General features: G+C 36.1%; 3 protein-coding genes and 1 long non-coding RNA gene across 7 annotated transcripts; 2 read left to right on the forward strand and 2 right to left on the reverse strand.

Annotated features, from left to right (window-relative positions):
- The first annotated feature begins 11,206 nt into the window (after positions 1-11,206).
- On the forward strand, positions 11,207-16,112 carry serp2 (stress-associated endoplasmic reticulum protein family member 2). The gene is given in 3 exon segments (NM_001302477.1): positions 11,207-11,471; positions 15,569-15,641; positions 15,725-16,112. Coding segments are annotated over 3 exon segments (198 nt in total). The 5' UTR covers positions 11,207-11,387; the 3' UTR covers positions 15,766-16,112.
- Positions 16,113-27,387: 11,275 nt separating this feature from the next.
- Positions 27,388-116,699, reverse strand: tsc22d1 (TSC22 domain family, member 1). 3 transcript variants are annotated; one of them, NM_001328125.1, is given in 3 exon segments: positions 27,388-28,833; positions 29,402-29,453; positions 113,549-116,699. In NM_001328125.1, coding segments are annotated over 3 exon segments (2,916 nt in total). In that variant the 5' UTR covers positions 116,149-116,699; the 3' UTR covers positions 27,388-28,569.
- On the reverse strand, positions 79,207-87,888 carry LOC147842318 (uncharacterized). The gene is made up of 3 exons (XR_015499316.1): positions 84,067-87,888; positions 80,307-83,488; positions 79,207-80,259 (listed from the first exon to the last, which is right to left on the reverse strand). It is a non-coding gene; the product is annotated as an uncharacterized LOC147842318 (long non-coding RNA).
- Positions 92,440-101,256, forward strand: LOC110437875 (uncharacterized). 2 transcript variants are annotated; one of them, XM_087248003.2, is made up of 8 exons: positions 92,440-92,530; positions 93,288-93,346; positions 93,547-93,604; positions 96,199-96,243; positions 96,332-97,443; positions 97,545-97,700; positions 98,868-98,960; positions 99,103-101,256. In XM_087248003.2, the coding sequence occupies exons 5-8, from the start codon at positions 96,343-96,345 to the stop codon at positions 99,418-99,420; spliced, it is 1,668 nt and encodes a 555-aa protein (XP_087104129.2). In that variant the 5' UTR covers positions 92,440-92,530; positions 93,288-93,346; positions 93,547-93,604; positions 96,199-96,243; positions 96,332-96,342; the 3' UTR covers positions 99,421-101,256. The 2 variants fall into 2 exon arrangements, with proteins under 2 accessions (XP_087104129.2, XP_087104128.2); XM_087248002.2 differs by lacking the exon at positions 93,547-93,604.
- Positions 116,700-128,445: the final 11,746 nt, after the last annotated feature.

The following is a 128,445-nucleotide window of genomic DNA, read 5'->3' on the forward strand; positions in this document are numbered from 1 at the left end:
TGGAGACTTGGAGCAGGTGTGTGTGTGTGTTGCATGACTGAATGTGTAGTCCATTTTGAGGCAAGATTGTAGTTTGTGTGAATGTGAATGTTTTCCAGCGATCTATGGTGGTTAGATTGCTAGTGATTGTGACAATCATTTACACAAGCTACATTTACAAATCGCGGATCATCAAGTGACGCCAACGCCATTTGTAGATATGTGAAGCCGATGTCTGGCCAATAAAAGCAAATCTTTATTATAGCGAGAATGGCAAATTCTTCTTTGTGTTTTATTGTGGTCGAAAAACAGACATTTTGGTGAGTTCCTCTTGCTTCGGTCGGTGACGTTCCAATAAATTATTGGGCTGACACGAGAAACTTGCTCAATCGAAAGATGACTGTAGAGGAATTATTTCTCAAGCAGGGCCATACTTTGAAGTACATGCCTTAAAGTTATTTCTGATGCTGTGCTCTTGTTAGAGTTGAATTGGTTTTAAATGTATCCACTGTTCTGCAAATGTGCACAACTGCACTTACATGAAAAAAAAATAGTAGCATAATTTAAATACAGTATTTAAAATATTTCAAATACTTTAGTGTTTTAAACAATACTATAGAGAAGAAATTGAATTAATTTGTTGTGATACTTTTACAGTTACAATACTACAACTATAGTATTTAGATATGAAGAGTACAGATGCAAAAGCCGCTAAACGCCACTTCTGCCAAAAATGAGTTAATGCCATTAAGTGAATGCTTTCGGCACGTAGTACACCAAAAATAAATAGATTTGCTTCTAATCATCCAAATCCTAGCGTCAGTCTCAGTGTCAGTTCTACATTTTTACTTCTACACTAAACTTCTACAATAAGTTTTCTTTTTTTTACTGTAGTAAAAGCTAAAGTATACTATGTTAATTACTATTAGTTCACGGTAGTTACTAATGCTATATAATACTAATGCTAATAATACTATGCTATGTTGTGGAATCCATTAATATAAGTAAAAACTTATAAATAAAAAAAAAATGTATATATATATATATATATATATATATATATATATATATATATATATATATATATATATATATATATATATATATATATATATACTATAATACACTTTCATATATTTTCCATTTACTATACATTACTATTTTAAATGTGCAACACGGGATATATTGACTTTTTTGTTTTTGCTGTTTTGTTTCTTTTTAGTACTGCATAATAATTGCTTTAAATAACTGAACTTAACAATTATGCAGCATATGTTTCATTAGCAGTTTTATAGAAGACAGAACTGACTTGAACTGAAGTTGCTTTGATTTAATGCTTCGACTACATTTCCCAGAGAGTAGCTTTTAGTGTAGTTAAGCTACATTTTAAGTGGAGTAACTACTAGCTTAGCTCACTACATTTTCTAAGTAGCTTGCTAAACACTGGAAAACTCATACTACTTATGTAGGTACTACATTTGAATTTACTTCACAACTGTTAAAGGGGTGGTCTACTATCATATCATATTTTAAACTTTAGTTGATGTGTAAGGTAGCTGTGTGAACATAAACAACATCTCTGAATGTAAAAAGTTCTAAGTTCAATGCAAAGGGAGACCTTGGTTTTTACAGAGTTAGCTTAGCAAAGCCTACAATGAACGAATTTTGGGGACTACAAAAAATACTTCCGCCCCCTGTGAGATCACAAAAGTTCATTACTGCGCATCCAAACTGCGCATGCAGGTAAGGGCCGTGGCCAGAGGCGCTGTAAAGTTATAGCAGAGATGAAGCTAAAAATGCGTCTAAACACGGCTGTTTCCACAGAGCTTCGTCTGTTTCTGTATTTGGGCTTCCAAAGGACACGACACAAAGACAGAAGTGCTTACAGTTCAATATTAATTATGTTTCAGAGAATTATAAATACACAGCAAGCATGATTTGACAAAACAGCTCCAGAAGCTCTCCCAGTTCAGTGCTGGATTCGTCTAAAATCTCCTCAGCAGAAGCTATAAGCTACAACCAGTAAGTGTTTTTATTAGTTAAAATTGATTGTGAAATGTACAGTGTCGAGAGTTAATAATATGCTGTAGCAATGATGTAAACAATGCGAAATGCTGCTTTGCGGGCAAATGATTGAGCTACAAACTCATATTTATCAGTCAAACTGCTGTAAACACACACACACACTCCATCAGCACGTTCGTGTCTCTTATGTGTGTGCGCGCACGAGACTGCACTGATTGTCTTCAGGCAGCTTTTCCACGCGTTTCACCTGTCAGATAATGAAGTTGCAAAAGATATGTGGATGATTCATATTACTTACACCTGCATATTCCGGATACACGTGAAAGCCATCGTGTAACGCGTAGAGTTAAAAAAAAAAATACAGGTTAGCTTACCTGACTCATGGTCGCAGCAGAATAATAAATCAAGGCTCAACAGGTAGCATCCCACATCTTGTGCTTTATTCTTCTGTCACGATATATTACAGAAAATAACTTAATCCGAGCATCAGAGAAAAAGAAAAAGAAAGTCCAGCGCACATGCGCTTGCTACCGAAAGTTAACACACATAGACGCTGACAAACATTCACACCGCACATACAATGGCAAACTCTTAAAGGAGCCGCACCCCATTTTCACTCGTTATAGACACTTGTCAGATTTTATTTTAGAGAGCGGGCGGGAGGTTGACTGCATGTTTACACAGCAGAAAAGCGCGTGCTTTTACGGGCGTGACGTGGAGTCGATCCGCGAATAGCAGCACATTTTGACGATGACCAATCAGAGTCACTTAAGGGCAGGCCTTTCAGAGGAACTAGGAAAAATGACGTTTTCATGTTAGCTGAGTAGCTGTGTATAATCAAAGTGAGATATATGAAAAAATAACACGATTTTCTTTAAGTGAAACATGAGCACACATTCCTTTGCATCTTATAAACACAACCAAGCCTTAAAATTACATTGTGGACCACCCCTTTAAAAAAGTTTGTTCTATTGACCTTATTCTTTACATACGAGCAGGCGCAGCCTTTAGAATATTTTTAGCTCGAGACATCCAGTCTTATTCACTTCCATTGATTTTTAGACATTAAAAACAGCTCGTAAAGATGTCGCCTTGATGTTGTAAACATATTTTCATATTAAATTATTTCACTTTTGTACAATCATAAACACACTTGTTTGCAGAGCAAACGAAAAGTTCATTCATTTTCTAGTCGGCTTAGTCCCTTTATTAATCCGGGGTTGCCACAGCAGAATGAACCACCAACTTATCCACCACGTTTTTACGCAATGAATGCCTTTCCAGCCGCAACCCATCTCTGGGAAACATCCACACATACACACTCATACAGTACAGACAATTTAGCCTTCCCAATTAACCTTTACTGCCTGTCTTTGGACTGTGGGGGAAACCGGAGCACCCGGAGGAAACCCACGCAAACGCAGGGAGAACATGCAAACTCCACACAGAAATGCCAACTGAGCCAAGGCTCGAACCAGCGACCTTCTTGCTGTGAGGCGACAGCACTACCTACTGTGCCACTGCTTCACCCCAAATGAAAAGTTTCTGTCGTTTATTATTCCCAGTCATTTCTCCCATAGGCAACTGAATTGGAGGTTCTAAAACAATCGCAAAAACGAGCGCACTTCCACATCGCAGTATAAGGTCAATAGTACTAATGTAAATAGTATGAAGGGATTTTGGACATACTACATCTGTCATCATTTTTGTATTCTTGTGTCATCCAATACTTCTTGCATACTGTTTTTCGAATACTATGAATTTGGACATAGTACTTAGCTCATACTGTTTTTCTCATACTTTAGAGCTCGAAAATCTACGTCATAGAGAGTTGCTGTCATCAATGATTGTGTACAAACGGAAGAGTGCACAATGCAAACCAATGGAAATCAAAACAGAATAAAGTTTTAAGTTTTATAGTCATATCTTTTGAAAAACATCTCACAAACACTCAGAATAAAGCAAACTATGGTGTATGTACCTTTATTAACAGTCTTTGTTTGTCTGAGAAGCTGATAAAATGTATTCTATAACATTCTGTCTCTAGCGTTGAATTGGAGATCAAGAATCAAATAAATAAATGAGTTTATTCGGAACTGACAGGCCATCAATGAGCTACCGCAAGAAAACAGTTACATTTGATCCATATCCACTGTCACCACTGGCGAGGAACAAACTTCACTAATTGACAAAAGTGAAGGGAAAAAATCTTGAGAGAAACCAGGCTCAGGGCACAACCATTTCTCCTCTGCCCAAAATTCTTGTGAAGAGCAGCAGTCTAGCCACTAAAGGCTGGAGAACGCTGTACTTCATCGTGGAGAACTGCAGGTGTGAGTAGGTCAGTCTCGGGTGTTCAGGCTGGCCATTCAGGATCAATGGTCTGTCACTGTGGTCTTTCAGGAATCAGTCTCATGCTCTCCACACCTCCATGACCACCAAAGCATCAGATACAGCCTGGTCCAGGATTAAAGCTGTCATTTAGTGCATCACTTTGCAGTACGATACATGAATGTGCCCCACACTGGTTTTTGCACCTCGTTTATTTACACTATTAACAGAAGCTGCGCTAATTATTCTCTTTACTCTCTATTTTCACCTGGGGATATTCATCTCAAGGCCCTCAGACTATGCAGCATCACGGCTTTGATATAAGACCAGCGATAAAATGACTCAAAGGTTTCCATAATCCTGGACCAGGCCGTATCCTGAGCTGCTGCTGTGGTGGTCATGGAGGAGTGGAGCGCATGAGACTGATTCCTGTGAAGCTCCAGGGACAGTTGAGTCTTCGCTGAGGTCCAGCATTCTCCAGCCTCCGGTGCCTGGATTGCAGCTCTGCACAAGACGTTTGGTCATAGGAAAAATGGTCGTGCCCAACTGAAAAAACTCTCTCTAGGTTTTTAAATTCTTCACTTTCGCCAATTGGTGAAGTTATTTCCTCTCCGCTGTCGCCATTGGCTTGCATGGTTCGGGATCTGTAGAGCTGCGCATTGATGGATTTGCTCTTCAGTGTTTGGACTCTCAGTAGTGATTATTAAACCACACTGAACTGAGCTAAACTGAACTGAACTTAAACACTGAAAACTAAACTACACTAATTCAATTTACTATGATCTTATATGTAAAGCTGCTTTGACACAATTTACATTGTAAAAGCGCTATACAAATAAAGGTGTATTGAACTGTATTCTATTAGTAGTGCAACAGCTTACAGTTTATTGCTAATGAGTGTATATATGATACAATAAATCAATAGAGATCTAAGGGAATCAGGCTCCTTTGTCCTAAATAGAGAGGGGTCTGGCTGCAGTCCTGGTGCAGTGCAATCTGGGCTGCATCCAATGCTTTTTAATGCGCTCACCTAACCCCACCCCTAACCCTACCCGTCACAGTGACGACACTAGCTCCATTTGAGTACATCGCTGAGTGATGCAGTCTCAGCTTGCATTATAAAGGCTGCATCCAGATACTATTGCCTAAATACCCAAATGGCATTGCGCAGTTATGCCACTTTCCCATTCTCTGTCCCTGGGGTGTCCAAACTCAGTCCTGGAGGGCCGGTGTATTGTTGAGTTTAGCTCCAACTTGATTCAACATGTCTTCCTGGAGGTTTCCATTTTATCTAGTGAGAGCTTGATTAGCTGCTTGCTGTTTGATTAGCCTTGCAGCTAAACTGGTGAGGACACCGGCCCTCCAGGAGTGACTTTGGACACCCCTGCTCTATATAAAGCCTGATTTATACTTCTGCGTCAAGTGACTGGCGTAACCCACGGCGCATGCAACGTGCGTGGCTGTGCATTTATACTTCTGCGCGCTGTCTCTGTTGGTCTGCATTAACACTTCCGAAACGCTAGTTGGCAGTGAGGTGTAAATCTTCCTCTGTGTCGAGTTTCTTCGCTGCTTTTTTGCGTTTCCTGAACACTTCCGGGATGTACAAGTGGCTCAAACTCGCTCATTTTGAGGCAGGAACCGGCGGACGTGCAACAACTTTAACTATGAGGTAAACACAAAACAAAACTTTCCATCCGGAGCTCCTTAACGGGACTCCACACTTGTAAACAATCACTCGCGCCATTCGCGCGGCTCTCGGTCCCGCCCAGAGTTGTCAGCGCTACCATGCCGACCAATCACAGAGCTTGCGCTACGCGTTGTTGCGACGTGTAGTTAGATTTTTTGAGAGGTGCACGTCAGTGACGCCGATGGCCACGGCGAAGGGCTATGCATCAGCGCTGTAGCATACGCCTGCGTTTGACGCAGAAGTATAAATCAGCCTTAATAGGGCAGGGGTTCCCAAACTTTTCAGCCCACGACCCCTAAAATTACAATGCCAGTGGCTCGCGATCCCCAATATCCTCTGAGGTGGTTATAAATACAGAAACTTTGCATGCAATGGCGCACACACACCAATAGACCAAAGTCTATTCTTCGTAGATGTTTTTTTTATGTATGTTAGGGCTGTAAATGAGCCAGAAAACTTAGCCTGGTGATCAATCTGCTGCATCTGAAGCTATTGCTGTGTCTTTAATATAATGTAATTACCCCAGCGATCGCAATCCAATAGAACTAGTAACTATAAGCTACTATAGTAACTATATACAGTGGTATATAGTGACTATAAATGACTATTTTTTTCTTTTCAGTAGGTTATGGATAAAATATGGTAATTCTTATGGTTGATAAAAATAAATAGATTTTTGGAAATCACCAGGCGACACCCCTTCATTGTCCCACGACCCCTCGGGGGGTCCCGACCCCCACTTTGAGAACCACTGGAAAGATGCCATTTCAGACGCAGCTAATGTTTACAACTCTTAAAAATGTGGCACAGCTTGACGCTTCACATCCAGGGTGCAACCACCCAAAGTAAATGTGCTCTGGGATCTGACGAAGCTGAAGAGCAGACAGTGGTGAACAAATTTATTTTGGCATACAAAAGTGTTTTTTGGGGTTATGTATGAGTACAGTTGCACCACTAGGGTCAAATGGTAGCCTATATTTTGATTTAATGATTTTGATTCCTTTGCTGTACTTTGAACATCTCAGGAACATTGCAGTCTATGGAGGATGAGGAAGCTCTCAAATTTCATCTAAAATATCTTCATCTGTGGTCTGAAGATGAGGTCTCAGGGGTTTGGAACATTAGTAACTTATAACAGAATTTTCGTTTTTGGGTGAACTAATCTTTTAAAAGAAATGAAAAGTCCTGCATTGTGTGATCAGATGTCGGCTGTTATGGTGTTCTAATGTTTTAACATTATTAGTATGCATCTCAGATCTCCTGTGTTGTGGTATGTGCTACGATCATATCAAAATGTAAAGCCTGAGCAGAATACAAAAAGTCGTTGCAGTGGCGCAGACAGTGAGACACGAATGTTACCAAGCATGCCCTTGAGTAGATGACACCTTTTGGGATATGTTACATATAAGGACTTCATCTATTAAAACAGCAGTTGTCCTAATGGCTAATGCACAGTGATAATTCTTGTAGTGTTGATGCTTGAAGAGACTTGGGGTTATCCACCAGAACAGCATCAGCTTCAATACTCCACAGCCATATGTATATGCCTCTAAGACTCTTGAACACAGCAGAAACGGAATGTAGACAAAACATGCGTTGTAATGTGCAGTGTGAGCCGCCTCAGCTCTGCTATGGCACTGAAGGTGTACGCCACTTTGCACAACCCCCTTGATGCAGTTGCTAAGCAACCTCTTTATCGTCTTGTAGGGCTTGTGCCGACTGCTGAGGCAAACTCCTATCTGATTTACTGGCACCAACTCAAAAACACTGCAAAATAGGGCATTTTTCACCTTGACAGTTGTGGGGGAAACTCAGCGGGAAAGCACTGTACTCCCTAAAGAATTCAAAACTAATAGAAAAGTCCCATACAACTTAACGTTATGCTACGATACTAAATCTGACCAATAGATAGAACACCACACAGTATGAGGTACAGCATATAAGGCATTAGAGGAATTCCCTGCTGGGAAATCCATCTTAAAGTTTTTTTGAATTCAAAATGGACTATGTTATATTTGCTAGCGCACATTCTTATTCTTCAGGTGAATAATTAATCTACTGAAAAAAGTTATTTCTGGTAATCTTCAATCAAAGTCCAATCCTTTGCTTCTGCGTTTGGAGTGGTCCTACTGTTGACGTCAGTTTGACAGCCACAATATTCTTAACCACAGCCCTGTACTGTAAGTCTGCTATGAGGGAGTGATGCACAAAAAGAAAGCTCCGCCCCCTACTCAGTATTCAGCTTTTATCCATGTAATATAGATCGGCTATGAAGCGTGCGATTGTATCATCAATAATTAAGAGTGCTGGTGAAACGGATATTAAAAAGACGGAATGGAGAGGTAATTTGATTAAAAAAAAAACAATGTCAATGCGTTATAGCGTAAATAAACTTCATAACGCAAAAGCAACATTGCTTGCGCATATTAATAATTGACTGTTGAAATTCAACATTTTTACCCAACTGGTTGAGTTCTTAAATAAATAACCCAATAAAGCTTAAAAATAATCCAACATAGCACCAAGTATTTAACCCAACTAGTTAAGTTTGTAATAAACTTTACATTTAAACTTTAATAAATAAACCAATAAAGGTTAAAAATAATATTTTAATATATCAAATATTTTTAACTCAACCATTTGGTTAAATAAATAACTCAACATTTTTTTTGGTGTTGGAAATACATCAACATACTAAAATAAAAGTCTCTGCGACTTCTGGTTCACTTGGACTTGGTTGACAAAGTTTGGAGCTTGATAGCTATTGGATGTTTAAGGTCAGCAACAACTAGCTATTCGTCCCCAAATCAAATTACTTTTGCAACATGGTAATGTCAGAACACTAATAGTCATGCTTATATTGATTTTTTCATTCATTTTCTTTCGTCTTATTCTCTTGTTATCAGTGGTCACCCGAGTGGAATGAACCGCCAACTATTTATATATTTTAAACAGCGGGAGCCTTTTTTTAGCCATTACCCAGTAAATTCATGCATAAAGAAGTCTTTAATTCAACACTTCGTTTTGACCATCTTGAAACAGCCAGAGTCATCTTGAACCTGCTAATAACCATATTGGACAAACGGCTTGGACAAGCTAGTGATCATCTTGTATCAACTAATGGTCCTTCTGTGACAGATCTTATCTTGAACTGTTATTAACCTGCTCGGAAAAGTTAGTGACCATCTTGCACCAGCTAATGACAATTCTGAAACAGCTTACGTTGTCAGGTTGGAACCAGCTATGACCATTCTGGAACTGCTCAGACCAATGGAGCCAGCTTGCATCTTGTAATATTAAGTAAAGTTTATTTATAAACTAATTTTATGAGGATCATGTGCTTAAGATTGATCACGGCTGGACCTGCATTAGCTAACAAATAATTCCCTAACTATCAATTTACCTAAGTCTCTAAAAATAACCATAGTCTTCATACCGTCTTCATCTTGAAGAGTCCCCTCGTCCTCCCAAATTCCTCCCACTATTTTCCTAGATTGGGTGGCTGGGTGGCCCAGTGATTAGCACTGTTGCCTCACAGCAAAAACGTCACTGGTTTCTGTCCTTCCCGGGCCAATTGGCGTTTCTGTGCAGAGTTTGCATGTGTTCGCGTGGGTTTCCCCTGGGTCCCTTGGTTTCCTCCCACAAAGACATGAATCGTAAGTAAACTAACTAAACAAAATTGGCACCATAGTCAAGTTCCTAGCTGCAGTATTTTTTCTCATGAAGCAATTTGTTATTAGCCACAAATAAGTGAGGAAGTTCTTGAGATCTACCAGAGCTCAATCTCCTCTCTCGCCATGCAAACAGGAGGAAGCCCAAGGGTTAAGGATCTTTTGAGCTCAGGGCTCTCTCCTGGAACAGCATGCCAAACAAGCTCATAATCAATCATCAGCTAAGTGTGAACTTTTGAAATGAAAATTCTGAAATGTTTATGTCTAGTTTAGGTCAGCCAGTAATACTGAACCAGCTAATAAGCCTTGGATGGAATAATAGCCACCCTGCTGAAAAAAAGCATGCTGGTTAGGTAAGTTTTGATGCTGATTTAATGGTTTAAGCTTTTTGGTTCTTGCTTCTTTGCTGGTCATGTGTTGGTTCTTGTCTCGCATAAAAACACAACTATTTTAAATTTTGTCCTTATGAATATGAATATGATTTCATTCATGTACATTTTTTTAAAGGAGGTGTACCTCCAAACACCACCACTAACCCTTAATTGGAACAAGCAAATCATACTAAAATGTACAATTGAGATTAAATAAATTAATGTGAATTAGTTACTCAATTTACTAAATCAAAAAGTTATGAATTACTGTGAGATTGTTTTGTTCTTGCTGGATCTTTGCTGGTCAAATAATAATAACACTTGACCAGCAACCCAGCAGACACTCAGCGTCATCAGACATGAACATCAGGTTAGATTTAGTTCGCCAGCATCTTGACGTCCTATAATGCCGTTGATATTTGGTTGATTTTATGTTGTGTTGAAAAGTGATCAAAATCCAACGTTAAATCAACATCTTAAACCAATGACGTATTGACATCAAATACGGACATTTATTCATCAGGTATGGCAACCAAATTGCAATGTATGATAGACGTCATATTGGTAATGTTTACGCAACGGCTAGCCGTAACATTATTATATTGGTTGCTTTTAGGTTGCATTGGAAAGTGATCAAAATGCAACAACTGTCTGAAGTTAGACATTGATGTCTGCCTTATGTTGGGTTCTGACACTAACCCGATTTTTATTTCCAAACAAAATGCAACGTCCCACAACGTTTCAGTACAACTTTAATCATGATGACATCCTGTGCCTCCTGGGAAAAACCAGGTTAAACAGCATCAAAACATACCTTCCCAGCATATATGTCTGGTTTTTCCATCAGGGCAGCAAGTGCCCATTGCCAATTTTAAGTTAATGACAAGACTGGATGAGCTAATAAACAACTAGATGGAATTATAATGTTCCAAAACAACTACTTCTGTGAGCTGGATTTCCCAACAGGGAATAACATGTTTACTTTGGTAATACTAATTAATTATTTCATTAATATTTGAAGTGATTTTCTATATTTAATTTTAGCCATCAGAAAGCCACAAATCTAATCTAAAATCCCTTTGTGACTAAAAACATAAAGTAAAAATAAAAACACAGGCAGTTTAATGGAGCATGGTGATGAAGCTGAGCTAAATAGGGAGCGCGTCCCTCCAGACGTTGTCAGGCTACATGGAGGCGCACTTCCGTCCCGCATAATTCGGTTTAGGGGAGCAGGTGCAGGGAAAGGGACTCAAGCATCACCTCAGTTAAAGCAAGATTTGATTCACAGTAGCGATTAATTCATACACACACACGCGGAGTCGGAAGATGGTAGCAAAACAAAGAATCCGAATGGCAAACGAGAAGCACAGCAAAAACATCACTCAGAGGGGGAACGTGGCGAAGACCCTGGTAAGACTGCTGTCTGTCGTCTTAATGATGATCTTAGGTTTGCGTTTCTGAATAGATTTCGGCTTTAGGTGCATAATTAGGGGTTTCAGCTCATTTTAAGGTCATCGCCGGTTTGTTGTTTTATTTATAACATCATATGAGGCGAGTGTAAGTGTAATTATTCAGCCAATTGTTTTACTATCGGGACGATCTTAAATGAGGCTTAATTCGCACGGACTGTAAACACGCTATTGTTTTGCATGATCACAATCTGCCCGATAAGCTGTTCGAGTGATGTAAACCAGATTTAGGTAACGTTGACGCCTATGTTGTTGCCATGGTCACGGTTGTAGGAACTGATGACAGACGCTCATAACTAATCTGACCACTGCTGACCCTCCCTTGTAAAGGTGCGGTTTAACTGGGTCACAACATCTGTCATAGGCGTCTATCAACTCATTCTGACCAGATATGACAGGCTGTAATTGTGTTTGTTTGGCACTATAAGCATGTTATGTGGCAATTGGGGTAAATGCATGATTAGGATCCTGTGATGAAGAATGTTAATTTGTACATGTTTTTAATAGAATGTGTAATATGTGAGTAAAAGTCTATATGGGCAATTTTATGATAGAGTCACGGGGCATTTGACTAGAAATAAACTGCTTGTGCTGCAATTTAAAATATCATGTTTAAGCATATTTGAGTACAGCCCATTTTGACAATAAATACTTTTTTCCATTTCTCAGTGAATATAGGCAATGTATTTTCGTGCATTTAAACAAAACAGATATATTTATTAAAATAATATTTAGTCACCAAACATAATTAGAAAACTTAAGATAAAACAATTAAATGCAAACATTGCAATATGGCGAGGCAGTGGCGCAGTTGGCGTTTCTGTGTGGAGTTTGCATGTTCTCCCTGCCTTCACGTGGGTTTCCTCCGGGTGCTCCGGTTTCCCCCACAGTCCAAAGACATGTGTTACAGGTGAATTGGGTAGGCTAAATTGTCTGTAGTGTATGAGTGTGTGTGTGGATGTTTCCCAGAGATGGGTTGCGGCTGGAAGGGCATCCACTGCGTAAAAATTTGCTGGATAAGTTGGCGGTTCATTCTGCTGTGGTGACCCCGGATTAATAAAGGGACTAAGCCGACAAGAAAATGAATGAATGAATGACATTGCTATATATATATATATATATATATATATATATATATATATATATATATATATATATATATATTGCAATGTCATTCATTCATTCGTTTTACAATCTACAAAAATTAAAAAAAAAATTCCATTAATTTTTTTTTTTTTTTTTTTTGGCTTCTCTTGATTTTTCTTCTTTAAATTTATATTTATTATTCTATATAACATAAATTTGGGTGTACTGGTTTTTGGACCGTTATCATAAGTTATTTTGTTGGATAAGCTCCAGATATGACTTCAGTATTGACTAATCTAATGTATATGCACAAATATAATATTGTATAGCTTCCTATATGAATTTAAAAGAGAGATTTGTGAGGAGTGTACTTATATATGCTGACCAGTGTGTGTGTGTGTGTGTGTGTGTGTGTGTGTGTGTGTGTATGTATATATATATATATATATATATATATATATATATATATATATATATATATATATATATATATATATATATATATATATATACATACACACACCCTCACATATATATATATATATATATATATACACTCACACAGTTTTTTGTTACAGCTTTATTCCAAAATGGATTAAATTCATTTATTTCCTTAAAAATCTACACACAATAGCTCATAATGTCAATGTGGAAAAGATTTTTTGAAATTGTTGCAAATTTATAAAAAAAAAAAAAAAAAAACACTGAAAAATCACATGTACAGAAGTATTCACAGCCTTTGCTCAATACTTTGTTGATGCAATTACAATTACAGCCTCAAGTCTTTTTGAATATGATGCCATAAGCTTGGCACACCTGTCTTTGGGAATTTTTGCCCATTCCTCTTTGAAGTACCTCTCAAGCTCTATCAGGTTGGATGTGAGGCGACGGTGTACAACACATTTTTTTCAGATCTCTCCAGAGATGTTCAATAGGATTTAGGTCTGGACTCTGGCTTGGCCACTCAAGGGCATTTACTGAGTTGTTGTGGAGCCACTTCATTGATATTTTGGTGGTTTGCTTTGGGTCATTGTCCTGCTGGAAGATGAAATGTAACGCCTGGCATTCACTCCAAAGAGTTAAATTTTACTCTCATCAGACTAGAAAATTTAGGTTCTCCTCTCTTTACAGAAGAACGCTGGATCTCAGACAGAGTAACCATCGGGTTATTGATCACCTCCCTGACTCAGCCCCTTCTTCCCCGATCACTCAGCTTAGATGGCCGACCAGCTCTAGGAAGATTCCTGGTGGTTCCAAACATCTTCCACTTACGGGTGATGGAGGCCACAGTGCTCATTGGAACTTCCAGAGCAGCAGAAATTTTTTTGTAACCTTCCCCAACCTTGTGTCTCGAGACAATCCTGCCTCAGAGGTCTACAGACAACTCCTTTGTCTTCATTTTTGGTTTGTGCTTTGACATGCATTGTCAACCCGGGGACCTTATATAGACAGGTGTCTGCCTTTTCAAATCATGTTTAATCAAATGAATTTACCACAGGTGATCTCTAATTAACCTGCTGAAACATCTCAAGAATGATCAGTGGAAACAGAATGTACCTGAGCTCAACTTAGAGAGCACGCCAATGGCTGTGAATACTTATATACATGTGATTTTTCAGGTTTTTTATTTTTAATTAATTTGCAACAATTTCAAAAAATCATTTTCCAAATTGTCATTATGGGGTATTGTGTGTAGAATTTTGAGGAAAAAAATTTGTTTAATCCATTTTGGAATAAGGCTGTAAGAAATGTGGAAAAATTGAAGCGCTATGGATACTTTCCAGATGCACTGTATTATATTCAAACAGACAAATATACCAATGTATATACAAACAAACAAACAAACACATATTTACATAAAATTATTTGTACACAATAAGTTAGGACAACAGATATTTATTCATTCATTCATTTTCTTTTCGGCTCAGTCCTTTTGTAAATCCATTGTCGCCACAGCGGAATGAACCGCCAACTTATCCAGCACGTTTTTACACAGCGGATGCCCTTCCGGCCACAACCCATCTCTGGGAAACATCCATACACACTCATACACTACGGACAATTTAGCCTACCCAATTCACCTATACCACATGTCTTTGGACTGTGGGGGAAACCGGAGCACCCGGAGGAAACCCACAAGAATGCAGGGAGAACATGCAAACTCTGCACAGAAACGCCCTCTGACCCAGCCGAGGCTAGAACCTGTGACCTTCTTGCTGTGAGGTGACAGCATTACCTACTGTGCCACAGCGTTGCCGGACAACAAATATTTTTATGTTCATTTTTATTTAAAAACCACATGTGTATAATGCATTATGGGATCTTGATTTCTGCTCTATTTTGTTGTAGTTTGAAATTATACATTTATTTATTTGGTCACATAAAGTAAGCTTTAAAAAATGTTTTTGTGTGTATTTTTAGATATACAGTATATTTATCATGAAATATTTCGTATACTACTAATTACTAAATACATCAGTAAAGTCACTGTTTTAAAGTTATTTATTTGCATACTGAACAATTGAACAATGAAAGTGGTCAAGACACAGATCAAGCAATTTATACTATTTAGAACAAAAATAAGCACTAATGTGATATTGATACTGCTTATCATATGATATGAATATGAGACAAACAGGGGCATTCATGTCTTGATACATTGACTTTTATTGCATGTTACTCAACCGTGTTCAGCATAAATATGAAATGTAATATAGGTATGTAGGGTCATTCACATAACACATCGACTCCACAGCCCTCATACATATACAAAGTGCACAACAATGATTTAGTGTACAGACAAACACAACAGTCTCAAAAAGTCTTCAGGTGTTTGTTTCCCTTTTGTTACTGTGACAATAATGTGTCCTGTGGAAACATTTACTCTAGATATTGTGCTGTTTATGAAATATATATTCTGTTGACGAGACACTTTCACCCTCACCATTTCAGCGACCGCAGGAGGAGAAGTATCCGGTAGGGCCGTGGCTTTTGGCACTCTTTGTATTTGTCGTTTGCGGCTCAGGTTTGTCATTTTTTTACATTTCTATTTCAACCAATAAGCTTTTTTAGCCTGAGTAATAATAACCCTCTGAATATGCATTTCAGCCATCTTTCAGATAATTCAGAGTATCCGCATGGGAATGTGAGTCGCGGAGTGTCCTCCACCCACCCTGCCCTGCATCTGAATGAGATTTTTCGGGAGTGGCTGAACACCATCCGCTGGAGGTCTGGAAGACGGACGTCCGTTTCGTGGGTCAGAGGCTTGTATGCTGAGCTGGATCTAGTGTACAAAAACTACATGACATTGTCACACATGTTTACAGTGTCCCTGGATGAAGGGAACGTGCGCTTTTTTCTACACAACCATTGTTGTTGACACGTCTGTATCATTTTTACCCTCATATTTATTTGTGATCGATGATCGCCGTGATCTATTTCTCTATTGAACCGTGTTTACGTGAGGCTTTTTCAAATAAACGTCAAACACATTTGGATAATGCCTGGTTTGTTTTGGTTTTTTGACACTTATTTTGGTTAATGTTAAGTTATGGTTCAACCCAAAAATGAAGATTCTGTCGCTATTTACTCACTTGTTCCAAACCTGTACGAGTTTCTTCTGTTGAGCAAGATATTTTGAAGAGCCAACATAACATAAAGTTTGTCGAAGTATGAAGTGCGTTGTTAGAGCAGCCGACTGTAGTATTGGTAACCTAGCAACAAGGCATCTGCCAGTATAAATTTTTCTTGTTATGATTAAAAGCTTTGATCACAGTGTCTTTGATGGTGCAAAAGGTTTCATCGACATGGTGTGGTGAATACTTACAAACATACAGTATAACACTGCTGCTAGCGAATAAAGATTTATTTCAATTTGGCAAGCTGTAGTCAATATGGCCCAGTCGAAATTGATTAACAATGGTCTACAGCCAGTCAGAATGCAGAACACAATGCGCTGTAGAAATAAAGCATGTCACATTGCACGAAAAATTGTGAAAATGCAAGGCCGCGAAAAGTGAACCACTTAATAGTGAGAGACCACTGTATATGGTATTATTACGATGTTGATATAAGCTGCATAAAAAAATACTTTAGCAAGTTAAATAGCTAAAAATGGTGTATTGCTTTATTGTATATACGTTTAGAGTAAATAAATGCTTTAAACTAAAATATAAAAGGATGATAAAGAACTATATGTTACACTTTACAAAAAGGTATCATTAGTGAATGTTGGTTAATGCATTCAAATATACATATGTATATAAAGTAAAATATGAATAATGGATATTAGTTATTAACTGTTTAATTCTGTTACGATTATGACTTTCTTAATGTGTTTTAGCCAATAGCTAAGAACTTAACGTACGCTAAGATTGATAAATGCTTTTCTGAGTTTTTATTATATTTACTTTAGTCACTGATAAGTAGTCACTGAATTTTCAATGATGTAGAGTACACCAGATTATGGCAAAAATGTTTGGCAAAAATAATTTGGCTATTCAGTTTTTAAGCATTTTCCACACAATTGTAACAGCAATTCATAACTTTTTGAAATGGTGGCTAATTTCGTATCAATTCGTACAATCTCATTCATATAATTTAGCATGATTTGCTTATCCCCTAGTGAAGGTTAGATATAGGGATGGGGTTGGGTGCCAAGCCTCCTTTTTCAAATCATACGTTTCGTATGACTAAACTCGTACAAATTCATACGAATTAAGACTGGTTTGTACTTCTGCATTGAGCGATTGCCGAGACCCACAGTGCATTTATACTTCCACATGCAGTTTTCTGTTGCTCTGCAATAACACTTCCGAAATGCTAGTTGGCAATAGGTTATGTTATGTTCCTCTATATCAAGTTTCTTGATGTTTTCTGAATGCTACCTTAATGTACAAGCAGCTAAAACTTGCTCATTTAGACACGGAAACTAGCAGACATGCAACAACTTTAATCATAAGGTGAACACGAAACAAAAATTTCCATCTGGAGGTCCTTTACGGTGCTTGACGCTTGTAAACAATTGCTCCATTGGGCTTACGGCTCTCAGCACCGCTCACACTTATCACAGCTACCAACCCAACCAGTCACAGAGCTTGTATTACGCATCGTTCCGACGTGTACATTTTTTGAGAGATGCGCGTCAGCCACGGCAAGGGCTATGCGACTGCGCAAAGGCTACACGCGCGCTTGATGCACAAGTATGAATCAGCCTTTAGACACTAAACTAATTACTAAAAGACATAATAGTTACGTTACCTCTTGAGATTAGACTGTGATGAACAAGCACTAATACAACAATCTGAATATTCCTAAAAAGGCACTTTAAACATTTAAAAAAATTAATAATCATTCACGCTATTAAAAAGCGTCAACAATACCAATATTGTGCATGTTCGTTAACATGTTATACTGAATTATTGACCATCGACATATCTACTAATGATCAAAAGTAAACATCTTCTACACTAAAAAAATCTGTTAATTAACAGTTTCCGTATTTTGTGTTTTCTGCCTATTTTCTCATAATATGACTCAAAAGCATAAATAATAAAAACATGAATCACAAAATATGGAAAACTTAATTTATGGATATTTTTAGTGTAGGGTCTACTAGTAATCAACAGTAAAAAAGGTCTGTAAGTATAATGGAGACAGCGGATTAGTCACGCGGGTATAATGCTAGCTACATGAGTTCGTTTTTTCAACAGTTGTGCACGGTTTATGAGCGGACTAGAGAGTACATGTTCATAGTTTTCAAGTCAAGCTTCTGTTTGTGTCAAACTATAGTCAGCTATTTTACCATAGCGTTGATCAACTGCTAACGGTTTCCATCACTCTTCAAAAAATCGTCTTTTGTGCTCAACAGAAAAGAGAAGCTCAAACAGGTTTGGAAGCACTTGAATGAAAGTCAGTTTTCATTTTAGAACTATCGCTTTAATATTTTATTGTCTTTTTCCAAAGTGAACATTCATGAATGTTGCAATAGATTATGTAACAGAATGTCATTTAAAATTAACAGACAACACAGTGTACAGACAATCCCACTGGAGCTGGAGGATGATGATGACAATCTCTGAGTTTTGATCCTTTTTCCTTTAACATCTGAGGTCTTCTATCTAGCTTTGTGGACCTTAAAATCCACATGAAATCATAATTGACAGTATTTATTCTAGTTGTGCACGCTGGGTTGTCTGGCACAGATAATTGTTTTATCCCTAACAGAGGAAAAAAAAGTTTTAGTAATCCTTTGGCAAATCTGACCATTTGCTTCCGCTCTGGAATGGCAGTCCTCCTCTGATGATATCATTTTGACAAATTGGGTAAGATATTCTTAGCCATGCCCCTCCAAGTTGGACCTGCTGCACCCTGTGGTGGACATCCAGCCCTGCACACATCCAAGTGCCACATCAGACATTATAAAGCGCATGCTTAACAGTGAGGGTTGGGTTTAGGGGTGGAGTAGGTGTAGACGTTAACAACTGATGGTTGGGTTTAGGATTGGGGTAGTTGTAGATGTTAATAACTGTGAGGGCTGGGTTTAGCAGTGAAGTAGGTGTAGATGTTAATAACTGATGGTAGGGTTTAGGGTAGGTGTAGGTGTAGACATTAATAACTGTGATGGTTGGGTTTAGGATTGGGGTAGTTGTAGATGTTAATAACTGTGAGGGCTGGGTTTAGCAGTGAAGTAGGTGTAGATGTTAATAACTGATGGTAGGGTTTAGGGTAGGTGTAGGTGTAGACATTAATAACTGTGATGGTTGGGTTTAGGATTGGGGTAGGTGTAGACGTTAATAACTGAGGGTTGGGTTTAGCGGTAGAGTTGGTGTAGACGTTAATTGTGAAGGTTGGGTTAAACGGTGGAGTGAGTGTAGAGGTTAATAACTGATGGTTGGGTTTAGGGTAGGTGTAGGTGTAGACGTTAACTGTGAGGGTTGGGTTTAGGAATGGGGTAGGTGTAGACGTTAATAACTGAGGGTGGGTTTTAGCGGTGGAGTAGGTGTAGATGTTAATAACTGATGGTTGGGTTTAAGATTGGGTTAGGTGTAGACGTTAATTGTGAGGGCTGGGTTTGGCGGTGGAGTAGGTTTAGATGTTAATAACTGTGACAGATGGATTTGAGGTTGGGGAAAGTGTAGACATTAATAACTGATGGTTGGGTTAAAAGTTGGGGAAGGTGTAGCCATTAATAACTGTGATAGTTGGGTTTAGGGTTGGGGAAGGTGTAGACATTAATAACTGTGATGGTTGGGTTTAGGATTGGGGTGTGTGTAGACGTTAATAACTGTGAAGTTTGGGTTTAGCGGTGGAGTAGGTGTAGATGTTAATAACTGTAAGGGTTGGGTTTGAGGTTGGGGAAGGATTAAATACACCTGATCAAACTAATAGAGTCCTTCAGGTTTGTTTGAAACATGCAGGTAAGCATGTGCTAGTTTGACCCCCGGTGTAGAAATTAAAATTTAGAATTGGGGTAGGTGTAGACATCAATAACTGTAATGGTTGGGTTCAAGGTTGGGGTAGGTGTAGGTGTAGACAGTATAACTGTGTGGGATAGGTGTAGGGTTGGGGTAGGTGTAGATGTTAATAATGGACGTTAACTGACTAGGTGTAGACAATAACTGAAGTTAACTGACTAGGTGTAGACAATAACTGAAGTTAACTGACTAGGTGTAGGCAATAGCCCCTTTCACACATACAAACCTTTCCGGAAAATTACCGCCAATTTTCCGGAAAGGTTGTATGTGTGAACATGCCTTTTTGAAAATACCTTTAAATTCGTTCTGGCTATTTTCCGGAAAGAGAAGTTCTAACATTACCGGTAATTTGCCAGAATGCTGCTGTGTGAACGCAGAAGGAAGATTGCCGGAAGAAGCGCGTGCATGTCTAGAACGTGCTGATGTGAGACGTCTGCTTTAGCCAATCAGAACAGTCAGACGCATTCACATCCGCTCAGTTTAGAGAATAAAAGCCTTTAAATATTTTTCCAGACATTTAGCTGCTAGAAATTAGTCAGATAACTTTTATATGTTCATCTCAATGCCAACCGTGCAAATAATTATCGATAAGATGATAAACCATTGTTTGTTTACCTTCAAGCGTTGCAAGTGCATATGAAACAGCCCATGAGCGCCAGCATACACACATGTACATCTCGACATGCGAAAGTGTTTCTCTATATTTTTTCATTGAAGTTGTTCACAATACTGATCCATCCACAGAGTTTGTGATGTAGTCAAATGTTTACAAATACAAGCGCAGCAGTTTAGATGTCATTTCTGGTTAATGATGTCGGAATTTACAGGTATTTTTGAATAGATGTGTCAATGCTATTTTCCGGAAAAATTCCGTAGCGTCCTCACCTGTGTGAACAGAGCTTTTTTTAATTTACCGGTAAAGTCGTTCTGGAAATTTTCAATATATATACCGGTATCGCTGTGTGAAAGGGGCTAAAAACTGACTTTAAATGACTAAGTGTAGACAATAATAACTGATGGGGTAGTTGTAGGGTTGGGGTAGGTGGATGGGCATATAACTGATGTTACCTGATTAAGTGTAGATGATAATAACTGAGGGGTTGGTGTGGGTTGAGGTAGGTGTAGACGTTAATGACTAAGGGGTAGGTGCTAGGTTGGAGTAGGTGTAGACGTTATTAACGGAGTAGGTGTAGGGTTTCAGTAGGTGTAGACGTTAATAACTGAGGGGTAGGTGTAGGGTTGGGATAGGTGTAGACGTTAATAACTGAGGGGTAGGTGCAGGGTTGAAGTAGGTGTAGATGATAATAACGGAGGGGTAGGTGTACGGTTTGGGTAGGTGTAGACGTTAATTGACAAGGTGTAGACGTTAATAACTGAGGGGTAGGTGTAGCGTTGGGGTAGGTGGTGATCAGGCATATGCACACATAGGGCACAACCTGTGCAGTGCGCGACAATACCGCTGATCAGAACGCGCGCGACAACAACACCACCCAACCCCCTAACGTCTGTTACACATCGCAAGCGTCAGCAGCACGTGAGCAGAGCGTGAGCAGCGCATGTTTTTTTGGCGTTAATGTTAACAGTTAACAGTCTAGAGCTTTCATATCACATGGAGCAGCAGCGTGTCAGCGCGAGGCGTGAGCGTCGCTGAAGCAGCAGTGCAGCGATAGTTTCGACTCTGGGTCTATTTTTGACACGCTGCTCACACTCAATTAAAGTGACAGTGCATTGATAATGACCAAAAAACAATAAATAACAGTAAAAAGTAGCAATTGTACCCAATAAATGCGTTAATAATGTCAACTGATTTATATATAGTCAATCAAATGAACTTAAACGATTAAAAACGGCAACAAACATTTATTTAGGCCCGAACTACAAAACCAAATGTAAAACTATTTTATTATCAGTTTTGCTTAAGTTGCATGCTAGTGTTTCAGGAGAGGGGAAATAGAATATTTTGAGAAGTTGTAGTCCATAGCAAAGTGTATTGTGGGTAGGGTAGTTCGACACGCATGCTGGATTTTGTGAACTCGCTGTGTGCTGTGCAGCTCAAGCAGAGGAAGAATGTTTTATTCTGCTTTGTTTTATGTTCACTCAAGTTATTCCTACTGGGAGCTGTTTGCACTGTGGACCTGACAACACTAAAATAAGAAAAAGAAGGGCATACATTAATTACTTTCGTCCGTCTCATCCTCTGCACAAGCATGAATTAACGAGCTGTTATTCTGCCGCTGGACATCACTGAAGCGGAGAAAGTAATACTAGTTTGATCATGTATAAATATCATTATAACTATATTGTATAAATATTATTATAACTAGGCCCACAGCAACCTGACAATCAAAAACCAAATGACATGTTATCACAGGCGATTGTCTTCTGAGTGTAGACACTCCTCATAGAGCTTAAGAAGCATATAGTACTATTTGATTTTTAAAATTTGAAAAATAAACATTTGCAGGTTAAAGAAACAGCATAGGAGGAAGTTGCCGCGGGCTTTGGTGCAGATGAAAAGTTTAAAAAGTGTATTTGTATATTAGAGAGACATAGGTAACTACATAGAATAGACAGAGATCGATTGATCTCTGCAGCAGCTGCCGAAGAGCTGTGGCTGCAGACGCAGCTAGTGTGAAAGGCAAACGCCTGTGTGCTGCTTCTGCTCGACATACGCGATGCGCACGCTCTGCTCACGCACTGCTTTCGCTTGCGGTGTAAAACAGGCGTAAGCCCGAAACTGAAAGAGAGACGTGACTTTTAAGGGACTGTTTCATATGGACTTATTCATCAATTTTACTGTTCAATGAACACAAACTGCCGTAGTTTAAGAAATACACAAACCCCTCACTGCACAGCAGCTGTGCACCTTCAGCAAATCTCCTCATTCCTGCAGCACGAAAGCTTTATGTTTGTTTATGAGCGTCAAAATTGGCGGATCAGTTTGGCTAAATATCTGTGTCACCGCATCCCTAAGGACTGATGGCGAAATATTTGACTGCATGTCACTGCATATCAAACGACTGAACCGATATAACTAGAGAAGTCTCCACTGTGCTGAGCAAGAGTGCTTACTGAACAGCACAGCATCAATGACTTAAGCGTGCCCAGGCCTGATTGTAATGCGAGTGCGGGCTATCGGTGGAGACGGGAGGGGGGACAAGCGTGCTTTGGCCTGGTTCGAGACAACTGTACATAGTGTGAGTATGGCCTAAGTGCAAATAGCGCACCTCGTTGGAATAAGCTAGTCGAGTGCGTCTCGCCATCGCCGTTTGATCAACAGTAAAAAGGATAGAGCACTACTGACAGCAGAGTTGTCTGAACTCTGTTTGAATCCAGCGTCTGACGAACAAGTTTTTCTTTTTCCCCACTACATACATCAGATTGGACATACATACTTATTTGTATAAACCTTAACGATTTGGAACAACTTGACGGTGAGGAAATGAGGAGAAAATGTTTGTTTTTTGTTGAACTATCCTTTTAAATTTTTAAGTTAGTGTTTTTACTTTATCGGTAACAGCTCTATATAGTTTCTTACTTTTGTGATTTTGAAGTTGAATTAATAGAAGACATTTCTCAGACAGTAAACGTGGATCCTTTAGATCAGTGGTTCTCAAAACTGTGTTTTTTAAAAAATTTTTAAAAAATAAATTAAAAAACCTTTTAACCCTTTGACTCGATTACACTGATGTGATCAGCTCGGCTGTTCCCTGAAGCGTACGTTCACATCGGTGTGTTTAGAATGTTTACTTTAGTTCATGACGTTATCAGATATCAGAAAAAGAGGTGCGAGGCCACAGTGCTTGCGGAGCAGATACGTGCTAGAGACGTGCTTTTGCAGAACAGTGCTGTTGTGTTGGCATTTCGGTTTCTGCAAACTCAAGAATCTCCCCATGCTGCATCATTGGTAAAATAATGACCACAAATGTGTTTTTAAAAAATTTCTGTTCGTAGTTGTGTAAAATATTGTGTTTTTAATTTGTAAAGTTATTTGTGTTGTAAAGCAGCGTGGCTTTCAATTGATTTGTTACCTCAGATTTAGACTAATTTATCTGGATGTGATTCACGGAACACAGAACATAGACTTAAGCAACTTTGCCATGATTGAAGCTTGGAGCTAGAATATGGCCTAATTAAAGTTAGTCCGTGTGCGGTTGAGACAAACTCCAAGACCCACTTAAGATCTCAAATCATGGAAAATTTATGTAAATGGATTAATCACGTATGAATTGGTCAAGCAGTGTATTTGCGCATTTATTCGCTCACTTTTCTGACACACGTACTGTAAAAGACGTGCAGTATAAGCAGATCTAATTTCTAATTTAAATATGTAAATCCAAATCATTTAAAATACAAGTTAAAGTTTCGATTTTAAACATATACAAATCATATCTGTCAACCCTCATGTTTTTCCCGGGATTCTCCCATATTTTACAGTTCAATCCTGCTATCATCCCATAAAAGTATTTTCCCGTATTTCTCCCGTATTTCCAGTCTTTCTCTGAAGGGTGGAAAATAAACATTAAAAAGCCGAGCCTCCCTATACGCAACCCATACCGCTGAACCACCAGGGGCCGCCCCTTGATCTTAAATGCGAGTCTGTTCTGTGCTTTTGCTTTATTGCATGAAAACACTTTACAATAAATACAAAAACGTTGGGGAGGTTGGATGGGGGGGTCCCTTTATTATGGTGGGCATCCCTTACTTTCACATCCCAATGTTGACAGGTATGATACAAATATGTCATGCGTATATGCAACATATATTGGGCAATTTATAAAAAATGATTTATATATGAATATGATGACATATAGCCTATGTTTATGAGGTCCAAGCAACATTTCCAGGCTTTGATAAATAGGCTACTATTTGTAAATACTTTACATTTACAAGTATAGCAAGTGTACCAGTTTTCTTTTTACTTTAGGAACAGTAGCCTTTCATTTTTGTTGAACTTTTAAAAGTACATTTTAAACATTGACTTTTTATTTATTTATTTTTTACTTATAAACGGTACAGTGTTAATGTTCAAACTATTTATAATGTTTAAAATGGCTGACAATAATGAATATTCTTATTAATAGGAATTAATCTGCCTTGTCATTATGGTGGTTCTTGGAGAGACACATTTTTTTTCTGAGGTGGTACTTGATGAAAACAGTTTAAGAACCACTGCTTTAGATGAAATGGTCTCAGATACTATTGGTTTATTTTGTCTCAACTGCAACACTGATGATTAGGGCTGGGTGATATGGCAAAAATTATATTAATAATTAATAATTATTTTCCATATTGAACAATAACGATATATATTTTGATAAGTTGTTAATTCTTGCAGAGTAAAAAAGTAACCCAACAATGACTAAAGTCCATTAAATAGCATAACACATTTTCAAATTTTCAGTGGTTAAAAATTTGGTTTATCTCTAATATCAACACACTTTTAGATTCCCATTGTTGTACATTTCTGTTGTGTGATTGGCTCTTAGATCAATATAGAGGGGGGAAAAAAAATCAAGAGCTTATCATGGTTACTGACAAATTTTATCGCGATTTGATATATCGATTATCCGCCCAGCCCTACTGACCAAAGCAAAAAAGATCCAAAAAAAAAAGACTTTTAAAAACGTCCTAAAAACTGGTCTTGATCAGTAGATTCATGAGAACTTTGATGAAAGGTTTTAATTCATTAGTCGATAATCAGCTTTATTAATATCTTAAGCAATTAAATTGATTTAGATATCATCTGAAACACGGCTGCACACTATAAAAAATTATTTCAATACCAGCATATGAACCATTACTAGCATCTCAGCGATATATGATGAATGAAATTTATTTTGAGCCAAGCAATCCGAATATTTCCAGTCAGATGGAGGCTTATATTGGCTAGACTGGTTCAAAGGTAAACCTACAGCTTAAAAGGAGAGAGTTGTATAATAATAATAATAATAGTAATAATGCTGGGATTAGAGATAAGAGGAAAAATAGCTGTTTCCATACAAAAAAAAAAAGAAAATGTGAATAAAACTGAAATATTGCTTTAAATGTTGGCAAATAAAAGAAAATCATCACTTCCTGATAAAAACACGCAAAATATCAAAAGGAAATATGGAATTTCCTGCAGTAGAAGCCACTGTGAGCCTTTTTTTCTTATGTAATAAATTACTTCCGCCTCAGATGACGAAACACAATGAACGCACAGTGGCTTTAGGAGGCGAGAGATGCTCAGCAATTCTGGAGTTGCAATGCGGTCAGTAAGCTGGTTTGTCCGTTTATGCCATCCGATTGCACCCATTTTGTATCTCTTTAAACAAAATCACATGAATTTTTTTGTGCGTATTGCAATTCTTAAAATTTAAGCACGTATTGTCGTATCCATTAAGCATTTTTAGGCAATATTTGAAAATACACACAAAAATAGGTGGATGAAAACATGGCTAACTGCTTGATAAGTGTGACATCACGGCAACTGGCGATTCCGGGTCCAATTGCTCTATTAAACTCTATGGTGTGTCTAAACAAATGGTACTAACAAACGTTTAGAAAGTGATGTAATATTTTCGGAAATTACCATCACAATATATATAACCATGCCACATATAGATAGCCAGAAAGTCTTGCATGTTTTATGAATTGTTAAAATATTGGTGTCTGTGATGCAGCAAGTCAAGAGACTGATGTGCACACCAATCAAACTCACTTTAATGTGTGATAGGACTAAAAAGGGGTCCTAAGCAAATATTTTCTCAATTCAAATGAGCAGCGGCTTGCACCTGGAAACAGAATTTCACACATCACGACTTAACAAGTGGAATGACAACAGATAATAATAATCATAATATCAGCAAAGATACATTCACAGTGTTTAAAAGGCTAAATGTTTGCTCCTTGACATTTTTTAAATCCTGAGATGGATTTAATCAGACCAGAAAATTAATATGACCTGTTTATTTTAGTACAGGGGTCACCAATCCTGGTCCTGGAGGGCCGGTGTCCCTGCAGGGTTTAGCTCCAACTTGCCTCAACACACCTGCCTGGATGTTTCAAGTATACCTAATAAGACCTTGATTAGCTTGTTCAGGTGTGTTTAATTAGGGTTGGAGCTAAAATCTGCAGGACACCGGCCCCCCAGGAACAAGTTTGGTGACCACTGTTTTAGTATGATCATTTTTTTTTAAACTAGCGTTTTTCTAGTCAAATGTTAAATCAAAATGAATATTAAAATAGCAAAACGTACACAACGTTGCATAATTTCGAATTATTGTGCAGCCAAGCTGAATAAACAACCACAAATCAAGATAAAAAAACATCATATTTTTAGGAAAAGTGTACAAACACAAACCCTAACTAGCACTTCTACGATTCATTCAACCAGAACAAACGAAATACCCATCGTGGTCACGCAAGCGAAAGTATCTGAAGGATCGTTCTCAGCAGCTTTCACAAACATGACTTTATTGAGAGTTGTGAATTTCAACTGGCAAGTGCAATTACAGTATATTACAACTTATCTCCTGGTTCGAGAACATGCACAGAACATAAGCATACAAGTTGTACACAATGCAAATCCATGTCAGCTATATGATAGTCAAGAGAGTAACTGTAAGTGAGAAGATTGAGCCAGAATACTTCACTGTCCAAACTGAAAACAGAAATCACATGGGCGTAATACTTTCAAAAAAATCATCTCAAGTGACCAAAAAGTAGTGTACAGTAGGTGTTAGAGGAGTAGTTCTTCCATTTATCAGATAAATATTGTAAGACTGATCCTGCTTAACAGCGTTTAAAAAAAAAAGATTGATGTCTCCTGGATAAGCAAACTACCTCGCCATCCCTTAAATCTGTACAACCTATATAGTGTCTCTGTAATCGCTTCGCATGATATCGCTATTTTACAAAATACTTACACTAATCATACAATAATATACAGCCTGTCCACCTCGCAATACGTCATTCTCACCGCACAGAGAACGAGTGAGGATTATACGCGTCACGCCTCCTCGTTTTCTTCATTTGAAAAAAGTATCATGATTACACCAACGGAAGTCCTCAAAGCGTCTGCCTTCCCCATGCCAGCTGGGGCACAGATTGACAGATCTTTCAATTTCATCACATTCGTCACCATAAAAGTGCTTGCTTTAATAGAAGCTCGCCGTCTAAAAAAGACCGCAGTCAGCATTGTACACTACAAAGGGAAGGGAGACATGGAAAAACAGCCTTGAGTGAAAACCAACACGACTTTAGACACAGGCACAGTGATTCTTAATATCGCTTCCTCCGATTGTTCGCTTCCACAAATCACATTCCGTGGATTTTGGCAATGTCCCACCTCGGGCCAACAGGGATTGTCATTGGTGCGTAAATCACCTCGGTTTGTCAAGTTTTGAAAGGTGTGCAAAATTCGTCAGTCTAACAATGTGAGTGAGGCGTGTTTGTTCATACGCTTCAGAGCAGCTCGTGGTTCCTCGTGGGGTGCTACGCCGATGGGCCAGAGTTTTGTGCTGCGAGCTGGGCCGACGGGGTGGGCGGCTGCTGCGCTCCCTGAGCGGACGACGGAGGCGACGAACCGCTCTGCACCTGCGCCTGAAACTGTGCCAGCTGCTCCGGGCTGGCCAGGTTCTTCAGCAGGTTGTTTTCCTGCTCCAGCTGAGAATTCCTCTCGAGCAGTTCTTTAATCTGTTCCTTCAGCACCTCCACCTCCTCCCGAACAGCGTACATCAGGTGACTCTTCACCAGATCCTGAAAGCGCATCACAAACGGTTATTTTTCACAGCTTTGTTTATTTTATTAATCTCTGTATTGGATTATTTTATGACATAGTCACACATCTACACTGAGAATATAGCAGAAAAGCTGGACCCTACTCTTTACCCACAAGCCCTCCCTCCCTTGGTTTATGCCACTGCTTGGCGTCACCAAACTGACAAAATGGCCGTCCCACATCGCGTCAGTCCAATGAGAGGCCGAGATATTTATAACTACGTGTAAAAGCTTTGAGGTTTGCCTAGCAACAGTAACAAGGTGCACAGATCGCGTGAGTGGAGGCGAAACCCCAGGCAAGTCAGCAAACAAACACTAAAGATTTCTTATCTGCTAAATAACTGAAACTAAGCGATGACTGCAGGGAATTATCTTCAAACTGTGCACCGTTTAATGTAATGTAGGCCGTCACGATGACAGAGCGTTTGATAATGATTACATAATTCATTTCAGTGACACTGATGCAACTCGACAGCCTGCTTACGGCATGTAAACAACATATATGCTCAAATATGCAGTATTTGAGGAGAAAAGTAGGATGACTTACCATGGCTTGTTCAATTTTGTTGTCTATGGCCACAACACTGGCACCCGAAGAGCTGTAGAGGAAAAAGGGATAATCGTTACTCGACTGCTCTAACACAACAGCAGTGATACATTAACAGATACTATGGCAACGGTAACACAAAATTACCATAAACACATACAATGTCGATGATCGTCGTTTCAAGATTATATAATATTACACTTAATGTTTTCCTTAAGAAATCTTTCTATTCTACCTATTTTGCGTATTTAGAGAGATCTATACATTCAGATGAGCTTTCAGCATCATCTTTCACTGACTGAGAGCAGGCTTACAGCTTAATGTTGTTACCACAGCACACACGCACATACAGTACACAAACACACACACACAAAATGACAATAATGAAACTCAGCTAAAACGAAAGCAACCAGAATTCGCCAAAAACACCAAGTAGGTCGGAATTTTTCCCTTCATTTTCGCCGTTCGTGTTTTGCACTGGCTCACGCAGCACACAATAAGCTTTAGCCTTTGTCACGAAAATATCAAATCTGCTATATTTTGTTTTACCTATTGTCGAGCTTGACGGACGAGGTCTCGGTCCCCAACAACGACGAGAGGAAAGATATTGAGAAATTTCTAAGCTGACAAACACCAAGATCCATCGCCACGGAATAGCATGGAGAATTCATGCTATTGCGTCCATGTAAAATCGAGCAGGGAAGCGAACGCGTGTCCTTCCTTACAGCCTTTTGAGCATTACATCCTTTGTGTGCGTTTGCAGGAATAGTGTGCCGCGACCCTCCAGCAGAAAAGCTCGCTTTATCAAGAGACCGTACATCCAGTGCCGCAGCACAAAGAAACTCCAAGGTCAGCTCATCTCTGCGCTGGTGAATATCTGCAGCCTGCGCTATTTGCATAATTTATTTCACACCAGCGCTGCTCGGCGTGCTATTGGCGGAGAGCGAGCGCTATTTGGCTAATTTATGCAGCGACTCCCCCATTTGGGGCTCTTCCGACTGGCTCCGGATAATTTATTCAGACGAGCCTTGCCTTATAAAGACGATCCGGTTGGAGCGGGTTGATGTTATTCCATAAAAAAAGTCTCAAGGCACCAGCAGCTCTTAACAGCACAACTCTATTACTCAGCATCTATAATTCACCGCAGAATCCAGGCAGAAATATTAATTGCTTTTTCGTGATGCCATGTTACTGCACCAGCCTCATGGAGAAAGGTTTTAACCATTATTTGGCCAAAAATGTTTAGTTTTATTGAATATACGGTTAAAAACACCTGATGAGGAAAGCCTCAGTTCTGAGCAGTGTTTACATGTCGCCACATGTTGGCGAAAGGTGGAACTGCAGGATCAGTTCAGACCTACACAGATGCCAAGACCTCCAAATATAAAACCTTTCCTCATAAAAACCCCATAGCTTTCATTAACCCCATTATATATCAATGAATGTTAAAAGTCCCCATGAAATTAAATGCAAGGGTTTGTTATCTGTTAGTATCAATATGTTGATATTGAGTAATGTATAATCTAATGTGATCCAAAAGAGCGACAAAATTTGTATTAAGGTACAAACTTTAACATCTTTGGGTTAGTCACTTCCGGCAACGAATTTACGATTTTTCTGACATCACCTCATGCTTTATTACTACATGATTACATTTTATTATTACTACCCTATAAAACCCCATTCTTTGAGTCCCTGGAAAGAAATTCACATAAAAATTCAGAGAAAATGCCTGATTTTTGAATTTAGGTGAAATATAAGTTTAACCCTTTACGTGTTTAGTAAAATCATTTGAAGTATTCAAATTATTTTGCACAAACAAGACACTTTTACTTTTTATATACAGAAAATCTGGCATGTTATAATTCACACCAAGCATGTTTACCAGGTTTTCATATTAAATCCAAATACAGAGTCTATGGTTTGACAATAATGGTAACACTGTAAATACATTTCAATAAGGTAGTGTAAGTTAATATATTCACTAACATTAGTACAGTGAAGTTCAACATATAATAGTTTATAATTAAAATCCCAAGTTTTGGTTGTCAACATTGACAAGCAAAACTATCAAAGAAAGAATGTTTTCATTAACTAAACTAAACAACACATTTACTACAGTATATATTCATCTTTGTTAATGCTAGTAAATACATTATCTGACTAATGGAAGCTTGTTGTAATTAGAGTTGTTGTGAAAATATGGTTAATAATTAATATTGTGATTGTTTCCTTGTGATTTGAAGGAAAGTGGTAATGTTCAATGATTTCAATTAACATTTAATTACTGTTTTGGGGCTACATCGAGATTCTATAATCACCAAATGATTTTTTTTTTTTGGTATTAAAACTAGTTACACTCCCAGTCATAATTTTGCTCACAAAAAAAAAAAAAAAAAAAAAGAAATTTTTCTTTAAAAAATGGTTGTTTACACATCTACTAGTTGAGCTCCAGGGTTATGACGGAAAGCTCATAGCACCTCCAGCAATGTTTAGATGAAGCTCAGTCCCCTATGCTTTAGGTGCAGCTAACTAATCTCGTGTGAGCGTTAATTAAAGTGTTTAACTCCACATCAGCGTGCTTCATATTATCTGAACATGCGCATATGCTTGGCTTGCAGAGCTCAGAATCAAACCCCTGGATTCACGACGAGTAACACAGCAAAGAAACGGATATATATCTTCAACTTGAAGCTTTTATCTGTATAAGTCGTAACAAGCATGATGTGAAGTTCATTCCAAGGATGTAACGTGTATATGCGCCCCTTTCATACAAATCGACTGCAAGCTCACACTCAGATCTGCCTCCTTAAATCCACAATATATACACACACACACACACACACACACACACACACACACACACACACACACACACACACACACACACACACAATTTTTTGAAAGCATAATTTAAACAAAAACTTTTTATGTTTATTTATTTTATTATTATCATCATTTTGGCATTATGATGCATGTTAAGCGGATGCATATAACATTTTAGTGCATGTTAAAGATGACTTTGTGGTTCAGCAATGCATGTTAAATTTCATTTGTGTCAGTGTTGACCACATCATTTTATTAAATATCATAACTTCAAATGAAAAAAAAAAAAAAAAAACGTTCAATTTCCGGTATAAATGAAAGATTTCCTCTGGTGATGTGTGCTGGATTTGTTCAATCATTTAGGCAGCTTTAGTGCGCCCCTTTCATACAAATTAACTGCAAGCTCACACTCAGATCTGCCACCTCAAATCCACAACTGATGGATGGAACTAAATCTCTATCTCACTTTTTTTCCTTTCCATAATCCGTTTCACATGGACTCACGGCACAACATGGAAATGATCCATCACTACTTCCATCACAAAGCAGTATTTACAAACATAAACTACAACATGAATTGAGGGAAAATGAAAATCTACAACCACCTTCACCACTACAGAATTTAATACCACAATATGAGGATATAAATTTAAATTTCAAACCACTTTTAAAATCATAAACCCTGATGACACCTTTCTGTAATAAACTCTATGATAGTATGTTGCACTATAATAAGCAGGATAATATACAAAGTAAAAAAACAGACAAACATGATCTCAGCATTATGCATGTAACAGTAAAAAAAAAATGTATATGTTAACAGTATACTAATAATATACCTGTTTATATTTTTTAAAACAACTAACCAGCAAGGTTTAGAAAAATATGAATCTCTAAATGTGTTTTATATTATAAATCAGAGAAATAAACATGTCATGATGTGACCAAAATAGACTGCGAGTTTACAGTAAACATCATTTGTAGAAATTCTGTGAATTAAAGTGCACAACACAAAATAAAGTATACTAAACAAAAGGATAAGTGTTGCTCACTATAGAATAAAAATCATCTATTTTATTTAACATTTATGCATTTCAGGCTGATTTATACTTCTGTGTCAAGTGCATGATCCGGCCTAGCTGACACGCACCTCTCAAAAAAAGATGCATAGTGCAAGCTCTGTGATTGGTTGGCTTGGTAGCGGCGACAAGCGTTGGAGGTGCTGAGAGCTTTGAGCCCGATGGAGTGAGTGTTTACAAGTGTTGAGTCCCGTGAAGGAGCTCCAGATGGAAACTTTTTTTCGTGTTTACCTTATGATTAAAGTTGTTGCACATTCAAGAATTCCCGCCTCTGAATGAGCGAGCTTTAGCCACTTGTACATTAAGGTAGGGTTTAAAAAAAGCAAAACACAGAGGAACATAAAAACATACTGCCAACACGCGTTTCGGAAGTGTTGTTGCAGAGCAACACAAACAGCATGCAGAAGTATAAATGCATGAGTACGCGCAAATCTTGCACCATGGGTCTCGGCGATCACGATGCAGAAGTATAAATTAGCCTTTATGAGATAAAAAGCTTAGTTATGGATGTGACAGATGTAAAATTGACACTTGTGTGTCTTTGGTAAATTAAATGAAAAAGTTGACAAACACAGTTTTTTGTGTTTTTACACTATTGTGAAATTCAAGCCAACACAACTGACTTGGAAAGGGTTTCACTATTTTCATGCTATGTTTTAAATTTTCTCAAAATATTAATTTGGCCTAAAAATGACAAAAACAAATTGTTTAGTTGAATAATAAAAAAAAAAATCTTAAAATTAATTATTTTAGTAACAATGATGCAAAAATATGATTATGTATTAGAGCTGCACAATATTGGAAAAATCTGACATTGAGATACGTTTCTCTGGGATATATATCGCCATATGAATACAATAGCGTATATGCACAGCTAGTGTATTTGAGCTAGTGATAAACTTCCAGTAAAAGCTTAATGTGACTTCTTTCAATGTCATAAGGTTCCCTTTACAGCATCGATGTAGTAATTTAATTACAATTACTTCTGTTAAATAGACTTAAGCATTCATTTAGTTGTTCGAGTGTAAATTGAGATGAAAGACAGCGTCTGGATCAGTAGGTAGTAGAAAATACTGAGGTAAAATAAACTGTCATATTTTAAAGACATGGCGGGGGAAAATGGAGTTTAATGCAGTGCTTCTTGTCTGGTCTGAGACCCACTTTGTATTAATCAACCAGGCAGTGAAGATCACTGAGTTTTGAAGAAATCCGACCTTAAATGTGGCTTCACCGGAAGCGATGAGACTGGCTGGCTGTAATTAAGTCCATTTGCCTATACCCCATTTTACCAGTAAAAAAATCATTGATTTAGATTAATCAGGGTGATTTTGTAAGGGTGTGGATCATGTATAAAAAATAATAAACAAATAGCAAGCAAATATTATCATAATAGAGCAATGCAAAAAGTAAAATTCACAGTGCTCTATGTTTTTTTATCGAGTCAAACAGTATTCAGGCACTGAAATTGAATAATGAAATATAAAATAACACTATATAGCCTTCATTGTAATAGTTCAATAAAATGATTCTTCAAAAAAAGTTACAAATGTTCTTTTTATGCCTAAACGCTTTGAACTCGCTTGAAATATCTTTAAGACACATGCATATGAGAATCTTTCACTCTGTTATGGTTATTCTTTGCAATGACTGCACAAATCACATGTTTTCTTAACTGTTGAGCTGATCAACTACAGTCCAAACTCAATATTGCATATCCTGCGATGTCACTATTGCCGACACACACATTGTGATGCTGAAATTATATACCGTGCATCGTGTGTGCAATATCAACTTGTATATAAAGATGTGGATATTACACTGTACAGAGTTTCAACACCTTTGTCTTGAGTCACGAATGTGGTTGCTTGGCTTCCACATAATTTCAGTCCTGTTGTAAAGGTGTGTATCCACGTTGATGGAAAGCTGTAATAATAAATGTGGTGAAACACCCTGTTGGTAAGCTTGGAGGAATGCTTCATAAGACTCACAGCATCACCTCCAGACAAATGACTACTAGACAATCCTTGGTTCTTCAGAAAGCTTTCTCAAGAGCCCCCCAAGCAAGACACAACCTTTCAAATACACCAGTGTTGAAATCAAGTGCACACTTGCGTCCCTGTAAAAAATAGATCACTTATCCTAATTAAGTGCTGCGGCAGCACACCAAATCGAGCCCAAACGTAAGCAGCTCAGGATGCTGTTAGCTGTTCCCAGCTCTTTGACTGGAAGTGGATTTAAGCAATTACGGAGTCAAATATACCCCTGCTGTCCATGACCTGCCCTCACACTACCACCATTGAGAGCCGTTAACTAAACACAACCTACTTATTCATTGACGTATTCTTGCACCAATCTCACTCCTGAAGCCATCACAAACTCAGGAGTGGTTGCATAATAAACATCAAGAAACCAATCTCAGCTTCGGTCTAGAAAGCTTGGTGTAAAGATGAACAGGAAAATGAGTATATCTAACATCTTATTTACAGACAACATCTTATAAGCGTTTAGCTTAAAACTAGAGAAATGCACTGCAGATGGTTTTATTATTTTCCCCTATTTTCTTTTTCTTTCCCCATTCAAATTGTTCTGGATTCATTGTGCATTCTGGACCTGGCTTTGAATTGTTAAAATTATTGTTAGTAATTCATTTTAAAAGTAAAAATCCAATTAAAGGGATGAAATTTTACTCACTATTTATATACCCTTGTGCGTTTGTAAACCTTTATGCTTTTCGTTTTTTTTTTATGTTGAACACAAAAGATGATATTTTGAAGAAAACTACAAACCTTTAACCACTGACTTCCACAATTGGAACAAAAAATACTATGGAGGTTATAATGGTTACAGGTTTTCAGCTTGTCAAAATATCATCCATTGTGATTGACAAACATAGGAAAGTCTGTGAATAGTTAGTGAATAAATGATGACAAAATTTTCGTTTTTGGGTGAACTATCACCAAGTTCTTCACTAAAGATATTATTACAAATATGCTGTCACAAAAATAAATGGTTATAATCGACTTCAGCAAGAGCTGAATGACTGGACATTGTGACCATTGTTCAGAATATTCAGAGAATGGCTTTCTTTAAAACTACGCATGTGTATTTAAAACTCCTGGGAAAATCTATAGTGTATATGACCTTATGTAATGACCACTTTATGACCTAACATTTGTATCTGCCAATATGATTTGCAGAGGCAACTATAAAGGAATAACTAAAACTCAAAACTGAGTGAACTATGAATTAGGTTTTATTATGTTTAGTTTAAGTTGAACGTTTTGAATTACAATTATTACATAATGATGTAGTACATCTGCCACCATTTATCCCATTTTAACCAAACATTTTTTTTATGAAGTCTCTTGAATTATTCCTAACAGAGTATAAAATGGGGTGAAGTGAAGCAGAGTAGTATGGGAAACAGGATTTCATCACTGCCTTATAGAGAGATAAGTAGACGTCATTCATTTACATACGTGGAACAGTCATTTTGTGGTTTAAGATTTAATGTACGACACTACTTTTGATTTATTAATCAAAACACATGACATTACAACTAATTTAGTTTCGATGGCCAGAATCACAGGGCCCAAGCCAACTTAAGATTAATTCCCACGGAATCCACCCACTAATAATAAACATACACTAAGCAATTGGATGCTGCTTTGGACATCCAAATGACATCCAACATAGGTCAAATGACATCTGAAAGTAAAAATAATAAAATACTGGAGACATCTGACATTTAACACAATCTAGAAGTCAACCACCAAATATTATTAGGATCTAAAACACTCTCTAAAATCAAAACATACTTCGATTCCATCAAATTTCTGGCATAACGAATAGGCCGTACATGAGTTCCTCATTAAATTGAGCAGATTACTCTGGCACACATATGATGCTCAGAGGAACAAAGACCCCCTGAGACTCACCAACAAACAGAGCCATGCAATTCATACATAAGGTCCAATGCACGTTTCAATCATCCCACATTTAGCGCCTCTACCCAATTAAGTTTATCGGAACCACAGCCTTAAAAATGGAAGATCAGGCAGTGTATCAAACACTTTACCTTTTCAAATGCTGCTCTAACTCCCAGAACAATAGCTTCATGGCCATTTCGTCTCGGCCGTGAACTCGGAGGACTGTTTCTCTCATTGAGGAGGCAATCAGAGGGTCATCCAAAAAAAAGAAAAAACAGAACTGGCTTCCTCGCACGTCTCAAACACACACACGTGCACATGCACAAAGAGGCATGGCCACAGATTCTCTCCTTTTATCCTCTCCAGCAGATGCTAAAGCAGCACAAGGCCTTGTAAATGCTCCCGTTGGTCTCCACTCTGCAGCCTTTGTGCATCTTACGAGGAGATTCGTGAACGATAGAGTGAAAACAAGAGTAGGGCAAGCTGTGATGTCACGTCATTGACAGGGTCACGTGACTGTTACATAAACCAGAGATTAAAATATTCCCAATGATCGCCTCTCGCATGCATCCGTGCGCTCGGGCAGCCTGCCGCTCTTACAACTCTTCAACGGCTATCCAAACCCGATGTTTTTTCTTTTCCTCCCTTTCCCGACACAGAAGCGTGTATTTCTCCCCTGTGGAGAGAAGAGACGGGCCCCTGCACTTGAGCCAGGACTTATCTTGTCACTTCTCATCAGTATCGTAGCCTAAACGCAGGCTTACAGTGTGCGCGGCTGGTGAAACACGCACACGCCTCTCTCGCTTAGGCTGCTTGCGGTAAATACAACAATATGGATCTCCACAATGGTGAGGGATTTTACCTGTTCAAACAACACTCGGCGAGAGCTCTGAATGGCACTGGGAGGCTCCTGTGCTTACGTGTCCTTTTGTGGGCTGATCACAACACAGCCGCTGAACTTTGACTTCAACTTGACTGACAAAAGCTTTGAGATGATGATTTTGAACTATTTTGTGTCTAGCGTGATGGTTTAGTGCCGCCACATTACACCATAAATAAAACAGCAGCTAAGCAGGCCTGTGGCTATTATTACATAATACGCAGATCACATAGTGGACAATCCTGATCATTGTGCTCATTAAATTATTCATCTAAAATATTTCAATTTAACTGACATTTAAGAACCCTTTCATATTAGAAGAAAATTAATAGGTTGAAAATAAAAATGCTATGACATACAGGCATGTTTGTTTTTCTGGTGCACTCCACATGAACTCAAAGCAGGCGTTTTAAATACAGTTCACTTGAAGTCCACAACGCAGCTCGCATTAAGACAATTCATTACACACATGAATGAACAGGTTTCACAAGATTTGGAGCCATTTTTAAACATTGTTAATTGACTTAACGGTGTTCATCTAAAAGTAGTTATTGTTAAACATTTAAATTTGTTGTTAAAAATTATAATTATGCAAAACAAATGGTTAATAACAATATGAATTTAATACATCTTCACCATCAATTAATTGTTATACATGACCCTGGAACACAAAACCATAAGTATAGTCATAAGTAGTGTTGTAGGAAATGCATTAGAAGTAACGTGAGTTAACAAGTAAAGTAGCGCATTACTTTTCAAAATTAAGTAATAATATTCAAGCTACTTTTTGGTTTAGTTAATTAACGTAATCATGTTGAATCTCACTCAATGAGAGATTTTTGTCATTATTTTGAACGCATGAAAGAAAAAGAAAAGATTCAGTGTTTCCTTTAGGATTTTTTCCAGCTGTGGTGGCAGGACTTTTACCCAGATCTACCAACTACCCATGGCGTTATTTCAATGACAAATGTCGTGGGCGCAGTATTAAAATTCGAGACTGCATTTATGTAATACAAACATGTGAAACTCTTTGCTTGTGCGCTGATTTCCTGTTCGTGCACAAAACTTCTTGCACACCCTCAAATATATGCTGCCCAAGTGCAGATTTTCTTGTGCGCTCTCAAATAAACACTGCTAAAGTGTGGTTTAGTGCATTTGTGTACTGAGTATGTCTACAACATTTATTTGATTGGCTAGGAATATTTATAAATGTCTCCAATAGACCTACAGAGTGGCAATAATGCATCCTGAAGTAAAGTAAAATGACTATAAACTCTAGCAAGATAAAGTCGTTGTATACAGAGCCATAGACCTTTATCTATAAAATATAATTAAGGAAACCTTGTTCATCTTAACTGTAAGCTACGTCATGTTTGCTCATGTTAGCCTCACGCGTCACACACTTGTCAGTCAGTCAGTCTGTAAGCATGTCACCTTAAAGGGTTAAACAAATACACCTACACAGCACAACTACGATTACAGAAAAGTTGTTATAATTCACTCATGTTTTGGTGCGATTATAACCCGCTATATTAAAAAAATTACTGAATGATTTGAATGAGAAGCTGTAATGTAGCTGTGGTGGGATGAATTTTGTTGTGGCGCCCCGCCATGGAAGAATGAATGAAGTGGAAACCATGGGATTATAGTCTCAATGGACAGTGATTTTACTTCAGACAGATACTACAAAAGTAGCAAAGGCACTGCTTTACACTTTCAATAATCTGTACTGTATGTACAGATGTAGAGCTCTGGAGTCAGGAAGTTGTCAGATAGCATTGTCTTTAAATATAATATATGTGTTTTTTTAAATATAAATGAAGGTTAAACAGTGTGTTGTTAATTGCAGAGCTCCTCTATTAAAAAAAAAAAAAAAAGTTCTGAAAAAGATCAAGCCTCAGCCAGGTTATAATAAGTAATGCAACATAACTAAAAAGTGCTGTAACACAACTACTTACTTTTTTAGGTAGTAACTCGATATTGTAATGTATTAGGTATGTAACAATTTACATCGAGTCGGTTGAAAATGAAATCAAATGTGACGATTCAAATCGATACAAATGTGGAATGAATCTGAATAAATAAGCTTTCCATTGCGGTTCACTTAACTGTACATCAGCCACTTTATTATCATTTATAATAATTTGTATATCTGGGAAAAAAAAAGAAAAAAAAATACTGAGAAAAATTGGCTATAAAGTTTAAATTAAGTTCTTAGCAATGCATATTATTACTAACAAATGATAAGCTTTGACATATTTACAGTAAGAAATGTACCAAATCTTTTTATAAAACACATTCTTAACCTAATATTCCAAAGAATTTTGACATCAAAGAACATTTATTTATATGAACTAGGGCGGCACGGTATTGAAAAAATCTAATATTGGAATGTTTTTCTTTTTTCTTTCTGCAATATATATTGTGAAACGATCACAAATTCACCAAATGGCTTGCAAAGCTCTATTTGGTTAAAAAAAAAAAATGGTACAGAAATTCAATGATCAAATGTAAAATAGCACTACATAGCATCTTCATTGTATAAATAAAGGTACAAATGGTACAATTCATTGTGCCTGAATGCTTTGAACTCTCTTGATATGCTCATACAGTGACAGGCCTTAAAAACATGTGAATGATAAACATTTGCTCCAAAATGGTAAAAATCTCCAATGACTCCATGTTCTGACCTGTGGCTAATATAATCCCAAATCAACATTGCAGACCCTGCAATGTGACTATTGCGGATGCACACTAGGCATGGGACAATAACCGGTTTCAAGGTTTAGTGCCGTTTAAAAAAGTCAAGAACATTTTCTGTTATATCGTTCCTAAGGTACATGTAAAGTTTTTTAATGTGTTAACATAGTCAATGATTTAAAAAAAAAAATAGCCTAACATCTTTACTGTTCCAAAATATTATAAATATATTGTTCAATGTGAAAAAAGTTTTTTTTTTTTTTTTCTAAGACATTTAAAAAGAACTTACTTTAGAGCAGTAATCACAATCCAAGGTTATCTAACCATTGACTTATGTCAATGCCAAAACGATATAATGTGCAGCCCTAATATGAACAAGATTGGTTTCGTGATCCAGGGTCACATTTAGGCCATACTCAAACTATGTACAGTTGCCTCGAACCGGGCCAAAGCACGCTTGTCCCCCCTCCCGTCTCCCCCGACGGCCCTCACTCACACCACAATCGGGCCTCGGCACGCTTACGTCATTGCTGCTGCACTGTTCAGTGAGAAGCGCTCTCACTCAGAAGCACAGTGGAGATTTCTCTAGTTATATCGTTTCAGTCGTTTGATATGCAGTCAAATATTTCGCCAAACAGTCCTTAGGGATGCGGTGACACGCAGTCAGATATTTCGCCGCACAGATCCGCCACTTTTGGCGTTTATAAACAGTCATAAAGTCCTCGTGCTGCAGGAATGAGGAGGTCTGCTGAAGGTGCACAGCTGTCGTGCAGTGAGGAGTTTGCATCTTTAATAAACTATGGCAGTTTGCGTTCACTGAACAGTATGAATGATTAATTAATCCATATGAAACAGTCCCTTAAAAGTCACGTCTCGCTTTCAGTTTCGGGTTTTGGCGTGTTTTGCACTCGCACTACAAACGTACCGTGCCAAAGCCCAAGTGAACCGCGCTCAGGCCCACCTCTTCCAACCGGGCCAGGGCCGGCCAAGTGAACCGTGCTTAAGCCCAATTCAGCGCACTTACACTTCTCAAACGATCTGGGAAATGGGCCTGGGCACGGTACAGATGGCATAGTGTGAGTAGGCCCTTAATCCTTAAAACAGTAATACCTTACTAGTAGTATCTATCAAAGTTCCTACAAAATTAGTCAAGGCTGGCCATTAGTAAAGAAACAAATATTTACAAAGCTTTGAACAAAATAATACAACTTGTGCCTTCAGTTCCTCTGTAAATAAATGACTACCTGTGTGTGAAAGGTATACTAATCTGACGCTTGTGCGGCAAGTGACATAAGCGTCCATTAACTAAGCCACAACTTACATAATCGTGACAGCCCTAGTCTGTGAACTAGCCTGACCCAATATTTACATGCAAAACAGAAGAACGTGATTTGAATAAGAGCCTAGAGAGTTTTGTAGAGAGACGGGTTAGTAATGGAGATGTTTAAACAGCTGTGCAGGATCTGCTGCTATGGATGAAGACTGCTGTTTCAGAAGCCTTGCAGTCCGTGGCTCCTGAGACTCGCCAGTGTCTTCAGTGACACAAAATATATAGAAAGGTTACAGGTTTCAAATAGCGTATTTTGCACAGGCAGAACTGTCCCTAGGCAACTGGCCACCCGCAGCGTCCGTGAAGATGCCATTCTCCACATAGTCTTCAACCTGACCCTAGTTACAATTCGGCCTTAGTTACAATAGTGCAACACAATGACATCTGAATTTATGTATACCCTTATACATTTTTTATACATAAATAAAAATATTAGTAACACTTAAGTTAAAGTCAAGTTAGGGCTTACTGCATGACAATTGTTAATAAATTAACTGTTTATTAGCATTTATAAAAGTGTCTTTTATAAGATATTTTTTTTAACATCTTATGCTATATCGCTAATTCTACCCAATACCTAAACTCAACTACTACCTTACTAACTATTAATAAGCAGGTCCAGACAGAATCTTTGGACATTTTTTGCTATCTATGCAAAGTATTTTGTTAAAAAATATATAATATATATAAAATATATATTTAAAAAATCTGCGGATTTAAGCAGAATGATTTTGAGAGCATCAAATTTAAAAACTTAATCCATTTAAAAATAATAATAATAATTAAAAAAGTTTTTTAACTTCAATATTTGAAAATCCAATTAGTCTCTTAAATAGTTTATCTACTAAAAAGACAGAAAAGATGACTTTACAAACTGTATTGTATATTAATCATATGAACAAATCATTCAATAGTAATACTGAAATAATTAAAAACCTCAATTAATATAAATTTATGCACATTTACAATGGGGAAATCTATTTACATTAGGAAATCCTAAAAGATTCTTGATTGTTGGTTTGACATGTTCATCAACAGCAGCTTATTAGTTGTTGTGGTCATTTTTTCCAGCTATATATATATATATATATATATATATATATATATATATATATATATATATATATATACACACAATATGAACATCAATTTTGAAAATGCACATCATTTTTCAACCGAGTAAGATAAACTTTTTATGCGATAAGAATTATGCGAAGATTAGGTGAAACAAATTTGGCAGAAAATGGCAGGTTTTTTTTTTGTGAACGATGATGTCCGAACATTTGTAAATGTTAAATACAAGAAATAAGTGACAACAATGCTTGATAAAAAAAAAAAAAAAAAAAACGTCCAAGAAGTGCGAGTGGAAAATGATTCTAAAAGGATATGCCAAAACCATGGACCGGAAGATGACATGGCTGTGCAGTAGGGTTGCCACAACACTGGAATTCAAAACAAATAACTACTGATATTAAGAATGTCAATTTCCCGCAATCATTTGAGCACTTTCTTAAACCCAGCTGATTTGCTATCGCCTTCACGTTTGACAGAAATGACTGTGATTGGCCATGAAGGTCATCAGTTCACCAAACTCCCCACTGTTTACTGAGTTTAGCCACAGATACAGGACATTGGAACATTTTAAAAGGCGCGATTCATCAGCAGATCATTCATATTGCAGCTTATAGACAAACTAGCTGATTGACGTGACTTTGAAATGCTCCAGTTGCGTTGTTCAATGTTCAAAGACGCAAATAAGCTATTTTAAAAGAAAAGGACCTTCTCATATCACATTATTATTAATTGTTTATGTTTGGTGTGAGGAATTATTTAGAATGCGGGTAAGTGAAAGTGTCACTGATGGTTGACCTTTTCTTTATAAAAAAAAAATGCAGTTTGCAGTTTGTTCAAGCTAGTTATTTAAAGTGAGCTGAAGCAACTTTTTTTTTCCTTTGGGGGGGGACAACTTAATTAATTAATAAATTTGCTAAAACTAACAAGTTAACTCAATACCTTCATGTTGCCTCAACACAAATTTTGTGGATCGTGTGGAAGTGGAACCCAAAAAATTTTAGTGTTGTATGTCTGCGTTTAGTCTTTATTGTGGTTCAGTATGACATTATGATAACTAAGTTCTTACAGAATGACATAGGGATCATGTTCATGTAGTCTCACAGGCTCTAGGCATTTAGGATGGTTTGTTAATAGCATGAACTGGGACTTAAAAGTATTACCAAAGTCTTTATTATCTACGAGCGTCGGAAATGGCATGAAACTGTGCTCCAGCTGGAAGATCAGTGAGATCACATTGTGGGAATTTTTAACATGAACAACTGAAGGCTACCTTGCCACTTTGCATGAGAGAAAGTGCCATTTTGCCAATTGGGCTGACAGCAGCAGGTTGCACAACAGAGCTTCATCCTGTATTCTCCAGCTCAAACTCTGACAGTGCAGCGCGCACAGAATAGACTGGACAACCTCAGCAAGTTTTGCTCCATGAGCAAGAAAAGAAGCTTGTGTGAGAACTGCCTCAGCGAGCATGCTGTATTTATTTACTGCTCACACGCCAACTTCACACGCCAACACTTCAGGATGAACTGACCTTTGAAAGTGCACCTTTGAAAAATGTTACACTTCACTCATGACAACATCATTTTGTATAGACGGAAATACCCATAAGAGTTGATTGCTCTCGCTGATTGCATCTTAAAAGAAGTTTTGCTAGTCCGTGTCTTCTAATTCACATACTATTCAATGTCATTTTGTAGTATAAATAGTCAAGGTACTGCAGACACTGAAAGTACACTTTAAATGCACAGGTGATGCATTTCATTAACAAAAATAAATATTGGACACCAGACATAATGTTTCAAGACTAATCAGTCATAGGCTATGTGCATACATGTGCATTTAACATAAGAATGATCCATCCATACTGGGGTTTCAGGAAAGATATTGGTCCACACTACACAACTAAAAGCACATCACATGAAGCACCAATGTAAAATGCATGTGCAGCATGGGCTTTTAAAAGTTCCATTCCAAGTCCAACAACTTCATTGATACACATGTCCCAAGTCTAAAACTTATGGTCCAAGACCAGCATTGATGTAGGCTTTATGCTGCTTTAAATCAGATTTGCTTCAGAATCCTCTAATTCAAGCTTATCTCTTCTGCATATTGACAACTGCTATATTATAAAATGTAGTTTAAGTGGACAACGGCTGCTAAAAAGGTCAGCAAAGCTCCCAGTGTTGTGTACATGTTACTGTTTATACAGCTGTGGATGCCGCGTTCTGCTAGTGTAATGGTCATATTACTGAGGCTTGAAGAATCAAGGATACGCAATGTAAAGGAGTGAATAAAGTGATAAAGAAAAATGCAATCTCATTAATCATCTTCCATATTGAACAATAACGATATTTATTTCGATTTAAATTGTTAATGCATCCAGATTTAAGAGTACCCCAACAATGACATACATTTTATCGTGATTCAATTTGATATAGTTTATCGGCTCAGCCCTATTTCAACCAATCCATCGAAATCTATCCATCCATATACAGTAATGAATACTTGATACCTATCTATCTATCTGTCTGTCCGTCCATCCATCTATCTGTCTGTCTATCTGTCAGTCTATAGATTGATATGAACACTAATGAATACTTTATAATCATCAATCCATCCGTCCGTCCGTCCGTCCATCCAATGATAACGATATTAAAATGATAAGAATAAATATTTTTATATAAATTATTACACTTCCAGATTTAAAAGAGTACCCCAACAATGACTAAAGCCACAAAAATTAGAGGATCAATAAAATGGCTGACACTTTTGATTGAAAATTCGGTACATCTCTAATATCAACACTTTTAGATTGGATATAGATTTAGATTCCAATTGTTGCACTTTTCTGCTGTGTGATTGGCTCTTGGAACAAAATCGAGTAAAAAAAAAAAAAGTCCAGAGCTTATCAGTGTTATTGACAAATTTTATTGCCATGGGATATTATACTGTTTATCGGCCCAGCCCTACCTTCAAAGGGTAAACATTTTGAAGGAATTAGGGCACTGGGATGAACCCTTCTAAATGTAACACAGTGTTAGATGTAAAATTTTATTTCAGTTTTTTTCCAAAAGAAGTTTTGATTCGTGAAAGTAGAGCTGGCTACTGAAACCCACTGTACCTACTCTACATGACCTGCAAGCTGGTCTTTAACATACAAAGTAACTGCTGTTGATATTAGTACCATAACTGTACAAAGTGTATATAACCGTAACTTACCCTTTAGAGGTAAATAATAGTAGTTCTGTAAGGTGGCTTGGGTTTCGTGAATTTGTCATGTAAATATGTAGTTTTGCGTTTACTTAACATTGTTTTTCTAAATATATTTTGTCAATAAAAGAGTCATTCATTATTGCAATCAAATTGCCTTGAGTAGCTGTGTTTCCACTGTCGCACCTAAAGTTGAATGCGGATTTTGGATAGCTGCTGTGACACAAGCGTAACGGTATAGGCTAGCCTATATTTTACTTAACAATTTCCTTTACTTAATATAACCTAATAACATGCAATACCCTTCCATTAATCTCTTAAATAAGAGGCAATTACCTATTAGGTTTTATAAAGCCTAGGGAAAAAAATGTTTAATGTCAGTATGTAGGCTGAATGTGTGATGATGACATCCAACTCAACTGGAAAATTCTTTGCTTTTTGGGGACCCTTTAGACTTAAATCCTGCTCAATCCAAACCCAGCATTCCTCATAAGAACCGATTGGCAGTGGCACACTAACTTTTAGTACTTTAATGACCCCGTATGTATGCTAGGTGACATTATAACTACCTATAAGATGTGTATATTTAGAGACAATGTTCTTTGTTTGTTCTGTTACACTTCATCTTTAAAATACAATGAAAAAATAAATGATATCCAACCCTAGTCAACAAAAGTCAATGAAGGCCAGGCGTTACCTTACCAAACTTTGTGTTTAAAATGAAAACGTACTAGTGTGAACACCACCTAAAAAATTTATGCTGCACAGTGCGCAGCATAAGTGCAAGAGCATGGTGTATCATTTGGGACACAGCGACAGGTTCGTGAGCAGAGCGGTTTTATTTTCTGCAGAGAATGGGGTGTCTTCAGCATTTAGAGAAGTGTGAATGGTCGCTGTGTGGCTTCTTTGCACATCTGAGGTTATGTAACTGTGCTAGTAGTGTGCACGCAGGTATAAGTAATAGGGAATGAAACCTGGAATTAGCTGGATTAGCCAAAAGCAAAACAGCCATGGAAAAGACCCAGGACGAGTCATTGAAGCGGTTTCCACAACAGAAAGCATCAAGGCCTCCGGCAAGAATAGTAGAAGTCTTCTTGCCTTGCCGCTGTTATACGCACCAAATCTTTACAGGTCCGCCCACTCCCTTTGTCTGGAAGCACTGTAGGCTTTATGTAAAGTGACAGACGAGGCACTGTCGAGACGTTAGACTCTGGGAATTCAGGCACCCATTTTATTTAGCATTGTGTGAACCTTTTAGCCCCTTTGCACGCAATATATTGAAGCATTAATGCATTCACTTTTTTTTTTTTTTTTTAAGCGAACACTTCAGAAACAGTACACTGAAGACCGCTGGAGACAAACAGTCATTGACGGTGTGTTTAAGCTCTAGTTGGTTGGGGCTGATGGAGTGAGACAATAGCTAGGATGTAGGCAAATTGAGGGGGGATCCAAGAGGGGGGGTTGGCTGTTTACATAGTACACGATGTTCTTGATGCAGACGACCAGTCAAGCACGAGTATTACTTCCACTCGAGCTCCTAAGGCGATTTGTGGACTTTTTTTCGGTATGTTTGCAGACACTGTCAAGACGTGGCACTATTATGTTGGACCGAAACCATAAATGAAAACTTAAGTGTGTCCAAGTTGGTCAGCGTAACACTTTTACGGTTGTCAAAAGCAAGCAATTAAAACAGAAGAGAAAAAAATGGAAGAAAACTAATAGCTTATAAAATCTAGCATATTGTCAGCTGTAGTTGTGCAATATGATAATGTTGTATGAACAAAAAAGATGTTTGTTTCATATTATGTTTTATCCCTTATTTTGTGGCGTCACAAAGCACATTAAGGTAATATATTTTTAGAAATTGTATGAGAAAAATGTCATGACATTGAGGATGCAGACAGAAACATGAATAACAAGATCGTGAGGAAGTTGCAATCTTGAAAATTTAAAAAATGTTTAAGCTTTGCATTTTATTTAGTGATTTTTTTTATTTCTATGATGGACACGGAAGTGTTATACTTTAATATTTGATTAAATTAACATTTTATTCAAACATTTGTCCTAAAGTTCTAAATAAAATAACAAATATGCTGATCCCATATGACATAAAAAAAAGTCCTTTATTTAATGCTATTATTTAATACTATACACACATACACACACACACACTTGAAGTCATAATTATTAGAACTTTTTTATTTTATTTTTTTTATTTATTTATTTTTTTATATTTCCCAAATGATGTTTAACAGAGCAAGGAACTTTTCACAGTATATGTCTGATCATATTTTTTTCTTCTGGAGAAAGTTTCGGCTAGAATAAAAGCAGGTTTTAATTAAAAAAAAAAAAACATTAAGCAAAATTATTAGCCCCTTTAAGCTGCATTTTTTTCGCTAGTTTACAAAACAAATCATCGTTATACAATAACTTGCCTAATTACCCTAACCTGCCTAGTTAACCTAAATAACCAAGTTAAGCCTTTAAATGTCACTTTAAGCTGTGTGGAAGTGTCTTGAAAAGTAGTCAAATATTATTTATTGTCATCAAGATCAAATAAATCAGTTATTAGAAATGGGGGGAAAGGATCAATGGGGCTAATAATTCAGAGGGTTTAATAACTAAATAGTTAGTTTAATAATAAACAGTATTAGGGCTGTAGCTATATATAATTTCAGCTTTAATATCGCAATGTAATCGTTCGCAATAGTCAGCCATCACAGAACATGCAATGTTGAGTTTGCATTATAATTTATTGATTGAATTTACAAAAATACTTTTATCATATGAGACTTGTCATATCGTCCTGTCCTGTTTCCAGCCCTAATCTGAGCGGCTTCAATTTTTATATCCAAAATAAACTAAGGTAAAACAGAATTAAGTAGCACCTCATTCTTTTACAGGGTATTTGATTTTCAATTCTTACTTAAATGTAAAATCACACTATGCATAATTAAAGCAATGTAGCAAAATAAAAGCACATTAAATAAATAAAATACATTTTGAAGCTTCAACAAATAAAAAAGCTCCCATCTTTTAATAGAGTGTTGAAGCTCCTATGAACATTGTTTGGTCTGAACCAGTGAGATGTTGCACAGCATGCAGAGAAATCAGTGAGGCTGATGCTTATCTAATTTAAACTGCAACATGAACAATGTGATAATAATCCGGAATAGAAGTATCTCATTCTATCTTATTGCGCCTAAAAAGGAAGAGGCATCTCCCCAATTGACTGCACTTGGGAAAAGAGCATTCCTACTGCAACTCTATAGGACAGGTAGTGTGTGAACAGCACGAGACAGAAAGCACACGGTTCTCAGGTGAAGCAGGGTTCATGTTCACAGCCTGAGATAAAGGCTGCCCTCAGCTCAGGAATACTTTTGTTAAAAAAGTAAATCATTCCAGTTTTATGAGCAGCTCTACCCCAAACAAATAACAACAAGCAAAAGTTTTTAAAAACAAAAAGTTTGATTTTCTTAACCAGATTGTTTAAATTTTTTTTTTAAATACAAAGCTTAGGTAAATTTAATTTCAGATCCTTCACTGACACATTTGCACAAGGCCACAGTCTGCAGAATATGCATCATAGATGCTGAGTTTACACCAAAAGCAAAAGTTACGTATCCAGGTAAGTAGATTACATTCAAAGTCAAGGCAACAACACAAATTTAGGTGAATTTCTGCCACGAATTACGTGGAATGTGTAATGCATTTGCAACAAACACAAACTAAATTCGCCTCAGTGCATTTTCTGATTGAAATTCAGTGCGAATTGAACATCATTCGATATGATAAAATTAACCTCAAGTGGAACATTAGCTTGAAGTAAAAAAACAGCCTGCGAGTAGGCTAGAGCTAGTGATGCATTGCTCTGTGTTGGGTGTGAACCCAGTATTAGGCCCATTCCAATGTTCGCATTGGTTGAGATTAGAGGCTGCACAATATTGGAAAATTCTGATATTGCAATATTTTATTTTTCTGTGATAAATATTGCAATATGAATACAGTTTCTGAAGAGAGTTTGAATACCACTATTTGGCATGCATGTTTTGGGAAGTCTAACACTTTTCAGGAAGAGAAATTTAATAACAACAATGCAAAAAAAAAAGTTTTTTACTTTGTTTTGTCTCATTTCTAGTCCGAATATAAAAATTTTTTAGACCAAGTAAAAGTATTGTTTATATTTAAACGTCAGAAGAAATAGGTAAAAATTAAGAGATTTTTTTGCTTGTTTTAAGGAAAGTATCTGCCAGCAGGGTCAGTGAAATAATCTTGTTTTGTCTTTGAAAGGTAGATATTGGGAAGAGAAACAAGACAAAAAATTTGAGTAAGAATTTATTTATTTATTTATTTTGCAAAAAAATCTCATGTAAATGCAATGATTAAATACAATTTCGTATTCAATCAAAATAGTATTCAATTCAATGCTTCTGGTCAACTATAATTCAGACTGGACATTATATATCTCAGCAATGTGCCTACTGCGAATGCACAAATTGCAATATATTGTGCAGCCCTAGTTGAAATGCGTGATGTCCATCCAAAGCCAGCGTTCCACCCCTCATGTGACCCCATTGTTTGTCTGTGCGAGTATTCAGAGTCAGTGAGCAATAAACTTTGAAATAAAAAAATAATAATAAAAACCTGCATTAAAAAATGATAAAATAATTGTTTGCTTTTATTCAGTAATAACGTGTTATTTTGCCCAGCCCTAATCTTTACTAATACTAAAAATGGTTGCATGCAAAGATGTAACATTTGTAGGTTTTCCACACCGTAAGGTGCACCGGATTATAAGGTGCATGCTAAAACATACGATCACAAAAGCAAAACAGTTTAGTTTAAAAGTTTAGTTGAAGTTTATTTTAGCGAGACCATTCAATGTATGATGCCAACAGTCGGTCAACAGATGTTTTTACACTGTATGACATTTAGTGAGGAAAACTTTATTATTATCTTTTGTTTGGGATTTCTTAACCTGAAATAATATAACATTTCTTTGTGTCTTTGAGCCATAAAATTAATTCAATTATACAAAAATGTACACAATGTCAAGACAAATAAATACCTAACGCAATAGGGCCAACATGAAGAAGTGTATTTGTATACAACTATAATGTGCATTAATACAACCCCTCTCACACTCTCTAGTCATTAATATGCGCTCCAATCATTAAAAAATGCCAACGTTATGCCCACTAATCCCAAATATTTCCATGTTAGACACCTAGGGAAATGTTTATGTAAATGTGTGAACAACACTGGGGCCACACAGTGAATTTGCCCAATAATTTACGTCTCTTTTTTTCTCTCTCTTTCTCTGAACTGCTCTGCCTGTTTTTCCAGATTCACTGAGCCGAGACCCCCGCCTGCTCCCTCTCTCCATCTGTCATGTCAGCCTGTGTGTGACGAGCACTCCTCTCTCTCTGTTCTGCCCTAATTCTGAGAAGAATATATACGCTCGGCAGCAACCGGCAGAATCCAGTTTGCTTATGGAAAAGAGCCCGCAATGAGAGCGAGCCGTCCAGGGCAATGAAATGGGAAGGGTTCCAAGCCCTTCCTCCCATTCTGAGCGCTTAAAAACATCAAGCGCATCTCTGCAGTCGTGTGCTGGCCTGTGTGAGCCATCGCACCTGCATCAGCACTGGAGCTGCTCTATACGCTTGGCAAAAACACAAGCGTGACTCATGATATGGTGACGCTGAGTAAGCAAACATACTGTCTTTTAGCCTCAGTGACATTTCGAAATGATGGCTCCCAATTATTATTAAACATTTTCAGTAAATGTTTAAGTTTTTTTTTTTTTGCATTTTATCTGCAAATTGGTCCTTTGGTAGGTTTTAAAAGTTGAATGCATCATGTTAAGCTGTGAGCCTCAGGCTGCTTCTTAACTAACAACTAAGCGTGAGAGCGGCATGGAGTTATCATTAAATTGTGCAAGTAAAAATGTTTCAAATTTAAAGAAATATGGCTAGACAACCACAGTACGGTATTCCAATCTGCAGTGCAAAGAGTAAATTTTGTCATTATTCCATATATTTACAACAAACAAGCATATGTTTTAATACATTAATATTGGCGATGGTGTTTTACCATCATGTTTTTTTTTTACTATTGCAATTCGCTATAATATCATTAATCGGCACAGCCCTATTTGAAGGTATATCTTATTAGGCAATAACTAAAAAATGACATCACTCAAGATTAATAAAAGCTTTGTAGTTTTCATCATTGTATGTGCATTGCCATAGAAATACACAAACAACATGCCACAACAAATTATCAGCTCATGCTTTAATATTTAACGTAGATTTGTTAGCACTTTAATATTTTGTTTGCACTTTATCTGAACTATATACAGAATTTCATGATGTTACACTTTGTGTTATGTTATTTGAACCCAGGGTACTAGTGGGTAGTACACAGCAATAGACCAAATAGAAATATAAGAAAATAAATATAAGAAAAACAACATTGGCAGAATACTCATTTAAATAATATATATAAAATTATTTATTTATATAAATAATTTATAATATTGTATTGTACAGCATCCAAGGAAATAGCGCTTTGGAATGACATAATCATGCTTTCCGCTATAGTAGCAGATCAACTTTACAAACAATGTACAAATGAAATAAAAATTGAAATAAAACATTCACTTAAAACATTTCAAATGTCTCAAAAGTCCAGTACAGGTGATGAACATTCAAAATGATTCCTTTGCAAAAACAACTAGATTTCAAATTCAGTTCCAGAAATCCAGGATGTTGAACTTTGTGTTGTAAATTTATACTCCCATGACGCTGAATAAGTTTTACTTTAATGCTGTTTTGTTTGCCCTTTAACATTTTGTTTACACTTTATCAGAACTATGTTCATAATTTCATGATGTTACACTGTGTCATGCTAAAATTTTCACTGTTTACAAATGACAGGAATTGTCAGCTCACCTTCTTGGCGTGTTTCTAATTGCACTTTAACCCCAAGATGGAAATTCTTTGTGTGAAACATTGGGGCAGCCCGGCCCTATTTCATCATGAGTTAAGTTTAACTAATCATAACTATAGGAGCATTTTTGCAAAGTGTTGTCATACAATAGCCCTATGAACAGTCACAGAATTTTCAATCAATATTTCAGCATGTAGTAGACCTGATTAAGGCGAGTTTCACGACCATGTAATCTGCCCCCCAACACATGGAAATGTTTGAACTATTAGGATCAATTTAGCCACTAATGTTATCAATGTCACTGCAAATACAGTGTGAATACTCTTAGGAGCCGATCACACCGAACAAGCTTTTTGCGTTGAGGCGCATTTTTTGAATGATTTACTAATGGCTGTGAGAGTTTTGTGTGCTGCTTATGCAACCTGTGCGGCTCGCATTTTAACCACCTGCTGCGCCTTGTGTTTTTGCTGTTGTGCGCTCGCAGTTGAAAAAAGCAGAAAAAGCATGTTACATCAGTCACGTCTTTTTCTTTCTTCAATCAAATGAAAGCAGAGGCGGTTTCCGTTAAGGTGACAGCAGTGTTTGTGTTGTCACGACAACAACGGAGACTTGTGAAGCTGGAGAGATTTGTGGTTGCTGTTTTGAGTTATCCGGTGCTGTATGATTTCACATATCTTGAATATTACAATATTATTAAATATTAAAATTATACCAATATCAACAGAAACACTTCTGCACAATACTCGGCCACTTAAAAAGCTATCTAAAAAAGTAAATATTTACCAACATCATCTCAAAGTGTCCAATACAAATATTGTGCATTTTATTTATCATAATATACTGAATTATGAATATATCCAGCATAAATAGATACAAAAATGTACCTCTATAAGATACAAATTAGAAAAAAAGAAATAAGACAAACACAAGTATTGCATAGCTGTTACACCGTATCACACCGCTCAGACCGAGTGCTCATGTGGGTGATGCAAGTTTAAGCTCTGCTAGTGTCATCTCCCTCTCTCCCTCTCCACTCTGCAGCTCCATAACTTCTGTCCTCTCTATACGGTTCCCATAAATCACAAAAATGTCAAAAATCTTTCAGTTAAAACAAGTAAATGGCAAAACAGCTGTGTTGAATCGTCTCAATCATCTAAACCCACACAAACAAATATCCTGTATGTAATTCAGTTATCAAACATCTGCAGTGGAATGCAGTGCGTGAGTAGGAGTGGAGGCTCTCCATCCCTGCGGACACTACAGGAATCTTTCTCTCTCTCCTGTAACCCCCTTTCTCCATTCAGGCGGAAGAGAACCTGAGGGAGCCTCGAGCCTGGCCTGTCCTCATTGCGCGTTACATAACCGCTGGTTCATCGGGCGAGGGGAGCCCCACTCACACTAATCACTGAGCGGGGAAAAAGCGCCTCTGCTCCCTCTGCCAGTCCTCTTCCTTTGTGCCTACTTGTTTAGACAGGAAGGGGGCACAGGCGCAGGGCAAATGGACACACACCGCCTCCTTCCGAAGAGCTGGCACTGCAACAGACGTGTGCTGTGTGCCGGAGAGCAGAGGAGAGGAAATAAACCATCAAAGAATGAAGTTTCAGCCACTGACCTAGAATCGGTTAGCAGACCTAAGCATAGTTATTTTCAATAATCGTGCTTGTTTTGAAATGTATTTAAATTAGGGATTTTACCTTTATACTAGCACTCCAAAACAAAACATGTTTTATTTTGCAGTGCTGTACAAGCATCTAATATGGGTTCATTCTAGCAGGTGACGTATTTAAAGCAAAATATTGGACATGCAGCGTATTGACCTTATTCTTGAACGCGGAAGCATGCTCGTTTTGGCGATTGATGTATAACTTCCGATTTAGATTCCTATGAGTGAAATGACTAAGAATAATAAGTGGCAGAAAACGATCAAACGACTTGCTCAGTAAACAAGTGTGTCTATGACTCTACAGACAAAGCAGAATAATATAATAAGAAAATATGAGTTTGCAACATTAAGCAGCGTAACAAGCTGTTTTTAACGTCTAAAAATCAACGGAAGTGAATGAGGCCGGAGGTCTCGACTCATTCAAATGGCTGTGCCCACTCGTACACAAAGAATAAGGTCAATAATATGCCTTGGTCTCCTTCTAAAACGTATTAATTAATTTGGTTTTGTTTACTACATGATGACAGGGTTAGGTGTAGGACTGCACGATATTGGAAAAAAATAGACATTGCTATATTTTCTTTTCTGCGATATACATATACATATATGCGATATAAATTAGTATACAATACTAATATAAGTATTGTATATCAATATAAGTATTGGTATACAACACTTATATTGAATATAATTGGACGAAAGATGATCTAAATATGTCTACTTGTAAAGAATTACAAATCTGCATTAAACAGCATAGATGAATACAATAGAAAACAGATTTTTAAAAAATGTTGTGTTTTATTGTTTTCTGTAGTCTAAGAACATAAATTCAACGTAATCAAATATATTATCTTCATTGTATAAATAATTTAATACAATTTAGTGATTGTTAAATTAAATTTCTTTGTTTAAATTCACTTGATTACCCCCTAATCCTAATGAGTAGTGTGAACTAAATCCATTTGAGTGAACGGAGCAAAACTAACTCATTTCATTAGATAAAGTTGACGCACATTGTGATATTGATGCTAAAACGATATATTGTGCCATCGTAGTTAAGTGCATTATTTATTTCTTTATTTATTTAATATTTAAGTTAATGTTGTGACCCATTTAGACCTGATTTTGAAACAATTGAATCACTAAAATATTTAATTTTAAACATTAAAAGAAGCAGTAAAACATTTTTAATGGAAGCAAGCACATCTGAGCTTTTGATTTAGTTTGAACATTTAGCATGTGAACAATAGCCTAACATCAGATGCTCTTTAAAATACTCACTTTATAGGGATTACATTATAGAGATTTAGGAGAAACAAAAACCCAGGGTATTATTAAAGCCCCTTCTTGTGGGTTTTAAAGACGAATTAAAGCTTTGAGGGTGAACAAATAATATAAGAAAATATACTGTGTGAACCAGTTCTTTTAAACTAGAACTACAGAGGCAGTCATTTTAAACATATCATATTCACCCATACAAGGTGATTCAAAAAGAAAATCTGTATTTGATCAAAGAAACATGATGGAACCTTGGGTAATTAATCAATGTAAAGAGTACTTAAAGTTAGTTTGTTTTTTTCAGTAGAAAACAAGTGCATAGATGTTTAATGTCGCCCCTCCAGACACTTGAGAGACATTAGCCTGAAAGTTGTGGTATTCTTTTTAAATCACCCTGTATAACTATAATATCCTGACTTTCTCTAAATGTGCATACACATTCCTTCTAGCATTGCTATTTTATTACAATTACAAAACACAAAATATATAGTTACAAAGTGAGATACACACCTTAGAATGTTTGAATTACCAAAAAGATTGTATTTTTACAGTAACGACTTCATAAAATATGACGACAGAATTTCAAAGCCAATTCTGAAATCTCAAAAAAGATTTGAATGTAAATATGACGATATGACATCTTATATGAGAATGGTTATGAGCACTATGGCCATTCTAGAAGTTCTGGTAGTTCCAGTGTTGAAAATGTCGCAGAAAACAGCAGTACAGGACTGACAAAGTATCACCAGAGAAAACACTCCAGTCCATACCTGATGATGTCCGAGTCACATCAGACATTAGTTGCAAAGTATATGCAATAAAGTATTTGCACTAGACGGCTGCGTCCTAACTATTACAATGCCCTAACATGTTGCAATTTCTACATTTTCAATGAAAATAAAATCTGAAAATCCCAAATAAATTCTGAAAACCTTAATAAATGTCTACAGATCATAAACTGAAGGTGTTTTTGCTTCAAGCTTTAATAAATACACTACTCCACTGTGGTTTAAACTGTCACGGATGAGTTTTGTTTAGGGTTAAAAGGGTTAGGAATTTTTAAATATTAAATGTTTTATTTTAATCAATTGAATAAAGTAAATATATTAATTTCAAGTTCTGTTTTCCACGATATGAGCATATAATTACATATATTTGCCATTTCCAACCAGTTTTTATATGTAAATAAAAAATAAATAAATGAAAATGGTTATACATGAGGAAGAAGAAAAACAACACCTTTAATTTTAAAGAAAACATCCTGCAAAGACAAATCGTCTTGTTTGTGTCATGCTTGCATAATTCACGGTCCGAATATGAATAGACTAATCAAGATTTCAGTGCTGAAGTTTAGAGACACTCTCAGAGTTTCCCTCTGTGGAGTTAAGAGACATTTATCAGCAATCACATTAGGAGACTGCTGATCTGGCAGACAGGCTGTCATTCTTGGTATTTATGATTTAGAGCATGTCTGCTCTCTGAAAGGAGCCGGCTTCATTACTCTGTGCTCCAATAATGACAAGCGAAGCTCAGTCGAGCGACACGGCTAATGCTTAACATTTTACTACTGGGAATTCGGTTTAGCTCTCACGCTAGCGATGCCACGCAAACTGCGTCAGTTAATGAAGGCGACCTTCAACCCGAACACGATGAACCATGCCGTTTTAAGAAGAGTCTTTTAAAGCCGTTGTGTGTGTGGTGACTTCTTAACCCCGGCAATGTGTTGTGTAGCGCTCCATCCTGGCTATATTTACCCTGCTCCCTCCATCTCGTTAAACGTTCACTCGCAGAAACCAATATCCCAGATTACTGGCAGTCAACGTCACGCGTAAATCCATGACGCCCACGTCTTGGCTGTAATAGGAGTTAATCTCAGGGTGCTGTTTTGGCTGTGTGATTGTACATTGTCAAATCAAGTCTGTCCACATCTCTCTGCAATTTGAAATCTGATATGTTTTGAAAAGTCAAGCTGGAAGTAAAACTGCAGAATATATCACTTCAGCACTGTCATCACCATATCCAATAGTCACATTGTAGGATGTGTATGTTGAGTTGGGGTTGTAGTTAAACGGGCATCAACAGGGAATTTTTTTTTCTTTGAAAGTTTATCTGTAATTGACTTTTTTTTTGAGTTTCAAACACAGTTTCATACACTTTTTTTCCAAAATTTAAATAAAGCACTTTTGAAGTACATTCCAGGTGTTTTTTCAAAAGTTTCTAGCACTTAACAAGTGAAGCTGACACATACTTCATCACATTATATCACAAGCTAATACATGAGTTTATTAACAAGATTTTATGACTCCGTAACAGGAAAAAATCATGAATCTTTTGCTTAGAATATTTTAGTAAAATCCAAATATAGGCAAATTTTCTTCTAGTAAATATACACTTCTGAAAGACAAGCAAATTTGACTTGTGACTCAAATTAGGCCTGCATGATATTGGAAAAAAATTACAGATTATTATATTTTATTATATATATTGCGATATGAATACAACTTCACTAGAGTTGAAAAACTGTTTGGAAATAATTCATCATTTTAGATGTTCTTCTGTAGGCGAGTGAATAAAATATAATAAACAAGCATAGATAAATTCAATAAAAAAAATAGGCTAATTAAATAAACAACTTTTTTTGTTCATTTTACAAATCTGGAACAAAAATTATTTTAGGTATTTTCTACAAACAACAAACATTGGAGGATTTTTAAAATATTATTTATAAAGTATTTAGATACAATGATTTTAATCAAATCATGCAAACAGAGCCATTTTGGCATTTTTGCTTTACAAACAGATAACAGGTAAAATTGCACATAAACAATGCGTTCTATGACCTCAAACAAATGTTATATAAATGCACGATATATTGTGCAGCCCTAACTCAAAGTAATATCTACACAATTAATGGAGTACTTGATTTCTTTTTTTTTTTTTTGTGCTTCATGTAAAACTTCCATCCTCGATCCACCTCTTAATTCTTTAACCTTGAAAAGTTTAGTGTATTCTTGGGTTAGATTTACATGTTGACGTTAGCTAGCCATGTCAATTCACATTATAGGCTGCAATTTAAAAGGTTTCATTTTCACATAAATAAATCTAAAAAGTGTTTTCAGTGTTTTTAATGTCATTGAACATGGATGTTTATCACTGTTGAAATGGTTTACATACTCCAGTGTTCAATCATCATCCAAAAGCAAATATATTCTTAAATTGTATTATTACCTATAGTTAGGGCTGGGCGATTTTTTTTAATAATTCGAATTTACGTTTTGACGACGATTTAATTTTATATTAAATCAAGTTATCTCAATTTTTAAAATATATAAATATATATATATAAATATATATATATATATATATATATATATATATAAATATATATATATATATATATATATATATATATAAGCGCCGCGCAGCGCCATAGAATTTAGAATTCTAAACAGGTTTAGAACACACACCGGCGCCGCCCAGCCGCCGTGTCGCGGCACTTCTGGTGTGCGACCTGCTTGACTGTCTGTTAAAGCGTGAAGTCATGTAGGATTTTGCTTGTTGCATTGGTCTGAGTCACGTCTGAATTGTCAAGACATATTCCCTCATCAAGTCAATAAACTCGATCTCAACATGTAAGAAGGACGTAAAAACCTGCCATTTGAAAAATCGCGCCGATTTGAACACGAGCAGTGGTGAGCAGCAGCTCAGCTGCTGTAGCAATAAAAATGAAAGTACCCGCCCCCACGACGTCATTTAGCGGACCTAGTTGAAAACCAGACAGATCAGCCAGCATAATACAGAGAGTGGTGCAAAGCGCATGAAATGATCAATATTTAAAAGGGGTAAAAAGAAAAATAGATTAAATATATTATTTTATATTAGACACACATCTGGTGCTTTTATTTGCTCCTGCTATATGTCCACAACTTCACACACTGGGTTAAATTAGGCTTTACAGTTTCCATGTTCAGTCCTTTAATTTCACTGATTCTTTGTAAGAAAAAAGGCAGCAGCATTACAACCTGTCATTCAATCAGAAGAAGACAAAGTCAAAGCCGAGCTGATAGCCAATCTTTCCTAGGCTTAGCAAAACTTGCAAAAAATACCTCTGTATTCCTGCAACTGCAATATTTACACAAATATTTTTTTATTCAAATCTTATGCAACGTTATTTAACTCGTGAATTTGTTTTACATATCTTTACACCTTGTTGACCAATTTGGCATGGCATGGCTATTAAAAATACAATGTTCCTTAACCAGATGGTTTTTTAAGTCATGTATAAAGAGAATGTTACTTCAGTCATGGTGTTGTAATGTTTTAAGTTGACTAGTTACACAATAAAAAAAAAAAATAATAATAATAATAAATTCGAAATCGAAATCGTGAATCGGTCAAACTTTATAAAAAAAAAATCTAGATTTATTTTTTTTTTTTGCCAAATCACCCAGCCCTACCTATAGTAATTCGAATTTCTAAATCTAAGCACTTTTCAATCCTTAAAAACACTAGATTAAACCTCAAAATCAAAACACCTACCTTTAAACCTTTCTACTGTATTTATCTATACATGAAATTGATTCCACTCCACTAAAAAATAAAAATAAAAAATCCCAATAATTAAACATATATAAATAAACACTCACACACACACACACACACATATGTATATTTATTGTAAATGACAATTTATTTTAATTTTTGGATGAATCTCCAAAATATATTACTCCAAATATATACAACATAATCTAAATATGTGCTACAGAAAGCCAAAATACTGCAATGTTGTTTCCCCAACATACTGCAGCCCATAGCTGGAAGTAAGTAGTAATGCATGTTTTGAGGACAAAAACATGCTAGCTGGAGAAAGAAAGAGACGGTGATATGGAGGGGGGAGTGCCAGAGCCCAGCCGGTTATAACCGGTCCTCCTGACTCTGAGGAGCTCATGGTCCCTATAGTACAGTTACAAAAAGACAGCTGGGTTTTCCTGTTCAAATCTATCCCTCAGTTTTCTATTCATCTTTGTCATTCGCACCCAGCTCTAGTGGCTTCATTTCATGACTACAAGGTCTCAAAGGCCAAACAAAGGTCATACAAATAGCAGTGCATAGATGATGACAGCAACACTAAAGCTAAAGCCAACAAACAAAAGAACAAAGGTGCTTCAGAGCCTGAATGATGGTATAATGCAGCATGACAGTGGAAATGTATCAAGCGATAGAGATTTTGATACATCGTTTACAAAAGAATATGCTTGTGTGGATATTTGGAGGCAAACACTTTACGTAATTTGCATGTGAGGGCGATGAAAAAAAAAAACAAGGTAGTATTTGTGCAACATTAAGTGTTGACAAGAGATGTCGCAACTAATGTTGTTAATATGATAATATTGTCAACATTGCGCAGATGATATTTTTCACAGCGGCTCATGCAGTTAGTCTTTGGAAACGGGAACTGTTGTGCAATAATTTTATTACAGTTTTGTTTTTGACTTGAGTATTACACAATGGCTTTGTTGTATATGCACTGATGCCACACTTAATCAGAAAAAAATTAACTCCACTTTATTCTTATTATAAACAGAAATAAACATTCTAATATCCAGTCAGGAAAAAACATCTGCAGAGGTGTTCTGAAATACACTGAAATGGGAAGATTTTTTTTGACAGAGTGTAAAAAAATATGGTAAAATAAATCATTATCAAGAAAAAGCAGTCCATGATCATTGGAAACACTTCCCTCTGCTTTGATTACGGAATGTATAATACATTGCTCCAGGTACGTTTCATTGTACGTTTGAGGTGATAAATTTACTAGAGGGCGCTGTTTACATGTTTGCCAATCTGTAATGCGTTACTTGAGGTATATTTTGTTGCCTTTCAGACACATTTCTATCTTGTACACATTCCACTAGAAGGCAGCGCATGTCATACAGATCACCTAGCGAACCACTGACCTAAACCCAACCAATAGTGTTTTCAAAAGCAAACGCAAGAAGAAAAAAGCACACCTCAAAAATGTAGTGGTTTTAAGATCCTGTAAATACCATTAGTGTGAGAAAGAACAAAAGTTGGTGTCGTCATCCCACTTTAAACTGTTTTGTATTAGTGACTACAGATTGAGTAAATAAAACGTAAATTAAAACAAAGTTTTGTTGTAATTACAATGTTATTTTCTCACTTGAACACATTTTAAAAAACTGATTGAATTGCTATTGCTGTTGATGAAACTGTTTGTTTTAATGCTAAAATTGGTATCAATATAAAAAAAAGCAAGAACTTATAGTAGGGCTGCGCAATTAATTAAAATTAAATTAAGATTAACTAGTTAAATCAAAGAACAGACACAAGATATCAAAGAGAGCAGAGGTTTTAACTACTTTTATTAATTTATTGATCGTGACTAATAATCACACAACTATGGAATCGTTTAATTCAAAAACTCGACTGAAGTTATGAGGTTATATAGAATTAAATATGTTATTAAATGTAATATTTCAGATATGATTTCATATCAGAAGCAACACAGATCCATATAATCACTGATGCAACAAATGAAACAGATGTCAAAATCGCATAATGATTCACTTCGCTAATTAAACGTCTGCTATTTATTTAAATCTAAGTTTGTGTCAGTGAACTATAGTACTGTGTAGTAAACTCTGCTCCATCTAAAAGATTTACAGTGAACAGCAGTCAGATTTATTCAAAAATTGGCTTGAAAATCACCTTTGATTAATTGTGCAGCCCAACTAACAACCTAGTTTTACATGTATTCTGTAAAAAAAAAGTCGGAAAAGATGTGGAAAGCAATACATGCTCCAATAATGGTAAAATAAAAAATAAATTTATTTACAGTATGCATACTAGGGTTGGGTTGATAGACGATGCCATCCTCCATCACCGATGGCCAATAGACAAAACAATGCTGTACCAGCATAGCCGATCTTAGGCCCCTCCCCCATCGCAAACCCACTCGCGTAAAAAAAAATACTTACTTGGGCCCCGTTTACACTAATACATCTTATTATAAAATAGCATTTTAGAACGAAAACGATCCATATCCACACCGTGTTTTCTGAACAGCCCTTCGTCCGCTGAATCATGTGAAAAAGTCTCTTTTCTGTGCGTTCATCATGGTTGAATAAATGAATGAATACTAGAAACTCAGACCGCTAAAATATTAGAGGGAATGTGGAAAAACATGAAAAAAATATACGTTTATTACTTTATTAATTAAATTTATGAATATAAATAATTTTTTTTTGTTTAAATATAGACATTTTCTGATTTAAAAAATAACCAAATAAACTACTATTTCTCACCTCGCACACATGAACCTGCTTGGACAACACTGGAATATGTCACATACGTTCTAGTTGCAGGAGTTTGCAATATTTTAAGGATCTGCAGCTCAAAAAGGATCCGAATTTTCCACATACGGAGATGATCGGAACTCCACGCAGCCCCCGCACTTATCTCAATTGGAAATGAATGACTTCCGGTCTGTCGCTTGTCGTTTGTTGTGTGCAGTGGAAAGGAGGCTTAATGTATACCATATAATATAGTGGAACATTTTTTCTAGAATGAGCTAAAAATCCTTTTTGCTTAAACTGCATTGCATTGCATGTATATTGTGTTACCTAGTTATGTCAAACCCAATGCACTCTGCCCCTCAAAAACTGAAACTAATTATGGCTAAACAGCAAGTTTGTATGCCAAAAATCCAATAAGCATGCAGTATGGGCGGTAGTTCTAGGAACTCTAGTCTAGTGAGGTGTCTCTACAAGGAAGATGCTTTCCCTGAAGACAACCCTGGAATGAATGGCACATGACTTCGAGGAACCAAAGGTCCAGGCAGGTACACACTAGTAAAACACAGATAAAGTCGGCAGTAAAAATGGTTCATACAGTAAAAGCAGCATGAAGAGCTGACGCTGTTTTGCAGGAGTAACCTTTCACTTTGTAATTCAACTCTCACAAATATCTACATGAGCTAAAGCTGGATGAAAGGAGCTCTAAAACGACAATTGAGATGACCTTAGAGATGTAATAGGGCAGATGTTATTCTATCCATGTGATTATGTGAAGAATAGTTCATTTCAATGGACTTTCCAAATGGCACTGACGTATAACCCCCCCCCAAAACAAGTAGAGATTTGTCTTTGGGTAAAAGAACACATCATTAGTAATTTCACCCAAATAACGTTTTGTTCGAGACAAATGTAGGTGTATTTGTACAACAGAAGAAAGTGTGTAGCTCACTCAATTTCCCATTAAGAAATTAATGAGCCTGTCATCGATGAGTAAACAAGTGCTCCTACAGCACAGCATGAGGTCAAATCAAGACAACGAAAGGCTGAAAAACAAGCGCACTTTTCCATACACATATGACATCAGCTGAGCTTTATCCAAACTATTCATCAAATGTGACAGTCAGACAAAAAAGTGAGAAGACCACAGAAAGCCTGATGGCTCTTTTTAGTCTCACCTGATTCATTGATATGAATCTGACTTGCTGAAATCTATGATTCTTCTAGAAGAGTGCCAATTCATATTTCTTTTACAAAAGCTGTATATCATGAATCACTCATGCTTTTGTAAGCAACAGTTTCCTGATGCATCCTCTATATATCTGCTATCCCCTGACATACAGAAAAGGAAACAAATAGTTTAAGAAAAGACTCTGCAGCACTAATTTAACAAATGTTAGGTTTTCAAGATCTTGCAGGCCTAGCAAGACGTGTATAGATAGATTGTATATCATTAAATCAGTTTGGATGGTCACATTTGCCCTCTAGTGTTCACTTGGAGTAACTGCAAAAAGCAAGTCGACGAGGGGAACTTCCTAGAGGGGTCTAAAAGTGAATTAAAATGATAATAATATGGCTGATAGTAGTACCAACAACAAAAATAAATCAATAAAAAGTGTAATAACGAAAACTAAGAATCAAATGAAACATAAAATAAAATGTGGAAAAAGCTAAGATCTTAAAAAAAACAACAACAAAAAATAATAATATTTTTATTTGGTCATCTCACTTTAACTATTAAACAGCAGTTATGAGTTAAAAAATCTATTTGTTTATTCATATACGTTAAACAATGTGCCTGAGATATATTAATATCACATGATGTCATCAACGTCTCTTGCATATAATATAAAAAAAGACCACAATTGTCAAATATAATTTACACATATTTAAAAATAAAAAACATCCAAACATATGCCTCTAAAAATATAATTACTAGTCATTTATTGCATCTAGAAAGTAAGCTATATTGTTATTAACCTGCAAGTAATAAACATCACTGTCACTTGATTTTGGTAAATTTCTTTTTTTGAACGAACAAAATCTGGTCCAAAAAGACAATATTATTCTAATAAATAAGTACAGAGTTAAAACAAATCATAAATTACCCAAAACAACCAACCAAAAAACAAACAAACTTAATATAAATAGAGAGGGTTTTTAAAAAGTGAAGCGAAAGGCTTTGTGCTTTTCTCAGTCGGATTAAAAAGATTGGCCTCTAAACAAGCTGACCTAGAATACAAAGTAGACCAAGTACATTAAAAGTTTAGGATAAAAACTATTGTACTATGACTAATCTATAGCTGACATCTGGGTCATGTTGGATTTATATGTCTAGGTGTTTTGTTAATATATTTTAAACTGTTAAAACATCCATTTCGATCATTTTTTTCTAAACTATTATACTTCGATTTGCTTTTGCCAAATTGCAACAACAATAAAATGTCTTGAAAGACATTTTATCAGCATTTATTTTTCTTTCTTATAGGTTGGTTTAACATTAGATTGTTATTTTAAAGTTAAACTGAAGTTATTGTTTTAAGTCATCACTAGATGGTGCCATAATACCCTACAACATGCCTCGCTTGAGCCCTTTAAGGCTTCTCTGGCACAACGCAGCACTCTTCATCAGCATCAGCTGTTAAACATCAGTGACTAAAGCTTACAATATGCCGGGTGTTGTCCTGCTCCTTCAAATGCAGCTAGAACCGTATACACTGCAAAAGATGCAGGGTTTTATACAATTCATGTCAACACAAATCGGTTAACTGATTCGTTTTTTGTTTTGTTTTACTAATTTAAGTGGATCAAACATAAAACAATTAAGTTGTTCCCACCAAAAATCTTAAGAATTGTGAAGTTTCGGCTCATTGTTTGAAAATGAACATTTTTTTTTTTTTGGCTTTATATACACAATTTGTAAAAGCATGCAGCAAAAATATTTATTTTAATTGCACATTTGACACGAGCTGACAATTTAATCTGACAAGAGTTGGACTTGTAGGCTAGTTTGTAGAATCCAGCCTAGCCTTTAGACATTAAGGTATATTTCAAACAAAGTATAGCCTATTTAGGACTTTATACACTGAAGAGACATAGTTAAAATTAGGTTTTCACAGTCAAGTTAATTATGAAAACCTATGATACACATTATAAAAAGACAAGCAATACACTTGCTTTAATGTCTAATTTAATAATAATTAGCAATAAAATCAAACAATAAAATAAATCCAAGCGTAAATTATTTAAATACCATCACTAGAGGATGAGATGGATTGATTTTAGGCCTTCACATAATATTGTTTTATCATCAATACCCCAATATGTGCATCAGCAATAGTCACATTGCAGGATTAAATTATTCGTTAATGATTAAAAAGATAAAGACATTAAATATCATTATTATTATTATTTTTTAATCAGTTATACAATGATGTCCTTGTTATTTTATGCGTTTCATTTCCTCACCTGCACTGTTAGATTCTCCAGAATACCATAAAGCACAGTTTATTTAACTTTTATCTTTGCTCCTTTGCATTTAAATATGCTCGTAATTTATTATAATTTATGCAAACATACTGCATAGAATAAAATTTGATCATCCCAGTCGACCTAAATAAATGAATTCTTTCCAAAAAGAGCTATTGAATGTATATGGTGAATTCACATTCATAAATTGCGGAAAATAATATATATATATATAGCAGTGTCAGATTTTTCCAATACTGTACAGCCCGGGGGGCTAAAGCAACAAGTAGGTGGGAGTAAGTCCATCTCAAGAGTATCAGCTTACTAAGAATTATATTTAAGACTTTAAAACCTTTTTAGTACCAAAGAGAATGAAATTTAAGACCCATTGTATAGTTTATTTTAGCATATTTTTTTATAGTACCAGATTTGCAAAAAAGCAAAATACCACTAATTAATTACTTTTATTTATGGAGCTGACTAATAATAATTGGGATGCAAGAGAATCACCCGTCAGCCTGGTTATATGCAAAAAATCCTCCTGATTTCGGTCCCTGGTCAGTTAATTAATGCATAGTTCTTTTTTTGCTAATATACAGTTCATTAGAGTGAAATCTCCACAAAATTTGTTTGCGTAAGCGAAATCCCCACGAGCGTTTACTTTATTTGGTTCCGCCTCTTTTGTTCCGGGTACAAAATAGACAGAGAAAAAAAGAAACAAACTTCTTCATGGGGTCGGTTCAATAGCATTTTTAACACCTTTGAAATGCAGATGCAAGACATAAGACTAATCAAGGCTTTCAAGTTTTCATCAAGCAGGGAATGACTTTGGACTTTCAAGATGTGTTTGACATGTTTAACACAAAATGAGTGACATGCCTCCACAACAGTTATCATATCACAGTTGAGTATACAAATATTGTGTTATTGAGTTTATCATCATAATATACAGTGTTATGCATGTATTATACAACTTTTCTGTCATTAATTGAAACACTGAAGGTGCCGATTCTCATTTTGAAATCACAACTTGGAAATATTCCAGTAAACATTAAAAGTGTATTAATTAAAAGTGAAAAATAGGGCTGAAACAATCAGTTTGGCTTACAAAAAAAAATTCAATTAATATTCTTGTTGAGTAGTTGTCGATCATGTTACCTAATGCAAGGGCTTGCAATGTAATGATTTGACCACTATGGTTAATTAAAAGATTGAGATAAGTGATTTGAAAAAGAAAACGGAAACCAGGGTACAACTGCATTGTGTGTTGTCGTTTTTATATAAATAGTGTAAAAACAAACAAATTAATAAAACATTTTGCCGTTGCAAAATTCTCACCAAAAAAAAAAAAAAAGAAAAAAGAAAAAAAGCAAGACAGAAAATATACAGCTGATCAAACCGGTAAAAACGGATCACTACAAGATACTTGAATCCTGATGGGATCTTTTATTGCACCACTGCTAAATAAACTAAAAGACAAATAAGAATTTCAATTAGAATTTAAATTAAAATTCAATCGATAACAAAAAACAGATAAAAAAAGAATGAAGCATTTAATAAAGAATAAACTTTAATAAAAAAATATAATTAAATAAACACACTGAAAATTTTTTATAAGAATAACTTTAAACTTTTAAGGTAACTGGTCGCGAAGAATTTATATGGGTTGAATTTAAACAAATGAAATGTAGTATGTTCAACTTAATTTCTTTAAACAGGCCATATAAACCAGTTATCTTAAAAACATTAACGGAGTAAATCAATGAGTCATTTTTTTTAGTGCAGTTGTACACAATAAAAAAAAAAAAATGAGCTAGCTTGTTAGTTTTTACAAATTTAAGTGGATTGAACATAATTAAGTTACTCAAGAGTAGTGTTGTTCGAGTTCATATGAACAAACAGCAAACAGTTTGAGTATCCCCAAACCATCTTTTTTTGCTTCTCTGTTTCTTCCATGTAATCTAAACCTGCTTAGCTTTGACATTGTGCAAAATGGCCATCAGAGGGCAATATAATCCAGCATTGTAAAAGCAAACACTTGTTCATCTCAGTGTTGCCACATCCCCAAACTGAGACGCTGCTGAACTCTCCTGCCAAAACTCTCATCCATCAAAAGCCAAAATCATTGTGTCCAGCATTTCCAATAAAGCCTCACTCTCCTCTATTACATAAACCGAGGGAGTGGCTGCTCTCAAAAGGGTTCATTCCAGGTAATGAGAGACAACCAACCTCAAAACAAACAAAGCTCCTACGTTTGGGTTCGGCTGCAAAACAAACCCCAAAAAAGCAGAAGAAACCCAGGAAGGCTTTTAATCAGAATGCTGCATTTTTTGATTAAGTTCATGTGACCTTGGTGTGATACAACGACGCTTTGATAAAACTTCTTTCATGACCTCAGCATTGAAAGATATGAGTCAGTCTCTGTCATACGAGAACTATGCGGTCTGCCAAGTGACTAGTGAGCACATTTAAAGGGATACGGCTCACTTAAATAAAAGTATAGCGTCATTTTTTCATCCTCATGAGTAACGCTTTTACAACATGAAACATCTGGACCTCATTGACTATTACTGTGTGGGACAAGAAATGTCAAAATATATATTGTATTCATCTGATTCAAGACTTAAGGGACCTATGTCCTATGACCTATTATGCAAAAATCAATTTTAGAAGTGGTTTTAAAAGCCCCTACTTCGCATTAAAAAGTGTTTGTTTTTATTTTGGGGGTTTTAAACAACAGACTGATATGCATGCAAGGTCAAAAACCCTTTCACTGTCTTATAATATGCATTTATTTTGACCTAATTATACCAATGACTTGACATGATTTGATTAGCAATTCATTTTTTTCCAAACCCCTCCTTAGCGCGATGCTAATCTGCGCTGATTGGTGCGATTACCTAGTCAGAGGTGATTGGTTGACTGCATTCAGCGTAAGACAGAGAGAAAAGGTCACCATGGCTTATCAGTAGGGCCAGACGGAATCTGCGGACGTTTTTTGCTATTTCTGCGGAAAATTTAGGTAAAAATCTGCGAATTTCTGCGGAATTATTTTGGGAGTATCCAGCGGAGTATCATAACTAAAACCTTAATATATTAAATAAAAAGTAATAAATTACTGAATAAAAACTGAATGAAATCAGATTTACACATTTGCTCAAGTAAATAAAAAGAATTAATGATGGGCTAAAAATCTGCAGAAATCTGCGGAAAATCTGTGGAAAATCTGCGGAATTCTGCACGCGCAGATTCCGTGTGGGCCTACTTATCAGCATTGTTGAAGTGGTCAGAGTGCAGAGTGTATGTGTGAGCCCAAGCAGGAGTGCAAAGCAGTTAAACACCAGCATATTACTCTACTCTTAATCATAAGTAAAAACAATGACACACATTCAGTATTAATCCACACAGTGGCAAAAGCTGAACTATTTTGAAACTTGAACACAGCTGATTGAGGCCAAAGCAACGACAAACGGCAAAGGACAGCGAGCTCACAAACGCATTTAAATCTGTAAAGAAAGCGATATACGTCGCGTTTTTAACATGGTTTTCGATTGCGATATATAAATATAAAGAGTTAACCAGATACTGTTCAAGCCATGGGGAGTGATTACAAGTAACAAAAAACAATTAAATACATATTTTGCAAGTTAGAAAAAAAAAAAAAAACAAGGAGACAACCTTATTAATCAAGCTTGTGAAATGGAGGAAGATACTGGTCCATAAACTGTGTACTAATAGCGTTTCTGTCAAGCTCTGACGAAGTCCCATACATCAGGTCTTTTTTAATCCTTCTTTCAACAAACGACCAACAAATCCCCAGTTACAGGGTAGATTATTGCATTAATCACCAGAACGTTCACTTATTAATGTTGAATCATCTTCAGTCATGATCAGTTTCCCACATGCTACTGTCTGAAGGGAAAGGCACGTTCACGTTTTACCAGATCTGGCACTTCATCTTTGGTACTGTTCCATGTTGATGTCGATACATCAGACAAAGGATTCAGATGAACAACAAATCATTTAAATGACTTAGAGTCAACTCTTTATAAAAAAAATCTATATTTAAACAAGGTGTACTTAGGGATTTAAACATCAGCTGGAGGATTTTGTTCACCTAAATGTCCTTTAAAAAAAAAAAAATTATAAACAGTTGTTTAGCAACAGTGTGTGAATAGATCCAACCTCTAATGGTATTAAAAAATTTGTTCTTTTTTTATAATCACACTTCATAAAGACAACCGGCAGAAACTCTTCGATTAACATTCTGCCATTGTACACGTCATGGGAAAGGTAAAGTCCCGCACATCAGTGACGATGTCTTCTTCATTAGCATAGACAGCCCTGAGTGACAAGCAGCCATTACATTACATAGCTTTCACCATACCTGCCAAAATAGTCACCAAAATGGCACGATTTGGATCAAAGACTAAAAGGGGCCATTTCAAAGAATTACAAACACAATATGTGAGGTATTTTTAGCTGAAACTCCACATACACTCTCTAGGGACACCAGAGACTTTTTACATCTTGAAAAAGGAGCATAATAAGTGCCCTTTAAAAGTTTAAAACAACATGAGGCTGAAAAACATATTATGTTTATTTTTTGGGCAAGCATCCGGTGTGCATTATCACCTATTTTTGCTGAAGCTTTCCAAACAAATAATCAGCGTTTCCAGGTGTCGAAATTAATTCCCAAGCAAATCTAGCTCTGTTAATGAACTAAATACCCACATGACCTAATAAAACTGCTTAAAATCAAGCATTAACACCGCAGAATGTATAAAATAGAATTCAATTAATGTAATATATAGGATTTATTAAACATACACATAACCAATACTCTTAGGAGTTAGCACTCATTTTAAACAACTATTTATTTCACCATCACACAAATCCTATAGATTTATTCCAATTATAAAATATAATGTTTATAGAAAATTATAAAATAAAACAAGTATTAAAGTATTCAAATGAATGATAAATGCATCTTTTAGGGGTAGAAAATTACTCTGATTACAGCCAGAACTGAACATGAGCAGCTCAAAATCAAAACCAGGCACAAACAACAAATATATAAAGATCTATTTAGAGTTGAAGTAGCTTGACCTGGGCACCACTGTGGCCTGAAAGAGCCAGACTGTCACATCTAGTCCTCATTAGCACGCTTATGCAATACTGTCTGTCCAGGAGCCACAGTCTGTGTGTGCGAGTCTCGACCACAGGCTCTCCTGCAGATACTGAAGGCACAGGAGGTAGACAAGGACACACGCTTAATCAACAGAAACTTTCTATTTAAAGCCTTACGCACTCCAGGCTAAATATTTGAGGCAAGAAAATGTCATTTCTATGAACTCTGCAGAGAGTTCAAATATTATTCAAACACTTGATTCATTTAGATAATCAGATAACTAATAATTCTTTCAATATAAACTTAGCATATCCGCACTTTTAAAGCACATTTTAGTATAAATATTTACATTTCAAATCCAGAATGATCGTTCTTTTACTTACTAGCCTAAATCACATTTCTTACTTCACACTCCAATTCTTTGTTTTGCAAATTGGACTTGGAATACATTGTACTGGCCATAGTAAATGTGCACCCTGACAATCATATTTACAGGAGTTTTTTGGGGGCACAAATGAGAGTTTAGAGCTTCATATGATTATAGTTTAACCAATAAAATGACTTGGATTGATTTGTTCCGAAGATGACCTAGGTTCTGGAAGGTTTGGAATGACATGAGGGTGAAACTAATGCTTAGTTATGGAATTGCACATCAAATTCATATTGAATTGTTTCTTTCCAATATTGTACTGCCCTACTTGGGTAATACATAGAAATAATGTTAGGCTACACTGGCAAATCATGTACAGTTGAAATCAGAATTATTAGCCCTTCATTTTATTTTTTTTTTTATTTTTTAAATTTTCTCAAATTTTGTTTAACAGAGCAAGGAAATTTTAACAGTATGTCTGATAATATTTTTTTCTCCTGGAAAAAGTCTTATTTGTTTTATTTAGGCTAGAATAAAAGCAGTTTTACATTTTTAAAAACCATTTTAAGGAAAAAATTATTTGCCCCTTTAGGCAATTTTTTTTTCCATAGTCTACAGAACAAACCATCGTAATAAAATAACTTGCCTAATTACCTTAACCTGCCTAGTTAACTTAATTAACCTAGTTGAGCCTTTAAATGTCACTTTAAGCTGTATAGAAGTGTCTTGAAAAACATCTAGTAAAATATTATTTACTGTCATCATGGCAAAGATAAAATAAATCAGTTATTAGAAATTAGTTATTAAAGCTATTATATTTAGAAATGTGTTGAAAAAAATCTTCTCTCCATTACACGGAAATTGGGAGAAAAATAAACAGAGGGGCTAATAATTTAGGGGGCTAATAATTCTGACTTTCAGCTTTATTTGTGCACAAAAGTGTTCTTGCAGCTTCTTACAGTAACATTTGAATAATTTAAGTCACATAGAATGTTTTACATTGTTTTTGGTTCCATTTTCTGCACTTTTTTTCACAACAGTCACTAGAGGATCAGAGATCTTTCGAATTGAATTGAAAATATTCTTATTTGTGTTCTGAAGATGAAAGAAGGTCTCAGGGTATTGGAATTTAGATTCTCAGAGTAACTAACCCCTTTAACTTGCAGTACGTTTGAGCTCTTATACTTTTCACATTCTACAGACATTCCTTAATGTTAGCACTGGCCAAAGAATAATCATGATTTAGATGTATTCAAAATAAAAGTTTGCGTGTGTATTATGTAAATGTGATAAACAGAATTACTTGTTACGGAGACATCTATATTTATATATAATTAGAATCATTAACCCACACATTTAATTTCTAAATGTAAATAAACATTTTCTTATATTTATGAAAGTATTTATAACACATTATAAATATACACAGTACATACACTTAAATTATGTCAAAACAAAAAGTGCTCTTGCATCTTTGTATGATAACAGTTGAATCATTGAAGTCACATGGAATGTTTTGACAAAATTATTAGTCCTATTTTCTGCACTCTGAACATTTTACAACTGTTGCTATCTATAGAGGACATCCCGAATTTGATTGAAAATATTTTTAATTGTGTTCTGAAAATGAACGAAGGTCTCAAGGTATTGGAATTTAGCTTTTTGGGGGTAACTAACTCCTCTAACTTGCAGTGCTCTCTTAAATTCTCTTAAAGGCTTTCTCTGCTTTATTGTATACTGTAACTATTTTGTTGTTATTGCAATATTAAAATTGGTCTATTGATTATTTTCTGGCACAAATGTTGAGCATTTTTGTGACTTGCATATTGTAGAACAGTTAATGACGCTACTACTGTTCACAAACTACGGTGGCACCGTCACTATATTTTTTGTTAGAGAATCGCGGTGCAAACGAAGTACCGGTAAACCGCGCAAGCCTAAGTGCTAAGTGGTTCGATCCCAGCTCAGACCAGGTTGGGTGCAGTAAGACCAGTGGGTTACACATGGGGGCTCGTCAAGGATGGAAGTGAGGTTTAGGGGTTGAGTGTAATGGGGTCCAGCTAGCAAAGTGCTATGTAGGTAATCCTCATTCCTCTGACCTCTAAAGATGCTCTTCTGACAGACAGTAGAGGCCATAGTCTTTAGCCTCCTTGTTAGAGCAACCGACTCCCATGGAAAAAAAAAAAAGTTAAAATAAAAAATATCTCTTTCTAACAGTATGTTGCATATGGTTTATACGCAGCTAAAAATAACGGCAGAACAGATACGTAGATGAAAACTAAAACCTATATAAGTGTCCAGCACAGTAAAGCATTGACAGCTGAGGACATGGTGATTCATCAGAACAGCCACAGGGGTCGATCAGTCAGTAGGGCCAAAAGCCATCAACACAGTCATTAAAACATCCACCGGCACCTTCTATGCTGACTTGCAAGACTGTGGGCTTAAATCACAAGCCTGCTCCCATCATGAACAACCAATGGGGAAGGAGCTGACGGTTTTGAATAAAACCTCATGATATAAGCTTGTTTAATGGTACAGGGAAGAACTGGACAGTTCTGTCTATTGTCATTGAGTGCTGCTTGTGGCACACATACACTCGAGTGAGGAAACACAAGTGAGAGAAATGTGAGAGCAGACCCCATCACGTGTGTGCGTCCGACTCACTCTCTCTTATTCACACACGCTCTCGCATTACTCAATGAAAGGCCTGTGTGTGTGGGCTTAAAGGAAAGTTCTCCATCAATACTGCATGGCTGTCACTGGACCCATGGCCTTCAGTGTGTTCATGCTCCTCTGAGAAGGCCCGACACACTTGAGAGTGTGTGTGGCCTGTAAACAAAATAACTTGAGGCTATAAACCCAATTCATGTCCAATTGCACATTAATTTGTAGATTTAGGGCTGCTGGAGAACGTCTTTATGTGGAATTATTGTCTTTAAAAAACGATAAACAAATAAGCAAAAAAATAATAATTTCTGCACAACTGTAATATGGTGTAAAAGATTTACACTATCTGACAAAAGTCTTGACGTCCATTCCAGTTGTAAGAGCAACACATTATAACTTGACTTCTAGTTGATCATTTGGAAAAGTGGCAGAAGGTAGATTTTTCTGCATCTCAGTCTTTTTCTTGTATAAAAAATTATAAACTTGTGTCTCAGAAGACGATGTCAACACTCAATGAAAATCACACGTCTTTTTAAATGTGCATACTGGAATTTATTCGGTAACAGTGTATCGCAGTTTATGCATATTTTGTATTGTATCACTATTAAACTCATATTAAAATCAATTTATGCCACTGATACTAGAAAAGTATATTAACTATTATTATCAAAAATAGCCGGTTCGGTACAAAAACGGTACTGAAATAAAAAATAAAAAAAATTCCTGCAAAACATTTGATCACCATTGAAAGTGGCCTAAAACATAATACTGTAGAGTTGCTAGAAGCTACAATTACTTTGCAACTACCAGTATTTCGTAAGGATGCTTAACTATTTCTATAGATTTTATTAGGGATAGAAACAACGAATCAATTAATTAATTAATTAATTTAAAATATTCCTTTTAAATCAGCACCTTTTTGATGGTCAATTAAACATGGGCGTCATTGAGGTGTTCGGTTTCAAGGTACACGTGATTTCCATGCAGACCACGTACAGCAGGATTGGTGGGAGATTTTAAGTAGGCACGCATGAGTTTAATAATAATTAAATGACATAATCCTTTACCCAATCACAAAAAAATATGGCACGAATATTGGTTTTCCATAGTGACTGAGAGCTCAAATGCACTGCAAGTTAAGCAAAAAAAAAAATGCTAATAGAAAAACACAACACACACAAAATACACAATACTGTCATCCAGGTGACAATGTGCCACTTGTGCATGCATGTTGCATCACTAATGTTAAGAACGAATCAATTAATTGATTAGTCATTTAAATAACGACTGATTTTGAGATTTTGTGGAAACTGACATCCCTATTGGTGACATTTTTGTCCAAAACAGGCAGCAATTACTCAATCACCGAAAACTAGACAATAAGTCAATATGGTAATTATCGAAACAGGCCTTGACTAGATCAGATTAGACTAGACCAAGGCTTCATTTGAAGTAGGGTTTGTCAACAGCAATAATATTAAATGTCTATCGTTGACGTATAGGCTACATTGCTATATATAATATGTATTCATATAGACAAATGATGGGGAAAAATAAAAAGTAGGACATACTTCATGCTTTATAAAAAAAAAAAAAAGAATTAAAAAAAAAGGTTGCAATAAGCTGCTGGTGGGAAAAGTCAACAATGTATTTATGCCAACAGAAAAGCCAGAAATCTCTCTAGACAGAATGCTTTACTGAATTCGTTTATCTTTGCTCTCGAATGGTCAAATACGTTCACAATTATGTAAAGATGACATGTAGACAGACGGTTATGTCTTAAGTAACCATAAACAGATGGGAAAAAACAGTTGTCAGTTCATTAGATCCATTACACAAACAATTACATGCCAATGAAATGTTTAACTCACATTAAAAAAATAAACAAAATCTAACCCCTAATTTTAATGAACAGACTTTGTTGTGTCTTCAATATTAATCTTATTTATTTTGATACATATGATAATAAAGTTTAAAGAGTATATATATATATATATATATATATATATATATATATATATATATATATATATATATATATATATATATATATATATATATATATAATCTATAATCTGAAATGAATGCATAGCAAATTACAAACAATATTATTTAGCAAAGATGATACATAAAAGATATAATTATATATATATATATATATATATATATATATATATATATATATATATATATATACATATATATATATATATATATATATATATAATTATATTTTTTATGTATCATCTTTGCTAAATAATATTGTTTGTAATTTGCTATGCATTCATTTCAGATTGACCCTCATTCTGTTGCACACCATTCTATCTGAGCAGAAGTCAATCTTAAACAAGATCTACACACAAGAAAAGTGATGTTTTACACTATTTACTCTACTATTCACAGTGATTACACACAGCCTACCTGATCCACCAGGACACATACTCTCACAGCAGCTATTTCAGTCCATTTCAGCACTGAGGGCTTCAAATACTGTGCAATTTAACCAGTAATTCAAAGCATCAGCTTCACCAAAGCCTAGATGATAACCACAGCCATTAAGAGCTTTAGAAGCAAATAGTCAACAAAAAACCATGATGACAGATTCCAATATAAAGAGTAATCTCTGCATCAGCTCCACCATGTGTGGTGCTGCAGACTACAAAACACCTGTCAACAGTAGAGCAACTGGATAAGACACTGTTAATTATCTGTCAACGAACATTTTTTGGTTTATTTACACTTTTGATTTGCATTACACGTTGATTTTTGGTATTGAAAATGCTCTGTAGCGTGGCCTTTATTGACATTTTGAAAGTTTGAAACAATATATTGTATAAAAGAAATAAAATAAAAATAAATTACTCCTTAAAATAACAGAAAAAGGCACAGGCGGTTTATTACCAGGTATTTCTATCATAATTTACAACACCAACCGAGACAATATACCACTATAGGCCATAAAAAAATAAAAATTCAATAGAAGTCACCTTTTCTAGCTTTTCAACATCAAAAGTTGTTGGATTAAAGATCAAGACCACATAATGCAATTCAAAATCATAAATAAAATGAAAAAGTACAAAATAAAACATTTTAGAATATTAGATATTCATATTCTATGAACATTACCAGGCAACCTTCTCTATTTGCAAATAATGAAAGAATTAATAAATGAATGGATGAATGAATGAATAAATAAGCAAATTGATAAATTATTTAAAAAATAAATAAAGAAAGAAAAACTAACTCAAGCCTTAAGTAGAAGCGAGAGCGTCATGGACTTTAAAAGGATAGTTCACCCAAAAATGAAAATTCTGCCCTTATTTACTCACCCTCAGCTTTTTTTTAGTCCTGTATAAATTAGTTTGATCTGCTTAACACAAGGGAAAATATCTGGAAGAATGTCAGTACCCAAACAGATCTCAGCACTCATTTACCGCTACAGATTTTTTTTCCAACTATGACAGTAAATGTGTGTCGAGATCTGTTTGCTTGCTGATTGTCTTCCAAATATTGTCCTTTATGTTAAAAAAATGCATACAGAATAAAAACCTGAGGGTGAGCAAATGGGGCAGAAGTAGGTCTTTGGCTCGTCTTTGTGTATTCGTGCTCAAAATCTGTTGTAGACACAGTGAATGTCGGATTAACGCTGTACAAGACTCCTTCAGAAGTCTGCGTTTGTGTCTGGTCTAATAAAGACTGTGTACACAGCGCTTCAGGTTTGCAGTATGTGAAAAGGCAGGATTCTTGATGCATGTGGGTGGGTTGCCTGAGGGGACGTGGCTCTAATTTACGAGAGCCAAACCCAGCGCAGTCAGAGAGCTCCTGGCGCTTCACTGCCAAACAAGTTAAGACACAAAACCCCAGTCATCCGGGGCCGTCAGAGAGGAAGGAGATGGTTGCAATGTCAGCATGTGCAGATTGTAGAACACTGGGGGGGGGGGGGGGCGTTTAAAGGCGTTTTGTTTTTATTATTTTTATAGACCTTTTTCTTGAATGCTGCATGAAGGGTGCCATAGCGACCAGCGTATTCCGTAAGAATGTTTAGAACTTCCGTTTACAGCATTTACAATAGGTAATTTGCAATCTGAAAATAGGTTTCAGTAGCGTTTTGAGTAAGGGTGTCACGATCCTCCAAATCCTCGATTCGATTACATTTTCGATTCTAAAGGCACGATTCGATTCATATTCGATTATGAATAACTAATTAATTAATGACAAATTAATTATTTGTAGCCTACCGTTTAAACTACCTGACCTGGATGGTCTTTGTTTAACCCATAAACAAATCATACAGTAAATGAATAAAGGCAACATACACACATAATTACCACCTGTCAATCACTTTTTCTGCGGAACTCGTGAATAGGCAGTGATCTGTGGCGTTATAATGGCGTCGGTAAAAAAGATGCACAACCAACAGGAACCAGCCAACAGTATCAGACAGTGTAAACAAGGCCTGAGTGTTTACTTTTCATGAGTGGATTTGCAACGGGGGCAGGCGGAGGATCGCTATGCCGGTGTTGTCTATCGGTCAAACCGTACGTAATAACGTACATAGCAGAGCTTGCAAAACTGTGTTTTTTTTGTCGACAACACGAACGTTGTCAACATAACTCACTGGAAATCCAAAATGCTTACAAACCGGAGACTTCATTGAAAGAGGAGAGGGTTTAAGTTCTGTCGACGGGTCTCCTGCTTCTGCAGTTTAACAAGCACTTCAACAAGCCTGTTATTTTCCCGCTTGGCAAGCCAAGCTGACGTGACATGGGGGCGTGGCAGCATCGACGATTCAATTTTTGGATTCGATAATCGAAATTGAGCATAAATTTCAATCGATATTGATTAAAAATCAAAATCGTGACACCCCTAGTTTTGAGTGGATTGCGGAGTGTTTTTGTGACACACAACTTTGAAAGGTGTGTTAAAGCCGTTATAATTTGTTAGATGTGGTTCAAGCGCGAGAGAAAAACGTTCTCCTAGCTCATGTTTCTCACACACACACACACACACACACACACACACACACACACACACACACACACACACACACACACACACACACACACACACACACACACACACACACACACACTCCACTGCATTATAGAGCAACCAGATTACTGCCATGAAACAGGTATCCAAGTCTACATGCAATTTAAAAAATTTACAATAAAAGTCCATTACTGACACTCTGCTGGCTGATTTGCATGTTGATGCTAAAGTCTGATTTATACTTCTGTGTCAAGTCATCGGTATGCCTTGTGCGTTGCTGTAACAACACTTTCGAAACGATGTGGCAGTGAGGCGTTTATGTGCCTGTGTGTCGAGTTTCTTCGCTGGTGGTTTTTTTTTTTTTTCTGAATGCTTCTTTAAATGTACAAGTGGTTCAAACTTGCTCATTTTGAGGCAGGAACCGGCGGAAGCGCAACAACTTTAATCATAGGGTAAACACAAAACAAAACTTTCCATCTAAAGTTCCTTCATGGGACTCAACACTTGTAAACACTCGCTCCAACGGACTTGCTCTCGGTCCCACCCACACTTGTTAGCGCTACCAAGCAGACCAATCACAGAGCTTGCGCTACACGTTGTTGCGACAAGTAGTTACATTTTTTGAGACGTGCTTGTCAGCAAAGCCGCAGAAGTATAAATCAGCCTTAATTAGGAGCCGTTTCATTGACTTGGTTTGTGTTGTGTAGTATTTACTAGGGTATGTGTTTTTCTGTCATTTCAAAACGCCACTTTATTTTCACTTTGTGACCCTTAATCAATGTGTTAGTGGGACAGTACAGGCTGTGTGTGTGTGTGTGTGTGTGTGTGTGTGTGTGTGTGTGTGTGTGTGTGTGTGTGTGTGTGTGTGTGTGTGTCCACCATTTTGGTGAATTACATTTGTTTGGGCTGGTTATGTTTAAAAGAAAAAGAGAATGCTGACTTTAGTGATAACAAGTCTCCATTCAAACGGCACAAGATTCCGTCTGACAACGAGGGGAAAATGCCTCACAGCAGTTGTTTTCCATCCCATTGGATCACATTTGTTTTTTTAAATGACTAGTACATGAGGTGGTGCTAATCGACATCAGTATTAGTTCAAAGATGTTAAAAGCAAATAAAATAGATTAATACTACAGTTTCAAAGCTGTCCAAATGTGACTGTTTATGCACATCAGCTGCCGACCGGAAGTTCTTAAAAGTTCAAGAAAACCGAGTACTTTTTTTTGAGACGTTAACAGATTTGTGTGTTGAGCATCAGTTAAGACAATGTTAGCACATGTTAGCTTTAATTGTGGAGAAAACTGGATAATTTTAAGCTTTTGTCAGCTAATTTCAGCTTACGGGTTTAAAAAGATTTTTGGGGCAGGATCAAAATCAGCGTCGTAGCACAAACTGCATGTGCAAAGATGACACGTTGTGTTCTCGTTGTTCATATCAGAGTTTTTCTTATTCTATGAGAAGAGCCTGCTTCTTAATTATTCATCACTACATGTGCTTTCCGAAAGCAAGAAACAGACCTGCCAGTGCCGAGCTGTGAGATCCTACCTTGATGACTAAATGAGACCACATCCACGGACCCACGGCACACAGTATTTAGCCGTTCATGAAAGGTCGGATATGTTTGTTTCCGTGTTCCATGTTGCATGTTTTTCAAATTAAACCAAACCAAAAACTATTTAATTAAAATTTTAATAAAATTTTACAAAAAACTTTTATTTTGACAAGCTGTTCTGGAGATGCTGAGTTTCCATGTGTGCATGATATGACAGGATTTTTTTTAATAAAACAAGTCATAAACAGCAAAATGCTGATGAAGTGACTGTCAACCAGCACTTTGACCAGTAAACCAACTTGCACAACAGGTTTGTAAAAGCAGCGCAGAATGTGTAGACCTCAAAACTAAATGGTCTCTTTCAGTTTGAAACTCAGAAAAAGCACTTCATGTCACAATTTGATAAGTTGTACAGAACTACTTCTTAATTATTCATTTAGAAATGTTTTACAATCATACATCCGATTTTTATTTCTTTTTTGAGAGGATCCCACAATCCGCTCCATGTTTTCTGCATTTTCAGACATCAAAGAATCATATTTAGTAACATAGGTGAAATCAAAAAGTAAAACGAAATTCACAATATGTATTGGCTATTATACAGTATATCAGAAATACTAAAAGATAATCTGAGACACGATTTATAAACGATTTCCAGTCCAAAATTAATCAAAAAGTCAAAAGATTACAATATAATGCTAACATGTATGCAATTAACAAACTTTAAGTCGCCTAAAAGAAGCTCCACACAATTCTGATTTTGACCAATCATATTTCTTTCACCTAGAACAGAACTGAAAAAAAAAACATCCACAATAGCTTCCCTAATTTGTTTAAAGATCCTGAAAGTCTTTATTTGAGACTTGTTTTACTAACACAGATGGCCCGAGGGCCCATGAGACAGTGCAGCTGGAGTAGGAGCTTGTCTGAGAACACAGGCGCATGGTTATGGTTTCCAACAATGTCACTGCCCACTGACTACCCTGCCATATCCAAGACTGGTTGCACACTGAAGCCAAGCAGAGTTGAGCATGGTTAGCACCTGGATGATAGATCACATGAGAAAACTCAGAAAGCAGGGGGTGCTCAACCTGGGGTCAGTGTGAGTTCTAATGCCCCAGTATAGTGAAGGGGACACTATAATGCCAGTGAGCACTGTCTTTAGGATGAGACGTAAATCAAAGTCATGACTCTCTGATAGTATTGCCTGAGGCAGCAAGTAAATATAAATATTGACACACTACTGACTCCTGATGTTAAGAGAAAATTGTACTAAAATTAAACAGAAAAGCAATACTGTACAATTACAAAGTATTTTTAACTTGGTATCTGAATTTGACAGTGTTGCCAAGAACGCTAACACCTCAAACATAAACAGCAATAAGATGACCGTGTTTTTTGACTGGCATTGCTTGTGTGTGAGCATGTATGTTTGCCAAAATGTTGCGCTGAATGCTAAAAAGATTACAGCCAAGAACCGGAAAATAACTGTCTATATCTGCATATATCCATCATCTATATATAGAGCTGGGTGATATGGCCAAAAACATATTCCTGATAAAACTTTCAAAAAGCACTGATATTGATAATTTTAATACATTTTTAATGTTAAGGAGTTTAAAAAAAGATGTTGACTCCTGAGAGAAAGCTGCAGATATATAATTAGGGTTTATACTGTGGAAATATAAATTTCTATCATCTAATTCCAAATGAACAATAATCTACGTATAACTGAAAAGTTATATTCTTTGGTTTTCAATTATATAATTTCATTAACATCCCAGCTAGGAGGGACATTTAACCTTTATCTCTCTGACTGCAGGCTAAGCCAGAGATGCAAATGCTTTAAACGACTCTGTCTTTGTCTTCGGGTGTTGCTTTTATGCTACAGAAACCCTATGTTGATTAACTTGTGTGGTCAGTAGCTGGGCCGTTTTTTAACACCTATGCCATGCTGACTCCAATACTGAATTTGCATGCTTTGTTTAGCTATATCCTCTCCTCCTAAGAACACAATATAGACATGAAATCTTTGTCTTAATTCAGACTTGTGTGAGACTTGAGAGACTTGTGAAAGAACTTGCAGACTGCGGACCTCTAGTAGGCTCTTGCAGACACATGGACATCTAAAAGACGCTGTATGACTGCAGATTAACCAACACGTCTCAATAAAGGAATTCTGCTTGTTTCGAGTCTCCTAGACTGGGTTCTCTCTTCTTTTCACTCATTTATTTTTTTTTTACAACAATCACTATCATTAGATTACTCATCATTAGATCATTAGAACATGACAAGCATTTGCCACAATATCCCCGATAGGCATTATGGTTGTCACGATACTGGAATTCGATAGCGATTGGTACTGGAATTTGAATAACCGCGCTCAATAGAAATGACTGTGAATGGCTATTAAGGTCATCAGTTCACCAAACTAACTGCTGTTAACTAAGTGTTTCAAAGTCATGTCATTAAGCTGGTTTGTCTATAAGCTGACATAAAAGCGATCCGCTGATGAATCGTGCCTTTAAAATGCTCCATCAGTGTTGTTGCTGAATTTTAGCGTGGTTTCATCATATTAACACTGGAACTACCAGAATTCTATAACTACTAGAATGGCCATAACAGCTTTTCTGATCATTGTCATAATTAACATCATATTACATCACATTTACATTCAAAAGTCTGAGACATTAGAATTAAACGTTGAACCTCTATCATATTACTTCATGGAGTAATTAGATTAAAATACAATATTTTTGATAAAACGGTCTATAAATGTTTGAGTTACCCGTTACTCCAGCAAACTGAAGAGCAAGGTTTTTTCACGGCACTGAGTATGTTGTTTTAAAGGACATGTTTAAAGTAAAGTTATGTTTCTGCTATCAGAAAGTTATGATTTTGTTAGCAGGAAGTTGCTAAGGAACAGAGGCACACATATTTAAAGGCAAAGAAATAAGCTGCAGATGCTGAAATGCATGTTGTCAACTATGGTAATTCTAGATAGAAATTTTAGAACTTCTTTTGTGTTTTGTCATTTTAGTAAAATAAAGTAGGAAATGAATTTACATATTTAGGAAAAATCAGGGTGTCATAGATATATAGTTTTTAATTTAAGGTTATTCAATTACAAAACCCAGTTCTAATATTAAACTAGTGTTGTGGTTTGTATCAGAAAGAAGCAATCCCTAAGCACAAGTTCTATTGAGATCAGTAAGAGACAGTCAATTAATTCCTTTTTTTGGGCTAAAGTGCAAAATTGAAGTGTTGTTTGCATCCAAATTTGTTTTTAAAAACACTCTTTTTTTAATAATATGTGATAATAACTGTACTGCTTTACCAACATTTTGCCAATTACCTCTAGAGCTGAGCGATAATGATTGAGTCCCAAAAACAGACATGTCCTTAAAGATCCCCGGATGAAAAAGTGACCAAGAAGCCTCTGTAGGGATCTGTTCTTTATTCATACTTCCTTGAAAACAACCATGACAGAGCACAGCGCTACATTCTGCCCGGCGCCAAACTAAGGCTAAGCATAAATTTGCATGCATTCCACAGCTAATCCGCAAACGACTAAGCAAACAATAATTGTAATGTCCTTTCAATCAGATTTCCAGCATAAAGAAGCGTGGCATGGTTTTAAAGCGAGAACTCGTAGCCCTTTGCTGAATGGTAGTCGTTTCTCCAGAGCCAGCGAGAGTGATGAAGACACAATTGGCTGTAGATGGGCTATGATGTGGCGGGGGGGTTTGGGCAACCGGTTGCTATAGCAGCTCAGTGGCAGCTCAGACGAGAGAGCCGACCGGTGCAAAGGACAGAGATGGGCAAGTGAACGGGGGTCTGCTCTAAACAGAAAGAGCGAGATGGCCGGCGGCCAGGCGACACTGGCAGTGTGGCTCAAACAATGACTCAGTGCTAATGGCTCACAGCGGCATGCTGTATGCTAAATACAGAGGCCGGCACTCATTCAGCCTCCTCACATAAGAGAAGGGTATTACTCTGGCCAAAGTGTCAGGAGAAGGACGGTAAATTGCACCATCACCAAATCAAACTTTACCTTCGGAGAGGTTCAAATCAAATTGAGAATACTTAATAGCCCCTTTCACACAATAGCTGTAAATTCTGACATCATTAACCAGAAATGAGCTCTAAACGGCTGCGCTTGTATTTGTAAACATTTGACTACATTACAAACTTTGTGGATGGATTAGTATTGTAAACAACTTCGATGAAATCATATAGAGAAACACTTTCGCACGTCAAGATGTACATAATGTGTGTGTGTGCTGGCGCTCACTCCTTCACGGGCACACGCGACAAGTCAAGCAACTGAAGGAAGCAGAGCTTGAAGGTAAACAAACAATGGCTTATCATTAGCATCTTATCGATAATTATTTACACAGTTGTCATTAGAAAGGAACAAATAAACATTGTCTGACTTACAACTAGCAGCTAAATGTGTGTGGAAAAAAAATTCAAAGGCTTTTATTTTCATAAACCGTGCGGACGTGAATGCCCCTGACTGTTCTGATTGGCTAAAGTTGACGTCTCACATCAGCACGTTCTAGACGTGCACGCGCTCTATGCGGCAATCTTCCGTCTACGAACAAATTTATCTGTATTTTCAAAAAGGTCCTGTTCACACATACGGACCTTTCCGGAAAATTGCTGGTAATTTTCCGGAAAGGTCCATATGTGTAAATGGGGCTAATAAGACATAGGGCTGAATAATGACATTTTTTGTTGTTTTTGAAATAGTTTGTTGTTTATTTTTGATCATGATTCACTTTGACTGTACATAAATTTGGCCAAATATGGGAATTTGTTATATATAAATAAACTCAATTAATACTGTAAAGTTACTCAGGGAATATTGCCATTTCATACATTACAAAAGTGTTACATAAGAATAATTAGTAACAAATAAAACCTAATGCGCATCGATCCAATGCAATTATTTTAAAATAAACATTAAAAGACAAGTTATAAACTTTAATGCTACAATTAAGCATCTACACCAATATATTTTAAATAACTTAAATCGTGCCAGTTATAAAAACTCGTTTGTGTTGCGGATTTACTCAAACATATTAAACACTAAAGATGGTTAAGATTAAAAGGAAAGTTCACCCAAAAATTTAAATTTACATATTATTTACTCACCCTTAAGTGGTTCTAAAGCAGTATGAGTTATTTTTTTTTAACATTAAATAAGATATTTTGAGAAAAAAAGCTGGAAACCAGCAACTATTGACTTCCACAGTGGGAAAAATAAATCCTTTATTGTTTTCTCAAATATATCTTCTTTTGTGTTCAACAGAAGATAAAGGTTTGGAACAAGTAAAGAGTGAGTAAATGCTGAAGGCATTTTCAGTTTTAGGTGAATTATAACCGAGTAAAAGCATAATATGTATGGTGCATTTATTAGCAAGATGCTTCTCTCAGGAGTTAATTGCTAGCTTTTGAGCTATGCTTACAGAATAACTTTTTTCCTAAGCATAAGATTACAAAAATGTCAAGTATCGTCATGTACGTTCATTTTACACTGGTATTTTATTTTCAACAGTAGTAGAGTGAAAAAAAACTGAGATAAGTTCAACTTTGCCAAGGCAGCTACAGCAATGGGTTTCTCTGCAATAAGAGCCAAAACAGCCTAGTTTGAATTTCTTCAATTCTAAATAACTTGGAAATGAGTTTAATTTTCAAGTATCATCACCAGGAACTCAGATATGAAGCAACCCAGCCAACAACAACAACAACATCAACCACTGAGTTCAACTAAATCAACAACTAGATGACAGTAGACCCCATAATTGCATTTTTATTCATTGTGTAAAGGGTCGTGAAACCCTCCTTTTTTCAGTAGTAGCCTATCTCAATTACTAGTTTGTTTGTCTCCTACTCATCTATTTTTAACTCTTTAACTACACCACCAAGAAAAAAAAAAGTTTGGATTGCATTTCTCAACTCCTAATGTTGCTACTTAACACACTCAATAGATTTTTTTCAACATCACATAATTTCTAAGACATCAGCCTCTACCAAATGGTTTGACAGTTGGTTTATGGTAAAAGCACCAGACTTAATACATATACTATAATAAATCAAAAAATATGAAGTGTAAGACTAATTTAATTTATTTATAAAAAATAAAAAATAAAAACTATAACTATATAAACTATAGAGGGGCAGTCAAAAGGTTAATGCAACTTAAACGAGTTTGGAAAGTTTATTAGTGCATAGTCTTACAGCTTGACTTAATTGTTCAGAAGCTGATCTTCTCATAGGATGAGAAACTCACAGTTTCCTAATGCCTAGTTCACACTAGAGGATTTTAAGTTCTCATATAAAACTCTTTACTGTCACAACAGATTTACATTTAAAGCTATTATTGAGATATTAAAATTAAGCTTTGAATGTCTGGCATCATATTTAATGACACCATTACCCTAAAAATATAATCTTTTTTTGGTAATACAGCCTATAAATATGTAGTTAAGATACTAAAACACTTAAAGGTCTTGGCTTTCATTTTCACTTTCAAACGGGAGCTATTTCACAGCACAGAATATACTGTTTTGAAAGATATCTGAAGTAAATTGATGTTTTTGCCATCAGAAAGTTTTGTTTATGTTAGCAGGAAGTTGCTAGGCAAGAAAATGCACACATATTTAAAGTCACAGTGAAAAGTATCAGACATGCATGCAGTCATTTTGACCAATATGGTAATTTAAGGCAGAAATGCTCAGTTCTTTACCGTTTTGTAATAAAAATAATAACAATGTCAGAAAGAAATACACTGATAGTTAGAAAACGGCAGGGTGTTATAAATGTTAGTTTTATTTCAAAGAGTTATACAATTACAAAAATTAAAAACTCTCTGTGTATCTATCCACTGGAACCTTGCAGATGAGTGATTAATCCACTGATAAATCAGCTGATTTGACGATGTTTTTAAATGCTTTCTCCAAAGCTTGAAACGCTGTCAGTGATGTCATCAGCACACAAGCAGCCAATAGTGTTCAGCTTTTTCTGACGACTCCTCCCTCAAAATTTCATTGGCTGTGGTTTGGTAGCTTGAATGAGCTGATGGGGAATGAGTTGTTGTCAGATCATGTAGTGTGTGACACCCCTCTTGTGGAGCATTCACAGAGTGTTGCGTAGTGTGAACACCACAGAGATTAAAAGACACAAAGTCAAGTCATGTAGTGTGAACGGCACAGCGATCTGCTGATGTTTAAAATCCTGTAGTGTGAACTAGGCTTAACTCGCAACCAAACGCTACCAAAACACATGAAAAAAGGTATATTTTTCATGTTGAGTTTGAGTTGTAACCATCTGTTACAGCGACACACGAAATTGCTATTTTAGAACGAGATTCCATTCCCATGACCCGCAAAAAAAAACAACAGCATAAACTACCATGACAAAATCTCCTCAGTTACTGATTATGTGCAACATTCGGTGTAAAACGCTACCAATGTGAGTTTGAATGCTATTTTCCGTGACATTTATTTTCATACTACAATAAGACAGTTCACCTTAGATCTTGAAAATAAATAGCTAGCAAAATCAGTTGGCTTAATGCAAACCAAATTGCTGGTTGTGTCGGATGTTGGCGTGGGACGATAACCGTTTAAGGTATACCATGGTTTGAAAAGTCAAGGTTTTAAAACAGTCAGATCTTTCCTAAGGTGTAAGTATTTATTTATTTGTTAGAAACAAAAAAAAACATTGTTTTTGAAACAAAGACAGCACAAGCCTGACATGTTTACTCTTCCAAAATATTTAAAATGTTTCTCAAAATAAAATATATTGTGTTGAAAACAGAAAAAAACATTTTAGTTTTTTTTTTTTTTTTATCCAGGCATTTAAAAGGAACATATCTTAAGCAGTAATCACAATACCGTAAAACCGTGATATTTTTATTCAAGGTTATCATACCGCCAGAATATAACAGCCCATGCCTAGTCGAATGAAGTTAGTTAATGATCAAAAAAAAAGGCACCTCGTCGTAGAACTCAACAAAACTGCTACATTAACAAAAATGACGGCACTTAAAATTTATTTCAAACCAGGAAGACGAAAATAGGGGACAAAAGCTCAAAATTAGTGAGTTATTCCCTACAATTAAAGTGAACAAGTGCTAATGTTGACTTCATTGATGAGTAACCCACTTAAAAATACTATACATAAAAAAAGTGTAAGGTTCTCTGACCCTTTAAAGTGGAGATGGAACACAGATGTAAAAGTTTCAGGATACAAACAATAAAAACAAAAACAAAATAGTTGTTTTTGTTTTTTATCAAAATGAAGACAAATGAAGAATGTAACCATTTTCAACAAGCCTAATAAAAAACATTGGTGAACGACAAGCAAATGTGGGATGATCAAGACTCAGGTGGCTGTGGATTGCAGAGATTATTAATTTATGTGCAAGTACAAGCTGTTTGCTTGTTATCTGGCATTAGGAGTTCAGAATTGTGCAGAGGTGAGAACTTGACTGGCAGATAATCTGTGGCACACATGGCGTTTGCAGCAGGGATGAGGAGGAAGTGGAGATAAGACACTGCACAGATGGAGCAATCCCTCAGGGAGCAAACAAGGTGCATGGTGGGTAAAATTTCCAGCTGTCAAAGATGATCAACGGTTCACCTGACAGGCCATTAATACAGTCATGTTAAGCACTAAAACGCAACCAAATAACCGTCAGCTGAAAAGACAGCTCCGCATTTATCAGAGAGGAATAAATCCTATTTGAATCAGACATTGTCCAATTAAAAAGAGCCGAGGAAACTTGTGTTGTGCAGCGGCCGCCATGTTTTCCACAGTGACCTCATTTCACTCCGTCCAGGCTGGTGATACAAGAAGAGGAAATCTCATTGTACATGTTTAACAGAGCAAGAGTGCGGCATGGGCACTTGCTCAAGGTTGCACGCGAGATTTCCTGCCCGCACTGAAAAAAACCACAGCGAGAGGCAGCTTTCCAAACTCTGCTGACTCACGTGCCGACTGCTCTTAGAAAGCCAAAATAGGAATGGATCAAACTGTCTACAGGCTGTAGCTCAGGCATAAATAAACCACCAGGGCTGGGGTGCGCTTTCATTTCACAGCAGATATCTGGGTTTCTATTAATCAGGTGACACAGGCTTGACCTATAACTAAAAAACAAACAAGCTTCACATTTATCATTACTTTTCACATGAAAAGAGCACTGAAGATTGGAAAACTAAATGCATCACAATTAGGGTTGGATGATGTTCCAACCACGTAATATTACATAAAAAGTCACCTTGTATCCTGATAATGGTACATATCACGTTATAGCAGAATTTCTGTAAATTTAGTTTCATGTATACTGACTACATGTAAAAGACTATTTATTTTTTTACATTTTTTGGTATGTACTTAGAAATTTACTCTGTCATGTGAATAAATTTCTTATTTATTTAGAACTTTAGAGCAAACGATTGATTAAAAATGTAGAAATATAAAATAAATATTCATAAAAAAATAAAATAAAATAAAATGTAAAAAAAATAAAGAAATCACTTAATAAAATGCTAAATATAAACACTGCAGCTTTCTCATGATGTTGTTATTTGAGTTTACGTTTGCAAGGCAAATATTTGATTAGAAATGTGGAAATATAAAACAAAAATATTAATAAAATAGGTGGGCAGCACAATCGCCTCACAGCAAGAAGGTCGCTGGTTCGAGCCTCGGCTGGGCCAGTTGGCATTTCTGTGTGGAGTTTGCATGTTCTCCTCGTGTTCGTGTGGGTTTTATCCATGCTTGTGTTGAAAAATTTTGGGGCAAAAAAATAAACAGGACTAAAAATTCTGATTTTAATTGTGTGTGTGTGTGTGTGTGTGTGTATTTTATATATAATATATATTATATATTCGTATTTATATATATTCATATCTATACCCATCTATCAATTTATTCATCCATCCATCCATTTATCATCCATCCATCTAGATCAATTTCTATCCATCTCTATCCATATCTATTCATCCATCCATATCTACACACACACATATATATATATATATATATATATATATATATATATATATATATATATATATATCTTCATCCATCTCTATCTATCGATCTATCCATATCTAACCATCCATCTATCTATCCATCCATATATCAATCCATCTATATAATTTATCTATCTATCCATCCATTCATCTAACTGTAAATCCATCTATCCATCCATCTATATATCTGTCTATCCAACCATCCATACATCCACCTATATATGCATCCATCCATCTCTATCTATCTATATATCCATTTCTATATACCCATAACTACACTCAAAAAAATGATTCTTGCCTGTAATTGAAATTAAGCAAACAATTTAAATAGAGTTTGTTTAAAAAAGTAAAAAATAACTATTATTGCTTCAAATTATGCTGTCTCAACATGAATTTAATGGACTCGAAACAAACCTGCTCAAATTACATAAACTATACTTAATTGGTTGCCGTAAAGAGCGAATGCAGAGGTTGCGCATGCGCGTAATTTAAAAACACTGAAGGCGCCAGGACGGGCATGCGCATCGGTTAGGAACACTGAAGGCGCCAGGACGGGCTTGCGCATCGGTTAGGAACACTGAAGGCGGGCTAGCCGGCGGGCTAAGCGCGAGGAAGACAACGGTAGCAGAGAAGTGACAGTGAAGATCTGATCGGGAGAGTATACAAGGTAAGATATTTTCTTCATTTGTGATTGATGTGTAAACTATTTTAAGACGTGATTCTTTTATGCGATCGATATTGATTCATCGTCACATGGCGAATTAACTGACATTGGATATTTTGGGCCGTCACTTGCATTTTTAAAATTAACCATCGTTTGAGTAAGTTATGTGTATCCTTTTTCAGTGAAGCAGATTGCTTGCATGATTTAAAAAACAAAACAAAAAAAAATCTGCATCATTTCGACGTAATTCACTTTGCAAGCACGTTGACTATTTTTACAGTCTATGGTTAGAACACGTTAAACTTTATAATTTCTAGTAAAATTATCCTTTCTAGTAAAATATATTAATCTGTTATCACCTATCTGCAATTTGGGTCACTTTAAGCTATATATGGTCTACTATATTCATCTTAGGAAGACTGCACTTGTAACGTAACTTAATAATAATAGATTAACGTTAATGTTAGCAATCTCCACGTAACTTTATATTTTGCATTTTTATGCTTTAAAAATATGACGAAGCGTTGTACAAACTCGACATTATTTGAAAGTTGCATGTACAAGATTGTTGGATTATGTCATACTAAAGTCGTGTACTGGAAGTGAAAAATGTAACGTTAACGTTAGCAGCTACTTGTAAATGCTTATTTAAAACATATTGTGTATGTAAAAGTTAGTTGATAGTGCAATTTTTTTTTTTATTTAAAAAAATGTAATTTCATTACAAAACTCTAATTATATGTCATTTTTACCATTTCAGAGATCTCATCGTTGTGACATTCCACATTGTCTCCAGTTTGGGACAATCACTCAATTACAGTAAGTGTTTTTGTTTATTTATTTATATATATATATATATATATATATATATATATATATATATATATATATATATATATATATATATATATATATATATATATATATATATATATATATATATATATATATATATATATATATCTTGTTTTATTTTGTAAAATTGTTACTTTTCTCACACTCACATGTTTTACTTTTAGATATGCGAGTCTTGAGAATGTGGCAATGTAAAGTGTGTGGCACAGAAGTATCCAGTAGGTATGAGTTATTGAAACATTCTAAGCTCAAACATGGACATTTTGGGGCAAGGTTCAGGCATCCTTGTGTATACAATACATGTCCTTGCACATTTAAATCATGGAATAACCTTTTAAGTCATATATACCGTGCACACGTTGATCAGTCATCTTCAAAACAAAATCAGTTAGCTACATTTTCATGTCAGCTGTGTACATGCATTGAGTCAAATGAAAGAGATTACTTTAGTCATCTAAATGAACATCTGCGTAAACATGAAACTGTGACTTGTGTATTTAAAGAGTGTACATTTAAAAGTAACATTTATAACACATTTCATACACACAAAAATAGGAAGCACAATCCACATTGTCTAACTGACTTTAAATTAACTGTTGTCACAGTCACTGCAGACTGTCAAGAGTCAGCCAGTTCTCCCATTGATTTACCCACATGTTCAACAGAATCTGTGTTAGAGTCATGCAATGATGCTAATACTGATGAAGATGTTTTTAAGGGAAGTGTTCTTAATATTGCCCTTGTTTTATTAAAGTTGGAAAACATTTTGCATGTCCCAGCCACCGCAGTTGATGAATTACTTCAGGAACTACATTATTCATTAACTTCAGCATCAAATCAAGTCACTTGTAGCATAATTTCTGACATTTTTAAAAATCACAACTTAGAAATTGATGAATTTGTCATTCAAGAGCTTTCTGAAGCAGCAGGCAGGTCAAATCCCTTGGTTAAAGCCATAGAAAAAGGTGGTCCCCTTGCCACTGCTTTCAAGCGGAAGCAATTCTACAAAGAACATGTAACAGTTGTAGAGCCTATTGAGTTTATCCTTAATCAAAAAAGTCGAAAAACCTATCAGTATATACCAATTTTGCCTTCTCTTCAGCTGTTGTTTAGTTGCAGTGATATTTTACAGTGTGTTATTGGGGACCACGAGAAGCAAAAAACTGATTCAGGGGCAGACAAAGAACAGCAGTATAGGTCAATCAGAGATGGACTTTATTGCAAGGAAAACACATTTTTTTGTGGAGAGGAATTAAAAATATCACTGTCATTGTACATTGATGATTTTGAACTCTGCAACCCCTTAGGCACTTCACGTAAAAAGCATAAACTTTGTGGGGTCTACTGGATTTTGAATAATTTGCCACCTGGATGCAGCTCCACACTTTCATCTATCTATCTGGCAGTTTTATGCAAGACTGGACATGTAAAGTCATATGGATATGGTACAATTTTGGAGCCCCTTTTACAGGAATTGATTACTTTAGAGAGTCAAGGTGTCTACCTTCCAGGGCTTGGACGGTTTGTGAAAGGTACAGTCCAGTCTGTCATTGCAGATAATTTAGGGGCCCACAGTTTAGCAGGCTTCATAGAAAGCTTCTCTGGTGAGTACTTTTGCAGGTTCTGCATAGGGAAGAGATTGGAGATTCAAGCTGAATCTGTTCTGACTGGCGACTTTGCCCTTAGAACAAAGGAAATTCATGATGCACATGTAGCATCTGCTAAAGAAAACTCTGTAGCATTTTGTGGAGTAAAAAGAGGTTGTGTGTTAACAGAGAATTTATCTCACTTTCATGTTACTAGAGGCTATCCACCAGATATTGCACACGACCTGTTTGAGGGTATTGTACCATTTGAACTTGCACTTTGCTTGAAAGAGTTTGTTTCCAAGAAGTACCTGTCTCTTGATACTCTAAACTCATTGATTTTGAACTTCCCTTATAAGTGGGGTGATAAAACCAATAAACCACACGTTATTCCATATACATATGCCTCCAAGAAGACAATTGGAGGTAACGCACATGAAAATTGGAATTTAATGAGATTGCTTCCATTCATCATTGGAGACTTGATACCAGAGACTGAGCCTGCTTGGATCATACTTCTTGATTTGAAAGAAATAGTTGAACTTGCTGTAGCCCCTATTCATAACGAAGAAACAGTAGCCTACTTAAACTGCAAAATTGTAGAGCACAGACACAGATTTGTTGAACTTTTTCCAGCACAACTGTTACCAAAACATCATTATGTGGAGCATTATCCACAAATGATTCAGTTTTTTGGACCTCTAGTAGGGCAGTGGACTATGAGGTTTGAGGCGAAACATAGCTTCTTTAAGAAAGTAGCTCGCCACACAAATTGTTTTAAAAACATAACGCTCACACTGGCTGCCAAACACCAGCAAATGATCGCTTATCAGATCCATTCTTGTAGCCTTAAGAAGTCCAGACTAGAAGTTACTAGTGTCTCCACACTTTCTGTGGATATTTTAAACAAGGAAGTGGTAGAAGGCTTAAGACAGAAATATCCAGGGATTAATGAAGTTCATCTGGCAAAAAATGTGACAAACAATGGGATAAATTATAGAACTGGTATGCTGATTTCGTTTGGGTCAGCAGGTGGGCTCCCAGAGTTTGCTGAAATTCTTCAAATCTTTATTGTCAAAAGCAGACTGAATTTTGTTGTGAAGGTACTGTGTGCATGGTATCAAGAACATTTTAGAGCTTTTCAGTTAACTGTCTCTCCTGATAGAGAGGTTGCCCTGGTTGATTTAGATCAGCTAACGGATGCTTATCCACTGTATGATTATATGGTAGGAGGAAGACGAATGGTGACCCTGAAGAGGCACATCCTCATTTAAGGTAATGTATTTATCAAGTGTTTTGTGTAAAATAAGTAATAAAATTGTATTACTGACTTTGTCATATTCTGCTTCATACCCTCTTATAGAAAAAAGAAAGATGTCGAGTCCAGTCAATCTAAGGATTGTTTTTGGTGGGGATGAAGATGCAAGAAAGCTTGCACTTAAGACAGGAATCCCAAAGTCTGTGGATGAACTTGTCCTTGAAATAATGACTGTTTTTGGTGTAAAGCAAAAGTTCAGGCTCCAGTACAAAGATAAGGACTTTGGAAATGAATACATGAATCTCACATCAACCACTCAAATTGAAGACAGGGATACCCTGAAAGTGATTTTTCTGTCAACTGATGACTTTAACTCCTGCATGCATGAGACTGCACCTGATGTACCGTCCTGTTCCAGCATTCTTGTTCCTTTGCACAAGACAACCTGTAGCTCTGACTCTCCTAACACAAGACATGCTAGCCCTTGTGAATTTGACTCAGTCTCAGAAGTCTACTTGTCTGAGGACTCATTTTCCAGCAGCACCGAGACTGTCTTGATTAAGTCTCCGGAGTCAAGAACCAGTTCTTGGCCTCAGGTTTTTGTAATTCCTCGTTTTTCTTGTTCTGCTGAAATTCAGCTTCAGAGAGCTGACACAGAGTTCAACAAAAGTGAAATGCTACTTATTCCACCACCAAAATTAAGATCTGACATTCTTGAAGGCATGGCTGAGGAGATCTTTAGGTATGCTGCATACCCCACTGATAGTCAGCTTGATCAGGCAGCTGAAGCCTTGATAAATGTCCACCCTTGCTTGAGGGAAAAGGGAACTCGCACTGGTCATGAAGGATGGAAACACTATCTAAAGATAAAGATGGCTAATTTCCGCTCAAAACTCAGCAAGATTGGACACCCAGAAATCACTGTAAATTCACTTAGGAACAAGCGTGAAGGTCGGGGTAAAGCAGCATCAAACATCAAAAAGCCAAAAAAGGCTGAGGTGAATTTCCTTCCCTGCCTTCCAAGAGGAGAAACAGCTGATAGTATGGAGAAGGAAAGAATTGCTCTCTTAACTGAAGTGAAAAAAAATAATAATGAGGCAGTCATAAAAGAAAAAATGCACTTGACCTTCTCCTATAGGCGACAAGAGTTGGTTGAGGACTTGCCAATGGTTTCTGATTTACAAAGTAGATGGCCTGCCCTGTTCACAGTCAATGAAGTAAGTGTTGGTGATATTTACACAATTATTTTCTAAATTTCAATTCATTTCTCCACAATACATCTACATTTCATCATCTACCTTTGCTTTATTTCTTTCAGATAAATGCAGAATTTATGAGGATAACGACTGTGCCTCTTCTGTCAAAGTTTTTCGCGCAGCTGGACAAATACACTGCTGATCTACAGAAGGTTTTCAGCGGCAAAGGAGGTGCTTCTGGACAGAAGATATCACGCATCATGACAGTTGCAGACAAGGTGTGGTAAATTGCATTACATTAAAAGATACATTAAAACTCTGAGTACATGAGTTTCACTCTCTATGTCGCGCATTTCATATGAGTTTGCAGCATATCTAATGCTCTGTAAACTCCTTGATGAGCATGTCAGTATGCTATTGTGGAAACAGAGTATAAACCAAAATCCTTGAACTGAAAACCCGCCTTAAAAAGTTTTAAGATGTAACATTAATTTTATTTTAAATATATTTATATAAATATGGGCCAAGTTATCAATTCTCATTAATGCATTTGAAAAGTGTTTTGTCAGCAACAAATGCAAAATATTCACAAGCTGAGATCATGAGCTGAGGTTCAATGAAGCTCTCATTAATGTGATAGTTTACCCCAAAATTAAAATGACTTCATCATTTACTCTCTCATGTTTTTTTTGTTTTTTTTTTAACTTTTAGGAGATTCTTTTAAACACAAAAGAAGATATTTTGAAGAATGCTGGTTATTGGTACACATTGACTTCCGTAGTTGGGAGAAAAAAAACATGTTAATCGTTGCCACCAACCAGCATTCTTCTAAATATTTTTTTTAGAATAGAAGAAAGAAACTCAAATAGGTGTGTGACAAGAAAAGGGTTTGCTTTAAGGCTTGTCCCAACCTACTGGAAGTTTTACTTCATATTTAACATTTAACAGTAATCACTATAGTTACTATATTAGTCAATGTTACCAATAATAATAAATAACAATCACAAATGAATACAAAATTAATGTTATTTTAACAATTATTGCACTACACAAAAATGCAGCAGATTAATATCTTCAATTTAATGTTTTATTTTCTATTTATAGTATAGTTCTATTTTTGACCAGGTTCCAGTGTCACACATTTCTTCCAACCCATACAGACAAATAAAACAGTTTTTGTAAATCACTTTCTTTAAAACACAAAACTGCAGATTCCTACACTTTGTCAACATTGCAACATATAAAACACTCAAAAATGTATAATTGCCACAAAAAATTTACATTACAAACAGAAACAAAACTTGTTCAGAAACTTCATCTATGTGCTGGATATATTTCCAGGTCTGGGGTGTTGTTTCCTCATCAGGAATGCATCACTGGTCTTGTGATCTTACCCCCATGTTGGTTTTATATTTTAATATTGTATAATTTTGTCTAATTTTCAGTGTGGTGACATACACATCAAGCGAGATTGTGTCATACAGAGTCTGTGTGTGTACTTCAATGAGGACATGACAACAGTTGTCAAAGAATTCGAGGTTTGTATACATATGTCTAAAGAACCTAACATACATTGACAGTCTAGATGTTGCCAGTATTTAACTGAAATTTAAAAGTATTAATGTTTTATTTATTTATTGTTATTAAATTATTTAATATTTATTTACTTGTTTATTTTAGGATAGCAACCCTAAAGAAGCAGAAGCAAGAATTTCTGAGACCACTCTGGGGCTTTTTGTGATTCGCAAGGAAGGTGCTGGTGCTGAGGAGGAGCCAAGTGATGTTGGAGTTGTGATAGAGGGTGTAACGCTGCTAGAGAACCTAAAGAGTATTTCCTTTGGATTAGTAATTCTCTTTGGACTGATCTACGCTCTCAATTTAAGCTATCCTCAAGGTCTCAAGTTCACATTTGAATTCTTTCAGAAGGTACTGATGAACTTAGATGGCAGCAAGCTGTCCCCAAAGGTACAAGCACTTAAAATTAAAATGTTTCAGTGAATAGGACATTCACTGTTTGCCTACATGCCTTCAACTGGAACAACATTGAAAACCTTTAGACAAGAATGCCCTAAAAGATATATTTCTACCGACTGATGACACTAACTCCAGTATGCCATGGACTGCACTTTCTTTTCTTTTTTTTAATCTCTGAAACTTTTAAAACAGGATATGTTACCCATTTTACTTTTGCGTCCAGGAAGCCAACGGATTACTTCTTTTCCAGATGTATTAAGACTGTCTTGGTTACATCTCCAGCCTCAGAATAGTAGTTTTTCATGTTTTTATGTTCTTCTGAAATGCTGGTTTAGAGGACTAAAATAGTTCAACAAAAGTGGAATGCTACTTATTCCACCACTTTAAGGTTTTAAAGGCACAGTTCACGTAAAAAAATGAAAATATACTCACTTTTTACACTCCCTCAATTGGTTCCAAACCTTTATGAATTTCTTTCTTCTATTGAACACAAAATATATTTTGACATTAACTTCAATTGTAGGAAAAACAAATACAGTGAAAGTCAAGGTTTCCAGCTTTCTTTAAAATATATTATTTTGTGTGCAACAGAAGAAAAAAAACAATAAAAGTTTGAAACAAGTGAAAGGTGAGTAAATGCTCATTTTCAGGTGAACTTTTCCTTTAAAGCCACGACTGAGGAGTTTGGGAATTCAGCATTCCCATCTGCTGCGAGTAGGACTTGTTTTGCTGTTCTAAATGCTGAAAATTGTAGACCTGTTATATGTATTAAAGTCATACAAACTTTAGATATGTAAAGTAAAATGATTGCTTTTTCTTTTTATTTATTTTATTTCATTGCATTTTGTGTTTAGGTGTTATTTCATTATTGTATTGTCATTTCATTGTTAAGGGTCATTGTTAATTGTTTTAACAAACATTTAGAAAAAGAAGGGATCACTTACTTTTGTGTTATAAAATAGTAGTTTTTCATGTTTTTATGTTCTTCTGAAATGCTGGTTTAGAGGACTAAAATAGTTTAACAAAAGTGGAATGCTACTTATTCCACCACTTTAAGGTTTTAAAGGCACAGTTCACGTAAAAAATGAAAATATACTCACTATTTACACTCCCTCAATTGGTTCCAAACCTTTATGAATTTCTTTCTTCTATTGAACACAAAATATATTTTGACATTAACTTCAATTGTAGGAAAAACAAATACAGTGAAAGTCAAGGTTTCGAGCTTTCTTCAAAATATATTATTTTGTGTGCAACAGAAGAAAAAAAACAATAAAAGTTTGAAACAAGTGAAAGGTGAGTAAATGCTCATTTTCAGGTGAACTTTTCCTTTAAAGCCACGACTGAGGAGTTTGGGAATTCAGCATTCCCATCTGCTGTGAGTAGGACTTGTTTTGCTGTTCTAAATGCTGAAAATTGTAAACCTGTTATATGTATTAAAAAGTGATGCAAACTTTAGATATGTAAAGTAAAATGATTGCTTTTTTAAAATTTATTTTATTTCATTGCATTTTGTGTTTAGGTGTTATTTCATTATTGTATTGTCATTTTATTGTTAGGGGTCATTGTTAATTGTTTTAACAAACATTTAGAAAAAGAAGGGATCATTTACTTTTGTGTTATAGATCAGGAGAGAACATTGTTAACCATACTATGAGGTAACATGACAATGTAACTTTGAAAATGTGAAATTAATGTTTGATGTTGAATTATGTTTCCTTGTTGATGCCTGTTACTTGTAGGCACACAAAACTAAAAAGTCACAACCAGAAAGCTATTGCAGTTATTTGTTAAGCACTGCATTACAGTATGTTTTTGTCAGATTGGATGTTATTGGACAATAAATGTTAAAAAATTTAATCTGTGTTGAGAATTTATTTAATAAACCTAAGAACATAAAAGGTGATTATATAAAACAAATAATAATAATGTATTCGAAATGAGTAAAGTCTATGTATTATACAAGAATAAAACCTATTTCAGCAGTTATCATAACATTTATTTAATTCATTCATGTTAACTGAACATAAATGGGTTAGGCTTAAACTAATGTTAACTTTTACGTTGGATTTATGTGATTAAATTGGATGGAAAATTGACATCCAATTGAATTACATAAAGTTTAACTTTTGGGGTTAAATATTTTTTTGAGTGTATATATCCATCCATACATCGCTATCTATCAATCCATATGGCCATCCATCTATATATCCATCCATATATATCCATCCAACCATCCATCCAACCATCCATCCATCCATCCATCCATCCATCATTCAATCCATGTCTCGCTAGCGCTAAATAAAACGTAAACACTAAAGACTGTTTTCACTATTGTTTATGTTTCTGTCTGCATCCTCAATGGTATATACTATATTACACTAAAATACATTTTGAAAAAGCATTACAATGTATTCTGAGACACCACAAAAATTACAGAGCATAATATGAAAGAACAGACTTTTTTATTGTCCATACAATAAAACAAAAATGGCTTTTAAATCATTGTTTATTATTTTAGTCCATTTCAGAATAATTTCTGATGACAACAAAAAGCAAACAAACACACAAAAAAGCCTGTGGCATGATTATGCAAATGCCTCATGCATGTAAAAACACAGATCTGCTCAAGAGAAGAATAAAATGATATTCATCCCTGGGGATTTCTGAATGTAAACGGCTAATTCCTCTCATTGCTGAACAAACATTATTAAAGCAATGAAAATAAAATTAGGGAGGCCATGCACCGCAATCATTGTACACGGCAGATCAAAGAAGGGTGTTAATTGTCCACTAAAACAAGACAATGCAACAGCCAGGAGGTTGTTTTGCTTGGTCTCCAATTCTGCTGTTCAGAGAGCACTTAAATAGAGCTGGCTAAATGGGCCAGATGAAAATATCCACTTGGCAAATATGCTTTTTAAGTAATAAAATGTGTTGCTGCGCCCTGGCCATTCACTTTATGCTTTGTTGTAGAGGCTTTAAAAATAATGAAATGTTTACATGTGAATGTGTTGCGTAGCAGCCGACTGTCCAGATGAGATTTTTTCCTGGGCAAATGAACACAGCCGAACTGGATAAAGAAACATTGCACAGTTTTAGCTAAGGATGCACTGATATGGTATTTTTTGAAAGATAACTCTTTAAATTTTTTTTTTGCCATTTCAGCGCACGATTTTGTAATAAAAATAAATAAATAAAAATCTGTGGAATTATTCAGAATGATTTTTAAAGTGTGAGAGATGAAAAAGATTTTTATCTAATTATGATTCTGAAAATAGCAAAATAGCATGGTCGCATGAAATCGCATGAAAAAAATATTAAAAAGCGCAACCTAACATACAAATTAAAATTAAACAATTAGAACCAGCTGCTTGGCAAACTAAGAATTTTTTGGCAGACAACTCTTTAGAGTCAGACTCTAGAAAGAATCTGATGGCTTTTTTGTTGCAATTTTGGTGCACAATTTTGTAGAAAAAAAAAGTAAGAACAAACAAAAAACAGTGGATTTGTACAAAATTATTTTAAAATTGTAGGAGAAGATGGTTTATTAATTTCTTTGTTTATTATTCTGTCAAAAAAGCATCATCAACTAATGCATTGAATAAAAAAATAAATACAATCAAAATCCTAAAAGAACCAGTTACTTGGTAAACATTATGCAGTTTTAGCTAGGGATACCCCAACAGGGCATTTTTTGAGAAATAACTCTATAGATTCAGACTCCAGAAAGAGTCTGCTGAATTTCTTGTAATTTCGGCGCACAGTTTTGTAGAAAAAAATGAATAAATAAAAATCTGTGCATTTGTACGGAATGTTTTAAAAGTTTAGGAGATGGAGAATTATTATAATTTTTTTTTTGTTATTCTATGTTAAAACAGCACAATGTATTAAATTAAAAAAAAAAAACAACAAACAAAAATACAATCAAAATACAATTAGAATCAGTTACTTGGTAAACAAACATTACAGTTTTAGCTAGGGATGCACTAATATGGCATTTTTTGACAGAATCTTTTTTGCCATTTCCTCTATTTGTACAAAATGATTTTAAAAGTTTAGGTATTCTTTATCAAAATAGCATCTGCCAACTAACGCATAAAATTAAAACTTAAAAATAACAAAACAAAAAATACATTCAAAATTCAAGTTGTTGTTTGGTAAACAAAGCTACAACTGTCTCTCATATAATATATATTTACAAATAGTATTGTACATAATTTATTAAAACATTTGCATTTTATTCAATAATGTTACTGAAATTTAGATAAAAACTGAATGAATATTTACACACATTTGCAAAAGTAAATAAACACACTGTAAAGAAATCGATTTGTGTTGGGACAACATGAAGGAATTAAGTTATTAGTTTTTATTTAAGTAGACTGAAGATAAAACAATTACGTTGTCACTAAAAAACTCAGCTCATTTTAAATGAGTAGTTTGAACAAACCTGATTTTGTTTTAATAATAATAACATCAATAATAATAATAATTCCTTACATTTTTATAGCGTTTTTCTAGACACCCAAAGCGCTTTACATATTGGGGGGAATCTCCTCATCCACCACCAGTGTGCAGCATCCACCTGGATAACAAGATGGCAGCTATATTGCGCCAGACCACACACCACACACCAGCTGATTGGTAAGACAGAGTGATAAAGCCAATTATGATATGGGGATGCTTAGGAGGCTATGAAGGACAAAGGCCAGTGGGCAAATTTGGCCAGGAGGCCGGGGTTAAACTCTTACTCTTTTCGAAGGACATTCTGGGATTTTTCACGACCACAGAGAGTCAGAACCTCAGTTTAACATCTCATCCAAAAAGACAGTGCTCACTGACCAGTATAGAGTTCTCTTCACTGTACTGGGGCGTTAGGAACCCACACAGACCACAGGTTGATATAGGGGCAAGAGCTGCTGGTTTTAAAACCTTAACTGATCTCTAAACTTAATATTAACCAGCTATTCATTTATATGCTTTCATTTCTATATATTTTGTATATACAATAATTTACTGACTAATGAAAAAAAAATCTGTATACATACAGCAACCAAACAACCTAACATTAACCAAAATAAAAACACAGCTAAAATAATAAAAAAAGTGGCAGGTAGAAAGAATTTGAAATCATTAAAATAGGGGATATAATAATATAATTTATCAGCAAGATATTGGCCTTATTTTTTTATCCAACCAATAATAATTACATAAAAAAAAGCATTTATCAACTAATATCGATACAGTCGTATATATCGGCCATCCTTAGCTTTAGCAAATGCAATTATGCCGTTTTTAACGTGAGATTTATTTTAAACTTTAATATTTAATAAAACAATATCTGTCAGGCGATTGTAAGCAGCAGCAAAGCATTTGTTATCACCTACAGAAACAATATGAAAGTTTAGCAGATTTGAAACCTAAAAAGTGTCGAGGTAAGCGCAAATGCCTGTTGTCAACGTGTTTGAGAAACCAGTTCAGCTGAGCTCATGAGGTCTCTGCCCCTATTAGCTTTCAGTCCCTAAAGTACTTTGCTGTGCTTTTCTGCTCTCAGGTTTGGAAAGACAGGTTCTAATCCAAATGACATCATCCTAAAAGAGAGAGAGACATGTGTACAAAGAGTCTCGTCTTTAAAAAAAAAAAAAAAAAAAAAAATTCAAAAGTACAGGATCTGTTCTTGGATTACATCAGCAGAGTGACCCTTCTGATGCCGGGTAATAATATGGCAAAAAAACACATTAAAAGGAAAGCTGGCCTTAAGATTTAAATTGACATTTACATTATACCCAATGAGTGATTTCAACCCATATTATTATTACCTATCCTTGAAAAAAAAAATTCTTGTTTATTAAAAAAAGAGAGAGAAATGCTTTAAATAATCAAGCAAGCAAGTAAATAAGTACAGATAAAATAAGTAAACTATTAAAATAATAACAAAACAAGCAAAAAAATAAATGAAGTCAATTTTAAATAAGAAAAAAATAAATAAAATAAGCAGGAAATGAAAAGTAAAAAAATAAATACATACAAATAATACAACAGTCAAAATAAAGTAAGCAATAAATAAAAAATATATAAATAAAACAAATATAAAAATAAAATAAGGAGGAAAAGAAAATGTAAAACATTAAATAAGTAAAAATAAAGTAAAAAAATAAAAGTAAAATAAAAAAAATTAAAAATTTAAAAAATTTAAGCAAAAATTCTAATAAATTAAATAAGCAAAAGAAAATAAGTAAAACAAAAATAAGTACAAAAATTAAAGTAAAAAAAGTAAAAATAAAAAGTACAATGAATAAATGATTAAAAATAATAATAATAATCAAAAACAAAATAACGGCCAAGAGTAAAACAAACGAGTAAAAGTAAAATAAGTAAAAACTTTAATAAAATAATTTAAAAAGCTAGTAGTTAACAAAATAAGTACAAATATTAAAAAATATAAATATGTTAATGGTTTAGGCTCTGCACTCCAAATCTCCTGCTTCAAGTTCAGCCCCGTTATCTGCTCTGGCCCGATCAGGCCGAGTGAAAGCATTTCCTCTTCTCTCCCATTCCACAGGGTCATTAATTGGAGAGATAATCTACTTGATCTCTACACAATGAGTGATTCATTGAGACTCTCATGTGTGGCTTTTATCACTGCCAAGAGCAGATTACAATGAAGAAAAAAGAAAAAGTAAACGGAAGAGTATAATTTTATATACGAGGCTGCTAGTCAACACTGTGACCTAAGAACAGTATATAAAAAAAACAAATAATTTGCACTGACTTAATCTGTTATTGAGCAAGAGCAATAATAGGAAAATACATGATCTCATCCTGTGTAAGTGGCCTTACAGCAAAACAGAAGCAGCTGACAGCGTTTCACAACAGAGATATCAAACTAAACAGGTTAATATCAAATTGTTTTCTCATTGAGCTTTTTTATCGGTTTTATTTTCAAATGGTCACCTCTCCTGCAGACAAGACAACTAACAGAGGAAGATGGACATCAACAGATGTGCAACTCTGCCACACGATCACGACCCAACTCAAAAAGGACAGTGTCAAGCTGCTAATAATTACATTCAAGAGAAAAACATAACAACTGGATACTTAAAAATATATTTATAGAGTGTCAATCTGTTGCCTTAAAATTAAATTGACTTTACATTAGGAAAAAAAAAACATGTTGTGACTGTACCTGTTGTAACTTCTAACTGTTAAATTGATTTAGTTTTAATTAAGGTTGTCTTGATACTGGGATTCAGTACCGAGCAGTACTGAAGTTTTAAAATCGTCCATTTCCAGGAAATATTTGAACGCTGTTAAGCACATTTTTAAACACATGAACACAATGGCCAACCAGCAGTGAAGGTCATCAGTTCACCTGACTTACTGCTGTTTACTGAGTCACAAAGCGAAGTTTCAAAGTCACATCAATCAGCTGGTTTGTCTATAAGCTGGCATGCAAACGATCCGCCGATGAATTGCAGCTTTAAAACACTCTCTGTATCTGTGTTTACACTTGGTAAACAGCTGTGATTTTGGTGAACTGATGATCTTCATGGCCAATCACAGTCATTTGTGATTGCGAAAATATTAGCGAAAAACGGGCGTTTTTAAATTCCAGTATCGATCGGTTCTGAATTCCAGTGTCGTAACAACATAATCATTTAATAATTATGTATAGTGCTGCACATTTACTTGATTAAGGCAACAGATTTACTCCCTTTTACCTTTAAGTAAAGTCAAATAATTGTTTTAAAATAAATGGTGTTACTCCCTTTCATTAACTAAAGTCAACTAATCACTTTTTTACACTTAAAAAGATCGTTCACACTGTAAATAAACAAACTCAACTTAAAATTAAGGCAACTTGCAGCACAGCTTTTTTTAGTTGATTCAACTTAAAAAAAGTCAACTACAGTATTTTGGTTGAAAGATGAGTCAATTCAAAAAAGCTGTGCAAGCAAGTTGCCTTACAACTTTAAGTAGAGTTTTTTTTTTTTTTTTTTTTTTTTACAGAGCACCCAAAAATTAACTTCTGTCATCATTTACTCTTCATTTGTTTCAATTAGGGCCATGCGATTAATTGAAATCGAATCGCAATCACGATTTGCTAATGGCAAGATGCAGCAATATGAAATATATATATTATTTTATTTCCCCCTCCCAGAGCAAATGCGTGCTGCCATCTGTGTGTGTCTTATTAGGCAAATGAGTGAGCACACTTTCGTTCTGCCCAATCAGAAATGTACAACCGAACTATGCGGAACAATAAGAAACTAATTTTAATGGCATATTATATAGATGTAACAATTACTTTATCATATCTGTGAACACATTTGAACTTTCTCAGAAAGATACATGAGCTATCAATAGGGCAGTGTCATTTCAGAAGTTCAGAAAGGGACCACATTGATACTTTAAACATACATATTAGTTCCTAAAGAGTACTAAAGTGTATTTTTAAAAAGGTAACTTGACACTTCAGACGAAGGCTGTTTAATTAACAAAGTCCATAATAGGAGTGACTGAATCCTTCATTCAAACAGAACTTTTAGAAAAACATTTAACTTAACATTTAACTTAACATTTAAATGAGACATCTTTTTTTATGGACTACAGCAATTGTTAGCAGAATCTAGAATAAATTATGCTATTTTGCTGTTGTTTTTTCATTGTGCTATAATTTAAGAAAATGTATTATATTCATAATTGATTACGGTACTGTCTGCATTCGTTCTGAAAGCCATGAGAAACTAAACATACACTGAGCATCACTAGAAGTCAACCAACGCTTTTTGGCCAACAATAAGAGATGATTCACAATTTATAAGACCATCAAATGCACCAAGACAGATCCAATAACCTCAGACACTCTATGGTTGAGCATAGAGCGGCACAAAATATCATTTCAGCATCGATATCACAATGTGCACATCTACAAGTCACATCGGAGGAAGTGTAAAGTTGAGTTTATATGTTGGGATTATAGTTTACCAGAAGCCACAGCTCAGAACACAGAAGATTTTTAGAAGAGTCACTAAAGAGTTTAACCATATTGAAGTAAAAATGTGTAATTTGCTTGTGTTTTAAGGCCAGTGACTGTGTAAGTGTTCAGGCACAAGAGTTTAAGGGTGCTTTCACACCTGTAGATCGATTCTTTAGTTCCAAAACAGGGATTAAAATAGTTATAATGCTGCACTTTGCTGTGTGAAAGAGAATCGCACCAAGAACTAGGCATGGGACGACAACGGTGTTCAAGGTATGCCGCAGTTTGGAAAAGTCAAGGTTTTAAAACAATAAAAATTTTCTGCTATATCGTTCCTAAGGTACGAGTAAGATTTTTTTATTTACATTTTTTTTTTTTTTAAGGATAACAGTATCTCTAGCAGAAAATATATCCAAAGATGCCATTTTAAATTGTAAAAAGAAAATCTGTGTTTTTGAAACCTATAAAGACAGCAGAAGTCAATGATCAATTCACATGATTTAGTCTGACATGTTTACTGCTCTAAAACATTTTAAATAAATTAAATGTAATATAAATTAAAATATATTGTGTACAAAGGGGGAAAAAATAGTTTTTTACTCAGACATTTAAAAATAATTTATTTTAGGGCAGTAATCTCAATACTGTGATACTGGGAAACCGTGATATTTATGTCCAAGCTCATCATAGCGTCAGAATCTTATACCGGCCCATGCCTACCAAAAACAAAGTTTCTAAACTGACCAAAAGAGCTAATACAAGTTACGTGCAAGAAAACTCTCCCCACATTGGTCAAAGTTTCAGGGTTTATTTTGCAGGGTCCCGTTCAGCTGTCATGCGTCCTGACGATGAGCAGTAAGACATTATAAGTGAAAAGCGGAGCTTTAATTTTGAATGGTGACACCCACAGACATCGTCACCAAATATAAATCAGAGAGGTAAGACTTCATACATAACCGTTAGCTAGAATTATGCAAAATAAGCTTTACATTATGGGGAGAAATAACAGATAAACCAAGACTGCTGTTCGGTCAATTTTGATAACTGATAAACAGCTCTCCATAATAATTCAGTCGCATTTAACAGCATGGTTCATTAGTTTGTTGAATCTTTTTCACACTGCAATCGATCCGCTTCAGAGTTTGTTTCAATCGAGCCAAGACCACCTCATTCAGGCAATCTCAGACCGATTGCTTTGGCATGGATCTGAGCACGATTGCTGGATTCACATCTGCCAAACGAATCATGCAAACTGGTGGAAACACGCAAGATTCCGAAACAAAAGTCCAGGTATGAAAGTATTGAGCCACATGAAATCCTATCGTTTGTAACTTTAATAAAGATGTATTTATTAAATATTTTGTACAGTGAATACTATACAGTCTTATTTCACGTTTGATTATTCAATTTAAGTAACTGAATACTGTGATAAAGAAAATGTCACTTCGTCTAGAATAATGCAGAATAATCCCAGACTCAATAATCAGTCTAAATTAATGAATTCTTTCCAGCTATCAATTAAAACGGTATTGCAGCAAAACAAAGTATCGTGCAGCCATAGCTGAGCAGACAGACAACATTTTAGACACTATTAAAAAAGACAATAAAAAATCTTCAAGTAAAATCATGACTAACACCTGAGAGAAACAAGCAGTGCCACATTAATGCACGCAGTGTGACAAATCTGTTTCATTAAGGAGTGTTAGATTACAGAGTAACTCTGTCATCTCTAGGACATCTGTTAGACAAGCTCCGTCAAGCACAGAAAACTTTACTTTTGATCGACTCAAACAAAGTGCGCATCAGCATGCTGCATGACTATGAACAGCTTTAGATAAATGCAAACATATGTCACACTGTCTTAGTTACCAGAAGTATGTTTGACAGTGTGTATATATTCATTCCAGCCTGCATGACTAGCTATGACATTATAATTAGAGCTTGCCTTGTTGGTAAAATATTAGGTCTTGCAATGAAATGCAAAAGAAATGTACACGAGTGACGCTTACTACAGCTTTTGACTTTTTAAAAGGCTCTGAAAAACTATTGATGAAGTGAGAAAATATTTACAGGTATTTTAATCAGCTGAGGTTGAATAAAAAGCTTTCATTGCTGTATGTCTGCACTAAACGTAGACATCTTAAGAGTTTAAACAGACACAGATCTTTTGAGTGTAACTGCTACAGCTTTCAGCAAACACGTCAGAAGTAACAATCATTCAAAGAAAGCATCTGCTGCAAGCTCAATAATACCCAGGATTAAAATCCAAAATTTAAGTCCAAGCAACTTCATCTTGATTGTCACCTTTATTCTAGTGCTCATAAAATCATAAGATTCAGTTTTAGCTGACACACATTTACATTTAGACAGTTAACTATCTAGGGCTGCACAATACTAGAAATAAACTAACTTGGGCTGCACAATATAGGAAACATTTTGCATTGCAATACATTTATTCTCTCTGCGATATATATTGCGATAGAAATACAAATTCACCAGATGACTTGAATAGCTCTATAAGTAAAGTCATCAATTTAGATTGATTGGGATGATTTTGTAGGGGAGAAAAATTTAAATATACCTAATGTAATTTATTATATATGAATGATAAACAAACTACAGTCAGAAATAAACACAAATGGAGCTAATGTTAAAGTGAAAAATAGTGCTGGTTTTCTGGGGAGAGTCTAACAGCATTTGGGAACAGAAATTGAATAATCATAGGTAAAATAATATTGCATAGTCTTTATTACATGAATTTATTCATTAATTTTCTTTTCGGCTTAGTCCCTTTATTAATCCGGGGTCGCCACAGCGAAATGAACCCCCAACTTATCCAGCACATGTTTTATGCTGCGGATGCCCTTCCAGCTGCAACCCATCACTGGGAAACACCCATCCACACTCATTTTCATCATATAAATTATTCAACACAATTAATCTTCATTAAACTTCTTTATGCACTATTAAAAATCTCTTCAATGCCACAAGCCTTAAAAAGAGAAGCAGAAGATAAGCCTTCACTCTATTATTGTTAAATTCTGCAGTGTCAAATTGTGCAGCTCTAAAACTGACATTGTGATATTTCATTTCTCTGCGATATAAATAGAATTTCACCGGATGATTCAAACAGCTATTTGGAAATAATTCAGAACCTTACATTGACTAAGGCCCCGTTTACACTAATGCGTTTTTGTTTTAAAACGCATAAGTTTTGCTACGGTTACGCCATCCGTCCACACTACGCCGGAGTTCTCGAGCGCCGAAAACGGAGCGTTTTGAAAACGCTGGAGGCCGTTTTCATTCTGAAACGCTGCTGCTCCGTCTTAGTGTGGATGAGGAAAAACGGAGACATCTGAAAACGGAGGCGGGACTGCTGAGATTTACTACCTGATTGGGGCTTTTGTGTCATTGCCTTCGTCACTGTATCCTTCCCATAATCGTCAAGCCTCATCACATGACTATAACACATGGCTTTAAGCGGAAGACAGTACTGTAAAAAACAACATGGGCACAAAAATGGGAGCGTTGTTTGCACTATTGTCTGTTTTAGGTGCCATTGTGCAGTTATTCATTTGTTACGTTTAGTAACAACTCGACATTGTCGTCTGTCCACAAAAATACCTCTCTTGCTTTCTTTGCCATCACGTTTAATGTTCAACCGGCATTTGTTGACTAACAATAACCAAATGCCGAGCGAGACGCATGATTTCTGTTTATACTAGAAAGCGCATGCCTAGAGTGCGCGAATGATCACGTGATATAAGTTTTGGGTGGTGTGGTGTGGACGGAGATATGTCCAGAGACGCTAGGTAAAACGGTAGGGTGGACGCGGATCGTTATTGATCTAAAACGCACTACTGTAAACGGGGCCTAAGATGATTTTGTCGGAAAGCATATCTACATAACAGGGCTGCACAATATATCAGTGTTGAAGGTAATGATTAATTAAATATCTCATTACTTCATCGTAAATGGAGTAAGTTCACAGTACTCATATAGATTAGTTTAACTCAATTGATTTGTAGCAATCGGTTTCCTCAAATGCTTTAAGTTGCCTTAACTTATTGAATTTTAAAGTGTATGTAAAATGCATTTGGCATTCAAGTTTGCTTTGAACTTGAAAGAGAGCGAGAAGAAGATTTTACCCTGTCAGCGTGTGCACATGGCTCCTGAATAGCAAAAAAGTAAGCTAAATAGTAGATTTTTTTTCCAACAGTCTTTCTTATTTTAACCAATTAAAAAAAAAAAAAAGTATAATAATAATAATAATATAAAAAGTAAAATAATCTCATAAATAAAATTATTGTTAAAAATTTAATTATGTTTTGTTTGTCACTCATTAAATATTTATTTGATGTGGGTAAAAGGTGTGTTTCAATCCGGTGACCAGCGCAAGTATATTTCAAACCTGTGGGAAGCACTGTATACAATTTATGTTTAAGCTACAAATATTAGAACTACCTGATTTACTGTCACAAGCCTTAAAAACACACACAAATAAAAACTCACTCCAAGTTTAAACTTTGCATTGACTCCACTGTAGTGTCTGGTCAACTATAATCCCAGTTCAACATTGCACATCCTGCAGTGTGAATATTGCAGAGTCACACGTTGCAAAATCTATGCTGAAACAATATATTGTACAGGCCAACTTTCTAGAATGAAAAAGTCCCTATCAGTAACACCACACACACACACACACACACACACACACACATCCGACTAGCATTAAAAAAAAGTCTGAGGCTGTGAGGTAAACAAAAGACTACAGGCTCAACTTCCTGTCTCAATAGGAAATGTCAAGTTCATAAATACTGCACTATCAAGTGATTTCATGTGTGCCTTTTTCCCCCCAAGCAGACCGAAATTCTTGTTAGGTGAAAGCATAATCTTTCTGTCTGTAATACCAAAGATACAGTCTAGCAGTCTACAGTTTTAGGTTACAAAAAAAGCTATGCTTGCGATTTTAGCTATGCTGTGGAAAGCCATCGCCCTGCTGTGATATTCACTGCACACTACAATTTGTTGATAGCAGTTGATTAAAGCATAATGCTGATCACCATGCTGAGCTGCATGTGTGATTTTTTTAATAAAGCTGAAATAATTACAAACTAAATTGAACTGAAATAAGCAATGCAATTAAAAAAAACAAGCAGTGGAACTTACCCATCCTCCTCTCCATCAACAGGTAAACTCTTCAGCAGGCTGGCCGAGGCGGATAAGGCATTGACTCCACTGCTTCCCTCTGGACCACGAGAGGTACCGGTTTGGGAGGCACTTTCACCACCGGCTGGCTTGGTTTGTGCGAGCAGAGCCTGGTGCTGTAACAGAAGTAGCTGGGCATCCTCCAGCGGCATCACCGAGGGCCGGGTGCTAACAGCAGGTTGCGGCCCGGTCTCCTTTGAGCCGTTCTGAAACAAACTGGACTGGGGATCACTTTGAATGTTAGGAGGCACGCTTGATGAGGTCACGGCTGGGACGAACTGGGTGCCACGGGCTTGACTGCCGAGCTGTGACTGCTGCTGCTGCTCCATGGAGGGTTGTGAGGTGAGCTGCTGGCCTGGTGTCTGCTGTATAAGAGTGGTGCCAGTGGACTGCACCAGCTGCGGCACAACCTGGACCATCTGCGGGGCGGGTGTCTGTTGTGGCTGCAGGAGCCCTTGCGGAAGTGGCTGAGCAGTAGGGGGCTGCGAGGAGGGTGCGATCATCTGACCATTACCAGCGAGAGCCACAGGAGGGATGGAGGCGGACAGGTGGGGCAGAGTTTTTGTTGACCCAGGTGGCACAGTGCTCAGGATCTGCTTGGATTGGGAGAAGTCAGATGGCAGGCTGCCTCCCTGGCTTAAGGGGTTAACATGTGTTGGTGCTACCTGGGCTGGTGCAGCTGGCTGCTGTGCGGGCGGATAGCCCATCTGCTGCTGGGTCACCACAGGCAGAGCTTGAGCAGGAGGGGATTGGGCTGCTTGGGCATATGTCAGTTTGGGCATATGAGAGGGTAGAGGTGCAGACGATTGAACAATCGTGGTCTGCAATCCTCCGATAGATGCAGGCGGTTGCTGCTGAATGTTTGCTGTTGCCGGCATCGGAGCTGCTGCATTCGTTTTAAGATGCACTTGAACTAAGTCTTGGGGTTGCATCTGAGACATGGGCTGCTGGAAGGTCTGCTTCACAGTAGAGGGGCCGCCCGTTTCACCGCTGCCCAGACTTTCAGTGTAATGGCTAGCTGAGCTGCTGACAGAGCTCCCGCTGACTGTGTCTCGGTCCTGTCCCGCCACACTCTCAGGCACACACTGACGGATACTTTCCACTGTTCGGGTGCTAGGGGCATTTTCAGAGGATGCCACATTTGGGGCTTCCTTATCATAGTACTCTGTACAAGTCCATCTACCCTTCTTAAAAGGCTCAGAGGTAGAGTCCAATTTGACCACTCTGAAACGTGAACTGGTGGAGGCAGGAGTAGGCACTTGGGCCTGCTGAGGCTGAGCGCTCATCACTGGGACAGAGGGTGCAGGCATTGCATGCTGCCCCATGACAGCTGGCCCCATTTGCCCTCCACCTGTTGACGCAACACTACCGGAAACCGTGGCAGCAGCGGTGATGCCCATGCCGATTATTCCACTGGGAACGTGGGTCAAGTTTGGGGTTTGGTTACTAATACTATTCAAAGCAGAGGAGTAGTTTACATTGCTACTATTGGTAGTCTTGCCACCCACAACAGGCACACTGGCAGAGTTTAACACGGAAACATTATTAGTTAAAGTATTACCAGTACTAATCGTGGCACCTGAAGTCACAGAAATCACTCCAGTTCCAGAGGCGAGAGTAGCCAAAGGCTGTCCGATGGCACTAGTTGTGCCAACAGAGGCATTCTCAATCAATCCCACCACATTTGAAGGCATTTTCTGGCCTGTGCTAGCCGAACTTGAGGTCACCACAGATGTGACCGGGGCACCCAAGGGTACCCCAATCAGTGTCCCTCCAGCAGGATGGGTTTTTCCAGAGGAAACGGGATTATGATGGTGATGATGGTGGTGGTGGTGATGGTGGTGGTGAACAGTTCCGTTAACCATGGTGCCATGCAGGTGTGCTTGCGTTATAATGGGTGGCTGGTTGGGTGACAGGGCACCAGGGGTCTCCGCCTCATGAAAATTATTCAGCGTCTCCTCAGAGGAGCTTCTTTCAGGACCTCCTGAATTGTTGGCCCGTGGAAGAGACACATCCATGATCTCAGAGGATGACAAGTCCTCTGTGTGGGACTCATCCAGGTCGTCACAACTCTCTGTGTCTTCTGTAATGCTGTTGTTGGTGCTCACAGATGTCTGCGCCGGGGTGACGCTGGTGATCTGGAAGCCACTCTTCTTCTTCATCTGTGCAACTGCAGTGGGCACCGTTTGGGGTAACATGGGTGTCTGCAAGGGGATACTCAGGCTATGCGGAGGGTTCTGGGGCCCGAGCGAGGACGCAGTCTGCGTTTGAGACTGAATCAGCACTGGTGGGGAATATTCATCCGCCAGCATCAAGTTGTTGCTATTAAGGCTGGTGCTTGCTGAAGTTGTCAATGTAGAGGAACCACCTACTGTGCTGCTGCTGTTCTCCCGTCTGGGTAAACTCATGGGGTAAACCATTTTTCGGGCGCTGCCGGAGTCTCCGGATCGTTCGTGGTGATTCATTGCTGGAGTATAGTCTCTGACAAAGTTATAAACGCAGCTCAAGAGAACAAGCTCTTTTGGGAAAGCAACTGCAAGCCGTTCGAGTAATTTCCACATAAAACCAACACGTTCTTGTAACTGCCACGATAATTCCACTTGAGGTGTATTTAAATGTCCACCATGAGGAGCAGGCTAATGCCAATGCTAAGTTAACAGTCGCTAGCGAGCTAGCCGACACGGATTCGCTTCGGCTGTTGTTTTCAAAGGTATATCCTCACTAAATCACTCAGCACACCATATCGGTGAAGTTTAAGCGTGCAGGAGTCGACACAGACGGCCGAGGCGATTGATATCCAACCTTATAACGACACGGTTTCTCCCCATCACAGTTCAAACTGCCAGGCGCATTTTCAATTGTTGTATCGCAGTCACCAGAGCACGAAATCACACGAAACTAAGTCCTCCAGCCGGCGTCAGATGACAGAGAGAAAGCGAGCAACTCAGCGCTGTCCTGCTTTATTCCATCCCGTGCTTTCTTTTGTTTTATTCCTGTGTTAGCGCAATGTCTCTCTCCCACTCTGCTCCTATTCACCAGCTGCCTCCTTGTAATGTAGCCTGTGCTAGTGCTATGAGCCTGTGACGAGTCCCCGAAAAGGGGAGGAGAGCGCGATAACATGGCGACCGCGCATGGCAGTTCACGTCCACCCGGCCAGACATAAAGCCCAGAGAGTCTGGCGATGATGGGCGGAGGCGAGGAGGGAGGGGGGTTTCCAGGAGACGGTCGACGAAGAGTTCCGAAGAGGCCCGAGTGGAGCCGAGTGCGACCAACTGTGTTGGTTGAGGGATGTTTCTTATTATAGCCTTCGGTAACTGTGGCAGCAAACACTCAGAATAACATCTTTTGTCCGCCGTGGTTATTATTATTTGACATTGAAGGAGAGACGAAAAAGGCAGGGCATAGATTTCTGGTTCCCAGTTTTAAATGTATAAAATTTTATATTTATAAAAATCGACTTCAGATTTAATTTTGAACATAAATTAATTATAAAATATAACCTACTACAGATTAAACATATGAACGATTAAGCAAAACGCTATTTTAAGTTAGCTGCTATTGTGTGTGTTGGCCTATACAGGCCAGCTACATCAACAAGATGCAAACAGACCTTGTGACAACAATGTTGTCAACATAGTCCAGAGATTTGTTCTGTTTTTACAAAACAACTCGTCTGAAAGAGAACCCAGATATTTCCACAGACAGAAAAGAGCAACCAAACACATCTGCACTGACACAGTTTTTTTTTTTCACACAATCTGATTGTTGCTGTTTGGGGAGCAGAGAACTAAAGTTCTAGGTGCAGCAGACACAAAAAAAAAAAAAACATTCAGCTGTTTTACTTTAACATGAATAATATCCAAAATGTGAACTCAAAATATATGCTTTGTTTCAGACAAGCTACACTATAATACAACAGGAATTTATTACATGTGTGCTGATCCAACTATATTTAGCTTTCAGCTGTGATTGTGAGAATACCATCTTTGTTGTTAAACCTCTGATATTTATACCCACACTGATTATTTATACATTCTACCAGAAACTTATACAATCTGTCTCTGAAATAAAAAGATAAATGCAGTGAATAAAAACTTCTTCATCCCAACAATTTCTAAAATGGATTGATAGTGGATTTTTGTGAGTTGTTCAGGAAAGGAATTTGTCTGACAAATCATTTGGTTCTTAGATTTTTGTTCTCAGATTTTTTATTTTTGTTTACAAACCCAGTCATTGTGTCATATGTGAAAATGTAATAGAATATGTGAAAATTTAATATATAATACATTTTCTAAATGACAATATTCTTATTTGTAATTCTGAAAACACCGTATCAGAGAACTATTTTTTCTTCTACAACATAAATGAACATTTAACACAAACGGACCTACTAATGGCAAATCCACAGAACAGATAATGATTTTAAAGACTCTTGTTCATTTTTTGAGCATCTTTGTGTAAAAATGCTTGTTATATGTAAAAATATTCTGTTTTGTGGGCTAAGCTCAGGCCCACAGCAAGCCTGGTGAAAGTGGTGGTTCTCAAAAAGTGAACCTTTTTATAGTTATACATCTACATTTTCTTTCCCAGAGATGAGTTGCAGCTGAAAGGGCATCCGCTGCGTAAAAACTTGCTGGATAAGTTGGCGGTTAATTCCGCTGTGGCGACTCCGGATTAATAAAGGGACTAAGCTGACAAGAAAATGAATGAATAAATGAATCTACATTTTCTATTTAATTATGAGATTTAAATACATTTTAAGCATTCATTTAGCTGGATTGGCTAGTCGGATTAGCTTGAAATATGAAAAAAATACTTGTTTTTAAAATACAAATTTATTACATCATATATCATTATGGAAAAAAGAATCTGTTTTAAATTAAAAACAAGCCTATTGTCATTTATTTGGCAAAATATAAATAACAAACTGTTCAGCACATTTAACGTTCCTCTTTAAAAAATTTGACCATTTGAATAATAATAATAATAATAATAATAATAATAATAATAATAATAATAATAATAATAATAATAATAATAATAATAATAATAATAATGATAATAATAATAACAATAATATAGAGCTTCACAATGTTTCTAGTCTCTCTTGTAAAACATGTAATTTTATGGGTTTTTCGATAGGTTATTTTCACTATTTATGATGGCATATGAGTAAAAATAGGACAAATGAGCTAATGTATGAAACAAATTCTGGACCTTTGTCAGTGAGGGATGGGTCTTTGAACGACCTGAAGCCCCTCTCTGGCTATGGTCCTGTGGCTAATAGTATGCAGATCTCATAAACAGACAGCTCTCATAATGACAGGGCACCAAATGTCTTACACATATCTTGTGAATTATTACATCAAACTGGCAATTTTTGAGTTGCTTTTATAAAGAACTGACAACATGCGCCTAAATGTAAAACGACCCAAGTGCAGTGATCATGTATTTATAAATAAATGATAGTTCATAAAAAATTAAAAATTCGGTCATCATTTACTCACCCTTTACTTGTTTCAAATTAGTTTGAGTTTCATTCTTCTTTCTTTAAAATATGATATTTTGGAGAAAGCTGGAAACCTGTAACCATTTACTTCCATAGTATTTATTTTACCCACTATTGACCGATTTTCAGCTTTCTTCAAAATATCTTATTTTGTGTTCAACAGTAGAAAGAAACTCAGGTCTGAAGCCTGTTAAGGGTAAGTAAATAGTAATTTTTCATTTTTATGTGAACTACCCCTTTAAGTATGAAGAAATGTGGTCCCAAAATGAGCATGTGCCCTGATGTCCAGACCAAGCAGACAGGCTATGCCCGTCCATACAAATTTGAGAGGGAGAGAGCCAGCGAGAGCTGATTGCAATGTAAGCGTCTGGTGCTGTCAGCAGCTTTAAATCACACTGGCACTCCACAACAAAAAACACAGAGAGCTATTGTGCTGGTGGACAATAATGGTCAATTTATACACAGGAGTCTGCTTTCATTTTGTAAACACTTATTAAAACGGGTATCTTTGGTGATATGGTGAAAAAAAAATAGAGATCCTGTATGAGAATTGCCATTGTTCTGTGTAATTTAACTCCGAAATGAAAGCTTATCCCTCTGGAGTATATGCCAGTGTTGGGAAAGGGTGACCGAGGTTTACTTTACCAAGCCTGCTGATCGTTTCAGTACAACTTTAATAGTTTGGGTGGTAGAAAATGGCACATTTTAAATGACACTGTGTAAGATTAAAAAACAAAACAATGTAATGCATGTTTTGTACTGAATTGAGTGGTTATAAATACGAGAGTTGACCGCAAACCAAAAAGAGTATTTTATGTGCCCAAAGAAGGTTTTTTAAAAATTAATTTAAAAAAAACTTTTTATTAAATCATATCAATGTAAACTTCAATATTAAAAGGTATTTTCTCCCCATACCCTCATCTGAAGAAGCTTTGCTTACTTGCTACTTTTACCTTTGGCTTACTTGGGTAAGCTTCAAAAGACACTAAATATTCAATAATATTATTGATTTTACTGTACGGATGTATCGATGAGGACAAAACTGGAACTAAATTGATTTGGATAATGACACTATTGTCTTCTGTTAAGATGGCTTAGAATTTGTTTTAAAATGTTGAACTTTACAACAATGAGTATATGTTTACATAGACAGACACCAATACTCCGATTTAAATATTAAGACAATACTCTGATTAAGAGTCACAGCGGAATGAACCGCCAACTTATCCAGCAAGTTTTTACGCAGCGGATGCCCTTCCGGCCGCAACCTATCTCTGGGAAACATCCACACACACATTTACACACACATTCATACACTACAGACAATTTAGCCTGCCCAATTCACCTGTACCACATGTCTTTGGACTGTGGGGGAAACCGGAGCACCCGGAGGAAACCCACGCGAACACAGGAGAACATGCTAACTCCACACAGAAACACCAACTGAGCCGAGGCTCGAACCAGCGACCCAGAGACCTTCTTGCTGTGAGGCAACAGCACTACCTACTGCGCCACTGCTTTGCCCCTATTAAAATCAAATCAAACAAAATTAAATTAAGGCTAAGGAGTATGTATGTAAAGTATTTTAGTCAGATTAGGGTAATCACAAATCGATGTTCACATGGTACACTCTTAATCAGAGTATTGTCTTAATCATATTAAAATTGAAATTACAATTACTATATTGAGGTACTTTTCACTTTATTTTGCGACAGGATGCATACACGGCAGTTGTCAGGCATTTGACGATAAACAAATAAGAATGATGTCAATCAAGAGAACACAGTTTTGGTACGAGCGGGAAATGATGATATGCTCTCATCCAGTACCTCTGAGTTTGTCGCAAGGGCTTGAATAAAAAGTTAATGAAGGAAATGGCAGAGGTGCTTGAGATTTTTTATCCACTGTCATATGTCATATGCAAACTGCAAAAATATAAACTGCTGAAGTTATAAACAAAATGGCCAAAATCACATATGGTACCATGACGAACACAGACTATTGTTGCGTAAAACACCGAAGCGTTGAATGGTGACGTAATTGAACTATGTACTATAACATGTAAACTGGGAACATGAAAGGAACATTCAAAAACCAACTCATGTAAACACCTTAATCCTATTTTTGTCTTTCAGATTAAGGCATATAATTAGATTACTAATCTCCATATAAGCATTTGACTGTTATTGAAATGAACTGAATCAACATGGACCAAAACCATTAGGTGGATATTATACTATGTTGTCTTTTGTAGAGCTGCTTTTGAAATGGACAAACTTTGCAGCATAGACACTTTCAGTAAACTGAATTAAATTTAAACTGACTTCAGCTGAAAAAAACAACATTTTCTGTAAAGTGCTGCTTGAGGGTGAACTGAAATGATTTTATACTTGACCGTAACATAGTTGAACCAAACTGAATCAACACTAAACTATTAATTAAAGGGATAGTTCAACAAAAAAATTAAATGTACTCTTAAGTTTCCATAAGTTTTCAATAAGTAACCCTTAAAAGTTTAAAGTGAAAATTGTCAATAATAACTCACTGAATTGTCATTGCAAACCTCAGAGACCTTTGATGAATATTTTTGTTATGTGAATCTGAGACTCCCTCGTCCTCCGTAGACAGCAATGAGACCTGAAATATACAAAAAATATCCTCAAAACAGACCATATGCCTTCAGTGGTTCAATTGAAATATTATTAAGCTAGAATACTTTTTGGGCATAAAACAAAAATAACAACTGTATTCAACAATTTAATCTCCTCAGTGTCAGTATATTAACATTTACAAGCACATTTGCAAGCACTGTGCAATGTGTGCAAAATACTGACACTGAGGAGATCAAACTGTTGAATAAAGTCAAATAAAAGTAGCTTGATTAAACCACTGAATACATAATTGACTTTTTTGAGACCAACACTGGATGAGCTAACCCTTCAAGTGTTTACAACCTGTTGAACACACAAAGGAAGATATTTTAAGGAATGTTGGAAACCCCAGTGTAAAATAACTCTTGCTGCCTTAAATTTTTAGTTGAATCAAATTAACTCATCTAGTCATCCTGCCTGATCTCACGAGGAAACGTAAGTATTTTACTTATTGTCAGTTAAGTGGCTAATTCATGCGAATTTATACGAGTTATTAAAATAAGTTAAAGCAATAAAAAAATGTTTGTTTTCTTGACGTTTTGTCATTATATTAAATATATCAAGTTTCAAAGCAATTGGAATTTATCTTTTTTTTTTTATCATTTTTTGAATAATGGCCCCATTATTATCTGTATTAGTCCAATTCATCAAATTAGTTTTGAAATGAACAAATTTTGCTACATCGACAGTTTCAGTTAACCGAATTCAGTTCACTTTAAGCTGAATAATGACAGTATTGCCTTCTGTGGGACTTTGTTACAGCTGAATTGAAGTTGTTTGTCAATTTCAAATGAATTTAATAATTTACTGATTTGATTTAAGCTGAATACTATTTCGTTCTGTTGAGTTGATCTATAGCTAATGTAACTTGACTATGAAATATTTTTTCTCTAATGCTGACAAATAGCCTATCAAACTGGACTAAATTATCATTAAAACACAATAAGCTAAAAAAGATGGTAATTGTCTTCTGTACAGAGCTCCTTCATTAATTTTCTTTTCGGCTTAGTCCCTTTATTAATCTGGGGTCGCCACAGCGGAATGAACCGCCAACTTATTCAGCATATGTTTTACGCAGCGGTTACAAGTTTCTATTCCAGCTGCAACATCATCCTGGGAAACACCCATACACTCTCATTCACTCACACATACACTATAGACAATTTATTTTTTATTTTTTTAGCTCACCCAATTCACCTGTACCACCGTGAATGAGAGGAGAACATGCAAACTCCACAGAGAAATGCTAACTGACCCAGCCGAGGCTCAAACCAGCGACCTTCTTGCTGTGAGGCAACAGAACTACCTACTGCGCCACTGCGTCACTGTATAGAGCTCATTTACACCTAAAAATTGAATGTTTATTGCTGAAGAGTTGCACATTAACATTTGTTTGAAAGAATCTGCATTGTACACTGAAGTAACACTGTACTAAATATATACGGTAAAACTTATTTACTTTAAAAGCTGTGCAGTGTCAAATTCTAAATAAATGACTAAAAAAATAAACTAAATAAAATAATGTATAGTATAAATAAAATAATATAATAAAATAGAATGAATGGCAGCAGTTAATCAGTAACTTTACTGTAAATCATTTACAGCAAAAATATTGTATTTACAATTACAGATTATCTTGCTCTATACTGGATGTATTTACAGTATTGTATATATTTCCTTTAAAATATTAGTAAATTTTACAATGCACCTTCAAAATACAGTAACATACTCTATAACTGTCCTACAGTAAAATAGTTCCTATTACAGTTAAACACTGTATAGCTTACAAAATTCATTAATAGCATGAGTTATTAAACTGAAAACTCAGCAAAGAATAAAAACATTGTTGACATACTCAACCATGTATAAACCACTAAAGAAGTCATTAACACTTGGCTTGCTTTGACTGGTGTTTTAATAAATGAAACCACTCATGGGGCACCTAAAGGGTCAGCAAACAAAACTGCAGTATATGAGTAAGAGGAAATTCTTTGCTGACTTATTGACAGTCAGGCGTGATAAGCCCATTCATCTCTGCTTTTCAGTGTTCATCATTAATCCTGGACACTTCTGGACTCTATATGAGGAAATGTTTTAAATAGAAGTAGAAAGCATCTTATACACACAAAATCATCAACAGTACAGTTGATAGAGGCGAAGAAATCTGGAAGCATAAGCAAACTTAAAAAAGGACAATTATGAAAATGATCATTGAGGAATTGCACCCCCCCCCCTAAAATTAAAATATACTTATTATTTACTCTCAGCTGGGTATAAAACTTTAGGACTTTCTTTCTGCTGTTTAACAATAAAAGGAGTTATTTCAACAGAATCTCATGACAATTAGTAACATTTTGATTTAGTGGCTAATTCGTATGATTTCTGATGATCAAATTTGAACAATTTAGTACGAGTTGCTCATCCCCCAATGACGGTTGGGTTTAGGGGTGGGGTTAGGTACCACGCCTCCTTTTTAAAATTGTACAATTTTGTACGGCTGAAGTTGTACTGAATTAGCCACTAAACTGGCAAAATATAAAATACTCACGTTTTCTTGTGAGATCAGGCTGGTTATTTTGAAGAAAGCTGGAAACCTGTAACCATCGACATCCATAGTAGGAAAAACAAATGTAAGTCAATGGTTACAAGTTTCTAGCATTCTACAAAATATCTTCTATTGAATCTAACAAAAGAAAGAAACTAGTTTGGAAGATGTGAAAGATATGAAGTGTAAATAAACGATGACAGATTTTTCATTTGTGTGTGAACTGTCCCTTTAAGGGCATGGAAAGTTACTGATAAATATTCAGCGCACTCAAGCAGGTTTTGCAAGTTTACAGACTTGAGCCAGTTTATTTTTAGGACACGTGAACAGGCAAGGCCAGTGATGGATTAGAGGTATTAAATGACATTATCCCTCTTTTTTTGCTTGAAACCTGATAAATTCCGCTCCTGTACTCTGAGGCCTTTTTTAAGAGGATATTCAAACATATTTTTTTCTGTACTATTTATTCACGTTTTCTAAATCAAAACCTTGCTTGTGCAACATCTTAAAATGTTGAGTCTGCAATCTTTAATACGCATTAATAAATTATACTCATTCTGGTTTCCTGTACTCGTGTGATGATGATGATATCCTTGACAGTGGCAGCATAGGACGGCCTTCCCTTCATTTCAGCACTATCTAATAAATGAATAATCTTCACAAAACTACTTGGTTAGAAAAGGCTTAAATTCACACGAAATATGAACATGTGGTGAAAGAAAAGCATTTTACCTTTGACAGATGATTTTTGTGTAAATTACGTGACAATTTGAACCAGATAAAATATATGACAAAAGTGTTTGATAGAGCTTTGGATGAGATTTAAAGCTTCTCTTTATAGTTTAGTTTTATTTTATGGATTGATATGAAGTAGAGCTGTCAAACGAGTAATGGTAAATAATACAAGTTTGCATTTACATAATTACACATGTATACTGTGTGTATATTTACGTAAAAATTTACACAGCCTGACAAAAGTCTTGTTGTTGATCCCAGTTCTAAGAGCAACAAATAATAACTTGACTTTTATAATTTGGATAAGTGGCAGAAGGTAGATTTTTCTGATGAATAATGTTGAACTGCATCCCAATTATCACAAATACAGCAGAAGACCTATTGGAACCCACATGGACTCAAGAATCTCATAGAAATATTATATATATTCAGTATGGGGGGCGTGTCGGAGATCTACAGAGTGGATGGCAACATTAACAGCCTGAGGTATCAAGACATTTGTGCTGCACATTACATTAAAAACCAAAGGAAAGGGCAAATTCTTCAGCAGGATAGCACTCCTCATACTTCAGCCTCCACATCAAAGTTCCTGAAAGCAAAGAAGGTCAAGGTGCTCCAGGATTGGCCAGCCCAGACACCAGACATGAACATTATTGAGCGTGTCTGGGGTAAGTTAGAGGAGGTCGAATCAAAAGAATCTTGATGAACTCTGGCAGTCCTGCAAAAATGCTTTCTTTGCATTCCAGATGACTTTATTAATAAGATATTTGAGTCATTGCAGAGATGTGGGGATGCAGTCTTCAGGGCTCATGGGGGTCATAGACAATATTAATTCTTTTTCCTCCATGACTTTATACTGTACATCATTTCTGTGGAGTGACAAGATTTTTGTTTCAGTCAGACCTTACTGTTGCTACATCCTATTTTATTTTGGTAAAATAAGCATAATCTAGAGGCCTTTGTCTTTCATGTAAGCCTTTTCTGATACCAAATAATCAACTAGAAGTCGTTATTAAAACTTCCTAAAACTTGGATAGGCAACACAACTTCTGTCAGGTCATATATAAATATATATAGTTTTTCAATATTAACTTTTATTTTGAATCGTGAGTAATCATTTGACAGCACTAACTTGAATTAATAATTTTATCTTACACTCTCAAATGTTGTCACAGTTAAAATTGTACTCTTTTTGTTCTTTTTGCATACTAATATGTACATTTTAGAACTAGTAGTACCTTCAAGAGACCGCTATGGACCCTTTAAGTATGTGTGGAAGCTTCGTACACATGATAAATTCAAGAGATATTATAATGTGAATGTTTTCAAGAGATATTGTCTTGATATTTCTGATATTGAAGTAATATCAAGTCATGATCAGGGTAGGGAAAATACATTAAAATGTCTTTTAAAATAAAATACCAATTACCTTAATTCTGAGCGCATCAAAATTTACTTGCTAAATACAGCAGCCACACCACTTTTCAAAATGAAATACTGTATTTTTGTGTTTTAAAAATACAAATAAATTGACATTTCTTTGCAAATCTTCCATAAATAGGATGGAAGTAAACAATGATCGATAGCAACAGCTTATCTCTGTCCAAATCATGCAAATCCATATAAGATCAAATATTCACATGTGATCTCCCAGAAAATTAGTTTTAAAGTAACCAGCAGATTAGTTTGCCAATGATGCATAATTGTGTCCTAATTTAGTTCAACTTACACAAGGGCCATCAAACACTGTCGCAGAGACACAGTTTATTGATAAGAATAAAAGTGATGGCTCCTAAACTTACAGCAACTAACTAATTGATCAATAAATATAAATAAATATAAAATATATTCTAATGCAGTCAGACTTCTTATGCAAACAAAAATCTCACTGGACTACTATTAATAGTAAAGAGTAACTGCAAAATCTGAGAGCAAAATTTCCATCCATACTCTAAATGATTTTGCCAAGTAGCCTGCAATGTGATCCTGGATTGACATGTTGATCCTGGAACTTCATTTTCGCTGAAAAACAAAATGCTTATTCCCTATCCCTAAGCCCAATAATAACTGTAATTTATTCCCAAAATCAGAGGGGAATCAGTGTAACCAGGGATGTGACATTGACAACAGGGGTGCGGATCCAAATCCAGGTTTATTAGAATGGTCAGGCAAGCAATGGCCAAGCAATGGAGCAAACAGATGTCTACAGGCAATCCAGAATCATAGTCAATATAACAGACAGATGGTCGCAAGGCAAGGATCAAAAACACAGCAAAGCAAGACAAAGGAAAATGCATTGTAATGTCACTTAACAGAGAACAAGACTCAGCAACAACTGTGTGTTTGAGAGGTGTATATATAGTCTGTGTAATCAGTCCAAAAGCAGCTTCAGCTGTGAGTTTCTAATCAATGGTGACTTGGAGCAGGTGAGTGTGTGTGTTGCATGACTGGGATCTGTATTCCATAAACTGGCAGATTTATAGTTGGTGTGACTGAATATTCTCCAGCAATCTCTGGTGGTTAGATCGCTGGTGATCATGACAAACAGAGAGGAATAATAGTTGGATACCAATCATGTAGAAGTCCATAAACCTCATTGTAAGCCTGAACATCACATAAACTGTAAACGTATCTCTTAAATCTGATTGGCTGATTGGAATGTCGTGCTAGCGTAATCCAGGAACATGTCCTATTTGGTGAAATCAGGTTGGCGTAATCCAAACACTATCTTCAATATAAATCAATTTTCTGTTGTGATCTTTAGCATATATCCAAACTACTGAGAAAGCAAGAAAGCTAGACTCCTTACAAAGTATTTTACAGTATTTTAAAACTGGTGTAACCCACCAGTCCTACTGCACCCTATCCTGTCTGAGCTGCTATCAAACCAGCGATTTTTGTATGAGAGTTGCTTGCTCTAACAAGGAGGCTAAAGACCATGGCCTCTAGCGTCTTTTGCTAAAGCACCTTTAGAGGTCACAGGAGTGAGTTTTACCTGCATAGCACTTTATGCTATATTTAAGATATTTTCGTAGTCACTCATGTAGCCGTTCTCTGGAGTCTTCTGGCTAAGACCTTTTAGCCATTCCCAGAACTCGTCTTAAGACTAAAGGTGACCATGCCTTCTGAGTTGTGGCCCCAGGGTTCTGAAACTCTCTCCCTATAGCACTGAGTACTCTAGGATCAGTTGAACTTTTTAAAAAGCATTATAGACATTTTTTTGGTCAAGCTTATAATTAACAGTATTAGTTTTTCTGTACTTGGATTTTTTTCTTCTTTTTAACATGTTTATATGGTTAATATGTAAAGCACTTCGTGACTTAATGTCTGTGAGAGGTGATATATAAATAAACCTTTACTTCACTAGCTGGGCTGTTACACTCACCCCCCTAAACCTTACTCCTATCCCGGACGAGCC

This window comes from Danio rerio, chromosome 9 (assembly GCF_052040795.2).
Source record: "Danio rerio strain M-AB ecotype USA chromosome 9, GRCz13ab, whole genome shotgun sequence".
NCBI lineage: Eukaryota > Metazoa > Chordata > Actinopteri > Cypriniformes > Danionidae > Danio > Danio rerio.

What these genes read in the sequence shown, in the direction of transcription:
- LOC110437875 (XM_087248003.2), top strand. Translation starts at nt 96,343, where the DNA reads ATGTCGAGTCCAGTCAATCTAAGGATTGTTTTTGGTGGGGATGAAGAT. An exon ending in CCCTGTTCACAGTCAATGAA is followed by an intron (nt 97,444 to 97,544) that starts GTAAGTGTTGGT and finishes TATTTCTTTCAG; the next exon opens with ATAAATGCAGAATTTATGAG. An exon ending in TCATGACAGTTGCAGACAAG is followed by an intron (nt 97,701 to 98,867) that starts GTGTGGTAAATT and finishes TCTAATTTTCAG; the next exon opens with TGTGGTGACATACACATCAA.